The sequence below is a fragment of the Cottoperca gobio genome, chromosome 19 (assembly GCF_900634415.1).
Source record: "Cottoperca gobio chromosome 19, fCotGob3.1, whole genome shotgun sequence".
Lineage (NCBI taxonomy): Eukaryota > Metazoa > Chordata > Actinopteri > Perciformes > Bovichtidae > Cottoperca > Cottoperca gobio.
This window is the reverse complement of record NC_041373.1, coordinates 4,908,068-5,029,963: the sequence shown is the minus strand read 5'-3', so window position 1 is coordinate 5,029,963 and position 121,896 is coordinate 4,908,068. Positions and strand designations below refer to the sequence as shown.

Below are 121,896 nucleotides of genomic sequence, written 5' to 3'. Positions count from 1 at the left end.
GACTTTCCTTCCTGCTCCAGTGACTTACTTGTTGTGTCAACACTACTTCCAGTATGTGGTTGGAAGCTTCTTATTGTAATGCTTATGTGGGAATTGCTTTTATTCAAAATTTCACAAAAAAGAAAAATAAGCTTTAAAAAACTAAATGCAGAACAAAATCACAGAGAAAATGTGAAAAATTCAATGTTTAAAAGATTATTTATTTTGAAACAAAAGAAGGCAGACATAGGGTCAAATCCATGTCTCTGATTGGCTTAACATGCACATGATTAATCACATGACCACATCAAATGTTACTGAGTAGTAGGAGTTCTTGTTCTTCACTTCAGCAAAGCACTTATTCACACACTGTATACCACAGGCTCTGGTCCCTTGGTGGCAGTATCTGCCCTGATATTTGCTTTGTGATTGTGCTGATTCACTCAATATTTGCATTTTCACTGGATTTTCCCTTGAACTTTGGAGCAGCAGAAATGCACACATGATGTGAGAGAGGAAGCAGCGGGAGACACAAAAGGCTGCAGCCATGATTACCTCAGTTGTATCATGACACTTCAATCATGCTGTAACAGACACAACAGAGGAACCACAAGTCCGTCAGTGGGGTGAGATAAAAAGTCTGTAACCAATCAAACCTGTAAGCTTCACTTCATGGTCAAACACAATGCACGTGGGGGAATGAAACTCTACACCTCTCTGTTCCTCATTTGCAGTGTGGACTCCACCCTGTAGCTTCTTTCTCTTCCAGGGAAGGGGAGGGCAGTGACTGCGTGTGTGGGTGTATCACTGGTTGCATGTCAGTGCTGAAGGGGCGTAGAGCTTAGACTGAAACTATAGGCTTTGACTGTCGTTCACATCCTCTAGGTGTGGCTTTCCAGGCTCTTCAGACTGATCCAGGAACTACTGGCTGACATAAGTGGCTGAGCCAGTTCTTTCCAGAGAGTATAAGAGAGTGGAAGTGAAGCCAGGCTGACAGAGAGACACTGAAGACATGGCAGATACAGCAGTTAAAAAAGCAGCTCCCATCTCCAAACAGCAGAAGCTGTGCGCTGTCTGCTCAGGTGCGCTGAGCGGAGACAAGCCGGCAGCCTGCGCCCACTCTGTTTGTGGCTCCTGTCTCGGGGACAAAAGTAAAGGATGTCCTGAATGTCTGCAGAGCTCAGACAAACCCAAACTTGCTGATGGTCCCAAACAGAACGGAACAGATGCTGAAGCTCCTCAGATCAAGAGCAAAGAAGAGCTGGACCCTAAGGCAGCAGGGGAAATCAAAATCCAAGAAGATCTGAAGGAGTCTGAGGACCCTAAAAAGCCTGTGGAGGAGAAGAAAGAGGGGAAACCACAGACAGATGTAGAGGTGAAAAATGGAGCAAAAGAGGAGGTTAAAGAAGAGAAGGAGGTGAAGGAGGAACCTTTGGGCCCCGACGACGTGGTGTGCGACTCGTGTTTCGAGAGCCCCTGCAGGGCCCTCAAGTCCTGCCTCACCTGCCTGGTGTCATACTGCGAGGCCCACCTCCGGCCTCACCTGGAGAACCCAAAGTTTCACAACCATCGGCTGGTGGAGCCGCTCAGGGACATTGAGAGGCGGACCTGCGAGAGCCACAAGTGGCCCCTGGAGCTTTTCTGCATCGCTGACGCCTGCTGTGTGTGTCAGGACTGTGTGACGGAGGAGCACAAGGGCCACAACACCGTACCTGTGGTGGAGGCTCGCAGTCAAATAGAGGCAAGTGTCCTCAGATACTCTTCTCATATTCTCCTTTTATTTTTCTTTCATTACAACATCTCAGAACTGCATGTTCATACATCTACATATATTAAGTTAACTATACAACTATCCTTCTGATTAGTTGGTTGATAAATCAATTTTAAAAAATGCAGCAGTGTATTCATCACAGTTTATAGTTCAGTATGGACACACACTGTGAGCAGCTAAAGCAAAGAGTCATTTTCTGTCCACACCATGTCCAGAGTTTCACTAGACAAAAAGCTGAGAAGCTGATTTTGTTTTTCTTGTTCCTCAATTATGTGGCTGTCTGACCCTCAGGTTGGGAACCACTAGTCATCTATCAAGCAAAATGTCAAACATGCACTGGTTCCAACATCTGTTTAATTTCATCATTAATTGAATATATTTGGGTTTTTGGACTGTTGGCTGGGGAAAAGAAGCCATCACTCACACATTGTTTGCAACTAAATCTTGAATTCTATATGAATTATTATAATCCTCAGATTTGTTGCAGCAGTAAATCCATAACTAAATGACATAAATCCAGCACATTCTCAAATTACAGCATGTCTCCAGTGTGGTTTTGTTATCTGAGACCTCGCTGTACTTCATTTCTTATTGATTTTTCGCTGTGTGGCAAAGGTCTAGTCCATTACAGTTTGAGCAGACACATGAATCATAATTATTGAGCAATAAAATCAAGCAAATATATATATATATTATATTTATATGTTACTGGAGCTGCTGCATCCGCGACCCGACCCCGGATAAGCGGTAGACGATGGATGGATAACAAATAAAGTTGTTCAACATGAAAAGAACAAAATATAACGGCACCAGTGCCATTCATTTGGAATCATCCTTAAATCACACTGCTGCTTTCACATATTGAATAAGAGATGTTTGTCTGACTGAGAGGCTTTGATGGATGTAACCTTCAGCACCAGGGGAGAGGATGAACTGTATTTTCAAAATGTATCACAGTTGTTCTCACATGTCCTGCATGTGCTCTGATCTCTTTAAACCAGGACAGTAATTATGACTTATTATCCACTGTAAAGGTTATCAAATCATGAGCTCGCTCTGTGTGATTAACAAGATAATTTGACTTTGCAGCAGTCTGGAAACTCAATACTAAACTCTATTTAGCCCCTCTGATGCAGAGAAAAGCTCAAGCTTCAGCTAAAGTGTCATTTGTCTGTCTTTCTGACACTTCATGACCTTCAGATTAAACCACAGTCCAGATTCCTGCAGGGATCTGTAGATTTAAACTACACCTGTTATTTGTAGAATGTGTTGTTGCAAAACCTCAAAGGGCTTTATTAGAGCTGTAAAGCAAACAGTGTTGGGAGGCCCGTATTGCCACAAACGCTGCTCACACACTTTACGTTCATGACTGTTCATCTACATTTACAGGCCTGAATAAAGAAATCTCTAATTGTGTATGAATAGAAAGAAGGGAAATACTAAAGTTAATTTATAATTAGCTTCTGTTAAGAGGACATCAACTTGTATGTTTCCGCTGTCATTCACTTCCCTTTCAGAGATATCCATTTCCACAGAACAGAGATAAAACATGAAGACAATGGAGTTAGTGAAATGACTTCCTGTTCAGAGCTCATGTTCCAAATTGTCACACTAGAAATTATCCTTTTATAGAACTCATTACATAACTCACGCCTCTGTTTCTCCTGTCTGCTGCCACTGTGGTTTCAGACGCATGAACCTGGGCCCAGTTCATGCCTCTCATGTGTTAGTATGACATCGGAGAGGTGAGCATCTGTTGCTCTCTAATTACCTGGCAACGTTTGAAGAACTCAGAAGGTCATTTAACAGCTTCAGAATCCGTAAAAGGCTCTTCTGACTATCTGGTTAATACAAATATCCTTCCTCTGCACGTTAAATGAATGCTATTTGTCTGTTTCTCAAGTATTTCCTATCCAGGCTGCTGGGAATGACGTACGTTCTTGCTGTTTTTGGGTATTATTTTGTATGAAACTATAACATAATTTACAGTCACATTAATCTGGACAAATATAGGTTGTAATAGAGTTTTACATTTTGATTCCCAAATTGAGCGAGGACGTGTCATTTCCAGCTGCCATCTTTGGTTGGAACTTAAGTTGCAACTTGAGAAACTGGTTAGAAAATATTAATTCAGAGGGTTGGAAGAGTTATGAGGGATCCAGCACAACGACCTTCTGGCTTTTCTTTAAGCACTAAAATGTAATACTAATAAACAACACAAGCAAAACCTCACAAACATTATAGTGAAAATGATGGTACATTGGTTAAATACATCAAAAGATCATCTGCAAATAAACTGATGAGTTCGCTGTATTAACATGTTCCGGTCTTTCACAACTGAAACTGCATTTCTGTTGTCTTTTGTAGTCCATGTTGTCCATGTATGTGTGTGAGAGAATAAATAACATAACTAACTGACAAACTAACAAAAAATTGAAACTTTTGGATCTTTTAAATATTTCTGCAAGTAGTTCTGTTGTTGACACACAGAGAGGGGAGGGAGGGTATCCCTTTGTAGCTCTTTCAAAATGAAATTCCTCAGACTATACATTTTAGCTGTAGGATATGTTTACAATAATTTGACAAATGTGAGGTTAATAAAGGCATAGACTCGATGCCCAGTCACTAAGTCTGAAGTGAAGGATTTGTACTGTTCCCCTCAGGGTCTAACCTTTTGGGAAAGAATTCTTCTCGAATACCAGCTTCAGCTTCAGCTCAAGATTTGCCTGAACCTGCCTGAGGAATTCAGACTAAAATCTTGAAACAAGTCCTTGCTTTGAAAACTACAAATGTCAGAGTGTAGAATAGGATATGTGACACCACCGCCCCCCCCACTCCCCCTCCCCACACACCCCCCACCCCCCACAGACAGTAGAGGAAACTAGGAAACAACACAGTTTTCCTGCAGAAACAGCCTAAATGTTTACATCTGCTGAATACATTTGACTTTGCGTCTGCTCGAATCTGGCATATTTTCAGCATGATGGCATAGTTGTGGTTTCTGTGAGGACTCGACATGCTGAATTCTTTTCTCTTCTCATGTCCACAGAGGGAACTGAGTGAGAAGCAGACTGAGATGGTGAAGACGGTTACAGCAGCAGAAAACGCCATCAACAAACTCCAGCTCAACACAGTCTCTATTGAGGTACACAAACACACCGCATGACTAATCTGAAATGAGCTCACTGCGTGTGTCACATGAATGTCACAATACCTAATTATATTGCAGTTGTTGTTTTTTTCGCTTGAGAAGCCACCAGCTGTAAGCCCTGAGGTATTAGAGCCACCCAAAGTCACTCAGGTGTGGGAAGAAATACATGTTTTTAATGTTTTTCATGTGGTTGTGAGGCAACAAAGCATTCCTTCACCGAGCTTCAGATATGCATCACTTCCTCTCTCAGAATGTAAAGAATGCTCAGTCCACACATTGTGATCTGTAAATGATTTGTTGGTGTGACAACAGATGACAAACTGACCTGGAAATCTCATACAGCACATGTAAAAACAAAGATGTCCAGGAATATTTCTGCTTGGAACAATGCAAAGTATTTGTTAGATTACAATGCAATTAGAGTTCTGTACTGTAATAAGAATATTTTGGGTTGAGTGAAAGTTGTTTGTTCTTCGTTCAGAGGACGAGGACCTTAGAAGGAAATTACATTTTAAGCATCAGTATTCATGGATTACTTTAAAGCAGATGTGTATTTCAGTGGTCAAACTGTGGAATTCTCTACAGAATGATTTAAAGGTTTTATATAAATATGTTTTAGTTCAAGAAGATGTATAAAGAAGAATCATTAGATTATGAAGTGGCAGGTAATCTGTTCCCTTGGTGGATTGTGAATGATTGTGTACGTCTCTTGATTCTTCTTCTTCTTCTTCTTCTTCTTCTTCTTCTTCTTCTTCTTCTTCTTCTTCTTCTTCTTCTTCTTCTTCTTCTTCTTCTTCTTCTTCTTCTTCTTCTTCTTCTTCTTCTCATGTTACTGTAAGTTTCATCTTCTATTTCAAATGTTTATTTATGTTAAGTGGGATACTGTTTTCTTCTCCCTATTCCTTTTGCATTCATGGTGTAAATAGAGTTGTGTTGACTTGACTATTCCACAGAATTCGGTGACAGAGGTGCGAGCAGTGATTGAGAGCCAGTTCGAGGAGCTGCAGGCAGTGATGGAGAGGGCAAAGCGGGAGGTGACGGAGATCCTGGAGTGCGAGGAGAAGCAGGCGCTGAGGCAGGCCGACGGCATCCGGGTTCACCTGGAGCAGAGGTGCACGGAGCTGAAGAAGACACAGGCGCAGGTGGAGAAGCTCTCCAAGAACAAAAACGATGTGGATTTCTTACAGGTAACACCATCAGGATCAAGTCTGCAACCAGGACAAAGTCCTGCCTAAAGCCTGCAAAGATCTTCTTATTCATGAATGGCCCTTTGTTTGTTCCACAGGAGTATTCAGAGTGGAAGAAAGAAGCCACTGATATCTCTCTGCCCGGGGTCTCCATCGGCCTCATGGACCGTCTCAATTCCTTCAGCCGCGTGATCGTTGCTTCCACGCAGGAGCTGTGTGCCATGCTTGTGTCTTCCTACATAGAGAAAGTTAAAGAGACATGCAAGAATGGTAAGAAAAACTAGCACAATTAATGCGGTTGGGTGAACTCGAACACCAGCACTAAATAAGAGATGTACTGACAGTTGTGGGGCTGGCTGTACGTGTTCAAACATGTGAAGAATCTTTCAGCCTTTGTGTGACAGCTTGAGTGCACCTGTGTGCTTCATGACTCATGACCTCTTTTCATCTACAGAAGCAGAAAGACAGCACATGCTAGTTTCCCTGGGATGCATTTCTAATAATTGTATGCAAATGAATCTGAACTGTGATGTGTGATCAGAGACTGAAATGTTCTTTCTTCCATTGCAGACAAAATGGGAATAAAGACAACAGTTCATGAGATTGTTGCAGCAAAACAGAACATGACTATACCCGATCCAGTGTCACACGCTGACTTCCTCAAGTGTAAGTGTTTTCTATTTTCTTTAATAAGGGCCATCGGGCAGAGAAACTGCAGTCATGGTTGTAGTCGCGATTTTAGAAAAGCTGAGACAATCTGACATCACACAACCCTTACATCTCTTAAATATCAACGGATTACAACATTAAGAAAAGTAAGGAAAGGACATTTTTAAGAACTTTGGAAGAACTCTGATCCCTTAAGTAGATGTAGGGCACTGTAAAGAAAAGTCAAAGTTGTGCATTTAAAATAATAATAACGGAACATATTTTCAGCTAAATGTACTTAAAGTAGGTCCTTTAAAAGTTAAAGGACTTGTTCTGCAGAATGTCCCCTGTGTATTACCAAATATGGCATTATTAGATTGATGCATCAAATCATGTGAGCAGCATGATCAACATGGAGCTCCTTTTAACTTCCTTATATACAGTTTAGTCCAGTGGTTGTGGACTAAAGTCTGAAATATTGTATCATTTTACTTCTTTGGGGCTGGTTTGAACTTCTAACAACTCGTATACATCTGAAGCATGACTCTGAAAGTTGTGACTGTTTTAAAATGAAAACAAACAAAACAAACAATACAGAGGATATGACCTCAACGACCTCAGTGGTATTTACACTCCTGACTGTACTCTTATGTAACACTTACAACACAAGTAAACTAACATTTTCACAATCCTCTCCCAGATGCCTCCAACGTGAGTTTCGACGCTGACTCCACTCACAAGTTCCTGCGGCTGACCGAAGAAAACAAAAAGGTGACTAACACCACGCCCTGGCAGCATCCTTACCCGGATTTACCTGAGAGGTTTGAGAACTGGCGCCAAGTCCTGGCAACAGAGAGCTTCTATCTGGGGCGGCACTACTTTGAGGTAGACATCAGTGGCGAGGGCACGCACATCGGTCTGACCTACAAGAGCATCGACCGCAAGGGCAACGAGAGCAACAGCTGCATCACGGGAAACAACTTCTCCTGGTGTCTTCAGTGGAACGGCCGCACCTTCTCAGCCTGGCACAGCGACGTGGAAACCCCTCTTAATATGGAGAAGTTTACTCGTATCGGGGTTTATGTGGACTACTCGAGAGGCCTCCTGGCTTTCTACGGTGTGGATGACACCATGACGCTCATCCATAAGTACAAGGCAGAGTTCCTGGAGCCTATTTACCCGGCTTTCTGGTTGTCTAAGAAGGAAAATATCGTCGCCTTGGTGGCACCAGGGGAGCCATTACGGCTCAAAAGCCCCTCTCCTCCCACCTCACCTGAAAATGGATCTATTGTTTCAAAAATCGCAGCAAAGCAATGATAAGAAGTCCGTTTTTCCTAGATCCTTTGAGTGACAATTCAACAATATGTTGTGTCAAATGTTGGTCTCCCAACAATAGACTTATTATCTGAAACAATATGGACAGTCTTCTCTTCTTAAACCTGTTTTCAGCAGCATATTAGTTTGATAAATGTTGAATGTTTATTTCATGTATATTTGGGCTCAAGTCATATTTATACTATTGTAGGGGAATACTGTTACTTTTCATCCCACTGTGAATTCAGAGATGTTCTATATTTTCTTTATGCAAATAAAAATGTTTATCTTCATTTGCAAAATAAAAAGTGTTTTTATTCACAGTTTGAGCTTCACCACTGCATTGACTCAACAAGCTCAAATAAATCATTTATGAGATCATTTGGACTTCTGTTTTTATGGATCTCTAAGGAAATTGTATAATGGATGAATGGGAAATCTGCCACACGGACCACAAACATTTGGTGTATAAACTGGAAAGTACTGTTGGCTGTTGCATGCATCAGAGAGTCGTGAGGGCTGAAATAATCCAATAAAGTTGAGCAGAGTCTAAGTATAAGAGATGTTGTAGTCAAAGCTCACCAGGGCCCCGAACATGTCGTAATTACATATACGTATGTAGTTATTCCATAGGTTCAAGGTAGAATTTATTGTCATTGCCTGAAAAAAAGAAGCACACACAGGTACAGAAATGTCCAAAGACAGTAAAGAAACAGGAATATTAAATAGTAATATTCGAGTTTTGCCTGTTCAAGTGCAATGGCTGATAATAAAGTGCAGTCTTGCACATAATGATGTGCAGTGGGAACACATTATTGTGAGAACTTGAATTTATCCCTCTTGTGAAGTTTCTTCATACTTTAAAGTAATACTAAAATCAAGTCAAGATGTTTTTTCACAGTTTTATTTTGAGAAAATGTCCACTCTAAAACTGCCCATCCTGTGTTCTTATGGAATGGTTTTTAACTACGCTCAATTATACGCACAAGAAAATAGGCAGTGCAGCTTTTTTTAAACTGTGTTCCAAGATTATGGGATACCCGACCAAGAGCTAGAGATGCGAGCTCTGTTGACATTTTTAAACGACAGATGAAAAACTAGTTTTTTAATTTAGCATATAATTATTGTAATTTAAATTATAAATATATTTGTATTAATATCTCTCATATTCGTTATTCTTAATGGCATGATTTTTTTTAACTTTAACTTATATATTGTATCATCTACTATATCTGTCTTTATTGTCTAATGTTATTGTATATTTCCCTTTGTTTTAATGTATTAAATTGTTTTGTTCTTCAAAGCACTTTTGAGCTACATCTCTTGTCTGAAAAGTGCTCTATAGATAAAGTGTTATTATTATTATTATTATAATAATAATAATAATAATAATAATAATAATAATAATAATAATGATAATGGTTATTATTATTATTAAGAATGAATGTTGTACTAATAGAAGTACACATAAAGGTAGTACAATATAACCTGCATACTTATTAAATATAATTGAGATACAATAGAGCAATATAAATATATCAGTTATGAGAGGTATCATGTAATAAGCATACAATGCAAACACTCCAACTAAATGAATTATTACTAACCATTCACATGAAAATGTCATCACCATGACGTCGCATATACGTGCCACGCTTTGGTCACCTGACCACTGTGTACAGTGACGTAAGTTCCAACTGAGCATGTAACCAGGAAGAGACTGCTCAAAACTCAACATGCTAACTGAAGTAAGTGACACATTTGAAAGCTCATCGTTTATCTGCTGGTTCGTATATGTCAAACAGATAATAAAGCGCCATCTAATAAGGCCAAGAAAAGTAAATGAGTTCCTCAACACAAAATATTTACCGGCTGAGGGGAACATCTGTCGTGCTAAGTAATTAGCTAGTACGCTAGCTTTTGTAGCTATTTACATTTATACACAGCTAAAGCTAACTTGGCTTCACCCTTCCAAAACCACTTAACAGAGAAGTTTTCTTCTTATAAACTATTTGTGTCTTGTACACGTGCTTTCAAACGTTGTCGTTAATAGCAAATTAACTAAAGCAAGTAGCTTTAGTGTTGTAGTTTCAGCTAACGTTAGCTAAAGTTAGCTACCTTGTCCCGTCATTAAAATCACGAAACAAAAATATAAACTCTCGCATTAAACCAACGGCAACTCTCCTGCTGAGAAACCTGACGTTTCGTTGTTGTATGTATGTATATTAGTCGTGGTACATTTAAGCAAGAATATGTTCTGAAATGGATAAGCACTAAAAAGTTAGCTGCGTATATCTGACTAAAGATAGCAATAACATGATGTACGAACTCCGACAATAGTTTCATAAATATGTTATTTTAATGAATACAAAAAGAACGATTGCAAATGGTGTCTGAACAAAATATTGGTATTCTAAAACAGATATATTGTACATATTTGTATTTTTATTGTAATATTTCTATTCTACATTATGTTCTTGGCTTTGGCAGCCTGCATTTGTTATTTCCTCTTAATATGTTTATTGTATGTACCAAACAATAAGGCAAATTCCTTGGCAATAAACCTTATTCTGATGATAACGTGTAGTCATTTTGATTTGTACATGGATTCTTGATAGTTTTGTGTACGAGTCTCTGAAGGTATTGCCTCTTCCTTATTGATCCCTCAGGATACCAATGATGAAGACGTGTCTCTGTTTGACGCTGAGGAGGATGCAGGGAAAAGGTCAAAGAAGACGAATATTAAGTAAGCTAACAGGACTGATTGCTTGCTTGTTGGGCTCTTACATTTACAGATGTATTGTTTTTGTCTACTACTACTGCCCTGAAAATCACTTCATTCTTTAGTTTAACAGAAACATTCAAATTCAAAATGAACAAACTTGGAGATATGTGGTTTTCACTGGACATAGAGGGGATGGAACATTTGCACAATAACTAAAGATGTCAGACACATGTAGTGCAGTCAAAAGTACAATATTTGTCTCTGAGATGTAGTGGAGTACAATTATAAAGTTGCATAAGTATACCTAAAATCTATAATTAAGTAGTGTACAGTACTTGTACTTGTAGTAAATGTACTTAGTTACGTTGCACAACTGTGTGACAGTAAACTGAATACATTTGGGTTTGAAACCAGCAATGTGAATACATCACCTTGGATTGTGGAAAATTATTTGGCCAATTTTTAGTAGTTTCTGACATTTTCTTACCCCAGTAATCAAGAATTGGTATATTAATAGATGAAAAAAGTCCTTAGTTGCAGTACAGCATTACTTATTCTATCGTGTGGATAAAACCTGCTCAACGTTGCATTTAACGTGTTGAAAATGTGTCCCCAGGCATCCACTGGCCTCCTTCTTCCACCTCTTCTTCAGAGTCACTGCCATCATCGTGTACCTGCTCTGTGATATTTTCAGTAGCACATTCATCGCCTGCATGGTCACGATAATCCTTCTGCTCTCATGTGACTTCTGGACAGTCAAGGTGTGTCTTTTCACTTCGTTTGCAAGATACATTCTCTGTAGTCAACAACAGGAATATTTTTTACAATGCAGATGTAAATTTAAGGCCTCAAATATGATGTGTATTTACAGAACATCACTGGGAGATTGATGGTTGGTCTGAGGTGGTGGAACCAGGTGGACGATGATGGACGCAGCCACTGGGTGTTTGAGTCTAGGAAGGTAAGATGCTCCTCCACTTGTTCCACGCTGCTTTGGTATGGCAGTAGTTGTTCTTTCCCACACATGGGTCTCTAAGCTCTTGTACTATATGGAGTTGATAGATGCACGTGTTTACTTGTCAACAGGCTTCATGGTATTTGCAGATGTCCTAACTGTGAGAATATCCTGTTTTCTTTAGGGGACTGTGAAGCAGCAAGCGTCAGATTCCGAGTCACGAATCTTCTGGATCGGACTGATCGTTTGTCCCATCATGTGGGTCATCTTCGCTTTCAGCACCCTCTTTTCCTTCAAGATTAAATGGGTGGTAAGTTCTCAACTGTAAAAAATAAATTGTTCTTTTTATTTTGTAATTTTTCCACTGTCAACAAATATCATAGAAAGACCAAAGCGCGAACACAATTCCACCACACCGAATTCCATTCTCAAATTTAACACTTTAAAGTTTCTTAAAATATTAAAATATAAGTTACTCTTCCAAATATTTCAGTTTTTTTATATATATATATTTTTTTTTATGGGAGTCCGGCAAAATACTTACTCTACATAACCCGCGCCGGGATTAAAATGACATCACTTCCAGCTATTTCAAGGAGAAGAATTAGGGCAAAACCGCATCAACGTTATTTTAACTGAATATTCTATGTTGTAGCTCAGCTAAAAACACTGAATCCATCGTCGCGTTAGCGTGTTGGTCACGACCGAGCCCGTTTGTAACCGGTAGGCTAACCACAACGTTTTCTTCAATTAATTTGTTTAACTGACTTTAGCAGTTTAGATAACAGCAACTCAACTGCTGTTATTACAGACATATGAACTAACCACAGACACATGCCTCATTCATAGAAACAAAATATGTTTTTGGCCTGGTGGGGGTTCCCTAGAGCCTGGTGGTCCTGTACAAATATCAGGAAACACTGCATTTGCTAGGGACTATTTTCAGCCGCAGATAAATCCACATCTGTTGCTCTAGTGCAGGGGGAGGGGGGAACCTTTCTCCTATCAAGGGCCATTTTTTTTTTTACAACATCCTTCGAGGGCCATATTAATTATTGAACTCATAACCTCTGCAAAGTTTTTTTTAAGACATAGCCCATTCAGTTCATCTTTCTTTCAATGCTGTGCAAAAAAGCAATTTTTTTTATCCATGTATCTTTCTGTTTTATCAGAAATCAGAATCCTTTATTAGTCCCACAACGGGGAAATGTATGTTGTCACAGCAAAATAACATATGAAGTAAAAAGGCAGTACCCAATAATTAAATAGAATAAAAAGTAATATAAGCACCAAGTGGTTGATAGAAAATAAAGTGAGTATTGTAAATGGCAGTGATAACTGCACAGCAGTGGTGGAATAGTCTGTTCTTGGTGTGATGGTCTACCTCTCTATCTTTCGTTACGCTCTGGAGTAGAGCGACCGTCTCGTTTAAAATTGAAGTTTTTTGACATGACGTGACCACGTGATGACACGTTCCGCTCGTGTTGTGTTCAGGGACCCTGACCGTGGCCAGGAAAAACAGTCAGTCGGCTAAAAATTAGACGGCTAATTTTTTTGCTAGTGGATTTTTTTTGCGTGCGTTTTACGAATTACCTCGAGGGCCGGATCAAATGGTCTCGCGGGCCGTATACGGCCCGGAGGCCAAAGGTTCCCCACCCCTGCTCTAGTGAGTATTTGTGGCAGCTGGACGGTGTGTGTGGGAGTCTAAATAAACTACAGAGTGTGTTCATGGTAATGAAGGAACATGTCAGCCAGTGTAACAGTTTGGCTCATTGATGTGTTTTAATAGTTTTTGGACACCAATGGAGCTCTATGTCACAGAGGAAGAAGACATCAGGCTTTGATACACACACAAGAGTAGTTATTGTTATTGTTATTGATACATTCATTGTTGGTTTTGGTCTTTTTGTGGGATTTATTGAAAAGAGAAATATATATGTTGGAAAAATATTCCTAATAACACCATGATGTCAGGATCCAAATAAAAGGGTTTAATCTATATTCTTGCAAGAAGGAGCTGAGTTTATACATACAAAGGATGATCAAACTCACACACATACAGGTTTTAAGGCTGCCATGTGTTGCTCACCGGAGCAACTCTCCCAGCCTCAGTATTTATACCTATTCAAAGGACAGGAAGTCATGAAGAGCTTCCAGGTCAGTCTTCCTGATGACAATAACAAGATGGGGGTTTACAGTGAACACAGATGTACTAATCAACTCAGGTACCAGACGTGCTAATTCAATCGACTGAGGACTGTTCTTTGATTGAGCAGTTCACCTCCTGTCCCCTGCAGTGTTTAACAATTTCCTGTATTTTCCTATCAATATCATATAATGAGCCTTATCATTTTGTTCCAGTGTTTTCAAATCATAAATATCAAACTGACTGTTATTTTCCACACAGCCTGTGGTGATCATGGGAGTGGTGTTGCAAGGGGCCAACCTCTATGGTTATGTGCGGTGTAAAGTGGGAGGCAAGACCAGCCTAAAGAATATGGCTACAAATTATTTTGGACGACAGTTCCTCAAACAGGTGAGTCTATTTTTGAGTATATAGCATGATAGCCACATTATTTTGTGTTTCGCAAATTCTCACGTGTCATGTTTTTCACCCACAGGCGCTGTCTAAAGAAGAGGAATCGTAGAGTGCAGCTCTGCGATTTTAACATGTTTGCATTATTCTTAATGCTATTATGTATATTCTCTTAGCAAGTGGGTATACATACATAGAAAGACATCTTTTTGCAATATGAACTGAAAATAACCATTTTGGATTTTTCTTTTCTTACTAATGTGCTGTTTGACTCAATCGGTCCCAATAGAGAGTTTTCCTTTTTTTCCACAGAGACGTTTGGTAGCTGCCTCCAATAACTGGAGCCCAGCACTAAACCTTCACATACTTTAACTGATACTTAAGCTTAAATGCATGAGGGAATAAAAGGGTGTAATGGCTTAAATTGTTAAACTGTAGTTTGATGTGTCATGTAGTCTCAAAGCTCCCTGAGGTATCTTATTTAGTTTGTCTTATTTAGTTTGTTTTCATTGCCTCTTAACTTAAAACTATAATTGTTGTTTCTGAAAGGTATCATACAAACATTTTGGTTTGTATAATAGACAAGGTTGTAAAGTAACAGTGTAAAGTATTCCAAGAGTTTGTAAATATGTATGTAAAGAAACTATGTGGAACATCTTCTTTTGTGCAAATACATTTGTAACATTTTCCGAACAGTGTGCTAGCTTTTATTTCTGCTAATAGTTGTTATTCAACTTGTACAACTTGTGAGAAAAGTATGAGTTAAAGCTGGTTAGTTTTCTTCGTTGTTGGTTTTTAGGACAAGTCAGGGATTTTTACTATGTAGACGCATGTGACTGTCACAATTAAATATATAAGACCTTTTTGAAGGATTAATGAATGATTACAAAAACATCATTTTAGATTTTTTTTTATTCCAGCAGTTTTTGTTTCAAATGTTCCTTTTTCTAAAGTGTATTTTTATGTAACAACAGCATTGTTTTAAATGACTGTTTTGTTTCACCATTCCCTTTTTAAAATCACAAACTCTTTGTCTGCAATCAAGACAAACAGGTCAGAGCCAGTTTTGTGATTGAGTGTCAAAATAAAAACAACTGCTGAAATTGAAAAAAATTACCCCTAATAAACAATTTTATTGTGAAAATAAGATTGAGCTGATAAAAAAACAAACAAAAAAAACCGTATTGGAATATTTCACAGTTTTATATTTTCCAGTATTCACCGTGGCATTTACTCGTCATTATTTACTTCATGTCTTATTTAATATTGAACACTTCAGTTAACTGCAGCGCCTCCCAGTGGTTTGATCAGGTCATTACATGTAACTTGCTGTTTCCTTGTTAACGGTTACAGTGTTTTCTCGGTATGAAAGACTTCGCAGTATTTCCGAAGTATTATGCAGAATAATCTAATAAATATTGGGTTTAAAACGAGATTATTTTATTAGCCACTACAAATATTGCGTCAATTTGGTTCCAAACCAAACCCTCCCAGAGTGACCCGACGGACACGGAAGAGAAGCCTCGCCTTAAATTGTTCAAAATTACAAATAGACCGGAACTTGAGAGATTCTATTTTCAAAAAATTTCAAAAAGTCATTTCACACAGGAAAATGTATTACATTAAGAGGTAAATGTGTCTAATATTACACCAAAGCACATACGTATTGTATTAAAAATCCTGAATCTTTAAATAGGTATTCAGTATGAGGTAACCATCTCTGTGTTTGAAAGACAGTAATCTAGATTTAAAATCAGTTTGAAACTGGACGTTTTAGTATCACGTATGTTGATGAAGAATTTTTGAAGCAAGAAACTAACTGATGGTAAATTAATTCCAATTTCCTGGTAGTTGGTTTCAGTTTGGATCAAAAATCGTTGCGGCACCAGATTCAACAATCGTGTTTTACTTTGAAACTAACCGGAAAATGTGTCTTGTAACCTGTAACCTGCCTAGCTTGACATCGTTGCTTTTGGCTACCCACAACAGTAGCGTTGGGTCGTCGTTGTTGTCATTTTAAAGATCTAAATCAACCTTTTCATCAGTTTGAATTAACTGGTGGCCGTCCTCTGATGGGAATTACCTCCAGGATGATTCCGACTGAGGATGCGTCCGCCAGGAAGCGGGAGATAGAGGAGAAACTGAAGCAGGTCAGTCATAGCTGGACAGGAAGGAAGCATCACAAACGAGCCTTTTAGTGCGATATTTTTAAAACTGTACTTATTTGCTGTTTAAATTGTTATTATTTTGACACATATAATGTCCCCTTCCACTGAAAGCGTGAGAGAAGTGAGTCATTGCTTTTCTGTGTGATGTTACAGGAGCAAGAGACGTTGTCATTCATCCGAGAAAACCTGGAGAAGAGTGATCAGCTGACCAATGGCATGGTATGATGAACACACACACACACACACACACACACACACACACACACACACACACACACACACACACACACACACACACACACACACACACACACACATTTTGAATCTCGCCTTAACCCCAAAATACAACGTCTTCATTAAGTCGTAGATTAAAAACAATCACTTAAAGTCCCATAAACACATAAACCATCTCTCCGGCCCAGCGTCCATCCCCACAACTACACTAATCTGTTCATCCTCATCATACATAATAAACAACGCTATCAATCAACAATGTGAAAAAGAAAGAAAGCCAATAACAACAATATCGCCATTTTCATGCTTTACATTCATCTTCCTCATTTCTGTACCTCACAAAGAATATTATAATATAATACAAACCGTCTCATATTTTTACTTTGTTTTGATTTCTGCACAGAAATAAATATATATTTATAATTCTCATGTGTAGGTGTGACAAGATTACCTAAAGTGTTATTCAAATTAGACCTGGTTTGATGTGTGGTTAGAAAAATATGTGACATTTCTTATTTGTTTATTACTGAAACTGGGTTTTAAACAATCTCTGGAGTCTCTATCTAGGTTTGTCTAAACACAGCATATTGTTTTTAATCTAGCTAGTGTTTGCTGTTTAAAAGCCCCCCATGTTGCCAAATCTCACCAAAGAACATCCCAAAACAAGCTTTTTTTTTTTGGTCTTTTTTCTTTTTTGAAGTCCTTCCCACATGAGTGTCGGCGGATTAATACTCATGTCTATTTTTTAACCTGAACCGATGTCATTCTCGTCCCTGAAAGGTCTGCATCCTGTCGTCCTTCGAGAGTCGCCTGATGCAGCTGGAGAACTCCATCATCCCGGTCCACAAGCAGACAGAGAACCTGCAGCGCCTGCAGGAGAACGTGGACAAGACTCTGTCCTGCATGGATCACGTCATCAGCTACTACCACGTGGCCAAAGACACCGACAGGATCATCAGAGAGGGGTGAGACTTTGGCCTGTTGTTGGAGTTTCTGGGTTGTTCTGTCTGACCGGTACAATAACGACAACATCCACTTTTAGGAAGAGTGGATGGAATTTGAACAGATGTATACAACTGATGTATAATGATTCTTGTCTGTTTCAGGCCGACAGGCAGACTGGATGAGTATCTTGCTTGCATTGCAAAGATTCAGAAAGCTGTGGAATATTTTCAAGATAACAACCCTGACAGTCCCGAACTCAACACAGTGGTACAGTACTAACCTTTCTCTTTATATTGATGTACTCTCCTAAAGGAGTAGCTCAACATTTAGAGAAATACACACTCTCATTGCTGAGAGTCAGTTGATGAAACGTTCACTTGTATACAGATGAACAAATAACCAGAGATAACGTGTTGATTAGCTTTAGAGGTGTTTGTATAAGTATTTATTTCAAAAAAACAAAAAGTGGGAATGAGAAGAAATCACTCAGTTTGTTGTCTAAACATCAAACTGAACTTTGAGACATTTGGTGGATGATACATGTGGCAGTGCAAAGTGGTAAACGTTTTCATGTGGAAGAGAACAAAATGACAAATTCCCAGGAAATTGACATGTTGTTGCTTCTGTGCAGAAAGCGCGCTTTGAGAAGGGCAAAGAGCTGCTGGAGGCCGAGTTCCGCAGCCTCCTGACCCGCTACAGTAAACCCGTTCCACCCATCCTCATCCTGGACGCCATCAGTGTGGACGATGAGCTGGAGGTCCAGGAGGATGTGGTGCTGGAACACCTGCCTGAAGCTGTGCTCCAAGACATCATCTGCATCGCCGGCTGGTTGGTGGAGTACGGACGCAACCAGGGTAACATCTCACACCTATTTACTGCTCCTCCTCCACCTCCTTCATTTGATCTTTTTAGTTTACAGAGAGAGATTTGTGTTCAGGTGTTCAAATCAGAAAATATCCGATCTATAATTACACTGTGGATCAGCCTAGAAGGGAAACTTGTTTTTGTGTCTAAGTGACTGATGGGGACAAATGTTTTTGATCAAGGACCCTACAGATAAATGTATCTTATACATACCGAAGTGACCCTTTAACTGCAGCCTAACACTCACCATTCTCCTCTCTCTCTCTCTCTCTCTCTCTCTCTCGCTCTCTCTCTCTCTCTCCTGCAGATTTCATGAACGTCTACTTCCAGATCAGGTCCAACCAGCTGGATCGCTCCATCAAAGGCCTGAAGGATCACTTCCGCAAGAACAGCGCCTCCTCCGGGATCCTCTACTCGCCCGCCGTCCAAACCAAACGCAAGGACACGCCCACCAAGAAGGCTCCCAAGAGACCAGGTCAGCGTCAGACAAACATCCTTTAGCGCTCCACTTCAGTCTGTAATCACACTGATGTACACGCTCTCTTTGAAAGATTAGTTTCACAAACATGCATGATTCTGCATAATGTAGATTATTAAATTACCGCAGCACCTTTCAGCTCACACAAACCTTCAGCACATTGTTTGATCAGATTACCATCCGGCCACATTATTCTGTTTCAAGCATCCTCCACGTCTCTCTGTAATGAGCCTACTCACTACCACTCCACACTGTTTCCTGTGATTTTATTTTTATTTTTACAGTCATCTCCAACTAATCCTTCATCCTTTCCTCTTTTATAATCCCTATGTTGTGATGACAGTCTACATCCCAGGTAATCAGAAAGCTTTAGTGTGTGCCTCGTGCTTGCTTCTGTCCGTCGGATGCCACATTTCACGGCCAATTAGAGCGACAGCATGAGTTTGTTTAGCAGCGAGAAGCAGGACGGCAGAAGTGTATTTGTTCTCTGGAGAGATGTCGGAGGTTAGTTTCAGTGTAGATGTCGGCCTCTAGTTTCACTGTGGTTAATGCACTGCTGGAAAGCAGAGTAACAGAGAGTAATGAGTTCACATCTGAGATCCAGCAGATTTCAGACAAACACATCCGGTTTACATTTGTTCCACCGTGCTAAAAATAATATTCAGTTTAAGAAGAAGAAACCAGAAAATACATGTGATCTCTGGGCCACTGTGAAACTAAAGGCAGTAGAGTGTGTGTGTGTGTGTGTGTGTGTGTGTGTGTGTGTGTGTGTGTGTGCGTGCGCGCGCGCGTGCTGTGACAGAACTGTGTGTAGTGTTGATCAAAGCAGTGTGTCTTCATTAAACAGCTGATAGTCCGGTTCCTCAGGCACAGTTTGCACCGCTTAATGAAACCGGCTTTGACAGTTTGGATTTGAATGCACTCCATCAACATGCTCTCACAGCTTGGACCTGCTGTTGTTTTTATTTATTAATTAAATAGTTATCAAAGGTTTTCTGGCAGTGTAGACAGATGAATAGCTGTTATAGATGAGAGATTGTTCTGGACTAATCTAATCTGGGTTAAAGCTCCACTAATCAATATCATGTCGTATACTGTCATTTAAAAGAGATGACAAGAATTACTCTTCAAGCTCCTTTTGATTCTAACATTTACTCCATGCTTCTGTCTCAGCAGCAGACAACTGTTTAATAAAACAAGCTCTGATAGAGCCACTGTTCTCGACCTGCTCAGAATCACACACACACACACACACACACACACACACACACACACACACACACACACACACACACACACACACACACACACACCGTGAGGAAAGTGAAGCATTTAGCTGCTACAGAGCCGCTCTCTCTCTCTCTCTCTCTCTCTCTCTCTCAGGAGTTTGAGATCTAACCTCATCGTTGACCTCAGCCGTGATTCAGTCACATAGTTGTTAAATGTTGAACTTGGTATCCAGCAGCAGGTTGTATGTTTAAGAGTGTGTTGGTGATCTTCCAGGTGTTCACTGTCTGCAGTGGGAACATAAAACGACAGTAGATTTAAGCATGAGTTTAGCCGCGGGACAACATGTTATCATGAAGGTTTGCATTGGAAACAAACGGCCGAATCTCAGACTGGAGTCACACATGTGTTAGAGACCAACCAGAGCTAAAGGAGAGGGAGTAATGGACTTTTTCTTGGACTTCAAAACTCCAATGGGATGATAATGTTGTGTTTGCTGCATGCGTCAATAGGTTTGCTGAAACACTCGCCGTGACAGCAGCGATAAAAAGTGTTTTCCAGCTTTCTGCAAGTTCTTCTGTCTCCACGATGCAAAAGTTTTATTTATTTTTTATATCAATGAATGTCGCTTTAAGTGTGCTACATGCTTCCTAACTCACTAACCAAACTAAGATTTTGTGTTTTTAATCCTGAGAATAGTAATGTACCGTAGACGTTGCCTGTCTGACATGTAACAGAATGTCATATTAATGCTGGATATGAATGTTAATTGTATTAATTGTGATGGCTGTCTTTGTGTTTTACATCTGCCCTAACCTGTTTATTCTGCTCTTACATGACCCTGGGTACTGTGTGTCTGAGCACACCGCTGTGTTTTCATGATGTAGCTGCAGTTGTCTCCCCTGGTCTTCCTGTTGTGTAGCTGTGGTGTCAGGCTGTGCCCCCCCCCACATACAAACTCTGCTGCCTGTCTCGGTGGTGGTGTCTGTGTTTCATCACTCACTTCCTAGCTCTCCCTTCTTCTTCTCTTTCCTTCTTCTGTTTCTTGGCTGTCTGGACCTCGCTGCCCCCCCTCCCCCTCTCCTCTGGACTTTGTCTCTGTGTTTATGGGACCAGGGACCATTCGCAAGGCTCAGAACCTTCTGAAACAGTACTCACAGCATGGGCTGGATGGGAAAAAGGGGGGCTCTAACCTCACTCCTATGGAAGGTAACGCACCTCGGTCTTCTCTTCGGTGTCTTCTCCCCCCCCTCGCTGACAGTGTACTGGTTATGTCGTGCTTCCATGTTGTTTCTCATTCAGAGCAACAGGCACACATACAACTCAACCGTCACAACAGTTTTAAGATCACGCAGATGTTGCATAAAAGCACAAATGATATCTGATCAATCCTGTACAAAGGCAGCTCAATATGGTTGTAATTATCTTCTATCTCAAACACATTCATCCTAAAACACTTATCACTGTTAACATTTCTTTTAGCAATGTCGCATTATCATTGTATCATTTCTGCATTTCTGTTTGGTTTTGTATTTTACTCTTTTCCACGGATAACTGGTCAAATGTAGACATCACAGCAACATGTTTACATATTTAGCAGGATTTTTATAGCATCTTTAGAGTAAGTAAAAAAATAAATGATCAAAAGCCAAGCTGTTGTTTTTAGAGCCAACGTGGTTAAATAAATCCATCACTTCAAGGCTTTGAGGGGAAATTCTCCTTCCAGCAGACATTAAAAATACAACAGAAGACATGGAGTTTATTAATAACTTAAATACAGTTTAGAAATAGGCATAACCCCCCAAATAAATCACAGACGAGGCAGATCGTTCAGTGTTTTATTTAGGAATGAAAAAGTAATATTGTCAAAACTGTTGGTTCATTTTCTACTGATTAAGTAATCAATCAACTAACGGACTTTTAAATAATTTTATTAGTAATAATTTTTTACTCAACAGACACAATAATAAACATAACGACAATATAACCTCACAAGTTATTAATGACTTAATCATTTATTTTAATCAAAGACAAAGTGTAACCTTTACCAATTGAACCGCTGAAGACAGTCTTTGGCCACTAGTGGCGCTGTGGAGCACTCTTCATGAGCATTTTGTTTTATCTTATCCTCTGCTACACCCAATGGTTGGTGAAAGGCATTCTGGGAAATGCACAAAGGTAGAAGTTGACAACACAGGTTGCATGAAAGTCAATACACCAAAATACAAAACATCTCTTTTTGTTTGTGATGTTTAACAGTGTAAAAGTGTGGACGGAAAAAACCCTTTTAAGAGCTGCCATGGATCTAAAGCTGATGTGACACTTCTCTTGAAGCTGAAACACACACTGACTAACTTAGATGAGTCACACACACACAAGCCAACACTTGACTTCAGTGGGTGTCCCCTGCCTCCTCCCCTCCCCCCCCTGCTGGGTGCTTGGTGGTGGTCGGTACAGATGTTCCAGGTTCAGGTTTGCCCCCCCCCCCTCCCTCTGGGCCTAGTCATGACCTCGTGGTTTGACTAGGCCTCTGTCCCTGCTGCCCCACCTCACCCACCAGGTTACGATCATGACTTGCGGGTCAAAATCCTCTCTGACGCCCTGACCGAGAAGCACGGGGCCGCCGCAGGTGAGTGACGGGAACACGTGGGAAAGAGAAGCAACATTACCAACGAAACAGGCTGATAAGTATGGAAGCCCATTTCTGCCAATGTGATGGGAAAAAAGAAGAGATCCTGTAAGTCATTATATTGAGAAAAGCTTACTTAATATCTGAAAATAATGACTTTGTGTCTAATTACATATCTCAAAATATGAGAAACTTTCTTAAGTCCATTTTATTTTAACGCTCCTCATTATTTGTAGATACTTAGTAATTATTTTGAGAGTTTCTCATTATAAAATACAGGATCTTTTTTTTCATCACAAGGCTAAGATTTCATCTTTCTTTGTCTTTTACTGGCAGGAACGGGCTTCCATAAACATAAAAGTCTCACCTACTGCAGCTTTAAAACATAACAAAAGAAAGACCAAACAAGCACAGTCACAGCCTGCAGGATAAACACCGTCATTTGAATATAACCACATATTCAGTAACTGTTTCTTCGCTACCAGCCACAGCACCAAACACCATGTCTTGTATGAAAATGTTTTTGTTTACTGGAACTTTCCTCGTGTACCTCTCAGGAAAAGATGATGTTCTGGACATCGAGATTGACTCGTACATCCACTGCATCAGTGCCTTCGTCAAGCTGGCCCAGAGCGAGTACGCCCTCCTGGCAGAAATCATCCCCGAGCACCACCAGAAGAAAACCTTCGACTCCCTCATTCAGGTCAGAGAGTCAACTGTGTGAGGCTTGAGCTCAGGGTTCCAACTGATCAATGGTATTCATGATTATTACACCAAAGTGTTACTTAGGGAAATTAGTATTTAAACGATTTTCAATCAGTTATCAGCTTCAGGGATTTTGTAAGTAATAATTTTGTATATTCCTGGATGCCTATCGGATCATTATTATGATATTTTATCCCATAGAATCAACAATTGAACCAAGATAGCCTAATATTGCTTCTCGGCATAACTTCAGACTACACCAAATACATTAAAAAGATCTGTCCTAAGACATTTATTAGTTTCTGAATTCCCTAAAACTCCTGTATGTCTGAACTCTATGTTTGTTCACTGAGCCTCCCCCCTTTGAAAACCTCTGGTGCAACTCGCAGCATAAAAAAAAAGACGGCAAACCTTTTACTAAAAAAGACTTTTATTTAGGTTTTACACAAATCTAAACTGAACATAAGCTCGGGGGTCAACACAGAGAATGTGAAAAGTAATAAAAAGTGGGCAGAACTCCTGTGTTTTGTAGGAATGAGTTAATTGCAGAAGACATACTGTAAAAGAGAAAGAATCATCGACTGTAATTATTATATTTGATAGACTGCTTTAGTACATGCTCAGGAAGATAATCTTTAAATCATGAGGTGATCATAATTAGCATACAGTTTTTCTAGTGATGTTGAGTGAATATTCTGGGTTCAGCCACATGAAATCTGCCCAACCATGTTGATTTAAAGCAGAAGTATCGACATCAGTTTGATTATGTTTAATCTTCTGTCCACAGGAGGCGCTGGACAACCTGATGCTGGAGGGAGACAACATCGTGTCCGCAGCTCGCAGAGCCATAATGCGCCACGACTACTCAGCCGTGCTCACCATCTTCCCCATCCTCAGACACCTGAAAATGAACAAGTCTGAGTTTGACTCCACACTGCAGGTCCACCATCACTTTAGTCTCATGATTTGCACAGCAACATCTTTTATGGGTAGAGAATAAAAATAATGATTTATTTCAAATGAATGTAACTTTGTGTGCAGGGAACAGCAGCAAGCACCAAGAACAAGCTGCCCACACTCATCACCTCTATGGAAACTATCGGAGCCAAAGCTCTGGAGGAGTTTGCAGACAGCATCAAGGCAAGACGCTCACATTTGAATGTGTCACGGATCCTTGTGTAGATATGTGCTGACTGTCTCCTGCTTGAACCACAGAACGATCCTGATAAAGAGTACAACATGCCCAAGGATGGAACAGTGCACGAGCTGACCAGCAATGTAAGCTAACGCTCACTTACTTCAGATTTATTTGCTCTCTCTGCACTTCAAACTCAACACCTTTCCGCAAGAACTCCTCTGTTTGTACTGGAGGGATCCAGGTGGTCTCCTTGGGAACGGCTAACAGCGCTGGGTTTAATGAATAAGCTGAGGCGATGCTTAACTTGGCCTCTCTCCCGCAGGCCATCCTGTTCTTGCAGCAGCTGCTGGACTTCCACGAGACAGCTGGAGCCATGCTGGCCTCACAAGGTACAGCCACACCAACACGAGCGCTCGTTAACTCGCCTGCCGCTGCTGAGATGCTGCCTCCTTTAGTGCTAACATCTGCAGTGGATGTCTGTGAGCTAAACTAAGTGTATGTGTTTCAAAGCTGAACGGAACATCAGCGTAGGTTTCTGTTAACCTGCACACAACACTTTTTATTGTGTTAAAGTATTTGGTGATTTGGCTCTGTACTTTAACACTTTGGGCTGGAAATTAAATTCAAGTTCTGACTTTCAGCTTTCATTTTCGGGTGTTCTCAAACACAGTGTTCATAAGCCCTGTTTATACACAGCAGCCTGACTTTTAGTGCTCATATTTCCCTATAATGTCCTCGAACTAAGGCTGCAACTAATAATTATTTCTTCTTATGTTTTAGTCTGTGAAATGTCAAAACTAATGTAAAACATTCATTCCAGTATGTCAGAGTCCACATCACGTCTTCAAATATCCCCAAAATAATCGTCCAAAACAGAAAAGCAGGAATTCTTCACAAGTTATTTGACAGGCTGAAAAGAAAAATTACTTTTTTTATTTGCATTTGTCACAAACGATCACTAAACCAGATCCTTTTTACTTTGTTGGCCTGAAATCTGATTTCTAAATCTGAATGTAAATACATCTTTCCTCTATAATTTGGAATAACTAGCTTGGTACTCTATAATAAGCCCTTGTCATAGAATAACTGAACTGTGTTTAATAGCAACAATTATGTTGTATCATAATGTTATAGACTCATAAAAAAACACAAATAGCTACTGATCAGCCACCAGGACTATTATAAGTCTCTCATGTTCCTTCACCCTAAATGTTATTATATATATATATATACACAGTATATCTTTCATTTATTTAATATTAATAAAGTGGTTTATTTGATCAAATGTAGGTGAAAGGTCCTCACAGGAAGACAAAATAATGGAGGGTCAATAAGGTTATCGATAATACTTTAAAGTTCATGTAATTATTGATTATAGTGAAGCAGTCATTGCAGAAGACTTTCTCAAAGAAACATCTAATTAGAATCTAAGACATAAAGGGCAGCAGCTAAAATACAGGAATAAAATATCAAATATGATACAATAATAATAACATCTATAAACTGTAATGTAGACAGGTCTGCACATAAATATATATATACTGTGATGTGTTCGGGGCTGCAACTAATCAATATCCTACAGATAATTTTCTAGATTAATTGATTGTTTAGTAAAGAATAGTGGAAAATGTCCATCCTAATTCCTACATTTTTAAACTCCAAGTTGATGTATTTAAATGTCTTATTGTGTCCGTCTAAAACCCAAAGGTATTCACTTTCACATGATATAAAACAGAAAAGCAGGAAATAGTTGGTCATTATTTAATATGGACCCTCTAATAAACAAGGAGTAATAAATACTGAGATTTCTATCATTGTTGGCTTCACAGCTTGTTTTGCTTCAGCCAATGAAAAACAATTATTCTGCTTGAAGCCCATGTTGTCATTTGAAATGTCATTGAAAGTACAGAGTTAAAGCACGTCACCGTATCTGTGCATCATGAACATGACTGATCCTGATGTGTGAGGGGGGCGGACGGACCCTCGCTCAGTCTCGCACCAATCCGACACATCTGTATCTGTGACGGAGGTGTTTCCATCTTCACCCTCTCACTTTCCTTCTTCTCGTGCAGCTTCACGCAGCTTTTCTCTTCTTCCAGAGGGAGCCTGTGTTCAGACTCAGAGCATCAGTCCCAGTTAGAGTTCAGAAAAATAAATTGTCAAAGTTCATTTTGAATCCAATCGTGTGAGGAGTCTGACCCTCTGCGGCTCCCTCCTGTTCCCTTTGCTCCCCCTCGCTGCATGGCTGATGACTGGTTGCTTACTCTGCACTAACAAACCTTTTCTAACCTTTTTTTGCACTTGTGCCTCTTTCTCTTTCTCTTCTGCCTCGGCCCTGTTAGTACTGGGGGACACTTACAATATACCTTTAGACCCCCGAGGTAAGCAAAGAAGGCCCCTGGTGATGAGTTAAGATTCTGAATGTTTCCAATGCTGAGTCTTCAAACCACAATCGCAGATAATTCATTCATAATGACGGGAGGAGTCCCTCAGCTGTAATGTGCATGTGCTGAAGTGCAGGGCGAACAAAAGGACTTTTAGATGCTACCATGGGAACCTGAGTGCTTCCACTGTAATTAACACTTATCCTTTGTGTGGAGATGTAGATGTTCTTCCCAGTCTTGATCTATAGAGGAGAGAACGTGTTAGAAATTAAGTATACATAATTGTGGGCTATTGAGTAAATCTAAAGCAGATGTCGTTCGTGCTGACTGCGTCTGTGTTTGTTCCCAGAGACGAGTTCATCAGCGAGCAGCTACACCTCCGAGTTCAACAAAAGGCTCCTCAGCACTTACATATGTGAGTATAGAAGGAAGCGCCGCCTCTTTGGTGTAACATGTGCAGGTTTAGTGTCGGGAACTGACTTTCTCCTCTCAGGTAAGGTGTTGGGGAACCTGCAGCTGAACCTGCTCAGTAAATCCAAAGTGTACGAGGATTCAGCTCTGAGCGCCATCTTTCTGCACAACAACTACAACTACACCCTCAAGTCGCTGGAGAAGTACGTTTTATTCTTTTCCATCCACGGTCTTCATGCACAGACGTGAATTATCCGTGTGGATGAACCGTGATCACAATACTGATGGGAGGATTTACTGGGTCCATTATAAACAACAAGTAATGCTAATTATTTTTACAGTAACTTGAATTCTTCAGAACGATCTTTCGAGGACTGCACCAATATGTTTGCAGGTTTTTCGCTACTAAACAGAAAATTGTGTGAAATTTACATTTTCAGACTCGACAGTAGAGGGGAAACGATTATCAGGCAATATTTGATATTAGGTTGATAGTTTTAGCTTTAGGTTTATTCATTAAGCAGAAAACACCAGCTTTGTGACAAAAGCAACACTTATTATATAGTTTAAAGTGAATATGTTTGGGTTTTGGACTGTTGGTCAGACAAAACAAGCAATTAGAAGCTTTAACTATTTTAAGACTTTTTATAGACTGAACAATTCATTTGAAAAATTGCTGTTCTTTGCCTACAAGAGAATATTAAACTCTGGGAATCTTACTATTTAACTTATGAGCTTGTAGAATACTTCCGGGTGGTGAACATACAGTGTGTGATTATGATGGAAGTCTAAAAGGTCTAGAAGGCTAAAAGGAGTTATACACTTTTGACATATCGTAAAAAAAGAATTCTTAATTTAGAAAGATGGCAGCATGGTGTCCATTCATCTGTGTGTGTCATGGAAATCTATCAGCAGACTTCTGTAACGGGCTGCACTTGTGTCATCTATCAGTGAAATTGTAATCTGCCTTAATGTTGATCAGTTATACAATAGTTATGTAAATGCAGACCTGATGAATTGCACAATTCGAACAAGCTTCAAAAGTTTCAGAATTGATTTTAATACTAAGAAATAAATGGAGTCCAAAGGAAGGTCAAAGAAGATACAATAAACATTTCTAAATAGCAGCATCATGGTTTGCACACCTGCTTAGCGATGCAGTAAGTAAGTGATATGTTCTATGTGCTCTAAAGCTTCCTGTACAAAGCTCCTCGTGAGAGAATCTGTCCAGTGTCTAAACTCTGACCGTCCTCAGGTCTGAGCTGATCCAGCTGGTCACAGTGACTCAGAAGAAAGCTGAGAGTTCATACAGAGAGCTGATCGAGCAGCAGATCCAGATGTACCAGCGCAGGTAATGTTAAATACTTCAGGGCTGTACTGAATGTCAGATTTTTTTTACATTCAAAGCTTCGTCTAAAGTTTCGGAGTGAAGCTTCGAATGTCTGTCGTCGTATTTTTAAAAATCATCACGCAAAAAAACAAAATGAACAAAATCTTTCATTTGAATAACGGATTAAATGAGTTAATAAATGAACTTTCTTTAAAGCATATAACTCTTTTGACCGCAGTGAAAATATTGTTTTTGAGAGGCTTAACGCCAACACTTGAGGTTTGAAGCAGATTATTCTGTTAGATAAAAACATGTTGTGGATTTTGAAAATGATTGAATCGGTCTGATTTCACAGGAGTAGGAAACTATCCTACACAGCAAACACTGGAATCTAACTCTACAAATAGTATGATACTAATAATATGAGAGGAGCATAATCTTTATCTGCAACTGTGCAGAAATACTGGTTTCAAACACAATGAATAGATATGGGGGGGAAAAACCCGTCATGAATGAAGCTTAAACTATTCGGCAGTCCTAATAAACCTTTTAATGTCTTTCACATCTGTGCTGTGCACCGCCCATTGTGACCTGATGTCTTTGATTCTGTGGCAGCTGGTTGAAGGTCACTGAGCACCTGACAGACAGGAACATGCCCGTCTTCCAACCTGGCACCAAGGTCAGAATTCTATTATCTTTCATTCTTGGAAAAAAACTCAAACTTTGGTACAGAAGTGTCAACTGTAACATGCCTGTATGATTTTTGGCACTGAGGATAAGTGGACACTGTGGCAGCTCAGCAGAGGCCCACTGAGGGCCTTGTGCGTCCCACAGGTTGATCCCAAAACAGCATTCATTACTCATAAAACATTCTATGTGCTCAATGTATATGCACATGTCTGAGTATACGCTATATTTTCACCGCTTTATCTCTGCTTCAGAGCCGTTATCTATGTGCTCGGTAAAGTCACCAGACTCCATTGGGAAAAACAGTCATTTTACCTCGCAGAGCCCGAGAGTTGCTGGAGTGCTGCTGCGTCGATCGGTTCATTTGTTTGTTTTATTGTTTGACTTTGGTTAGTTAATGAACTAACTATGGATCATCAAATTCTAATTATATATAAGTCCAAACATAATATACCTAATCAACCTAATATAAGTAAGTAAAGTAACATGAATAAACAATCCAAACTACCCCTTCTTTAAGGTCTTAAATACTGTTTAAAATCCATAGAAGGTGTTGACTATAAACCTGTTTGCCTGCTGTAGCGAGTGTGTCTTGGCATACGTTTTGTAACTGAAGTCTTTGCTTCCTCCAGCTGAAAGATAAAGAGCGACAGGTGATTAAAGACAAATTCAAGGTGAGGTCAGAAAATTGGCACCACATTGTTAAGAAGTCTACATCCTACAAAGATCCACACTGTCCGTGGGAGCATGAATGTGAAAGAACAAACACATCTGACCTCTTTTCCTCCCGCTGCCTCGCAGGGCTTTAATGACGGCTTGGAGGAGTTGTGTAAGATCCAAAAGGGTTGGGCCATCCCAGACAAAGAGCAGCGAGACTTCATCCGCCAGGCTCAGAAGAGAGTGGTGTCTGATGCGTACAGGGCCTTCCTGCACAGGTGAGAGACCCTGATGTTAACTCATAGCCACATGTCAGGGGTTAAGTTCCAGCTAATTCAACCAGTCAGACATATGTAGAATAATAATATGTGTTCAGGCTGCACACCGCTTCAAGCTGACCGACCTGTATGTTGTAGATCTGTGGTTTGATTGATTGATTTCAAAAGAAAACAACTTTAGAATAGATATGTATAAACTATGTATATATTTATACAGATCAATGGTAATTATTGTGAGAGAGAGAGAGAGAGAGAGAGAGAGAGAGAGAGAGAGAGAGAGAGAGAGAGAGAGAGAGAGAGAGAGAGAGAGAGAGAGAGAGAGAGAGAGAGAGAGAGAGAGAGAGAGAGAGAGAGAGAGAGAACACAGTATTCTCTTCGTCGTGAGGAAAAGGACGATGCTATTTTTACAAGTCATCACAAGCATTTAAAGTCTCATCTGTCATGGAGGTAGAAAATGAAGGGAAAGTAAAACTGCTGTAATATCAACTCAACATGTTTAGTTTGCATTCTGAACCATTAGAAGTCTGTTGTCCTTAAAGAGTGTCACATGGTGATCCAGCAGTAATCACTGGAATAGCTCTGTACAAACTACCTCATTAATATTGAATGACAATTTAAACTAAATCAGTTTTGATAGATGTTTAAATGCTGTTATGTGGCACTCCAGCTGCCTCCTGGTCCGATTCCCTTCACACTGAACCCTTTCTCTTTCCTAGATGTGCCAACATCTCTTTCACCAAGAACCCTGAGAAGTATCACAAGTATCGGCCGGAGGAAGTGGAGGAGATGATCGAAAAGCTGTTCGACACGTCGGCCTGAGCTGCACTTTAAATAACCCCAACTCATGTTCCCCACGCTCCCCAAAACTACTAACAACTACAGAGACACACGCTCCCCCCCCCTCCCCCCCCCCCCCCCCCTCACACTACTCTCCCCCTCGCTGTGGCTGATGAATGTTTTGTACAAAGATATGAACATGATGTATGTATGTAATTTAGCCGTTCCAGCTGAGCATTTCAAAACAAATAAAGGGAACTCTGTTAATCGTCCCAGGTCCTAATTTGTTTTGTTGATGACAGTTGCACAACCACACAGATAATTAGACGGGATAACTGACATGAAAAATAACAGACGGAGCTTGTTATCCGACTTGAATCTTTGAAAGTTTGATCACCACATGGATGTGCGGAAAAGTTCCTTGTTTCATCATTTCCATCATTAGAGCCTCATGATGCAGCAGTACAAGTCGTTACTGAATGTGATGGGCCACATCGTTTGGCTTGCGATGTTAAAGTGGCAGATATTGGTGGTGTGCTACCATGGAAAAGACTACAACAGGTTCAGTCGGTGTTAAAACTTTATCGGTCTGACGAGTGTGATGGAGGGGCAAAGGTGGCAACCAGACCCTTTCTTAACATCTTTAGGGGTAAAGTTTCCACGGTGATAAAAAAGTGTCCAACATCAATCCTTTTCCTCTCGATAAACATATTTTATTGACTGTTTTATTCCTTCATTGACATAGTATAATGTCATAAAAAATTCATAATATAGTATGTAAATGTAATGTAAATGTACATAAACAACTTAAGAAAAGTCATAGTAAGTATAGTATCAAACTATAAAGCAGCGAATCTGTGTATGTATGCGTGTATGTCATTCTCATATCTTGAGAACCCTTCATCAGATGTACTTCACACTTGGCGGGTGTATTCCTGGAGACCTAAGGACATGCAGTGTGGAAGTTGCTGCAACTTGGACGTGTAATAATATTTTTTACGTTAAAAAGGTATTTCACCTCTAAACTGGATCCATACAATCTCTAATGTTGTTATTTTAGTTGTAGTAGTTTGGTATATTTATTGTATTCTAATGTATTCTTTGAATACTGCTGCTGAAAGTGAGAGCTGGTCAGAAAACTCTGCTGTTGCTGCTGCTGCTGCTGGCCTAGTGGTCTGGTGGTACAGCTTCCAAACAGAACACCAGGTGGTTGTGAGTTCAATACCAGGGCTGCCACCATTGTGCCTCTGAGCAAGGTACTTAACCCCGAGCTGATCAGACTGTCCCTGTAGTTAGTTCACTGTAAATCGCTCTGAATAAGAGCGTCTGCTAAATTACCTGTAATGTGCATGTGGAGCTGATCATCTGTGTTTACTGAGCACTGATGTTAACCGAGGCTGTAGTCTGTGTAACATTATGTTAGTTTGTTTATTGGACTAAATCCAAAGTGGTAGAAACTAGAAAATAAAGGGTTGGGGAAAAAGCTGAAGAACTCGGAGCTTAAATGTCGAATCAAAACAGCAATCCTCTAGTTCAATCGATATATTTATTTAACGTGATAAGTCAAACATAGAAAATATTCTCAGCTGAGGACACATTTTGCGTCGCCGTTTCCATAGACCGCATGGCTCAAAAAGCCCCATCGTTGCGGTCTCACGGCTCCGCTCCAGGTGTGTCCCGAGAAGGAGTAGGCGTTGACCTTCTCCTCATTGGTCCCAGTTTGGCGCCTACACGCTCCTCCGTCAGCAGTCAGGAAGTAATGATTTGTTGACCTGTTCTCTTAAAGGGGAAGTGTCCCTATTATGTTTGTAATACTCTCAGTGCAGAAAATACATAATTGCGCAGAAACATATTCGTAGTGTAGATATATATATATTGATTGAGGTAAACAAATACATATGATAGTCTTTCCAATGTGGATTAATTTACCTGACAAAAACAACCTCATATTCATCTCACCTTCCCGGTGGCGGCGTAGCCAGAAGAGCAGCCCACCGGGAGAGGAGCCGCCTTTGACAGAACAAGCCCCAGCCCTGCAGTCACAGCGGGCTGCTGGACCTGTGTAACAGCAGCATCTGTGACTGAACTGCAGCTAACTGCTAACTGCTAACTGAAGCTACGCCGTTTCCCCGGGGCTGCAGACATATATACACTCTGCAAAACAGCCTCCTGGCAGCTGTGGGGACAAAGCGAGGCAGACTGCAGCTGCAGTGACTCACTATTACCTCTAGAGGAACACGTGGTATTACAGACTGGACGGAGCGCAGCTAGCTGTTAGCATGCTAACTTCGGTAGATGTTTCTGCAACACAACACCGATGTCTTTGACACAATGTCAACACTGTTACCTCTTCACATTCTGTTTAAGATGTTAGTTCATTGTTTTAATGGTTCAAATTTCAACATAACTCCGCTAATTAAATCCATGCTCTACTTCTGACCACGAGTAGCCGCTACTAGGCAGATTTAGTGATTTGACACCTTGATCTGACTGGTAATATTGGTATTGGCAGTGGTATAATTTTTTTGTGTGTTTTTCTGAAGTAAAACTATTTATAAAAGTCTTATATCAAATTTTAAGTGAAGAGTGAAAGAGAGGCATTAACATCTTTTCACCAGTGTTTCTGACTGCTAGTATCTGTGCCTTGACACAACCATGTCATGGCAGGTGTGTTGCTCAGGACCCAATATTCATTCTATTTTTATGGTCTCCACCAGCTCCTGAGGGAAATGTTTCTCTCTAGCTGCTAAATACTCCACTATGTTCACCAACTAGTCTCTAACTGTGTTTGTCTGCTGTTTGTATACTGTCACTTCAGCTTCCACGTCAATCTGAAATACAGTAAATTCATGATATGTGGGGTAAAAATAAGTTAGTGCCAAACTGTCCAGTGGAACCAGCTTCCAGTTTGTGTTCGGGAGGCAGACACCCTCTCCACATTTAAGAGTAGGCTAAAGACTTTCCTTTTTGATAAAGCTTATAGTTAGGGCTGGTTCAGGCTTGCCTTGGATCAGCCCCTAGTTATGCTGCTATAGGTTTAGACTGCCGGGGGACATCCGGGGCATTATCCCCAGAGTTTCTGTGTCTCATGTGAAAGCTTGCCACTGATAAAGTTTACGTCAGGATCAGGAATCGTGGCTGTACCTGCTGCCCTGGTCCTGCTGGACACCGGGAAGCCTTTTTGACATTTTCCTGGATTCATCCATACTTTCTCTTTTTTTGATCACATCATTTCTGTCAAATGGATGTTGTATTTGTACTATGTTGTTTATCCTGTACACACGACATCTATTGCACGTCTGTCCGTCCTGGGAGAGGGATCCCTCCTCAGTTGCTCTCAAGGAAAGTAGAGCAGAAGCTGCGGGACAACAACATGGGGACGGCATGAAAACCATCACAGGCTGCAAGAAGAAGGGCAGCAACACAACAGAAGGGGATGCTGCGAGAGCAAACCAGCTCAACCTGTTCTATAGACGGAATCGGAGTTTCTGGCTTCCGGTGGAATCGCAATGCATGCTGGGGTGGCAAGACTAGAAAAGTGAGCACCAACTCTACAAGGGCCGCCATATTGGATTTATTCTCTATGTGTGTCTCAAGCGTGTTTACATTGTATTTGGCTAGTTTTTAGTGTGTAATCATCGCTCTTCTAGTTATGGGATTTGAACACCGACATTGTGTGGTGAAAGGATGTTCAAACAGTGGGAGAAAGCTAAATAAATGGGCAGAATCTCATTGTGAGCTTCACGATTGCAAAAATTGCGACTGCAAGCCTCGTTCGAACTATTTCCATTTCCAACCGCACTAAAGAACAAAAACAGAAGGCTAGCATGGACCAAAGCTGTAAAGAGACAGGATTACAATGGGAAGTCTTGGAAGCCAAGAAATCTTTGCGGATTTGCAGTGAGCATTTCATGCAAGGAAAACCAACAAATGAATTCCCTGATCCTGATAATACATATATAATACTACATATATATATATATATATACACATATAGATATATATATATATAACTATATATACATATATAATACATTATATATTATACATTACATATATGTATATATATATATATATATATATATACAATACATATATACATATATACATAATACATATATATATATATATATATATATATATATATATATATATATATATACATACATATATATATACACATATATATATATATACATACATACATATACATATATATATATACATATACACATACATACATGTATATTCACTTTGAAGTCTTTGTTGGAAACACATCAATGGTTGAAACATTGTGTCCTTCAAAATCTTATTGTACATTACTTGTTAGAATTAAAAACAAAGCCACTGTTGGCATCAATTTACTGACAATTCAATAAAGTATTCCCTAACATTTAAAGACACTCCCAACATATAATATTCGTTGTGTTGTTGGTTGTGCATATTGTGTAATTATGAACTTTTCTATCTAGGAATATATAAAGTTTATAAAATGTAGTGGACGCACCTGTCCATGGAAACAGCTGTCAGGGTGAAGATGCTGGCATACATGGTGAGAAAAATGATGAAGTGCACAACCTTACACACCACAGGACCGAACACCCACTCATCCAGAGTGTAGATGGTGGCCTGGAAAGGCACGCAGAAAACAATAAAACACAAATCTGCTATTCCGAGGTTGAGGATGAACAGATTGGTGGTTTTGGTGTCCATCTGTCCGTTACGAAACAGAACCGCGAGGACCAGAGAGTTTCCCACGGTGCCGACCAGGAAAATGACCGAAAACCCCAAAGAGATGACCACCGACTCCACTTTCCAAGAGGAGGAGTTCACCGAGGATAGATTCATCTTTAGGTTATATTCATTCATAATTCGCGCGGTCCGATATCTATCCAACAACAATACGGCATGGGTCTTGGAGACGCGCGCCTCGTTTGCGCGCCACATTTCCATATCCAGACGCAGCGCAACAGGAGACGGACCCGGATCATTCACGTCATCTTACTGTTAAACAAGCATCTATAGTGGATACACTCTCCCAACCTCAGTCTCTACACTAAACACAGAACATTTTCTTCAAGGTAACTAATAAATGGCTCTAACAGAGGATCAGTAAGGGCCAATTCAGTACAACACAAAAATGTTCCAAGAAAGATCTTTGCTATTCAGATAGGCAGTTTGACAAATGCGGCAGTAAAAAAGTAAAACAAAATAAAGGCGCAATTTAACTACTATATAGACTTAGACTGTTGCAAAACGATCTAAATGATAATTATTTTCAGTCACCTGTTGACTCTGTCTGTGAGAATGAGAGCAGTCTGCCCCCTTGTGGTCACACTGAACCACTGCACTGCTGGCGGAGATCATTTACTGCATCCATGCTGTGAAATGCGTGTCTCAATTTATTTCCAACATAAATTAAATTGAAACTCACTGGGAACCGTTTGTGTTTATTTTATTCCCAATATTGTGAACAAAGCAGGAACTAACAATTATTTTCGTTATCGATTAATTTGCCTATTACGTTCTGGATTAGTCACTATTTTCTGATATTTTATTGACAAAATTACGGTTTTGTCCAAAAATGGTAAAAAACAAAAAAACATTTCATCATAAATTTGGCATTTCTTTACGGAAAAAATGACAGATTCGATTATCTAAATAATTTCTGTTGATCGACTAATTTATGATTGACTTTTTCTTTTGGCTGCAACTTAAAGATTCAATGTGTAAAATATGCCAGATTTTAAACTTAAAACATTAAAACAATGAACGAACAGAATATGAAGAGGTAACGGTGTTCACGTTGTGTCAAAGGTGTCTCTGTGTTGCGTTGCAGAGACTGAGTCTGACTGACAGTTCCGCTCCGTCCAGTCTGTAATACCACTTGTTCCTCTAGAGGTGGTAGTGAGTCACTGTAGCTCTAGTCTGCTCTCAGTACAGAGGGAGAAGAAGTACAGCTGACTGACTCGGGTAGACTCAGGGTCAACATTACATCCATGATCCCTGCACGTCAGTCACCAATTTAGCCGACTCTTCAACGGAGAGTTGTGTTTTTGTTTCGTCCTACGAGCCGACGGGGAGCGGCGAATACTTTGTTTTCTCGTTTCTGACACTTTGGATTGAATTAAAACAAACTTTCAAAACTTGCAGGGATCATGGATTATTGACACGCCCTGAGTCTGCTCACTGAGTGACTCACTATCACCTCTAGAGGAACACGTGGTATTACAGACTGGACGGAACGCAGCTAGCTGTTAGCATGCTAACTTCAGTATATATCTTTGTAACACAACACAGAGACGTCTTTGACAGAACGTCAACACTGTTACCTTTTCACACTCTGTTGATAAAGTTAGTTAATTGTTTTAATGTTTTAAGTTTAAATTCTGGCATGTCTTACACATTTAACCTTTAAACTGCAAATATTGTCCTTGAGAGAGAATAGTGGTTGACCGACCGACCGTCCTCAGAGCTACGCTGCTCCTGTAACAACGTGCAGAGTTAAGAAGAACTGGTGAAATGAGAAAAAGGCCTTTGTGTAAAAGAGCTGTAAGATTTGGTTAAATACAGTGAGAAGAATTAAATATTAGACTTTCAGTGTTTGAGTACCATTAACAGGATTCCATTTGAGTTGATTAAAGTGTTGAACAGAAAGCTGCAGTAATTAGTCTGCTGCAGTATTTCCCCTGTCCTCACTCACTGCTGTGACCCACTTCCCCCCTCAGTCCCTTGATCCTCGTATTCTGACTAACACCATACACACCAACATACATACCATTAGAACAGCACGTGCACACGCACATACACACATTGGGACACATTTCCCTCCTCCAGCAGTTGTACAAATACAAACACCCTCAATCTACTAAATTTAACAGGTTGCTTTTTTTATCCAGGAGGAAGCGGCTGCTTCGGTCCTTTTGTTTCCTCCTCCGGGAGTCTGAATTACTCCACGATCAAACATCCTGGAAGTCCGAGGAAGTTCAACAAGTCTAAAGAGTGCACATGATCTTACTATTGTCTATGTTGGGAAACTTAGACTCGTAAAAAGAATTCCCACATTACAACATTTTCCACTGCAATATGATGAATTGTTATTTAATGTGATGTAATAATTTGGGGGCATTTCTCTCGTTTCAACTTTGGTTACCTTTCCACTTTTCTGAGTTTCTCTGTATTAATATCAATTCATTTTTTATTACGTTTTTGCTTGTTTGACAGTTTAATATCTTTTGCCTGATATATTGTTTAATATTATTCGATGTACTTGTATCATACCAATGGTTTTGCTTGTTTTACCCAATTTAGCTACAAACCATGTAGACTTTGTTTTGTAAGACAGCGTTTAACAGAATTATATGCAATGTTTCTACCATTCCAGACATCCATTGGCCTTCAATTATTTTCCTAAAATATGAAAATGTATCAACAGAGAAAAAAACCTATATTTACACTTCCTTTACATCCATGGAGTCTAATCGCAAAAGTCAAAGCGACTAACCTCAATAAATATCATTATACATATCATACACTTTCAATTGATCTCTCATTATTTAAATAAATTGTCAGTGCAAAGGCATTTCTCCATTGTGTTTATAATGTTACCTTATGATGGATTAAAAATAAATTAAACAAAAGTTGACTAATTTAAATAAATTACCCACACCCCAATGAAGGCAAGACAACCAAACATGTGTGGTGAATAAACTGTACAAGAGATGTGCAACATGTTTTCATTTTGATATTATTAATTAAGTGCTAAATCTAAATATTTGGGATTTTTTCAAGTCTGTTAACCTCTTACCGTGTGCGAAATTAAATTGTATTTAAGTAAGAAGTGAATAGTTCTCCTGTTTACCAGCAGATGGCAGCAGAAGCGCAATGAATGGTAACTAGACAGTACTCACTGAGTTCATGCTGTGGCTCATTACACACACACAGAGTTCATCAGTCCTCAGAAGAGCTACAGATGGTGGTTCATGTTTACTCCTGTCTCACCATCCACCAATCACATACTCAGAAACCAGGGCCCTTTAAGCCTCTGTGATGCATTAAGTCTTTGTTTCCATGTGTCAGTTCTGTCGGGTCGAGATAGCAGTTACTTCTGACAAATGACGACTTCATCTTCGCACAGCGCGTTTAATTAAAGCTGATGAAGCCTAATAAGTGACACAGATTAAAGTCGGGGGGGGGGGGGGGGGGGGGGGGGGGTGCTGTCGATTAGTTTAGTGCATCAACCATAATTCATCAGAATGGATTTTTATGCTCTGGGAAACACTAGAAGTCAATTTGAGGGATGACTTTCCTGACCAGTCCACAATCGTTTCAGGAGGTAACGCTCAGCTATCAGATCAAGACTAACCTGAGTCATGTTTGAGATACCGTCTGCTGCACCGAAAAACTTCCTGTTAACCATGAAGGAAAGAGCAGGAGCCCCTCAAGCAGGATATGACATCATAGGTGTGTGCTCAAGGGCCGGGCAGGAATGTTGAAAGTAGCCTGCTGGGGGAGAGTGGTAACCAGACACCGCAGACTGGCGGTGACCACACATGGGAATATTTGAACTTCAGAAGAAATCATTAGAGTCTGAGTGGAGCAGGCAGGTGGAGGCAGTGGGCTCTGACCAGGGATGAGCAACGTGGATGCACCTGAAATAAAAATGCTGCAGTGGATGAATAATTATAGAAACTCTTTGTTTGCCTTTAAATATCACACAGTTGCAGAAATGTCACTGCACAAACCTCAAAACAAGAGGTTGGATTGATCAGAACTGCAGGGTACTGTTATAGCTAATCTTCGGAGCTTGAGGATGTGAACGGCTGGGGTGCTCATTCTGTGTTTCCTATGGGCCACAACCCACACATCATGATTCCCTCATTAAGTATGAATCCTACCCACAAGTGTCAACACTTGCAGGGAGGCGGATCGAGAAGCGGTGACCTCAAAACATCTGCTCTTTACAATAACACAGCGCTCTGCTCATCCGCTCAAATGGCCAAAACCCCTCATGACAAAACTCCACAGTGTAGCCGAGGCACATAAACCTCCGGGTAGCGGTCATTTTGGATTTGGATCTCTCTCTCTCTCTCTCTCTCTCTCTCTCTCTCTCTCTCTCTCTCTCTCTCTCTCTCTCTCTCTCGCGCTCTCTCTCTCTCTCTCTCTCTCTCTCTCTCGCTCTCTCTCTCTCACACACACACAATGCTCTTCTCAACTCCCCGCCGCCCTGCCTCGCTGATAGTCCCACACTTTATAAATAGCGTGCGCTTTTAATATGCGCGTGTGTCCAGTGGATAACGTCAGCGCTTTGGGAGAAAGGCTCAAGGAGTGTTTCATTATAAACCTGTACCATTAAAACTTGCTGGCTGGGTCTGGATTTTGGCTCTCACGTCCCCTCTCAAACTTTTATGAGGCCAGTTATGATCCTAAATCGATGCAGGAAACTGAGATGGAGGAGTTGGGTAAGGTAAGCAGTGCCATGACCTCACAAATAAAGGTAGTGCTGGTGATTGTATGGCTATTTGCACCATCGCATATTGTATCGTTCAACTTTAAGGCCTACAGTACTGCATGTACCTATATTTACAGTGCAGTTGTTAAGTATAAGGACAGCGACATATGTTTTGTTGTGTTGGCTCCAGCACATTGGATTCAAAGTTCTGGAGGAGGTTATTCAGACCCTCTACTTAAGTAAAAGTAGTGATATCATACTGTGAGAGTAGTCCTCCATAGAAAGTAAAAGCGAAATGTACTTAAAATAAAGTAAAAGTTAAAACACCGCACAAGTAAAAAAACTACCCAAAAGAAACCCCACAATTAAAGGGGGAAAAATGGAAAAAACCTCAGGGAGAGCAACTGAGGAGGGATCCCTCCCCCAGGACGGACAGACGTGCAATAGATGTTGTGTGTTGAGAATAAACAACATAGTAAAAATACAACATAGACAATCGATGAGACAGAAATGATGATGTGATCGTATGTGAAAAAGATAGATCCAGAACTAGGTGCTTGGCTCAAGGCAAGCCTGAACCAGCCCTAACTATAAGCTTTATGAAAGAGGAAAGTCTTTAGCCTACTCTTAAATGTAGAGAGGGTGTCTGCCTCCCGAACACAAACTGGGAGCTGGTTCCACAGGAGAGGAGCTTGATAGCTGAAGGCTCTGGCTCCCATTGTACTTTTAGAGACTCTTGGAACCACAAGTAACTCTGCAGTCTGGGAGCGCAATGTTGGGTTATAAGGTACTATGAGATCTTTAAGATAAACTGGCATTAATGGCTTTGTAGGTCAGGAGAAGAAATTTAAGTTCTATTTAGTTTTTTACCTGGAGCCAGTACTTGTCAATACACATGGCGTAGTATTTTGGATCTTATGGGATTTTTTGGGACAACCTAATAATAAGGAGTTGCAGTAATCCAGCCTTGAAGTAACAAATGCATGGACTAGTTTTTCTGCATCGTTTTGAGACAAGATGTGTCTTATTTTTGCAATGTTACGTAGATGAAAGAAGACAGTCCTTGACATTTGTTTTATGTGGGAATTATAAGACAGATCCTGATCAAAGATAACAGATTTTGTATGGTAGTGCTGGAGGCCAAATGAATGCCATCCAGAGTTACTATGTCATTAGAAAATGCGTTTCGGTGGAAGTTGCAAGACATCCAAGTTTTTATGTCCTTAAGGCATGCTTGAAGTTTAGCTAATTGATTGGTTTCATCTGGCTTGATTAAGAGATATAATTGGGTATCCTTTGTCCTTTGTCTGATGACAATAGAAGGTCATTAGTAACTTTCACCAGTGCCGTCTCTGTGCTATGATGAACTCTAGATTGAAATCCAGATTGAAAACTATTGTTATGTAAAAAATCACACAACTGTTATGTGACGGCTTTCTCAAGGATCTTAGCGAGAAAGGGAAGGTTAGATATCAGTCTATAGTTGGCTAAAACCTCTGGATCAAGAAGAGGTTTTATTACAGCTACTTTAAAGGATTGTGGTACATAGCCAGATAATAGAGACAGGTTGATCATATTTAATAACGAGATGTTAATTAAGGGTAAAACTTCTTTAAACAGCTTTGTTGGAATCGGGTCTAAGAGACAGGTTGATGGCTTAGAGCAGGGGTGTCAAACTCATTTTAGTTCCGGGGCCACATACAGCACAATTTAAGTGGGCCGGACCAGTAAAATCACAGCATAATAACCTATAAATAACGACAACTCCAACTGTTTCCCTTTGTTTTAGTGCAAAAAAGTAAAAGTACATACTGAAAAAATATGTAATGAACTATCTTTTTACAACGTGAAATTTCTTAAGAAAAAAAGTCGCAATTTCAACAATATTATGCCTCAGTTTATCATTTACACATGTGTGTTACAACTTAGAGATCACAGTGTATCTACAAAGGCACAAACATTTTGTCACAGGTATCTGAAATTAAAAAAAGTATCTTACTTTATGATCAAAACAAATACATTTTACACTTTGCAAAGTCATCCCGCGAGCCGGATTGAACCCTCTGGCAGGCCGGTTTTGGCCCCCAGGCCGCATGTTTGACACCCCTGGCTTAGAGGAAGAAATTGTTGAAGTTAGTTGGTTAAGTTTGTGATGATGATATATTTCAGGTGTTGCAGCTATTCTAAGATTCCGGTGGTTGAAGATAAGTGGTACCAGAATAATTTAGTCTCTAACAATAATCATTACTGGAGAGCCTTCTTATATGTTTTAAGATTATCTAGCTAGACAAAACGAGATTCTTCCTGCTTGGTGGAACACCATTTCCTTTCAAGTTTCCTCGACTTTTGTTTTAGTTTGCGAGTTTGGGAGCTAAGCCACCGAGCTTGCGTTCTCTGTTTTATTATCTTCTTTGTTAGAGGAGCGGTGGTGTCTAGTGAACTATTGTAACTGATGCATTAATTAGTTAGTAGCATTTCACTGTTGTAGTTGGTGGAGAAAGCATTATCTACATGATATACAGTTGAGTTAAATGTACGTAAAACCTTCGTTTGCACAGTAAATAGTAGTTGTAATGAATGAAGTAAAAAAAAGTACAATATTTATGTCTGAATTGTAACCAGGTTACCACCACACTTCTATTGTGTGACTGATTACCTGATTCTGTCCAGCTGTCTGATCTCCAGCTGAGACACTCCCATCTCTCCACCAGCAGCCGGTGCTGTAACCACACCCCACTGCCACATTTGCATTTTAGTTTTGTTTCCATTGCTAGGTGGTAGCTTGCTGTTTTGTTAGTTTAGCAACAAGCCTATCTTATAGTTACCTCCAGCATGGAGCTTGGGTTTGTCTGAATTGTCAGCAGGATTACGGGGAAACTACTGGTCCAATTTTCATGAAACTTGGTGGAAAGGTGTAGCATGGGCCTAGGAAGAACCCATTACATTTTGGGAGTAGATACACGCATGGTTACTTTTGTTAACATTGTAAAAGAGGCATTTGGACTTAGCAAAGTACAATGGCTGATGCGATTTTGTTTACTAATCATTTAGTTCATTTAATCATTAGATCTGTAAAACTGAGTTTCTCCACAAAGAATCATACAAGAACACCACTTGTAATGTTCTGTTTAGCAGAGATGTGCTCATAAGTTTTTGTAAATAAGTCATTTAGAGGCAGCCCTCTTAATCATCTTTTTTGCAATTATTACTTTCACTATAGAGTCTTGTTCGAAAGTTAAAAGAACCTATCAACTGTAGGTGTAATTGGCCCTTCAGCTAGCTTTAGCAATAGGCTTGTGGACATTTATTGATTTGGGAAATGGGCTCCATACAAAGACAATTCAAAAGAGAAAAGGTTCAGAGTGCTTGGAAGGTAAAACAAGTGTAATAAAGGTGTTCTTTGGTAGGGACAAAGAAGTAAAAAAAAAACTAAACAAAAGAAAGGCCCATGGCACTCTTCTGGCAAAAAGCTAAAAAGCATTTAATCAGATGGCTATTTCATGTAACATGTTTTTGTATTGTACCATGTTACCATACAATTGTCTATGTTTTTAGAATTTCACTATGAAATAGGCATCTGATTAAATGCTTTTTAACTTTTTGCCAGAAGACCTTTGGCCCTTTCTTCATTATTGAACAAATACAATCCACTTGACTATATACTGTAAAAGGATATATGAGCCCTACACTGTTCACTGAAAGACATCTAATATGTTGGAGTAGAGCCACAAAATATATCACTGTTTAAATACCAGAGCACACTGTACCGGCGAGAACTGAACTGTCTCTCTGGCCAAGTTCAAAGGTCACAACGGTCAAGAGGCGAGGCATGCAGGTGCTTCAGAAAGCTGCAACAGGAAGTAAAGAGAGAAAAGCAGAGAAGTCTGTGAGAGAACCACAATCACGCTAGCTGCGTGTGGTTTCCAGCTTCTTGCCAAGACCTCTCACTCTCTGCGTCCCAGACTTTCTCCCTGAGTTATCCAATCCCCCTGTCATCTACACTGGCTGCCCTCCCCACTCCCACTCTCGACCGCACACAAATGGTTTGAGTAAGAGGTCTGCATGACTGGGCTGTGGCTGCAGATGAAATCCTGAAGAGTGATAGTTTACTTAGCCTAAATACCCTCGATTAGACAAATTGAAACATTGTTGTTATGCGGTGGAAACTCAAGGACCTATTGGCCGAGTCTGTTCACCCCATTCCGGAAAAGGCTGTGCTTTCGGACTTTCGTCATGCGATAACCACAAGATCTGGCACAAGTGGAAAAACCAAAACAAAATAAATAAATAAAATGCAACAAAATCAACTAAAATCCTCCACCAAAACAACAATTGTTAAACAGAAAATGAATACTGTCACATAGAGATGATTCACAAAGGAGGCAGGCACACGCGACTCAGGCTTCTGTAACTACTGAAAAACATGTCCAACCACAAACGTTCTGTCTTAACTTATGGTATGCCTCATGATGTCACATTTTCCTCTCATTTTGATCGTCTCCAGGTTCACAAACAGGGGCTGCAGCGATGTGCTGCTCTGAATTGATCCCAACCTACTCCTTTAGAAAACAACAAAATCAATCATAGTGTCACACTTAATGAAGAACCAATTTACATACGACTTAAATGTCTTAACTTCCGATTCCTACAGTGTTTAACATCAGCCAACTGTCAAACCTCCTTCATCCCATTAAAAGTTGTAATTTGTAAGGCCATGGAGACCTTTTTCTTTTAGCTACTTAAATGTTACAGCACACACATGTACTGCACATGCACACACTTAGCAATAATACACCAGAATGATTCTACCAGACTGGAGCTAAACAGCAGTGGAGACTCATAAAAAGGAGCGGTAGCTGCTTTATTCTGCCAGCGGACTCCGTCTGGCCGGGCAGTCTGGTGTCAGTGCTCAGCGGCTGGACTCCGCACCAGGAAAATAGACCCGCTCTGCAACTACAAGAATCTGTGTTACCAACACAGTTCTTGCATCTGTCTAGTGCTGAAATGGTTTGTCAATTAATAAATAAATTGTCTATATTGGCCCTGTCGTGCGAGTGAGTCTTTCCAGGTGTTGATGACATTACATTACAGGTCATTTAGCCATGTAACCGAAATGAGATGACATTGTGTGTGGCTTCATCAGGTGGTGGTGGGTTTAAGTTCAGACACAGCTGCCATGTCACCTTGGGAAAGTGAGCACAGTGAGCAGAGTTTACATAGGTCACATACAATCGAACCCTTGTTTTGTTAACAGCAATTCAAGGGCTATATTTTAATGCCTTAATTACATATGTATATCATTGAATCATTGAAACAGCTGATTTACCTAAGATGGTTTTAGCTTCATCAATGCTTGATTATTGTTTGTTCCGCCAAAGACGTAATGTTTTTTTTCAGCAGGATTACGGAAAAACGACCGGACCGCTCTTTATGAAACTTGGTGGTAGCATGGGCCATGGAAGAACTCATTACATTTTGTAGCGGATTCGAATTTGACATATACACAAATTATATTTCACTTTCGCTAACATTGCTAGATTTGTGCTGCATTCATGTGGTGTCAGGATAATCTGAAAAAATGAGTTCCCGACATGGAAAATTCACGTGCACGCCCCCTCAAGTCCGAACAACGACTAGGAAACAGATATTAACGTGTTGTTTAAATGTTCTGAGATACCATCCATGTTCTTTCCAAGTTATGACTAAAAGCTCATAAACATAGCTTGCTGAAACCCAAAATTATAATGATGTCACAATGAATAAAAGCATCGAATCCTCATATTTCAGAGGCCAGCACCAAATAATGTAAACGACTTGGACAGAAAATTAATTTGCAATAAATCAATTACCAACATAGTTGTTTATCAACTAATACCTGCACCATGACCAAACAGTTTAATGTCACAACATATTTAAATTTAGAATATGATCCTGGTTATTGTCTCTGACTTTAGTCTATTATTTATGTTTTATTCTTGTCTATATACGATTCATCCATCCAGTGGTGCTCCACCTTGGGGTTTTTCTTCCATCCGCTCAGCAGAGTAGTTTGTTACATTTCTGAGTATCGGTTATTGAAACAAAGCTCTTCCCATGGGTGTGTGATCAAGTTTGAGAAAGTTCAGCGCAACTACACAGAGGACAGCCAGAACTGAAGGAGCAGGAGCAGAGTGTCTCAGAGAGGATTTCGTGTGGACTCTGCACCGTCCCTTTCAAGTACCGAAACCACAGGACCTGTCTCGAACCAGCTCTGTTTCCTCTTGACGTCAGAGCAGCATGCACTGAACCTCATATCACCGGGGCGGATCGATCATTCTCTCCTCATCTTATTATTACCGTCTCATATCCAAGCGTTTATGATACACTTGAGCTTGATGATGTGCTATCAAGTGTTTGCTTGTATGCATTTATTATTGTGTCCAAATGGCTCCAGATTTGTGTTTCGGGGAATAGACTGACCCGAGTCAAACATTTCCGCTGCTCGGACCGTGAAAACATTTCAAGTCTACGAATACCTTTTGGTTTCAAAGTGACAGAGACCATTATGCTTTCAACAGAGCTCACACACACTGAAATTATTTGGACCTTCTCCCTTGGAGTGTGCATGTCTGATTTTATTAGACATGTTATGTTTTAAACTGATAGAAGAACAACAAAGGAATTTATTAGGTTTTTTGCCAGTACAGGATTTATTTCATTGTTCATACAAAATATCCTGACTGTGTTGCTCGCTGCACATGAGTCCAGGATGTTTTCTTTAACAGATAGGGCTTTGTGTGTAGTACTTTAAATGTAAATCAAATCAAATTCAAATCAAATCAAATTTATTTGTATAGCTCAATATCACAAATTCTACATTTGTCTCAGTGTGCTTTACAGACTGTACAGGTTACAACACCCTCTGACCCTTAGACCCTCGCATCGCACAAGGAAAAACTTCCTAAAAGAAACCCCAAAATTAAAGGGGGAAAAATGCAAGAAACCTCAGGGAGAGCAACTGAGGAGTGATCCCTCTCCCAGGACGGACAGACATGCAATAGATGTCGTGTGTACAGGATAAACAACATAGTACAAATACAACATTTGACAGAAATTATGTTGTGTTGGAAAAAAAAAATAGAAAGTATGGATGAATCCAGGAAAATGTCAATAAGGCTTCCCGGTGTCCAGCAGGACCAGGTCAGCAGGCGCTGTCACGATTCATGATCCTGACGTAAACTTTATCAGTGGCAACCTGCCACATGAGAGACAGACACTCCGGGGATGATACCCCGGATGGTGAGTTAGTAACATACATTTACATAAATGCATACAGATAGAGAGGGAGAAGAAGAGAGGAGGGGAGAGAGAAGGAAGAGAGCAGGGAGGTGTCCCCCGGCAGTCTAAGCCTATAGCAGCATAACTAGGGGCTGATCCAGGGCAAACCTGAGCCAGCCCTAACTATAAGCTTTATCAAAAAGGAAAGTCTTTAGCCTACTCTTAAGTGCAGAGCAGCTAATACAGGAGTAATATGATCCTGTTTCCTTGTTCTTGTCAATACACGTGCCGCTGCATTTTGGATCTGAAGAGTCTTAAGTGACTTTTTGGGACAACCTGATAACAATGAGTTGCAGTAATCCAGCCTTGAAGTAACAAATGCATGGACTAGTTTTTCTGCATCATTTTGAGACAGGATGTGTCTTATTTTTGCAATGTTACTTAGATGAAAGAAGGCAGTCCTTGAGATTTGTTTTATGTGGGAGTTAAACGACAGATCTTGATCAAAGATGACGCCAAGATTCCTTACAGTGGTGCTGGAGGCCAAATTAATGCCATCCAGAGCTTCTATGTCATTAGAAAATGCGTTTCGGAGGCGTTTAGGGCCAAGTATAATAACTTCAGTTTTGTCTGTGTTTAACATCAAAATGTTGCTAGACATCCAAGTTTTTATGTCCTTAAGGCATGCTTGAAGTTTAGCCAATTGATTGGTTTCATCTGGTTTAATTGATAGATATAATTGGGTATCATCCGCATAACAATGAAAGTTTATAGAGTGGTTCCTTATAATATTGCCCAAAGGAAGCATATATAAGGTGAATAGAATCGGTCCAAGTACAGAACCCTGCGGAACTCCAAGACTGACTTTGGCTGTCATGGAGGATTTATCGTTAACAAGTACAAATTGAGATCGCTCAGATAAATAGGACTTGAACCAGCTTAGTGCGGTTCCTTTTATGCCAACACAATGTTCCAGTCTCTGTAGTAGAATGTCATGATCAACAGTGTCGAAAGCAGCACTGAGGTCTAACAAGACAAGACAAGAACAGAGACAAGTCCTTTGTCTGATGCCAATAAAAGGTCATTGGTAACTTTCACCAGTAAATGTAATTATAATTTGTACATGAAAATATAGAGCCACATGCTGAATCTGCATTTTGTGCACATTTCACACAATATGGATTCAAATGGGGGGAAACATGGCAGACATGTAAAGAAACAAAACCTCCTCCTTTTCTCTTTGTCACTTGAAGGTAAACATATATATTTTGGGGCATTTGCTAAAACAACTGATGTTGTTCTTCTTGGGTAGACGGTCTCTGCAGAGCATACTCCGGCATTAAGGAGGACAGTGACTGCACGGCTCTGTAAGTTCACATGAACTCAGGGAACTCAGAAGTCAAAGCCTGAACATGCAATGCCATTATATGATCAAGGAAGGTTTGCAACCCCCACACATAGCAGGTGAATTAACTTAGCTATATTTTCTTTTTTACTCGACTACCTCTAATGCTGCCTATAAGGGATCTATTATTCCCTCCCCATGCCACACCAGCACTGCCACCCAGTATGTCCCCTTTCAGAGGCCGAGAGAAATAAAGGGGCTCTCTCTACCACGCAAGGCAGGCAGATTTTCCACTGGTTTAATGAGAATCACAGACAGAAGAGAGGAAATGTGCAGGGTATTTATAGAAAAACGAGAGGAATGCAAGCCCCCTAATTGTGCTTAGTCTATCTCTCTCCTGCAGGACCTGCTCACCACTGCTCCCCCTGCTTTTCTACATGGACTCAAAGCATATGGAGGGAAGAAAAAAGGAAACATGGGAAAGTAAAGGAAAGAGAGAGAAAGTGTTCTTTCAAAAACTGGTATCCACACCAGCCGTGCACATTTATTACACTTTATTACGCTGTGATTTTTAATTGTATTAGTCATACATTTTTTTTTTTTTAATGGAGTTGTGGGAGAGGTTCTGGTTTTTGCATAAAATCTGCTCCACAATTTTACGCTCGGGGGGGGGGGGTTATGTTGGTAGGATCCACTTTGGTCCAGACTAAAATATCTAAAAACCTTACTTGCGTATCACTGCTGCTTAGCATGTTATCATGCTGACATTAGCATTTAGCTCAAAGCACCATTGTGCTTAAAGCCCAGCTAGAGTAAAAATAATCCAACCAAAAAACCCAGCCCAATGTTGCTAACTCTTTTCCAATGAAAGTAGCTAGCAGCACTAGCTCCAATATATATATATATATATATATATATATATATATATATATATATATATATATATATATAGTATAGTATACATATATATTTAATAGATGAATCATTGGGCTTAATGCAGGAAGCGATACACGGACAAATTTAATTTTGTTTGTATCCACAATTTGTTTGTATTTTTTAGTCCCCATTGGTTTTTGGGATTCACTAATGTTTTCTCATAGGTAGGAAAATGTTTAGTTTTAGTTCAGCTTCTAAATGGCTTTACATACTGGTCCTCGATGAAATTCCTTTTCTTACAGACTTTATTTGGTGGCATCTCTCCAATGAACACCTGCCTTTATATATGATCACCTTTCATCATTCAGCACACATGAATAAAAGCAGATATTTGGTGCATCTGGAGTTGACTTCTCGTATATATTTTCTCTTTTTCAGAAAATTAAGAGAAAATACAAGAAAAATTGAAGAGAATGTTGCTGCATGGTGTTCTACTTACTATAAGGACTTAGTGTTGTTCTTTCACTGGTCATACATCAGTTGGAAATCACTACCTCCCTTACTCACTCATTTGTTATCCCTTATGAAAAATAAGGTCAATAGTTAACACTACAGTGAGCAGTAAACAGAGAGTTCAGACACTTATAAATCATCTTTACGTCTCATCACTGACAAGTGAAGTCAAATGTCACAACTTTGACAACGACTTGTTGTAGTTATGTTTGGAGTACAACAGAAAGACTGATGCACTTTCTGTCACTTCACTATCAACCCCTGAAGCACATGTGTGCAGCTGACCTCAATTAATCAGATTATCTTCTCTGAAAGTAGCTAGTTGGTTAGTGATGACATTTTCTTACTAATGTAAGGTAATCTAACTCTTGCATGGGGATTTATTTTGCTGAATTCATATAAAATGTCAACTCATAAAGCCTAGCTACAGCAGCTAAATTGAATTAGAAACAAGCTTTGGACTAAAGACAACAAAGTTCCAGTTGCATCCACAGTGAATGGCAACTCAATCAAAAATGTCCTTTAAGTTAAATCCAAACATGTTAATTGAGTGGATGACTTCATAAGAACATATACTTTTATTTCCATTGCAAGAGCTTTCCATGTTTCCTTCCTTTCCTCTCAGGAGGTAATCATTTTGACGTGGAGGTCAAGTTAAAACAGCTCATTTTTTCAATTCCAAACTATCCCTCTGGGCAGGAAAAATCTTCAGGCTGCTATTTTACACATACATTGGGTGTTACAGGTCTACACAAAGTGCATCATCTGGAGGCTGTGAGAGTTAACCTCCAAGCAAACTCACAATGGAGATTAATTCAACATCCTTATCCGAATCTGCACACGAGCCCTTTCTTTCTCTGATTTTAGGAAAATCTAAGAAGAGCGATGAGCGAATAGCCTTAATGAAACGCACACTCTTTCCTTGGTGCAGTAAATCGCTTGCAGCGTGACTGTGTGTTTATATCATGTTTGTCCTTTGTTGTCACTAAAACACTGTCCCCTCCACCGCCGCTGTTTTGCAAGGTGCACTCAGGAAAGAGGCTTTCCACTTCAAAGTAGATTCCTAGCAAAAGCTACCGAGAGACGCAAAGTGGAATCAGACTTATCTTAAGTCTGTGATTAAATACATTAAACAAGGCTTCATAATCAGTTGAATTAGGTGGATAATACATCACAGGGATGAGCAGCATGGAAAATAAGTGTAATCTACTTCAGTGAAAAACACTCCCAAACACACGAGCGTAATGCAAGAGCATGTGCTGTCAACGTTATGTCATTTTGCATGCAACCAGGCGCTCGAAGCATACACATCTGTGAGTCCAAGATTGGTGGTGTAAAAACACCCAAACATCGGGTATTTCACTGTTTGGATTTCTCCATAATGAGGTATGATGATAGATTGAGGTAGTGAGGACTACAGGATATTTCATATCGACCAATGGAAGTTCTAATTTTGTATTGTTATTACAGTAGTCCTGCTCCCAGGGCAAAAGTGCTTTGTCATTTATTTATTTATTCTGCAGGGCCACATGGTGGTATTTACCCTCAAACAGACAGCGGAACGGGAAGGCTGAGAGATTGGATCTCACTATTTACTAAACAGGGCAGTAATACACCTGTTTTTGCCCTTAATCTTAGCCTGACCCCTCGCTGTCCTTTTGTCTTCGTGTTGTGTTGAATGCCATTCCTAATTTGATTTTCTTTTTCAAAGTAAGGTGGTCAGTTCCCCCTCTTTAAAGATGTAATCGTTGCAGTAAAAAGATATATAAGTGAGCAGAGAGATATTGGACAGCACATTAGAGTAGAGCTAACACAGCTCCAGCTGTAAGCTGAATGATGACGAATGATGCTTCTAACTGTTTCAGGGCATCGTGTTTCTATTGCCTGACCAAAAAGCATTATGTTGGCTCAGTATAAAAAGCCAAAACAAAGGACAAAAGACAAACTGACATAAGTAGCACACACCTTTAGTTTCTCTAAAAAGATTATTTGATCATAGCTCTTCTTTGATGGTTTTCATGTTATTTGAATTGGGATAATCAAACAGAATATTATTCTCTAGCAATGTCATTTTTGTATTTCTTGATCTCCTCGAGCTACGCAGAAGACTAACTTTGGATAAACTGGAAGCCAAGCGGTGAAGCAACAACACAGGTTAAAATAACAAACATATCTGAGCAATTAGGTCAGTCTGTGTCCACGCCCTGAAGCTGTGCTCGATCCCAGACCAACACGTTGTGGTGAAATGTTTTTCATCACTAAAGGTTACTGCAGGTGATAGATATACATGTATTTCAAACTTGATGCATTCCAAAATATATATATATATATACATACATATATATACATATATATATACATATAGATATACACATATAGATATACACACACACACACACATATATATATATATATATATATATATATATATATATATATATATATATATATATATATATATATATATACACATACATATGTACATATATATATTCATACATATATATTTATACATATATATTTAAATGTATATATTTATACACATATATATATATACACACACATTGACATATATAAATATATTTATACATATATATTTACAGATGTATATATATATATATATATATTTATATGATCTTACTGTAAATGTCCTAATAGTATTTGGTTAGAGCTGTATCTATAGGTTACTTATACAACAGGTGCAGCCTCCATAGGTAGGTCATTAAGTACCTCATACCCCATTTTATGTTATTTTGCTACTGTGGTATACCACCTTGTCTCATGTAACTGTAGACTCAAAGCAGTTTTGACAGTTTTGTTTCCTGTTTTAAAACCGCTCATAACCTGCGCCATGAAGCCAAAAGTCCCCCAAGCAGCCTGATGTACAGTAGATCTGTATGACGATATAATGCAGATAAAAGAGGGCAAATATTTACCTAATAATTATTTTTTTCTGTGCAACGAGATCAACAGGTGCCTGAACTGACAAATCTGGCAACAGGTGGTTTGCTGTATGTGACCCATATACTGAACCTTTCAGGGTCAGTATAATGAGAAAATGCTGTTTGCATGAGTTTCTTACTTAGGGTGTTGTCTTAATCAAGTTAATACTGGAAATATTGCATTCCATGTAAATGTTATGTCTGTGTACAGCTGCCAAGAAAAAGTCCTGATTTTTGGCCAGGTTTTTGTCATGTACAAGATAGCCTATAGGGAGTCGTAAAATAAGCACAAAATATGATCTATTACATGTAGAAAAGCTTTGAAAGACACTGACACAATAAAAAAATATAATACTTAGAAGTAAAATGTTTTGGATCAGGGAAAGAAAGTCTGGCCTGCCATGTTACGTTATTCAACACATTTCCTCCTGATATCACAGCTGTAAAGGTCATTAGCAAACTGTTGCACGGGAACCACAGGCCCTGCCAAAACCTTTGCTGCAAGTCCTGCTGTACATCCTGGGGTCACGGCAGGCCTCTGGGCCCGGATCCATCGGAGGTCTGAGACTTAAACGAGACACTCTCAAACATAAGAGCTTCTGGTAATGACAGATCTACGAGGCTGGACAGGATCATGGCTGCTTATTCCTGACCTGAGACCTGCACAGTTAAAGGTCAATAGCACACAGTGGCACTCTCATAACAAGCTTGGCCAAGTGCAGCCTGGAGAGCTGAGGGGTGTGAGGGAGAGCTGAAGTCTTGAGACTTGTCTGACATGACAATGGTGCTAGATCAAAAGACAGAGATTACCCTGGGATCATGCATTTCTGTACTAAATTTCATTGAAATCCATCCAATATTTATCAAGTTACCAATGTGGTCAACCGATCCAAACTGCCATCCCAAAACTTAAGCCAGGCCTTGCAATTTAACAGCATTGACAGAAGTGTGTTCAAATGCTCAGTCATGTATTGGTCAGATTTAGGAGACTGTGTAGATATGTATGTTGTCTTCCAATTTGCTTACAAAAACTTGTGACTTGAACTCAATTTGAAAGACTTTACGCTTGACTCACGACTTGAATTGTACTTGCCCTAAAAGACTTAAAAAAAAACAGATCTGGTGTGATTGGTTTTACACATAGACTGTATAAAATATGGACGCAGTCTCTACGTAATCCATAGGTTTCTGAAGAGCCGTTGCGAAGCTCAAAGGGGGCCATCCTGGCCATCTCCCAGCTAATCCAAAAAGAGCCATCTTCTGTGAAATTGAGGCAGGCCCGGCTGACACCACAGAGCAGACAGCTAGCTGTTAGTGACCTGAGACGGCAGCCACCTGTCACTCAAAGCGGCCACGCCCCTAATAGTGCGTAACTTCAAGCCTAAATATTATTAAACTGGTGAGTTATATAAAATGTATCCCCCGTACAGTTGATGAATAGGGAAATTAACTTAATTATTATATAATTAATTATAGGAGGTCAAAACCATTTTTTGTACTAGGCTCTAAACATGTTTATTTCTGCTCTAAAGTTGGGCATTTTAACATGGGGGTCTATGGATATTGACTCCCTTTTGGAGCCAGCCTCAAGTGGCCATTCGATGAACTGCAGTTTTTGCCACTTCCACATATGCTTTACTGCTCAGCCCTGGAAGCTTCCGCTGGGTTTTACACTGTACTACTAGCCCTAAAGGGAATAGATGTGCCATGCTAGAGTTGATGTCTTCATGGTTCTAGAGTCCAAACATCCACAGCACTAAACATCCTATTCTTTTGTGATCAGTTTGTAATCAGCTTCCTGCTGGCACCTCAGTCTGTCCCATTTAAATTCCTCCTAACCCAAGCTCAAGAAGTTCTTTTTTCACTAAAAGAAAATGCTTTACTGAGCACTCAGTTATTGGTTAAGGTTATCTCTATGTGGCACATGCGGAGTAGATTTGGCCTTTCCGAATAAAATCCCTCAACATTTAACAAAACGTGAGAGGAGCAGACAATACTGCTGCTAGTTAATCCCCAATCAATCAAATAAATGCAGGTATTGACAGCAGCGTTCTCAATTTAGCTCCTGCAGAAATGATTCCACTGTGCTGTTAACATGTATTACACTACACACACTCTGAATCATCATATGAGGGTTACCAAAATACATTTGCAATGGAAGGTGACCAATGCTGCACGTTGATCGGTGTGTTGCCATAACACATGAGGTGCCTGTCACGTCATTGTGACTGTGTGTTTACCAGCAAAGGCCAACATGCCATTTCTATTGTCACCATACTGTCCATGATGACAGACATTCTTTTGAACATATAAAGCTACAACAGCAAGGCTTACAATAGAAACACCACCTCTCGCTGATGTTGTGTCAACTACAGACATCAACTATTTGAATGGGATTATAACAAAAGGACCGCGCTTCCAAAGCATGTCAGCCATGCCTGGGAGTGACTTTTGTAGTCCCTTGAAAACCATCCTCATCCATCATAGTTCAACATACATCAGGCCATATATCCGATGACACTGGCCATTTAGAAATGAAAACATTATGTCATTGCTTCCTTAGCCACTTCTGAACTGGTTTCCAACTGTATTGCAAATCTATGTTTTTTTTGCTCTTCCTCTCAATATTATTATCCTTGACTGTATTTGCACCATTGCCAAAATACACAGAGTCTGCATGTGCAGTTCTGTGCTGCCTGCATTTGAAGCATTCTTTCCAGCAAATTCTGAACTCCATTCTCAACCCCAAAAAGCTGCCCCCCCCGAGGGTGATAGTTATTCAGCGTTTGCTGTTTGTCCCTGTGTTTGCTCGATGTGCACAGTCGGCTTTGGTGACTCTTCAGAGACCACACGGAGCCCCAGATCGTGTTGATACAGTTGCCTACCCTGAGGCTTGACAACAGCCCCTGAAGAGAGGGGCCAAATAAATGGATTAGGCCCCTGGCAATGACCTTCTTCCATGTTCACCTCCCCCCAGACTGACGAGGTCGAGGCCCTCACAGCTGAGCTCCGAGTCCATTCCCAGTCCTACTGGCCTTTTTTCTCCAAATGGACATTGATTATTTACCTGCTGCACGGGCGAACTGTTTGATCTGATGTTGCCTGTGAAGGTTTTCCTGGAACCATCCCGGTCATGAGGAATTTCACCTGAGATCTGAAGAACAATGACATTTTGCTTTGCTCCTGCTGAGCAGACTTTACATTATAATAATTATGTTTCAACAGAGGAATAAATCCAACTATATCTGGGCAGATGCCATGGAACCTTCTCACCAATCAAATGGACTTGCACAACACACAAGACCACCCTTCTGCAGAGGAAGTAATGTAGATCTCTCACACATGAAGGAAAATCTGAGTCATTGCTCACTTCCAATAAATCAGTTTAAATCAGATCAGAGTCCAAGCACATGCCTGCTGTTGCACTGAAGAATTTAACACAATTACATAAGTGAGGATACTTTCTGAAAGTTCCCTGCTTTGCTGTCGGATTTGAAACACGACTCCCAATTTTTTCCGCCACTTTTTTCCATTACATTTTATTGTATAATAAAGTTGTTACAGGACAGGTGAAGAAGAAGTACAGGGACACATACAAATTTAAAAGAGTACACGAAGTACACAAATTACAAAAAAAAACAAGGGGACAAAAGCAATCTGAAGAATACAGTTCAGACTGATGGGTAGGTAGTATGGGTTAGCAGAAACAGCCTATTTCTGAGCCAGGGAAGTAAATCCTGCATTTATTGCCTCCCCCACATTCCCTGGTTCCACTTGTGCTTTTCAATGTATTTCACAAATTCGATTAATTTAAAGAAACCTGAGCAAGTTAGCGGCTAATTTTTCTTTCATGAGAAACTCTCCGTACTAAAATAAGCCTGCTCACAATAAAAGGGAAAACAATCCTCTTGCCAATCAAAATGGAGCTCCAGCTGCTGAAATAGGACGCTAACATCCTGCCATCAGCGGCAAGGTCGGCTTTTAGAATTTTAAAACTGCTCTTATAATCGGATGGATGTTGAACAAGAAACAAGCCGCTGAGAGAGAGTTTGGCTCCACTAGAGTGCGGTCTCTATACTTCAGAGCGTTCAACTGTGTGTGTGTGTGTGTGTGTGTGTGTGTGTGTGTGTGTGTGTGTGTGTGTGTGTGGATCTGATCAGAGTTTGAAACTCGATCAACAGCTGCTTTGACATAAAGTCACAAATAAAAACACTCAAACTTAAATGTCTTGATGAGATAAGAACATTCAAAACGGGGGCAGAACTTCAAAAGTACTCCAGCTGATGCTTAGTCACATGTCAAAACTAGAAGGGCACTCGGAGAGCGCAGGCCTTCGCCAAAGCCTTTTCCGTAAGTGAAAAATAATGCCTGTATCCGCCCTGTGATTTAGATCCGCTCCAAAATTGAATGGGTTCTTCCTTGGCCCATGCTACACAAGTTTCATGAACATTTGGCCAGTAATTTTTCCTTAATCGTGCTGACAAACAGAGAAAAAAAAACAACCAACAATCTAAACTGAAAACATAACCTCCGTGGTGGAAATAACAACAAGTCAAAGCTACTGAGAGTTAAAGTGATCAAGTCTCCTTATAGTCTGTTCCCAGGGTTAAAATGTGGACTCTGCTAATGTGGACTGTGGATGCCGGACATCCCTATAGTTTTAATTAACAAAAGTAGAACTTCAAAGGAAAGAAGTTGACATTCAATAGTAATTTAATTGTACTAAAAAATCTGGCAGTACTGATTTGTTTTTTGGCAGGTATTACAACTGTACAAAGAAAGCAGATGTATTATACTTACCCTACAAGGCAGGTCAGTGCACTCGCTGGTCAATTAGATGAGAGCATGCACTATGCTGTACATGAGTGGTGTGCCCACCACTGTCTTTGTGCAGTAGAGGAGTGGCGCAGTAAACCAATAACAATGTGGTAACTCATAGAACAGTAGTTACATCCGGGAGGTTTTTAGCTACTTTTGCAGCATAGCTCAATCAATGCCAACGTCGGACTGTTGGTCACTGAACCATCTTTGTCCAGACTGAAATTTCTCAACTATTGGATGGATTGCCATGAAATTTGGTGCATATATTCATGCACAGAGAATGGATCCTTCCGACTTTGATGAACAGCTAACTTTCCTTTAGCGCCACCAACAGGTTGACATTTTTTGGTTGCGAATAAAAAGTCTCAACGAACATTTGACATGAAATTTGGTACAGAATGTGTTCCCTTGACAGGATTCATTGCAATAACTTTGGTGATCAAATGATCACGTCAAATGTTCTAATTGTACAGTACTTTGGTTTATGACTAAATACCTTAAAAACTGATCCCATCAGCCTCAGCTGTACTTTGTGGTACGTACTTAGCAAATGTTAGCATGTGCTTAACTAAGATGGGGACCATGGTTAACGTTATTCCTTTTAAACATTAGCATGTTACTGTGAACATGCTGCCTTTGTCCAAATCATTCCGCTTCAGAAGCCCTTTATCTCAGAACTTTTAACTATTGCTCTCAAGGCAGAAGTTCAGATTGTTGAAAGCATGCCAAGGACTGAAATTGTGCCAACATTTGCAGACAAAGATTTCACACCATCTTATCTTTACAAGCATGACATACTATTACGTACTTCGGTACATGATGGAATTACGGACTCAAGTCATGGTATTAGACAGATTTCCACTTCAAATCCCCTTACAGTATAAACACTTTGCTTTTCTTTGCGCTAATAATCTACATGACTCAATATTAGTATGACAAATGAAGATAAAGACACACAGAACAGCTTGTGTGGGTTTCTTTGTGTCCTAGTTGGCTCTCAATCAATCAATCATCATCAATCCAAAGCGTTGCCAGAATTATTAGAAATTCAATAGAGACGCCACTGTTTGTAATGTTTTTCTAACATCACATGTTACTGTTACTACAGTTGTTGCTTTGTTTATTTGTGTTGTTCCTCTCCTCCCCATCTTTATTTTCTTTCCCTCCACTGTTAAAGTTGATTTCCTATTTCTATCTGGAAAACAAGGGCAGCATTTTCCGCTTGGCCACTGCTGTGTGTCGTTAACTGCGCGTATGGACAACATGAATCATGTTTTTGATACCAGGGAGCTGCTTCAGTGAAGTCAATCCCTTTCCTTCTCAACTTATTGAAAACAGCACCTTGGGTATGGCGAGGGGGACTGCTGCATTTATCAGTGTCGCATACTGGAGCTCACAAGACTTCATGTGAAACTGAGCAGAAATCCCTGCCGATTGAAACAGCTAATTGATCATCATTTACTACTGTTTTCTAGAAAGAAAGCAAAAAACGTACATTTTGTAGGTTTTGCATTTGTTTTATTTTAAAGGATGCCTAAATATTGGAAATGCTTTTGATATGTTCTTTTCATCAGTTCTATCCACTGCAAACATGTTGTTAATTGTGTTAATATTGACATTTCTCACTAACTTTATAAAAATTGGCATTTCATTATTTGAAAATGGCTTAACACACCAACTACTTTTTTAAAATCAGCCCTGAACCTAGCGAGGCCAATGCTGATAGTCAACCAATTGGGATTGACAGTGAGATGGTAACGACCTGAACTCAAGTTATATTCACAGAGTCTTCCCTCTCTGCTAAACAGCCTCGTCATTACAAAAGTACGCCGTTAAAATAACCAAAGAGTTTACAGAACAAAGGCCAAGCGTCAGGGAGAAGAAAACACTGAATTTGAAAAAATAAGCATATTAATTATGTATATTACAGACTACATGAGTTAACTGTACAATCTATTAGTTGTTCTGCACTGTTATTGTTATGCATTGAATATAATGTGAAATATCCATAAAATATACCGACTACGCACGTCGGTTTAATCAATAATAGAAAAGGGCTCCCTAATGGAAAAAGGTTTGGAACACATAGTTCTAACTAACATTAACAGTCAGAGACTGCCCCCATCCTTTCTGAAATGCATTCAATTCAGACATCAGCCATGTTCGAAGCATTAGTCCCATCTCAGATTATTGAGAAGTGACTTCTTTAAACATGAAGCCAGAATGTAAATGAGCATGACTGAAAGGTGCTTGTGTTGCCAACACGTGCCCTCAGCAGCACATGCTGCTTATCCTCCTGGGACGTCACAGGGCTCCTGAACAGGTTTAACCCCGGGGAGATGGCACAGCAGGTCAATGACCCAGTCCCTGGGGCCATAGGTGATAATGTTCTGCACTGAACACACACTGAACCACTCAGCCCAGCTTTGGTGAAGCTGCATGTAAGTCTGCTGGACTCGTCATTGGCTGCAAACTCTAATTGACAACCGACCACGTTGGCACAATCGTTGTGCTTTCAAAGTTGGGAGCAGAATCATCTGTATGTCATCCTGCTACAGTCCTCATCTGTCAGTGTTTGTAATGTTTACAGGCAATGAATAATGTGTTAAATTCTGTAATTTGTGATCACTTTTATACATCAAGCTCAGTAAATTGTGTTTTCAACCGCCCCGGTGTTCTGCTCGGAACCCCTCCACAGAGAGGGAATGAGGTCATGTTGTTCAGGAACCAACTCATCTATCAGGACAATGGACCACTTGTCACTTCCCAGGGTGCAGTGCAGAGTTGCAAATATCAGATGCCTGGGAATCAATGCCCATAGTTTCTTTTTATTTCTGATACCATGAAACTGCTTCCTTCCTTGGCAAGTGCTAAAGGGAAACCAACAAAAAAAAGTTAACACCCAAAAGTGACTAGTTCCTCCCAACCTTAAAAATAAAGTGTGCAGCTACTTAGGCTACATTTAACACCTATGATGAAAAACTCACCTCATATAAAGGAAGAAATTGCCTAAGTTTCTGACTGGTTACTATTTTTAGTTTTTGAAAACTATATAGCACATGAAAGCCTTGTTGTAAACTGGGTGTAGGTGACTTATCCCACCCATTCAGAACATGTTCAGAGTTTAGACCCAATGATGTGGTCCATGCATTTATTTTTATCCAGGCCAAATTCACATCATTGGTCTCAGAAAAACATAATAGTTTCATCTTCCAGATTGAATTTGGTTAATGAAAAATACACTCTATGGAAAAAGAAAAGTCTTGTGTCGATCTGGACAGTCATCAAAGGAACATTTTCTTCCTCCAAATCTCTGTTGGTGTGACTGAGAAGATTGATAACGCCTGAGGTGGATTTAGGATGGATAACATATTACTCAGAGCTTCACAGAGCTACTTAAAATAGATGTGTTGAGCGTCACTGGCCTGACACACTTTGCTCTTTATACGCAGTTAAATTCACGGCTGTCATTCACGGAAAAAAATAAATAATAATCTGACACTGTGTGTATCTGTGTGTGATACAGATCTGGGTCCAGATTAAAGAAATAATTAAACAAAGAACACATACTACAACTTCACAACTGCACAATTATTTTGTGTTTCTTAAGGCCCTGTCACACATATCCGTATTTGGTGGAAACGAATGCCGACGTATACGAAATATACGGCAATACGCTGGTGTACGTTGATATACATTAAGGGTAAGTTGTGATCGTTCAAAGGATACAGACGATACGCCGAACACGCCAGACGTACGGCCCTGTTACACAGTTCCGTATGGCAGAAACATGCTGGTGTATATGAAAATGAGCTCAAACTTTGTCAGAGTCCAAATACGTCCAACTTTTCCACAGCGGTGTTGTAGCTGACGTAAACATAACAAATTAGTATACGTATGTCAAACCTATTGATAGCGTATCACTTACTTATACAAAATGTCTGGCCAACGGAGCTGGAAAAGTACCATTTGGTTGACGTCATGCTGATGCTGGAGAACGACTAGAATGTACTCTTGTCTCAGCCTCTCAGCATCCTCCATGCTCTCTGATGCTGGGTTGATGTATTCATCAAGACGTGCTGTGAAGAAGTGAGGATGAGCTACTCACAGGGACCCTATATACTATATTCAAACCCCAATAAGCTCTCAAAACGCTAACTGAACGCTAGCTGTACTGAAACACGTTTAATAAGTTACTCCGTCGTCAGTCATAATCTTAACATAGGGTAGGAATAGGTTATCCACTCGTTATCAATAAATTGGCTGTAGGATACACTACACAATCTAACGTACCTCTAACGTAGTCACGTAGGTATTCACATAGGTATGGATAGATAGACAAACACATGGGTAGATACTTTATTTATCCCGAGGGAAATTCAGGCATCCAGTAGCTTAAAACATGACATACAACAATTACCCATCTACCCCCCCGCCCTACCGCCATTACAAATGTACATTTCAAATAAGACTTAAATTAAAATAAAAAGTAAAATTAAGTGATAAGTGATTCACATAGGTAGGTATTCACGTACTGTATACACGTACTGTATTCACATACGTATTCAGTATTCACGTATGTCTAACGTAACGTAATTTATGTGTAACGTCTGCATAACTTATGAAGCACACGTTGGGTATGTCTGAAAATTTTGAACATGCTCAAAACATTTTCACAGCCTCAGCGTTCAACAATGTACCCCAACGTAACACAGCGTGCTCTCAATGAATACTACTTATGCCTTACCTTATATCAACGTACACCAGCGTATTGCCGATATTTTGTATACGCCATATTTTTGTATACGTTATGCATTCGTCTGATTTTGTATAAGTAAGTGATGCGCTATCAATAGGTTAGACATGCGTATCTGTATATGTTCACTTTTCCGATCAGATGAAAAGTTGGACGTATTTGGACTCTGACAAATTGTGAACTATTTTCCGTATACGTTTCCGCCATACGGATATGTGTGACAGGGCCTTAATAGAAAATTGAAGAAAGTTTTAATATGCATCAAAATACATGCAGTGATAGATGGACCAATGGACTCATTGGTCATCATTCAAGTTAATGCAGAAGTTCATGAGAAGTTAAGACAAATCAGAATTATCCTCCATCCTCCACCTCCACTGCTAATGAAGTGGAGTGTGATATATTTGAAAGCTCCCGAAAAAGCAAGTACAATGACCTTAATAATAAAAATAATAATAATAATAATAATAATAATAAATTGTATTTATAGGCGCACTTTTCATTTTAGTAAACAAAACTCAAAGTGCTACAGAGTAAAAAAGGTGAAGCATTAAAAAAAACAAAAACATTTGGTAGACAGACAAGACAACAGATGGATGTTTAAAGTCTAGCAAAATGCTTTGTTAAAAAGATGGGTTTTTAGGCCTGTTTTAAAAGCATCCACAGTCTGTGGTGTCCTCAGATGTTCAGGGAGAGCATTCCACAGTCTGGGAGCAGCGGAGCAGAAGGCGCGATCTCCCATGGTTTTTAGCTTGGTCCTGGGGGGGATGGAGGAGGTTAGCCTTTACAGAGCGGAGGTTTTTTGTGGAGGTTTGTGGGGTTAGTAGTTGTCTGAGGTTTGATGGAGCATTTCCGTGAATGCACTGATGGGTGTAAAGGGAGATTTTATAGTCAATCCTGATTGAGACCGGGAGCCAGTGCAGTGATAAACTATGTGCCCCCAAGAACATTATGATCATCCACTACTGGTTTATTAAATGTTCCCAGAAACATCCAAAAGAAAATTGGGGATGCAGCCTTTTGCAATTATGCACCAAAGCTATGAAACACTTTACCTGCAGACATTAGGGAGGCAAGCTCGCTCAATATCTTCAAAAGTAAACTGAAGACATATCTCTTTACTTTAGCCTTTAAATAGTGATATTTTATATCTCTTTACTTTAGCCTTTAAATAGTGATATTTTATATCTCTTTACTTTAGCCTTTTAATAGTGATATTTTATATATTTTTATCTTAGCCTTTTAATGGTGAATTATTACTGGTTTGACATTGAATGTGTAAAGGTAACTAGGATACATTTTCAGAGTGTGTGTTTTTGAAAAACTTGAATAGACTGTTTTACCACGGGAAAAAGAGGAAGTTTCTCTGATAAATGTGTTTACATGTTCTTTACACAATTAGTGGAAAAGTGAAAGATTAAAGAATATATTGGAGAAAAACTGGCTTTAACCGATTAAGGTTAAACGTTTAAGGTTTCATAAAACTTAACAAACAGGGGTTTGTTTATGAAGCAGGCTTTAACCAAGATTTTGCCAAAAGAATCTGGACTCACGGAGACGTCTGTGTTTTATACGTTAAAACGTCAATAAAGAGGTTGACACTGTAAACGTAAATCAAAGACTATCAGGAATGGGTAGCAAAGGAGTAAACCAGTTGAAGGGCCACAGGGGCCCATTGTTGATCTCATGCTTTCAAAATATGGCTCTGTAACATTTACAAGAATAGTGTAATGAATGTGATTTTCCGACAGGAGGGTCGTTAAGTACTGTACAGATAGGGAAACTAGGCACAATACTCCAATGTTATTTTATACTATTTTAATTCTGGCTATTTTAATTCTGCTATTTTTATCTGCTATTTTATACTATTTAAATTCTGCTATTTTTATAATGGTACTTCAGACTCATTTACATCAACACTGTGATTATTGTACTGTAAATGCTCTTATTCTGTCTAATCTTGTACTAATTATTATGTTTTTGATGTGAAGCACTTTGGGCTGCAATTCTTGTATGAAAGGTGCTATACAAATAAAGCTCATTTCTGGTACGATGACATCCCTAAAAAATATGGTGAATATTGGACTCTCAGGTCATTCATCAGGGGAACAAAAACATGACTCCAAATACTTTTTGTGTTGCTCTGTATCTGCTGGATGTGTGAGAAAGCATAAAAACTTTATGAGCTAATCGTTTCTCAGGGCTGTGACTCTATTTGTTCTTGTAGTGGCCAAAAACTGATTAATTAGTTTGAGCTAAGATGCAACAAACCGGACCACAAATGTAATGTATTGGTGATACTGCAGATCAGAGCAACAGGCCTGGGTTGCACATAAGATTCAGACACTCTCGTTTCCACCCCCACCTCCCTGACCACACTGCATTTACAGCAGCAGCCGACTGTGGACTACACCACTGACATTCCAGCTGGGTCTAATTTGGCTGCTTTTTTCCCCCTCTTCTGTAAATTGTATTATTATTTTTAATCATAACTGTTTCCTCTTGCGGTTATGTTAATATCTGGAAATACAATCCCGCAGCCTCAGATCACTCAGAAGTGTTTGCGTGGTGTGTGATTAAGGGCGCCTGGCGAGTCTGAAGTCCGGCCTTCGCGTGGGTAGTCAGAGACAGCAGCAGTGGCAAGACTTTCCAGGAATATCTCAAATAAATCAGGTGTGATAGCTAAGTGGAAAAATAGGCCCATTTTCCATGTCCACTTACCAAACATTCCCTCTACCACGAAATCCAAGGTTTAACACCTTTTTGTCATAGAACACTTCTGCTGGTATTTCGAACAAAAAGACAAGAAAAAAAAGATTTTGTAAACAACATCTTTTTCCGCGGGTTTGTTTGTTGTACTTTCCCAGGCAACAAAAGAATCATTCGTTTACGCACCTCCGTCATGCTATCAGCCATTCCCCCTCCTCCTGCTCTCATCCTCCCCAAGCTTTTCCAATATATTCTCAACAACACTCTTTGAGTAATTGTAGCGGTTAACGCAGCAGGCCAGATATCCAAACAGGAAACAGGAAAAAGTGCTGAAATTATTCCGATCAAGTGAGATTGGATGATGGAAAACAAGGCGAGAGGAGACATGAAAGTGCACTCTTGAAGTCGGCTTCACACCGCTGCTTGTTTTGATTGCAGTGATTAAAAATGGACAGCTGAAGACATGCCCAAAGTCACAGACTCATCTTGATGTTATAAGAGCCCAGATTTAATCCTCTGGAATTATTTTTAGCTCGGTGCACCGGTGTTATCAGAGGTCTCACGGTAACTGGATTCAGCTGTGTGGGATTATGTTGAGGTGAGAAACGGAGGTCTTTGCATGCAGACGGGCCCAGAGTGCGGTCATACAGAGGTCTCCTCATCCACACTGGGGCTGCTGCCATTAGAGGCTGGTCCTATCATTGGCTTGTCACACAGTGTTGATGTTTGGATGGAGAAAATGCAAATGGAGTATCATTTTTGGATAACAAATCTCAACTCTTTCTTTCTTTTTTGTCATCTTCTGCCAGTGGTATCGATTCTGCAAATTAGTAAATATTGTCTTGTGAGGGTCGTGGATTAGATTATTTTCTTTTCAGAACACTCCATGTCATTTTGACCGGTCATTGCTTTGGTGAGAGGCAAATGAGTTGTATAATTGAAGTTTGGTTTTCTGGTTGCCATAGGAAACAATATTAAGAGAATGATGGAGGTGAAACAGAGTACGTAAACCACAGGCCCGTCAGCTGGTTCTAGTTTGGCAGCACACAGTTTGAAGCAAAGGATATTTTGTACAAGCCATTGCCATTTTGCCCTAACCCATCAGTAGTGAATGACATGGCTTTCCCACTGATGTCATTTTCAGTCGACACTGAAGCTGCAGTAGCTGTTGCAAAGAGCAGTAGACTTATAGTTTTTCTCATTAATCACAGAAATATGCTGATTTAGCATTCTGTTGGTCAACCACAACAACAGCTTCGACCTGTTCTATACTTTTTTCTGTCTTTTATCAATAATGTAGGTTAGATAGCTATTAGGCACTAAGCTTGTAGCATTTATTCACCGACACATAATGTCAGCCCCTCTTTCTCCCCCTTTCCTGTCTTTCTTCCGCTATACTGAATAATAAATGGAAAAGCCCAAAAACATTAACTTAAAAAATAAATAATATATATATATACACTGGTATACCATAATAAAGTCATACCGCCCAAACATACTAGCTATGCAGGAATGACACCTGGACCTTGAATCAGGAAAAATGAAAGATGTGGGGGGCAATGCAGAGGTCTGAAGACATCATTTACGAAGGATTTAATTAATTGTAACTAGGAGGAGAGAGAAATTTGAAAAGTAGAAGAAAAAAACATTCTAAAAGGTTTTTGATTTTTCAACCTTTTCTGTCAGCACGTCTTGCGGAGAGGTAGGAAAAGCCAAAAAGAAGAGGCTGGTCTCCAAAACGTAGAAATAATATGCTTTTTGAATGTTTGTATTTCTTGTTTACTACATAACCTCAAAGAAAAATAAAGTTATGTTTCACTTCTGTACCTCAGCTGCTTCTCACTTGAATGCATTGCATTATTCGACTCCCTTGGCACACATCAGACGTGGCATGAATGCAGAATAAATAATCAAGGTACAGTAGCTGTGATGTGCCAATCCAAGAAACAAATGTAACAAAACTGTTGCTTTTCTGCAGCGTCAACACTGGGCAATATGACGGTGCATATGTTGACACAACAACGCACGTCAACCCGTGATGGTGTTTGGGTTCATATACAAAAACAATAACCACAAGTGTTTTGAGGCATGTCTTAAACTGGCAACATAACTTGTGTTTAAATGTCAAAAAAGTTAAAAATCCCAATCCTAATGTTTATTTTAGTGACAGTATTTGTTTGCAGTCTGAATGAATTCCACAAAACAGGTTCACATTCTCAAGACTTGTGGTTGACCAGTCAGCTATGTTCAGAAGTGTAAATTCCTCTCAGATGTTTCCTGGTAGGAAAGAAACTCTGGAACACTGTTGGGGCCAAGGAACCAAACTCGAATGTATTTCCATGCACCTGAATTGCAGGTAAAAGTTCCCCTGGTGGGAAAAGCCCTAATTGTGAAAGGTTATTTTGCCGATTCACTGACTGAAACATTTACCACTGAATGCAAAAGGAAATCATTTTGGTCAGAATGCCGAACGCTCCTGACTCACGCAGTGTTGTCGACTAAATCAGACAAATCTAACTGAAGCCAGAATCCTACGAGTAAGGCTTAAATTCCAGAGCTATTCCTGCATATAGTCCACCGTAGACACCACACGCCCACTCGCACAAAAACATCTACGAGCGTAGGTGATGGCAGCTTCCAGCCGAATAAAACAATCTTGATTCCATCAGTTAAGGTGGAAGCAGAGGCTGTAAATGTCACATCGTGGAATTCCTTATCTCTTCCCAGAGTCACATCAAAGAGGGCATTTCCAAATTCTTTTCACGATGTGCTTGAGAGCTTTTACAGTTCAATGTGTGGTTGTGATTCACTGTCATGGACCGTTATGCCACCCAGCAATAACAGTCCATGAAAATGCTTGGTCAAGACATCAAAGACTTTTCAAGATCATTCCAGTCAGGAGCATGAAATAACACTGTGACAAATACAACTCGCATGGCAGGATACAATGTCCCTCATCCGTTCGCTTTCTGTTCTCAATCAGATTGCTTATAAATGTCCAAAATTAAACCAGGCCGTTCCCTGGAATGTGGCTTCATGGTTGCACTGGAGCTTAACACAAACAGGTCAACACTTAGCACCACGAGCAGGCTTTCCAGCAACACTCTTGATTCATGAAGCGACTGTCCAGGTGTGCGGAGGTGTGAAAGTCGGCAGGATTGGTCTACAACAAAGTGTATCCCTTATACCCCTTTGTACCTCTCTCCAGACGCCATGAATCAGATTTTCGCCTTCAATTGTGGGCATTCAGATATGAACACTTCTGTCTTTGGACGTGTTCGGACATGTTCGGATGACCAAAAACAAAACCTACCGAAACCTATCCTTTAAGATGATCTTCTGGCTTGACTGTAATGCAATCACTGAAAATGAATGGCATTACAGTAACATGTTACACTGCGATGGGTTTTACCTCCAACATTGAAACTCATCAATGTTAAATGAAATTGCTTTGTTGTTTCCACTCCTGCGTGTGCAAGTGGTGGCTTGTAATCTACTTTCCTTCATCCCTGGAGTTCCGCTCTCTGCTGTGTATCCTGGGAAACTTTGGCAGGAAGCTCAGACTGTGTGTGTGTGTGTGTGTGTGTGTGTGTGTGTGTGTGTGTGTGTGTGTGTGTGTGTGTGTGTGTGTGCGTGTGCGTGTGGGGGTTGCAAGTGCACGCAGCCCCGGACAGCTGTGAAAACACGTCTCCGCACTGACCGCTGCAGAGCGACACCTGAGATGCTGCACATGTGCTCCAACCTGGCGGTGATGAGCACAGGTGAGACATCTGGGACTGAGCTGCAGAGAGATCTGTCCATCACTGGTGTCATTTGTTGTGTAATCACTGATACATAACTGTGACAGAATAAACAGCCTATTTCTGAGCCAGGGAAGTAAATCCGGCATTTATTGCCTCCCCCACATTCCCTGGTTCCACTTGTGCGTTTCAATGTATTTCACAAATTCGATTAATTTAAAGAAACCTGAGCAAGTTAGCGGCTAATTTTTCTTTCATGAGAAACTCTCCGTACTAAAATAAGCCTGCTCACAATAAAAGGGAAAACAATCCTCTTGCCAATCAAAATGGAGCTCCAGCTGCTGAAATAGGACGCTAACATCCTGCCATCAGCGGCAAGGTCGGCTTTTAGAATTTTAAAACTGCTCTTATAATCGGATGGACGTTGAACAAGAAACAAGCCGCTGAGAGAGAGTTTGGCTCCACTAGAGTGCGGTCTCTATACTTCAGAGCGTTCAACTGTGTGTGTGTGTGTGTGTGTGTGTGTGTGTGTGTGTGTGTGTGTGTGTGTGTGTGTGTGTGTGTTTTTACAAGAGTTCTAAGGGCTTTAACATGCTGTCTGCCATGTAATTAGTGTCTATAGCTAACTAGCTCCCAGCAGGCAGTTTTAAACACTTTCCATGGCTGCACACCTCACAGGCCAAGAAGCACTTGCAGGAAAAAAAAAAACAATCACTGGTTAAGCAATCCTTTGGTGAGTCAAAAAAGAAAAGTGCACCAATATCAACGTATAGAATCTGAGCCACAGCAGTCTTCTCATGATTTGATTTGAAATGCACATCACAGGTGGACAAAATAAAGTGGTGCTCGAAACATTTCATGCTACTCAACTGAATAAGACTGATCAAATATTTGATAACGTGGCTTTCAAAAGGAATACAGGATCTCAGCTGACCCTGGAAATTATGCAGCCTGATAGAAAAGCAAACCTGGAGTTTGTCTGCACTAAAGACAAAGGAGGGGAAATGGAAATACATAACACTGCACATTATTACAGATGTGTGTGAACATGTATGTGTATGTGTATGTGTATGAGAGAGAGAGAGAGAGAGAGAGAGAGAGAGAGAGAGAGAGAGAGAGAGAGAGAGAGAGAGAGAGAGAGAGAGATGCAAAGGCATCTGGATTTGATCAGCATTTCTCACTGAACTGCCTGGTTGTGTGGTCATACAGTGTGTGGTAGTGCACAGCAGAGGAGCATAATGTGCTGTTGTATGGTTCATGGAAGTGCTGTGACATAAGGACATCTGTCAGTTGTCCATCTGTATGGCTCTCTGGGGAGTTTCGGTTATATAAGGATCCCTAAAGGGAGCACATAGAACGAAGCTAAGCTCATATAAAGACATGCCTTTTTGGAAAAAACACATGGTGAGGAGATGACAAATACCAACACAACATGTTCAGAAGCGATGACTCCGGTGTTTGTTCAAGACGGCAAATTGGAAGACGTGAGACAAGTGAAAACAAATTTAAATTGAAAACTGTCCTACCAAACAAGACAGTCCAGAGAGACAGAAAAATATTTGTGGGTAAAGTAGCCGTATTTTCCCATGTGTTGAACTGGAGAATAAAATTCAATTATTGAGTTCACTGCAGTCGGTAGGAGGACATGTAAACAGACGCAGGAATGCCAGCCTGGGCCAGGTTAGCTGGGTTAAACATTTCTGTGACTCAGTCGCAGTTGCGTGGCCTCCCAGCCGCTGATATCGTCACTCATTAATGTGTGGCATGGAGGGAGAACACATGGCAGCAACGCGCTTGGCTCGCTCACACAAGTTTATGAAAGTAGAAGAAACCAGACACGCAAACGGATGCCGGCTGGCTCGCTGGCCTCTCTGCGATGGACATCTGCATGCCTGGACGTGCGTGTGTGTGTGTGTTTCTGTAAGTGGCTGCTGTATTTAATTTTTCAACATTTATCTGCCCGGGCTGTGGCCTCTGAGGTCCGGCTCTTGTCCACTTGAGCTACAGATGTATGCTAACTAGTAGGAGAGCTCTCTTTCTCTCCCCTCAAAAAAAAAAAAAGGGTTTGGCCGAGGCCGCCCACCAAACACAACCGCCCATACCAGACGAGTGCATCACCCCTGTTCGGAAAGAATGAACACATTGCTTCCTAATGTGTTCCCAATGGGTGCAGGTATTTGTGAGGGAGTCAGTGATCTGCAGTATAATTGGTTCTTAAACGAGGCCATGATGCTCCGCAGACAAATCCTCCCTCTGCTGTGACATCTGCACGTTATACAGCAGAGTCATAACAGCAGTTTGTAAACAGTTGGCCCCGTGATCACAATTCCAAACTAATGAAAAGAATTCTGAATGAAAACAAAGAAAATTACTTTCCCATCATATTGAAACAGTATCTGACAGTTTTCCTGCTCAAAACATCTTGGAGTTTAATGCCTTTCCCCTCCAAAGGGTCCGATACAAACTAGTGGCCTCTACCGCAACAGGGTCAGCACCCTTTGTTCCTTTAACAGTTAGTGACCTGACTCGGTGGTCCCTCTGAACCCAGCAGAGATCAGACAGCAGGCTCCGGCGAGAAGACATCAGGACCACTCCAGAGCCCCTTAAAAACATGCCCTTTAATTATTTGTGTAAGTGAACAAGTGAGTGGAAACTATGCAGAGTCCAGCCTCCTGGAGTCCAGCAGGGCTGTTAGCTTGTGGCAAGCCGATGGGGTACGATGCATTTACACATCAGAGGTTTAGGTCAACATGTTAATTGGCCGTTTCTGGCCCAGACTGTCCAGGTGCACTCAGCTTGCCGATCCTCCTATCTAGGTCACCTATACATGTATTCACAGTTCATGGTCTGTTATAAGGTCTCTTGAAGGCACAATTATGACCTTTATCAATCTTTATTGGCTGAACTCCAAACACCGCATGAATCTCGCATCTTCTAATACAAACAGGAAAGTTTCACCATGCAATAAAATAATAATGGTTTTTCGTTTGTTTATATTTTCTGAGAGTGGGGCGGGAGGGCCAGAGGAGATTCCGTGCGTCTTGAAATGTCAGCGGGAAGAGAGATTTTGTTCCAAAACAGAACATGAGCCAAAAGGTTCTGGAAGGTAGAATTCTCAGCAGCTGACAAAGTAACTGTCGTGTGCGTCTAGGGCTGCAACTAACATCTATTGTATTATTAAGTATTCAGTTTATTATTGTTCTGGTTATTATTTACTGCAAGTGTTAGGACTGTGTGTCATAAAACAGTGAGAAATGCTCTTCACAATTTCCAAGAGCCCAAGTGAAGTCTTCAAATGTCTTATTTTGGCCGACCAACAAAACCCAAAGATATCCAGTTTACTTATAGAACCAAGAAAAGTGGCAGGACCTGACATTTAAGAGTAACAACAATTACTTAAATACCTAATTATGCTTCAAATAGACTCATTTGTACAAGTGTTCATACTTTAACCTGTTCTCAAAGCCCACACTCAAAAGGTGGGTTGAGAGTCTTGCTGTCATAAGTCAAGTTTCCATCCAAATGTTGTGAAGATTTTAAACCAAATTTCCAGAAAAATGGCTGAAATAAATTAAATCTAATGTTTGTTCTAGGAGTTGGACGTATCAAGACGATTCTGTCAGTTGCCATTAAACCATTGCAGAAGAATAGAACACGACGAAATGATGTAATTGAAAGCGCGCCAGTCGTAGCTTAAAACAATGGAAAATCTTGTGGAAAAACATGATGGAACTATGTTTGTTTTGTTCATTGGAGGAAGGACACAGTCTCCTCATCGCTGCACATAGATCTGATGTTTCTGTCTCTTTAGTGGCCCATCGCAATTAATAGCAATTTGTATTTTTTAATGCACTAATTGAAAATGAATGGCGCAAATGTTGGACCGTCTCTCCTTGGAGGCAATCATGCTGTTGCACTTGGTTGTGTTTCAGTGCTTGGTGAGTTTTCAGTATTGTTCCACAATCCTAATCCTGTGGGCAGATTATTATTCTGCCAGAGAATAAAAATTACACCTTCTGCTTCAGTTTTCTTTCCACATATTTGCTCCTTACATCATGGTGAGTGTGTGGCCCGTCTCTCACCCTGTGACCTTTTTCTTTCTGCCACTCCCTTTTCCACGCTCCCTGTATCCTTTCCTGCTTCCCTCCCTCTTCCCATCCTTACCTCAGCATCTTCACCGCACACTTTGTCCGAGTCAGCCTCTCATTATTTTTACCCACCAGAATGTGGACCAGCTCCACTTCATGCGAGGAGAAAACCACACGTTTTGTTCATCCTGGACAGCACCCAGGCTCAAGAGCTGTTTCTGTCTGCTTACTGGCATCTCTTATTTTTGAACAAACTGACAAATTAAGCGAAGAGTAGCGAGAGGAAGCAACATATCAATCATTTAAATCTATCATTCACAATGTCTCTAACCCAACTAACATTAACTGAGTGAGACGGAAGGACACCGAGAGGTTGGGTGAGTAAAAATCAAAACATTCACTTACTGCTCTATTTTTCTCCATGTCAGCTCTCTCAGGATTGCTGGCAATTTTCCATCACATTATGAGCTTCACTGCAACACTTGCCAAGAACACCAAACACAGTAGTAACCAAAGCTGTGCATTAACCAGCTGAGCCTGAGTATGTACCGTCACTAGGTCAGATCATGAAGGTTTGGCAATGTTCAGGTTAAGAGTATTCATCAAATAACTGAAATCCCCACCTTGTCTTACAGACACCAGCTCGATGTGTTCTAAAAGACTGGCAGCATACTGCATTAGGTCGGGTTTGACAGGAAACTAGCTGGGTTTTGGGCAATAGGCTACTACAGTACCAGTGTTCCTTTAGTCAACTGTGAGTACACTTCTGCAACATTTATGCCTGACGACGAAGTAACTTATTAAACGTGTTTCTACAGTACAGCTAGCGTTCAGCATTCTAGCCGTTCTCCAGCATCAGCATGACGTGAACCAGATGGCACTTTTCCAGCTCCGTTGGCCAGACGCTCCGATACGTTTTAAATAAGTAAGTGATACGCTATCAATGTTTGACATACGTATAATAATTTGTTATGTATTTGTTATGTATGTATTGTATTGTATGTATGTAATTGTGAATGTGAATATTCTAACAGCTTCAATATACAGTACATTAGTCATATACGTGGCACTAATGCTGCATGTCATAATTACCAGTATCCAACCTGTAATTAGACGTCAAGTCAAAATGAATGTTGTTATAATTAACAACTGGGCGCCTAATAATACAAAAGTGCCTGACAAAGAAATAGATGCCTCACATCATCAGTCGAGGTAACTGAAACAGCATGAATGTAGTGCTATATTGTCAATGCATAGTATTTTCAACTATCGCACAAGCACATCTGCAGTAATACAACTTTGTCCAATGACATGACACTCGCAAGTTATAAACAGTCCTACCATCCATCCCATATCACATGAACGCAGAATAATACAGAACATGGATTCATCTCCTTGCCAAATCTATTATTCAAGGATACTATATTCTAATTTATTGCTAATTTGGTCAATGTTATACCATTTCTAACCCCATACAACCAACGTTTCTGATCATACAACTCCAAGTCAGCAGTAGATAATTCTGTGTAAATGACCTTTATCTAGTAAAATTGGCTAATTGTCCTGATACATGTCTAAGAGAAGTACTTGTACCGTCTGAATGAATGCAAAGAATGAAATGTATGAAATGAAACTGAATGGAAACTAACCATCAGCAGAAATAATTTCATTATTCTGTTTGGTGTGCTTTTATTTTCCCGGTGACTATATCAACAAGGTATTTGCTATTCAGCTCTACTCATGCCAAGAAATACATAACAATGAATAAAGAGAGGAGGGGGGGGGGTAGCCTAAATTACTTTTAAAAGCATCAAAAGGTTGTATCAATTTCCCAAAGAATACATCAAGTCAAATGGGCAGGCGGAGCTCACACTTAAAGCAGTTTCAGGTTCGTATAAAAAGGGATATGTTTTTCCATGTCATGTCTCATTTGCTTGTCCAACGATCAAAATCAACCCAACTGGGCCAGATAATTGAGTCCAGCCTTGAGTGTGTGAGTGAGAGCAGCTGAATTAATGTATATACTTAAACATCTATATTATTGAATAGTTGCTATTAAGCTACAACAGAAGGCAAAGACTCAATTAAAACACAAGTAATAGCATTACTCCACACAATATTCTGAATGTGGCCTAACGAGAAACACAAGCTAATAAGCTCTTTATAATGAGATGAACACTTACTTCTTGCCTGCAGCGTTCCTCTGCTTTGTTCTAGTGGGAAAGATTTACTATTTGGTTGCGAGTTCAAAGTCATAGCAGTAAATTTTTCATGTAGACGGGACAGAAAAAGTGAACTGTACCCTTATTATGACTTGATTTTCCTTTGCTAATGCCTTTAAAGCTGCACATTAATGAGAACTGGAACACCCTCAAAGAGAGGTGCTGACTGTTCTGCACCTCTCATCCCATAAAGTTAAAAAAAGACATTTATGATGATAAATTTGTTTTTTTAGTGGTAAGGCTCTGAGGGCATGTTGGACACTGGCATCTAATGATAAGCCATTGAATTGAAGCACATGGGAACATGGGGTTCGAAATCATTAGTTAAATGGATAAATGTAATCCTTTTATGGATTAACAACCCTACCTGCTAGAGATGAAACGCTATGAAAATTTCACATCAAAATTAGTGGTTAGCAATCAATCGATGCAAAGTGAAAACATCGGTACATGTCATGATCTTTAAGATTCACTTTTCATTTGAAGTTCCCATGATACGTTTATTTAACCATTTCCATCCAAGTGTGCCTCCTTCCTAAAAATTCACGGCGCAAGCAAGCGGTGCTAGCTGCGAGAGAGAGAGCATGTGTGACAGTGAGTAGCAGTAATGTCATAGCTGTTAAACCTAGCAGTGCAGTGTGTGTACAGTTTATTTGTTGGTGAATAAATGCTACAAAGTCTCGAAAATGTTAAAAAAAAGTCTGAATTGGTTTATCGTGAAACCAGTGATCGTTACATCCTCACTAGCTGCTCATCAGGTGAAGCATTAGGTACTAAGCTAATAGTGCCAAAGTTCTGAAACGTATTCTGTGACCTCACATCTAATGTATGTCTCAGACATTCAACACACACTGTAGGATATCTAATATTTATGATTCAATTCAAATTAAATTATTTTTTCTGTCTATTCCTGAAGACATTGTCCCACCAAATCTGAAGCTTTCAGATCTTCAGTTTTTAAAGAATACATAGATTTATTTATATTAATGTATGCTTTTAATGCAAAAACTAATATATTTCTAGAGGGTCACTATGTGAACTGGCATGTTAATGTAAAGCTGCATTCATTCCCCAGCTCCCCTTAAAATAACATTCATATCGTGTGATTCAGCAGTACATTAATCAGGGGGCGTTCAGGACTAAAAACCTGTAGATGCTAATGAGGACTTTGTCACACAGTGTTAGAGTTGTAACATCCACACATGATTTAACGACCAGGTCTGACAGAAAGGCAAAGTGTGTATAAATGGATTACTGAACTGCGTTTGCCAAAGAGCTCAGTGAGCGGCTAACATTCCTCATTAAAGTCTTCACAGTCAGCTTTGAGGTGTTGCTTATACGCACACATTCATAACATGTCTGTTTTCATAAAGGTTAATAAGCACATTAAATTGGGGCACTCATTTGGAATATTATGTAACATGAATAGATATTGTGCAAGCAAAGACTGGATAATGTGTGGATAATGTGTTGGGAGTGATTGAGCGAATGTGGGAAAATATCATGGAAAATATTAGCAAATCGGAAAATGTTACAGGTAGTTGGAATACGAGAGATATTGTAACAATATAATGCATTCTGAGCTTGTGATGACAAATCTTCCAGAACAACATGAAATCTCAACCTTTACTCACACACACACACACACACACACACACACACACACACACACCAGTGCGTGGTGAGGATTGTTTCACTAATGAGTTGGTTTGGCTACAGTTGAGTTATGGGCATGAGCGCATGGTGGGACCTCACCCCAGTGCAGCCTGGGAGAGTGTACTGAGTGCACCTAACGCCACGGGCTGCCAAGGTCCTGTTCTGACTGATTTATCAGCCTGCAACTGTTTGACTGATGTGACATGGGTTTGTAGACGGGTGCCGTGACCTGTCCACAAGCAGTTTGCAGGAAATATTCACATCCTTTACTTCAAGCCGAACAGCACTTCGAATTCTGTTCTATTTTTGTGGGAAAAAAATGATACTTCCGCTATTGTGCATATTTTTTTTCTTTTCACGTTAACACATTTTTGGAGTGTCTAAGCCTCCAGTCTCTGGGGTCATAACTCCGAGGCATTGTTGAAAGAAAGACACGCAGTCAACTTTCATGATGCACTACTAACTGGAAAACGTCATACTGTACGTATATCCTACAAATGTATCTACGCATAACATTAGCTATCAACCATTAACAATTTAAGTTGTCTGTCCGTTTAGCATTCAACGGTGGGATGACCTCCAGTGTCCACAGCAAAGTTTGTGTTTGTTAGTGAGCCTAGTTTGCCAACATTAGCTTTGCCTCAAATTGAACACGCCTGTTTTGAATTTACCGGAAATTACGATTACAGCTAGCTAACGTTCGCGGTACCAAATCATTACAGACTGCTACATTAACCCAATAAACTTATGATGATCAAAAGTAGCCTAAATTGATATTTAGTGGTCAAACACAGAGAAGTGTCCAGCATTCCACAATCAACTTTTTGAGAATTATGAGTACACCATCCCAGTACTCATAGTTCACTGCATTTTGCCATACTTGTCTCAAAATAGCACGTGTAAGTACGGAAGAATTCTTACCCAACAACAGTTTAGTCAATCGCTTAATGCATGTCAAATACTGCTTAACTAGAGTACTCCACGAAGGTACGTTACTCTGACCACAAGTCAAAGGTTGCTTACTGTTCTGAAGAGTGTTTCTGTTCAAATTCAACGCTGGTGTTGAATTTCTGCTCTTCCCTTTAGTGTCTCAATATCTCCATGTCAGTAGATACATGTTGGTCACTTTCTCATCATCCGAATGACTCAAAGGCCACTGAGTCAGAGAGACACGAAGAGACACAGAGAGTGAACAAGTAGAGGTAGAGTAAGACGGGTGAGTGAGTAATTACCTGCAGCTGTGGTGCTTAGTTGGGGGGGGGGGGTTAAATCTGTAACAACATCAGAAATTATCCATAAAATTTACAGCTTAGGAAAACTATGTGTGTGGCTCTTTAACACTCCTTAACCTACAGAGCCGTCTTTTACACTGCCCCCGGAAAAGAGTAGGTGGGCAATCAGAACACGTTACTCAAACTACAGTACACAGTGACATATGTCATATAAATTCTTCAACGGAAAAGAAAAGATCATGTTACCAACCACTAGTGTAAGCCCGAATGCGCTCCAAAACAGGTAAATAAAGTGGTGGAAAAAGCAAAGCCCTGAGCAGCCAATCAATCACTTTAATGAGTATGTGTGACTTAGAGGAGTTATGAGGACTGGGCAGAATATGGCCCCACAAAAAACACAAATATAAATATATATATATATATATATATATATATATATATATATATATATATATATATGTACGAATAAGCCAGAAGCTGTAAAAGAGAGAGAGCAAAAACTTTCTTTCTCACCAGGACTGGAACCATTCACACATCTGAGATCAATTAATCTGTCTGACCATTCATTTACTTCTCAATGAACTAAACGTTCTACTGAACTTTACATGAGAGGCTGTCTGTGTGTGTATTTATGGAGAACCATAGATTGTATAAAGAAGTGAAGCCACCGAAGGTCACAGATTAGTTTGTGGACTACTGTTTTGAAGCCTTGAGTTTGGCATTTTGGCCGTCGCCGTCTTGGCTTTTTGGAACCAGAAGTGACACAAGAGGGTAAAGCTAACTACAATTGAACAATTGAACTAACAACGCTGAGCAAGAGATTTTTACGAGACCAAAATTTTACAATTAACTTTCATTTTCTCATAGACTTCGATACAATGGGCTTCACTTCTCAAACCCGGAGAGCGCCGTTTGGGACGACCTGATGTATGGTGAAAACTCACACTGCATCGCAGGTTATGATGATTATGGGTTAATCCTAACCCTGTATCAGTTATCAGATATATAAAAATAAGAAAGTTACAATCAAACACAAACTACGGACAAACATACCATCACATATAATGTGGTAACTACAGCAGCAGTTGCCTGTTTTCATATGTAAATATCAGATTGGAATCAGTGTCGTCAGGACTCTCAATATTGGGGTATTGGGGGGAAGAAAGGTGGTATCAAACTATCCTGCGGCTGTTACCATCAAATGCTTTATGACTTCATTCAGCAGTATTACCTTGACTTGGGTTACAGGTCTAAGACTCCGCACAAAAGGATGTTTGATAAAGTGACTAAGCCAAATTAGATAAAATGAGCAAATCATATGTATGAATCAATGAAAAAGCTCAAGCCATGGTCTAATAAATAGCAAACATTGCTTAAATTCCATATAACCTTAAATGTATGCCACTCTGTTTACTGGGTCGGCTTTAGGGGGGTTGGTGTAAATGCATGTAGTACATTTGTGGTTGGATCTGTCCCCAAAATGATCCCAGTGAAAGCAATAAATGGCGTCAGTGGACGGGAGGAGGTAATAAAGCTGTTTATTGTCACAGGTGGGGCAGAGTGTGTGATGCTGTTGAGGATGTAGGGCCAGCTGGAGGAACCAGCAGTGTTCAGAATGAAGCCCCATCCGGGCCATGCCTGAGGCTCCTTTCCATGATCAAGTGGACATGTTTACATGGGACTACTGATACAAACTGATACAAAAAAAATATATCAACTGAACTTTATCAAAGATGACCAAAGAGTTGAAGCACTAAGTCCGAAACGCTTGGTTGTAGGGCTGAAGCCTCCTTCAACCCGGGCCTTTCAGATCCCATCTAGAGCTGGTTGCAAAGCACGGCCACGGAGGAAATCCGGACCCTGAATATACGTAGCAAATTTCACTACAAACGATCAATAGTTGTCCGAACATTTCACTCTAAACTAAATGTCAACCTCACGGTGGCGGTTGAGAAAAAGTCAAGGGATCACCAATGTCAGTAGGAATCATCCTTTGGGGACTATGAATGTCTGTCCAAAATTTAGTGGGAATCCATCGCATAGAGTTATTCCAGTCTGGACCAAAGTGGTGGACTGACCGACATTGCAATCCCTAGAGCCATGCCACTATGGCTAAAAATCAAATCAACAGATTCACTGATACTGAAAATAATAATTAGTTGCAGCCTTAATGACAGAAAACTGTAAATTTCCGAGAAAGCTAGACTCACTGGTTACTATGGTTTACCACAGGGGTGCCCCACCGGTCGATCGCGAGTGTGTCGCAGCATTTTTAATACAGGTAGATGACTTGGATCTGGTCATTTTTAAAGTAGCTCGAAAGCCCAAAAAGTGTGGGCACCCTGGTTTACCATATAGATGTAGGTCAAAGGGCTAAAAAATAAGTCATGTTACAAACTTTCCAGGTTAAAATGGAGCCTCACCAAATAACACTTATATACCTCTTGCAGGTGCAGCAGAGTGCAGCTTTAATACAGAGAAGGAAAGGAGATCATGAAAAAAGAGACATGGCAAGAACCAGAGTTCAAGAGTGACATAAGGAGGAAGTGACTATAAAACAGCTTTCCTTACTGTGGTCTACTGTACTGTGCTGGCCTGTGGTCTGCCCCGGGTCAAGCCCAGGCGACTCCTGCCAGACCACCACACACTGGCAAGGGACTCAGTGACAGCGCTGCAGTGGTTTTATCCATCTCCTCTTTCCTACAGCTGAGCATCTCGGTGCAGATCAGTTGTCAATGGCTCATAAATCTAGAGGCCTTTCAGCAAAGTCTTTAATAATATTCCCGTGAGGGACGTGTATTCACACAGGCACAGTTTCTCAACATTTTCCTCATGCTCTTTTCAGTCAAATGACTCAACACCCACTTCAGCTGTTCCAGAATGGGAAGATATATTCCCTTTGATTCTGTTTGGAACTTGACTGGTGCTGTCTGGGTTCACAGAGTTTCTCTTGCTTGTTATGCCGCTGCCTAATGCTTCTAGTCCCACAATAACTCATTTTACTGTGCTTCTTGTCAGATCCTCTCCAATTGTTAATCCTGCTCTTGATGCTGCTCATTATCCAGAACAAATAACCATTTTCTGTTTTTATCTCAGTTCCTTCTATTTGTCATCACTGTGGCCATCTTAGAGAGGCAACAATTAGTTATAGTGGACATTATTTGCAATTTTACAATCCGATAATGAAAGGCCTGCATGAGCACAGAAGGATCTGTAGTTGACAACCAAAAAAGGTATATGTACTAATGGTGCTGACTAGACTAAAAAGTGAGTGGAAACCGTGGAAAAACCCAAATGGCTGGAAACACTTACAAGCCATTCTCAACTGTTTCAATCTACAAATAAACTCCAGAGAATTTTCCAAAGCTGTGTGTAGAAGTAAAAAGAGAAAGAGAAGGAGATTGAGGAAAAAGGAAAACTGACCTGGTAATTTGTCTTTCTCATGCTATGTGCATTTACATTCACATGATGTAGAACCTCCCCTGTGACTTCACCAGACTGGTGTGGTCAGTGCAGAGGTGCATGACAAATTCTGTGGCAGCAAAGCTTCATAATGTCTTCTCCGTTAGGAAATCTAGTGCTGGGTTTTCTTCTTCTGCAAGAATTTATCTTAGAAGGAGCCATATCACATCTGACAAGTGACGCAAAAGCTAATATTAATGGTAGCTTTATTTGGAGTCATCAGATGTGACTTAACAGCAGTTTATCATTATTACCATAACTGGACGATGCCATACCATAACTATGCAGCATCAATGTAATATATTTAAACAACAAGCAACTGTATTGTTACCTCCACCATGGAGCTTATGTTAGGTTTGTTTGTTTGTTTGTCAGCAGGAATAAGAAAAACAACTTTTTATGAAACTTGGTGAAAGGGTGTAGCATGGGCCAAGGAATAATCCATTACATTTTAGAGCGGATTCGAATCACGGGTCAGATGCACGCAGTATTTTTCACTTATGGCAGTGGTCTTGGCGGAGGTCTGAGTGTCCTTCTAGTTTCATGTACAAAGAAATAATTGTGATAATGCTGGATGCAGTCACATCTTGTTTAAAACACTACAAATACAGGTAGTTATTGCAGTTCACATTGCAATGCAATATTGGTCAGAAAAGAGACATGTTTAGACATGTTTCTCAAATCATTCAGCACTAGCAGCTGGTACAAAGTTGAGCCGACTGATTCATTTCAGAGCTGCCATGAGTGACGTTTTATGAGCACTTTGTGCTTCACGAAGAAGTTTTAAAAAACAAATGATTACAAAAATGTGTTCATTCAGCGTTCTGTGGTTGGATGGGACTTTGTCCCCCATGCCATCAGGTCAGTTATTTCTGAAGTGATGTTTAATGTACAATGAGAGTGTCCAGGCTCATAGTGTATCTTTTTAGAAGAAATACAACACTGAACACAGCCATGAAGGACTCCAAGCAAAGAGTAGTTTTTTTTGGTAGGATTTAAATTTTGGCATTAGTATTTAGTTGTTAAATTTTAAGACATACCATAAAAAAAAACATCAGAACTGTTCGCCTCAGAACCTTTTTTTCTTTTTCTTTTTTATAGTTTTTGGAGTTGAAGACTTTGCAAAAGTAAGTGATTGTGTCACACATTATTGAGCATCTATGTGTCACAAAAGGTTTGAAGAATACATTTGTGGTCGACTGTGTCTCCTCTCTGAGCATTAGTTTGTGAATGAGCTTCAGTTCTCATTAAGCTAATCAAAGCTGTTTTCCTCACAGTAAACTCTTTGGCTGTGTTGAAGACTATTTTTATCTCAGCACACAAATGAAGCCAAGACTTTCTTGATGGAGATTATGGATGAATTTAGGGCTAAATAAGCAAGCTCAACCTCATGCTAAGAACTGAACACTTGCCATGCAGAATGCTGTCAATCTGATTGGAAATTTTGTAGTTGATGTTCAAACCAAACTTGTGTCGACCGCATAACAACGCTTGAAGTCGATGATATTTTTAGTGCAGCTGGAATGAGATAGTTTAAACAAATATATTTCCAAGAGATTCTAAGAGGTTGAATCATTTTGTTCAGCACAGTCAAAGACATGCAGTTTGACAGCTCAAAGACTGGATGTTAGATAACTACTAGAAAAGACATAATTGTGCAAGAGAGGGTGCCGATATGTTACAAAAGAAACACCAAATCAGAACAGAGTCAGCAGTGAAGACATAATACGATGTAGTGGTAGTTCCTGCTTCCAAATGTAGCCCTCTTTGACGATATAGTATGAGTCGAGTAATCACAGGCCTGGTTTTATTGAGGTACCTAAGAAGCTGTTTACGCTGCCTGTATAATAGCCAGTAAACAGCACAAATAAGACGAAGGAAATTGTTAGTGTGTCGGTAAGTTTCAGACACCTTGATTTTATAGATCCAAACTCTAAGCATGGCACCATAAACAGGGTTTATAAACCATTTCATCTGTGATTAAAACCAAATAGGTTAATGATGTTTTTAATCTTTAATGAGTCTGTCTGATCAAATTAATGTCTTAAAGCAATAATAGCTGTAACATGAGACTGCATATATACAATGACTACAGTGTTTGAACCGGGGAACAACTGGGTCAGGAAAGGTTTGCAGTGATGGGACTTATTATGTTCTCCGAGGGCCATTGTTGCCTCTGCCTGCAACGCTGTGATTATCTTGTTGCTTTATTTCTTCTTTTGTGTAAAGAAGCAATATTAAAAGTAAGACAAATTACAGATGCATGAAGGAGCTGAGAAGCAGTAAGAGAGGGACAACGAGTGAAGATGGAAACCTGAAAAGTTTGCCAAATGGCTTGGTGCGGTTGAGAGCCAGTATAAAGTAGATGTTTCCCTTGGTGGTGCTCGGCTAGATTAGCGTCACATCACAGCATCATGAGCCGTGACATAAGAATGCGTATAAACTCGCGCACACACGACGCATAGCAGTTACTTCTGAATGAAACAAGAGACACAGGGAAATTACTGGAACCTCACAGATCCCCGGCCAGTGCAGTGAGCACGAAATTCCCTACTGACCGATTTATCGCTTTTTTTGGTCTGTACTTGTGTGTGTGTGTGTGTGTGTGTGTGTTCTCTTACACAAGACCGTTGAGATTTAAGCAATAGCATTTTGAAATTTCAGCTGTTTCCCATACAATCGAGTAACAAGGGCTAACCTACATCTTCTGTAATCCAAAGAAGGCCCGAACACACATGAGAATAAGTGGTGAAGGGAATAAAGAGAACAAAGACAAGCAGGGTGACACTTATAGATCTGGCTCCATGTAGGGCTGAAATGATTCCTCGATAAAACCTTGATTACTAAAAATCCTTTTTTACTTTTACTAAATGGGTTTAGTTTTGAAAGATACTATTATTGTGTGCAATTTAAGCAATAAAAAGGTTTATTCTTCTAAAAGGGAAACCAATTAGTTGTTCAGTCTTATTTTCTGTTTTGTACATTTACTATTGCTCCTTAAAAAATAAAAAATAGCCTTTTTCTTAACCAATTACTCGATTAATCTATGGAATAATTGGTATAATACTCGAAATAATCGATAGCTGCAGCCTTAGCTCAAAGCATAACCAACTCCAGAGAGAGTATAGGATGCCACCCCAGATGTGGAAGATGTGCTCAAAACCAAATAAAAGGAAAGACATTGTGTTCCATATCTTATTTAGGTAAATGTGTGTCTGTCTCTGCTGTCTATTATCCAATAAAGGCAAAATATGTCTACTTTCATATCCTACAATTAGTGCAGTTCCTTGTCATCTTAGTGTACAGAGAAGGGAAGAAGGGTATCCTGTGTAATGAACATGAAAGGTAGGCCGGTGTAAACCAGGTGAAACTAGAGGCAGGGTGTTCAGTACAGTGTTCCCTGCGCTGTTCAGAGTCATTATCAGGCAGCTGAACTGCAGTGAACCGAACCCCAGCAGCTGTTAAACAGCCGATAAGCTTCCTACTGCAAAGCTGTTTGTTTGCTTGTTCTGCCTTTTAGGAGAAGATACACTCTGAATCATTTCATGTTGAACACACAAACCTACTAATGCAGGAATATACACTACATGCATGCAATCTCTCGCACACATACACACACACGCTGCACAGATGGCCAAGAAGTAGAAACACGTAAACACAAACATGCTCACGCACACACAGGAAACAAATATGTGAGAGGGACACGTCCGGAATTACCACCAGGGCTTCCTGAGTGGACAGCCAGGGGTCCAGCATGGCAGTGGGCCCTGGCAAAATGCTCTAAGAATATATTGAGCAAGTGTTGCTAGTGACGGGTGTGGGTACAGATGGCAATTCAGCGGCACAGAACACCCCCACTATGTACATTTTAGTTCCTTAAAACACATTTAAAAAGAAGAGATATGATTGATTCATTAATATGGCTGCTACACAAAGAGTAAGTGTTTAATAGGCACACCTATTCAGTAAAAATGAGTATTGGGTGAAGGTAAATTACAACGTTATTATCATGTGTTCAAATGTAATCTTGTAAAATGTAGTTTTTGGAAAAAGCTTGAATAAATACAGTTGTTTGAAGGAGATATTTTCACAGCAACATAAAATAGATATTAGAGGGGGATATATGACTTGTTTAACTTCCTAACAAAAAAAGGTATGCAAACAGTAATAAAGGAGCGTGTGCTGAGACATGAGATTTTTTGTTTTGTTTTAGTTTTTTACTGTGGTATCAAATTGGGTATCGAGAATCGCGGAATTTCACTGGTGTTGGTATAGACTACTAGATTTCTGGTATGGTGACATCCCTATTTAATTTATCCATTCATTGATTAAAGATCCAATAACATCAATGCAAGTTTTTTATACATATCATATTTTACATCTTTATTATCTCTATACGGAATTCAGATTATATCTACGATTGAGGGATTGCCTCCACACAGCTCTCAACATGTAGACAGCTGAGCTGGCTGCTAGCAGCTAACAGCTAACTGAGCTAGCAGCACTAAAGCTCTGCAAACAATGGCAACAGTGCTGACGGAGCTAACCGTGTTAACCTGAGGGGGAACCGGAGGGTGGGCGTTAAGCTTTCCCCCGACAACGCGGCGGGTCGGGACGGTGTTATCAGCAGTAACTGCCATATAAGAGCGGCGGCCATTAGCTCGTCACACATGCACACACGGCCGGACCGGCTCAGTAAACAAAGACACACGGAGGGAGAGGGACCTCATTCTCCGCTCAGGTAGACATTACTCCACTATACCTTTACAAAGTAAACAGTTGTTTGCTGTAATAATGATTTGAATGCCATATATAGAACCTTTAATTATTTATTAAAAATAATAGATTTAAAAGTCGGAAAGATCCCAGTAATAAAATTGTTAAATCATATTTGAGTTGCTATTTATTTATTCATGCTAAATTTAAATCACATGTTAGATGTATTTTTCTATCAAGACAGCAGTGCCTCACTTGATTTATTTAAATTACATTTAAACTGAAAATGGTCGCTACCCCAGTTCACCTTTTCTGTGATGCAACTGATCCTGACTGATCTTTTTAGAAAGCGGCCAGTGTCTGCGTTTCACACCCTGCAATCTTTCTGGCCTCTTTAATTTTGTGCTTTGGCTTTGAGCTGAAACGTTTGATCAGAGCTCTGACTGTGCTCAACACTGTTCTCGTGTATTTTTGTGGATCATTTTTATTGGGAACAAATTATTTATTTTTCCTGGAAATGAGGTGATTTGTTATAGGTCCACTTTTTGCTGAGACCCCCGTTAACCCACCAACTGTGCGCACTCTGAACACTTGCATGCGCACAGACACAAACGGACACATGGACACACACATACACACACACACATTTGTTCACTTTTAAAAAATGCAGTGAGGTTCATAAACATAAAAACTGGCTTTCTTTCAGACATACTCTTAGACACCCAGAGGAATTTACTGTGAGGACCCCACACTGCGCTCCAACTAGAAAAATAAAACCATTGAGTCATTTCATATGCCTTGCCCTCTTAGTCTGCAGATTTTACAAAGGTGTCAAATCGCTTGCATTACTTCGTTTTCCTGCTGCAGGAGCCAGGGAGCATAAGTTTCATGACTGACTGAATGACCCACAAAATATCATCAAACTCTCAAACACGCCCGGTGGTTAAAGCTGGTTGAATATGTGGCTGATTTTCCGCTACACTCGCACCATGACTTTAATATTCTGGTTGATGCTCAGTCCAACATTTTGTTCCAGTGAGATTTCTACAACTATCTAACTAACCATTAATGGTCCCCAGAGGTTAAACATTAATGACTTATTTAACTCGACAAGCTTCCATTTTGGATTATAGCAGAAAATAAGCTCCGAGGCAAACTAAAGTTTATGATACTTAAACGTTTTGTTTAGCACGATAAGCTTACTTCATGAATACCACTTTAAGGATTTTTGAGGTAAGTCACATCACCAGCACTAAGCTAAATGTTTGGCGTGATGATGTTTAGTAATCTCATTTAGCCACTAGTTAGCAACCGGTTTGTTTAAGACACGTAAAAGCTTCAAAATTCATGAGCGGGATATTTACCGACCTATTTTATGTTGAGGAACAGAACGTTCAAATCTTGTGTTAACAACAGAATAAAACCAAAAACCTATTTAAAAAAAAACCTCTTGACTTCAAGACGAGGGAACTGGAAATTGCTGACTCATTCCCGGGTTTTAGGACTCGTTCCTGCAGAACTCTATTGGCTTGTTTTCTTATTCCTAAGAGTTGTTACAGGGTTTTATCATAAAGAAGCATCTTACTGCAACACCCACACTGAAATCTTCCTCCAATTACACCAAGTTATATTTTCTATTTCAGACTGCAACCTCTAACAAATCCGCACAATACTTATTGACAGGCAGCCTATAGTTAAAGGCACAGAACACCTTTACACAACCCTGCTCAGGAGCTCTGTCATCTACACACTATTCACACAATAAACATCAACACCACCAGGATGGAAAAGTCATGTTGACAGCAGACTCCCATTTCCATCATCCCAGATCTGTTTGTGGGTACATAAAAAAGACAGCCCATGTTATCACAATATGTAAGACCTGCAAGCCTTTTCTCCACGCCGAGCACAGGCTGACAGTCAATAGATTTCCATATTTGAAACCTGAGTTAGGGTTCTTTTGCTCGGGACAATGAATAGAGTTTGGTTGCAAAACAGTTATTAAGTGAGAGATGTGTTTGAGTTAAGCTCTCTAAGGAGTTTCAAGCTGGGAATAAGGGATTTTTGGTCAAGTCTTTGAAAAAGAGGCACAAAGGAGGGAGAGTGTTCACCAATTTGTCATTTTGTGTTGTGAACAAAGGTGTATGAGCTGAAAGAGAAGATCAAATTCATAAAGATCAACACATATATTAACAATGTAGTAATGTTGACACTGATGAAGTCTATTAGAACCAGTAACACTTATCTGAACTTTCTCTAACTATTAGCTTGTTCACTTTTTCTCTTTTGGATTCAGAAACTGATACCTAAAGTTGACTAAATTATTCATTGTTTTGTTTATAAAAATGTGCAGTAAAAAAAGAAAAAATGCCAAAAACATTTATTTTGAAGCTGGTGTCTTCAAATGGTTTTGTTTTGTTCTACAACCATCTAAAACCCAAAGACAGTTAATTTAGAAAAAGAAAAGCAGCACATTCTCACAATTTAAAACATGTTTAATGTAATTTTTCAATGCTTTTAACACCAAAAATAAATTTGATTTACCTCTTGTTCTGTGATGGAGGCGGAGGTGGATTCCTCAAAAACTGGACAAATAAAACAAGCACTATCTGCATGGTTTAATACTGCTAATGGGTGATACAGAAAAAAGTGTTGTTTCATTATTTGGGAGTACCAACCCATTAAGCTTGGCGATAGTGTATTTCTAAATAGACATGAGGTTTTCAGTATCTGGGCAGATCCACGCATATTTTAAAAGTAAAGTAAAGTTTTGTCCTCCTAAGGCTGATAGTGTTGCAGCGCTGCTCTCCTTTACGGCAGCCTACAGTGAGAGCATTTATCTTACGTATGCAGTGAAACTTAGAATATGAATGTGAAAAATTATATATTATTTGGGCATACAGGTGTGATGGCAACATTGTAAATGGAGTCCTTCCTAGTAAAACGATCTAGCTGATTGTGTCACATTATTTTCCGTCTTCGCATTATCCCATTTAAACTGTCATTTATATCTTATCAATAATTCGAGCTCGTCAACTTAATAGTTTTGAACCAGGATCTCCAGTATTTGGGTCAAGAATCTTGTTGGGTGCCAAATTTAGTAGGTTAAATCTCATTTATTATTATTGCAATATCTAGGTATATGTACGTATTGGATCGGAGTTAGTATGACATTTTGAATAGTTTACTGCCGTTTTAAATGTTGTATTGCTTAAACAAAAGTTTCCTATCACAAAGTACAGAGTGCAAGCATGCACAAAGGCCTAATAAGCACCTGCATGTATGTGTACTCACCCACAACACACACTCATGCATATTCACGTTAACCTGCAGAGAAACACATTCAGAAAAACAAACACTCACCTGTCTGTATGATACCATGTGATGCTGAGGGGAGGTGTCACTCTTAAGTTTTTGCAGTGACAAGTGGGCTGGCTCATTCCAGCAGGTGACTGTTGTGCTACTGTACGGCCCCTCGGAGAGCTTTTCGACAGACAAATCCTGCGACTGCTTCAGCATTTATTTTTTACAAAAAAAAAAAAAGGTAGGATTACTGAGAAATCTTTTGTTTGTGTTACACTTTTGCAGTATTTGGATACTAAAAAGCTGCTTATTTTACTTTTACTCAGAATAAATGCTCTGGGAAAAAGATTGCATGTTCTTATATAATAATATAATATAATAAACCACCATGGCCACTTCACCAAATGCATACTGTATATTACAATTACACGTTGCTGGTTGTTTGAAGGTGAGCTGAAACGAATCTGAGGCAAGCAATAAGTAAAGGCTGTGGACAGCAGAACAATCGGTAACCTGAGCCTCAGTTTAGAGAGAAGTAATCCAATGCCAGAATGCTTAAAAAACTAAACAAGATTTGGTCAAGGTGATAAGTAATGTTTGTGATCAGGTTTCACGATGAAATCTGATCACATTCAGAGTCATGCGAGAGAAAAAGGTTTATATTGCCTATATGGAAAACAACCATTGGATGATGTTTTTGCCGAGAGAACAATAAATCTGAAGTTTGATATAATTAGATAAAAATAGAAGAGGTGTGTTGTACAAAGAGGGTGAGGCGGCATCCCTGCTGTCACAACAGGACTAACTCTGTTTCATACATATCAGACTGTTGGTCTTTAAGAAAAAAAGTGACTTGTGCAAGAATGGGAATCCAAAAGGTCATGTTGGTCTTCAAGAAAAATCATACAGTCGTAGTCACAAAGTAAAATCAGAAACTGACTGCTGACATGACAGTTATAGCACAACAAATGGCTCATTGAAATTCAGTGACGCAGGTCTAAAATCAAACATAAACCCTATACAAACAGAAAAGGAAGAATGGACACTCACAGGAATAATCAACGTCTAAAGTTAAATCATGTGTCTAGTTTCAGGTTCTTCCTCTTTAAAAAGCAACGTTAAGCTATTTCTGATGAAACAAACTAAAACCAAACATGCGCTCTCGTCCACTTGGCCCTTTGAAGCTTGGATAAACTATTAACCTTCAGACACAAATCCTGACTCGCTCATGTAGAAACGTCTCATGGCACTCTCACTGGTAAACTGCATTTCAAACAAACTCTTGGACATTAGGAGAACTTCCAGTGCAGATCAATGTCAGATTTGACACTTTGACAATTTGACATATTTGAAATATTCCCAAAATAAATGGAGTTGTGTCAACATCGCTGCCAAACGGTTCATTCGACAAGTGAGTGAGCGGTTAAGTGACTTTTTAGGATGGAAATATTTCGCAGCGTTGAGGTTTTGAAGGTCATTCAAGGTGGCAGAAAGCCCCGGGGCAGAGCTAAGACTAGCCACCCGTGTACACTGTTCTGTTCTAGTGAACCACAGATGGGTGGCACAATGTCATTTGCAGTAAGTGAGCATGTAATGGAGTCGTAAGTACGCCGAGCAGGAGTGGAAACATGCCAATTGCCTAAGTTGTTTCCGGAGTTCATCCCTCGATTGTCAGCAGTGGATGACGAACCTTTAGTCTAAGTTTAGAATACAAAAGGACGCTCTTGTTATTGTAAAAAAACAATGATCCAAACCTCAAAAATATCAAGTATCACAGCTTTGTTCGTATAAAGTGCAGTGGAAACTTTATGCCAAAGGTCAGGATGTGTTTTGGTTGTAAGAGGTTGTTCTGTGTAATGTCTTGTTTTGTACACAGAGTTGCATGTTTCAGGTCATAAGCTCCACAAATGGGCAGAGTGAATGTGAAGAAAACAGCTCAACCTAGTGGGTCAATACAACACAGAACCATCAGGGCTGCTGTACTGCTCAGTGGGTGAAACCACAATACAGTGAAAATGCAAAGGACTTAATTAGCAACATTTTTTTTGCGCTCAGCTTGACGATTTAGCATCACTTCTTTGAAAATGAAAAGATTCCCATGTATTACAGTAGTATTAAGTCGACTGCAAGTGGTGGAAATTCCTCCTCAGTATCTTGAACCACTTAAAAAACATTCAGTGTTGATTAAAAAGTCCTTTCATGGCCCGATACTCCAGATGCTTCGACAACAGTTACATCACGTTAAAAAATGTAGAATTAATAGTGGATTAATTGAGTCTTTGACTTTACTTTCTGACTACATGCTGCACGATGGGAGGAACCGAAATTTCACTTTTACGTCCGTTAAGATACTCGAAGAGCTCAGACTTTATTTATTTATTCATCGTTTTCACCATCTTTGTTTGAGTCTACATGGACTGTTTAAGCATTAATCTTCATTACGTGCTGTTATCCCGACTCTACAGAGCAGGAAGACACAATTACAGCACAACTACTGTATGAACAGTAGCTCCCACAATTAATTATGAAATACGTAATTTTGCAATTTATTTTATTAAGTAAAATATATCAAGTAACAATTTAATGATCTACTAAAACAAAGTTTTCGATATTTCTGTCTTTATATTTGATGTATTAGCAATTAGAAAACAGGAGGGCTCTAACCAACTTCATTATCAATTAATCTGTTTATTTTCCTCAAACCAATTCATCGTTTGGTTTATGATACGTCATAGAATTTAGAAAAATGCCCCAAATTCCAAAAGATATTAAAGTTCACAATAACATAAAGACGCTAGAACTAGGTAATGCATAAGGCAAAGCATATTTTGAGATAAATGCTAAAACCAGAATGTTAAAATACTAAAAATGGCAACACTGATGTATAATGTTGACCATGTTGGACTAGTGAGCTAAGATTTGCTAATTAGCACTACACCCAAAGTACAGCTGAAATTCTGACATTATTATTGTGCTAAAAGTTTACAATTCAGGCCAGGGGAGAAGATACATGTGTACCACATTTCATGATAGTACATCCAATAGTTATATAGATAATGATGATTGTTATATAATAGATACTTCAATCCAAACCACAAAAGTCAACCTCATGGTGGCGCAAAAGGAAAAGTAAGAGGATCCCGAAAGTCATTAGAATTCATCCTCTGACAACCATGAATGTGTGTGCAAAATTGTATGGCAATTCATCCAGTTGCTATTATATTAAATATATATACGTATATTTCAGTGTAGACAAAAGTGTTTCACCGACCGACTGCGTTGCCATCCATAGAGACAAAAATGACTCAAACAATTGGTCGAAATTTGAAAATAGTTGCTAAATCATTGCAGCTTTGTACTTAAATGAGACTGACATGTACACAACTATTCAAAGTTGTGGAAGCAGGATGAAGCAGCAACTTTCTGACAGACTTGTGTAGTACTACTGAAGAAGTAAGGATAACTGCTTGTCTTTGCACTTTAAACAGGCCTCTGCAGGTCATATAAAGGTCTGATTACAGACTGATAACCTATAAATGCTACAGTCACTGAGCGCCTCGTGGTTTTCAAGTAGGATGCAGCATTTTTCTCTTTCCGTCCATATCAGGGTAGTTAGGAAGGGATTATGGAAAGCTAATAGGACGTTATTTCTATGACCTCATGGAGTGAGCTGCAGAGTCTGGCAGTGGGGATGTTCGCTGTAGCCAGCAGAAAGTGGAGTGTGTGTCTGGAGCCCAGTTCACTCAGTCAGATAGGGGTGATTCAAACCCCATTTGTTTTGGGCGTAGAGGATGCTCTCAGTGGTTTGGCTGTGATTGATCCTTCCTTTGCCTGTGATCGCACCATGACACTATTCCAGTTTCCACATTCATTTTTGCCCTGTTAACTTAGACCAGTTCAGTCCTGTAGTGCGTCCTTTATTGGCCCTCTGACAGTTCTTTGACCTCCACCCAAAAAAAAAAAAGAGGTCTTGGGCCATTGCTTTGGACAACAGCAAACCTTTGCATGGAAACATTGTTGCATGTTTACAGAGACTCTAACGTTACTGGGGCAAAAGACATCCTACTGTGGCACAGCAACAGACCACTCAAAACTAAACAGATTTTTTATAAGTAGAGCTGAAGTGTAAAATATACTCTGTACCTGCACCATTTGATGCATTTACAGAATTGTTGTTGTTTTAATCAACTAATGCTTCACTGATAAAACAGAAGAACATTGACTTTTAATGTGCTTATTCCATTATGGCCTTTATGGCCCAAACTGAATTTTGTAAAACTCCAGTAGCACAGTTGCATAAAATGTGGGAAAAGAAATATGAAAGAAAACAAATGTATAAGTAAAACCCAAAACTGTGAAAAACAAAAACTATAAAATGGGCAACAGAACAGATTTTGTTTTCTCTAGTCAATGATTTTTTTTTCCCCGTCTTTCTGTTCTTGTTGTCAACAACGTTATGCTTATTATGTACTTATATTACATGCCAAAGGAAGGAGAGCAAGAGGTTGGAGATTTCCAGTGATAAGCCAATGGTTTTGATACATGGAAGACTCCGCTGTTAATTGTTTCCTCCAACATTAGCAGCTGGAGAAAAAATGTCGGAAAATGGGCAGGACGGGTTTCGGCTTCATGTTGCTTTAAAAAGGGGTATAAAATGAATGAAAAAAATAAAACGTATAACATGGGGTTTTCGACAATGCTCCTCTGAATTTGTGCAGAAGCTTATTAATAGCAATGACTACATCTGGATTTCTGTGTCAGATTTGTGTCACAAATGTGGACCCCGACATCCTCATTTAGGTCAGAGATCAGGCAGCTTTCAGTAACCGTTTGGTCTAGTTTGCAGTCATCAGTCTGCTGCTGTCGCCATGACCTGCATTCTCTCAATGTTTTAGGTCAGTTGACCTACAAAACAACAAAATTACAAAGCTCTTAGTCCAACTTGACAAATGTTTGAAAGTTGCCGGTGTGGGATTCTGATCATGGATTGATTTACACCTTGGTTACCAGGCAAATGCTATTAATTGATTAAAAGTATTAAGTATTAATACTTAAAAGGAGAGACACCAAGCTAGAAATACAGAGATTGGGAATCATATTTGGCCTTCCAAATCTAAATCTTTGAAAAACATTGCAATGTGAGAGTTGACTGAGTATGTTCTGGTCTTCATATGTTATCTTATTATCAAACTATAAAAGAGGTTATTTCTTTATGGATACTTAAAACCATCATGTGTAGAAATTAGAGATTTTAAACCATGGCACCATATTGGTAGTAGACAGCAATGAATACATACAATCCTACACAATCCTACACAGTTGATTCAAGTCAATGTGTTGATAACGCCCTATACTTACCAATACGATTGCTCACTGTTCTTTGCCATCTTCCCTACAGACTCTGGAAGATGCATAAACAATATACATCGGTGAGCCCCATTGCTGACGTCACTGTGAAGACTGAAAACAAACTTCAACCAAAGAAATACCGCTACGTACGTAAAGAAGGCAGCTGTAATGTTGTGTTTCGCCATGTTCCCGAGGAGTGGCTGCTGTTTGTTACCGACATCTTCACCACCTTGGTGGAGATCAGATGGAGGGTGATGTTCCTGATCTTTGCCCTGTCTTACATCCTGTCGTGGCTTTTCTTCGGCATCCTCTACTGGGTCATCGCTCTCGCTAACGGTGACACAAGAACAAACACAAGTGAACCCTGCATGTACGGGGTGCGCAGCTTCACAGCCGCTTTCCTCTTCTCACTTGAAACTCAAACGACCATTGGCTACGGTTCCAGAGGAATGTCCGAGTTCTGTATGATTGCCATTATCATTGTTACTATACAAGATGTCATCAGCTGCTTCATCGACACGTTTGTCATCGGAATTGTCGTCGCCAAGATGGCCTCGGCCAGGAAGAGGGCGCAGACGGTGGGATTCAGCAACTGGGCCGTCATCAATCTTCGTGATGGTTACTTGTGTCTCTCCTGGAGAGTCGGGGACTTCCGCAGGCACCACCTGGTGGAGGGGACGGCTCGCGCACAGATTGTCCGGTCCACGGTGCATGCCACAGGAAAAATGGACGTGACATACGAAGATTTGGTCATCCAGCAGAGGGAAATCATTCTGGTCACACCTACCACTGTCTTCCACAGGATCAAACCTGGCAGCCCTTTGTTCAATATGAGCTTGATAGATCTGCGGAAAGCAGACTTTGAGCTGGTGGTGTCTTTTACGTACACGGACGACTCCTCAGGTATGCTGCATCAGACCCGAACCTCGTACACTCCAGCTGAAATCCTCTGGGGTCAACTGTTCCAGGAGATGATCAGGGTCAGCAGGAGGAACTACAGGGTGGATTACACCTTGTTTAATCACACCGCAAAGGTGCTGGTGCCTGAGGTCAGCGCTGAGGATTACGAACACAAGAAGCAGATGAGGCCCTCTCCCCGACATTCCCCACGACCTTCCCCGCGCCCCTCTCCAAGGTTAAAGCAGCGGAATCATCAAGAAAAACCTCTAAAACCCCCAACGGTAACTGTGGAACTTGTGAATGATATAGGCCCTCAACCAACTGTTTCAACATCTCAAGCAGACAATCAACATCACGATACGTTGACTCTGCCAAATTCCCTCACAAATACAGAAATATAAACGCAGAACCATCATGTTGAAGGCGGCCATTCATTAAGACATTGTCCTGATGTCACTGCTGAAGAGGAATATCGAGGATGCTACTGGATCTCATTTACTGTAAGAATGTAAAGAGTTATTTTTGGCTTCTGTGTTTTTTTAGCATATGATATTTTTTGTTTTGTTTTTAAAGTGAGTCCAGCAAAAAAATCTGTCTTTTGCGTATTAAATACCTAACCCCCTTGTAGGCTCGAAAGATGACGCCAATTCCTTCCAATGAGAGCGGCTCATCCAGCAAATAGGCTATATGTAGGCTATTGAAGATATGTAGGCTATTGAAGATATGTAGGCTATTGAAGATATGTAGGCTATTGAAGGGATTCTTAGCCGTGGTTTTCAAAACAGTACAGGCTTTACACTGCGTGTACTAATGACTTAGGCTGCCTCCATCACATGACAATCACCTTGCAAATGGTAGGCTACATTAGAAAAGCCCCACCTTCTCATTAGGGACTGTAACGATCCATCGATCTGGATCAATATATCAATTCAATGATCAAAGATCCAATATCATCGATGCAAAGGGAATACAGCAACGTGTCTTTAACAGTGGAGTTTAAATCATGCTTTTTGAGCTGCAGTTCTGCAGTTGGCCACTGGGACAAATCGGCAGCAAAGCTGACTCACCATGCTATAACCAGCTCTAGTAATACATCCATGATTGGGCATATAAGAGTTCCCACCTGTTACTCTTCAATTGGTCAAAATAACTTTGCTTATAGAGGGAATAACCAGTGAGTGACGTGCTTAACACCCAAACTGTAAACTGCAATAGGAATTCAGACGAATGAACAGACGCGATACTTACAAGTTCAAGAAGGTTGTGAGTAAGGATATGAGATAGAACAAGTGCTAAGTGAGTGTTACGAATATATTAAGCATACGAAAGGACATGGAGACTAATTATGCTGCAGGAGTGGCTTCAGAAGTTTAAATGGATGTTTTGACACTTATCCTTGTTAAAACTGGTCACTATTGGAGTTCACTGTGATACTTTACATGGATTTAAGCCACAGCAGATGCGCTATTTGAGCGATGAAACTACTTACAGCCACCTTTTAAGCCTACAGGTAGTCAATACTTCATACACAAAATATAAATACTAGGAATAGTGTCACCACGACACCATCCGAATACAAAACCTATAATGTACAGAAGCTCACTGTTTGAAATATAGATCAGATTTAATACATTTCTTTGTAGGGTTATTGTAGTATTCATATTAAGGTTATTGTAGACTTGAGGGCAAACAATGAAAGTGGGTTTAAGTGGGTGGAAAATAGTTTTTATACTTGATATGGATCTTGTGGTGAGATTGTTTCATTAACTGATGTTTCTAAGTTCAATAATTAACTTTAAATCTCAACCTTTAAGCCAACATGGATGAAAATTCCTTAAAATGACAACTGGGCAATCTGCTGAGGAAGATCATGTAATACAATCAGAAAGCTTACTAAATGGACCTTGAGGTGAGATTGTTTTGTCAACTGTTTATATTATTTGTAAAGTGTAAAAAGAAATTGTGTGGTAAGAAAGACCAAAACTTTAGGGTGTTAGTTATTTCAAAAGAAGGTCTTTACATTGTATCCTTCATGTTACACGACTTTGACTGACTATCACTAAAGTGTAAAGTCTGGTCACTGTGGATTGTAAATAAACACAAGTCATAGCGGCGACTGCAGTAATATCCCTTATTATGAGTAAAGTCATCAGAGTTTATATGAAAAACATGTAAAATGTTAAGTTTTCTTTATGATTGTGGTGGTGGAATCCCATTTGTTTAGTAATTACCAGGAAGTCAGGCAAATTAAAACCGGTTCTCACACAAAAATCTAAGAATTTATGGCTGGGCAATATATCGATATTATATCCATATATTGATATGAGCCTGATTATTTTCTTAGATGTTTGTAATTAATAAATAATAATTTATATCCTCAAAAATCTTATGGACATAATAAATTGAGGATCTGTTGTAACAGAATATACACAGAAATGTATACTTAATTTTGTTGGTATAGCATCATCATGTAGATTTTATAAAATATTAAAACAATATTGCTTATAAGACAATACCAGTGTCGACAATTTCAATAAAGTTACGTTCAAATGTGGTTTGCGTCTTCACTTTCTCTAATAATCATTTATCTGTCTGAGATGGTTCCTGTTTGTTGTCGAAGAACAGAAGCTCTGATCGGGAAGCTCACTTTGATGTTATCTAACCAGACAGACAAAAGTAACCAGATGCTGCTTTAAAAACGTGCTGCTTTCATTTCAATCACGGTGTAATCTAGTTACAAAATATATATTATTTTTTATCATCCATCCAAAATAGATCAATCCAAAGCTCCTGGTGTTATTCAGGCAGCAGTCAGGCCGGAGATCATGACAGTGTTGATTTACTGCGATGCTCTTATTTCTATCTGTCCATTCACGGCCGCGTGCGGCTCCTGACCTTGTTACAGAGACTGGAGCAGGTCACCCAGCGCACACACCTCATCCTGTTTGTTTTTTTTGCCAAATGAAAAAAGACTAAAAATGCAAGTGTAGGGAGGTGAGGAAAGTCTATAACCATAGCTGTATATATAAAATGATTTAAGACAATGGTTATATATAGATAATACATCGATATCTTGACACCCCCAGTGCCAAATGTCTATATCACCAGTTTTTATGAAATAAGATGGTATTTACATGTTACCACAGCACCACAGATATGGGCTAAGAGGTAAGAAAACTAATTAAGAACAATAAATGCAATATATAAAAATAAGCAACAGTATTTACATTACATACTTCACAATACCTTCAACTGGGTAAATTCATTTTGTAAATATTTGTGCAATAAAATGCAGTAGTGCAACACCAGCAGCCATAATGTGGGTACTACAGGTATAAAAGGTAAGGTACAGTACAGGTGGTGATGGCCTAGTGGTCTAGTGGTACGCCTTCCAAACAAAACACTAGTCGGGAGTTCAATAACAGGCTGCCACCATTACCCTGAGCAAGGTACTTAACCCTGAGCTGCTCCAGGGAGACTGTCCCTGTACTTAGTTCAATGTAAGTCGCTCTGGATAAGAGCGTCTGTTAAATGACCTGTAATGTATTGAACAGTAGCACCACTAAAACGTTCCACTTACTCATATAAAAAGTATACGTTTACAATTTTAAGCTACATTAATCCATTGTTTACTAACGCTAATACAAAGACACATTTACCACATGCTTAAAATGTATAATAAAGTACAATCAGACCAACTCCACTGTAGTACTGTCACTTTAATTCTTTCCACTACGCTGTCAATACCAGCCTTTTGCACACGTTTGTCAATTCTCAAGTTTGACAAACTTCTGCAAAGCTCTTATGGCAAACAACTTCTTGTTTAGATCGGAGAACTTCTCCAAAATAGATAATGATATGCTGAGAAGTGAGTGAGTGAAATGTCTGCATCTTAAAGTGATATCTTTACTGTACAGTTCAAACATTTCACCTAAATTCTTTAGATGCTGTTGCTGCAGTGACATAAGATGCATTAAAAATGCAGTTGCAGCGTCCGCCCTCCTCCTCTGCATTGTGCTGCTGTCTGCTTCTTACTCACATTACAGAGCTGTGTGTGCATGTATGTGTGTGTGTGTGTGTGTGTGTGTGTGTGTGTGTGTGTGTGTGTGTGTGTGTGTGTGTGTGTGTGTGTGTCAATGGTTAATTCCAGCCTCCAGCTCTCCACCTTGTGGTCCACACGCAGCACTGGCTACTGCATGCATCGCTCTCTTTATTGCTGGAAATTGGGCATGGAAAGCAAACACACACAACGCACACAGCTCACTGACACAGGTGGTTTGGGCTAAATATATGTGCTGCTATAAATAACCACAACTAAAAATAAGACTCAAGACTCACAGAACGAGCAGTTCAAAAGCCTTTTTGAAAAACATGCAGTTGCGGGTTAAAGTTTATCATGAATTAGTAAGCAGCAAGAATGATTTAGTCAATGGCTTTAGGACAACACGGCTACAGCCTGACCTAAAATTATAGGGCAACAGATGCATAGTCTAAACATCCGAAGCAACGTGATAGCTTCGTGGAGAAAGACAGTCATATCATAATACAGGCATGTAGGCCTTTATTGGGTGAGTCATTCTTTCCAACAGAACACATTTTCCATACCCACATTAAAAAATAAGATCTATAAAAACAAAGGAAATCACAAAAATGAGGGTCGTGGTCAGTTGGGTCAGCAGCAGGTGGTAAGAAGGACACATTCATCCAAGGGTGCCTCTGCAACGAAAAGATTAAAAACGTTCTATCTTTTAAATGTTGTCTCTCATGTTTAAAGTTAAAGCATATTGAATGTATTTGTTTTATTAAGTAGTAGTAACATTAACCAGATTTAGTTCATCAATAATAATAAAAAAGCAATAAATTGATGCTTTTCTTATATTTATTTGTTGTTTATATGTCATTTATGTAGCTCCTTGGCCTCCCTCCTCTCGTATGTACATAACCCCTAATTGAGAAAGTGGCATCGCCCAATTTGATTCAAATTGCTCTCCATTACTTCCATGTTGTGTTCTCAGTCAAACACATAAAATGACACAAAAACACAGTATAATTGCCCCCGTTTCACAGTGCGCGCTCCCCACCTCTCCATTGGCTCTGGCTCGGAGCGGGGGCGGGACATGCCGGTGCGTGCTGTTTAAAACGCTTTGGGGGAACTCATCGCGAAGCACATTACCGAGACCGGTCCTCCAGAGATGTGAGGCAAGTTTTACACTTGATCTTGTTTGCCCAAAACAAATAACAAGCGCGCAGAAACGACGCCGAGGATAGCTGAGGCCCAAAACGTCTGGATTATATTTCACCGAGCTGAATCCAACCGGTCCACAAATGACCAACAGGTAGAGGAAACACGAGACATTTATTTTATAGAACGAGTCCTCTCTTCTGCCTTAATATGAGATATGATGTGCTTAACAAGAGCTTTACGCATGTCAGAACTGTTATCCTTTGGCAAACAGCCGCTCATGATAGGTTGTGATGGTTTACTTTATTCTGCATGACGCGCCGACTTCCTGGCTTTTACGCACGACTTCTGCTGCAACAACCGTCAGATGACCCGCCAAAAAGTTTCACTTTATCCGGTCTTACATCTTTTCGCTTCATATTTTTTTTGCATTTCAAAATAAGTCCTTATTTCTGATGGCAGGAAAATGAAATGTACATGTGTCTCCCTGCCTGAGGGGTGTGTGTGTGGATGATTGCATCAGAAGTCAGTTCCTTTCTCTTCCCCGCACCTGTTAACATTTGTCGCTGGCATTTGGTACATTCTGAGAGCAGCTCTGCCTGTCCACTAACAGTCAGACACTGTTTATGAATACTATTAAAAGACTATACACGCATAATAATAATATAATGACCATTTAAAGTATTATTGCGTTATTTATTGAGGGAATTATGTACACCTCATCTCATTTTGAAATGAAAGTATATATTTTGCAGCATAAACTTGATTTGAAGAAAACCAGCAGCACATATCAATCATGACCTTAAAAAAAAGATTCCACATTGCTTAGCAACACAGCATCCTTAGTAATTAGGATCATATGTGCATGTACAGATGCTTCTTGGATGTACTTGTATTGTTGTTTTGGAATACAATTGTGCAGCTGTGTGATGTGTGTAAAAGTCTTGCAGACAAATTGCATCAGCCAGTTTCACTTTTTGCAGTTGTGAATCGACATTATGACTCAGTGACCTGAAACCATATGCATATATGTGACACTAAAGAACTTTATAGTTTTCACCACAAAACATCTCATATCTAACCCTCATGCCTTGGAGAGCAATACATCTTGACAAAAAAATAAAAGAAGATAGCTGACGATGACTGCAGCAGACGTTGTTGCTAGGACAGCCAGAACTAATGAGTGATGTTTTAGTGGTGCCAGGCGAATCCTCACAGGACAGCCATTATTGCAGCAGAGAGAATAAGTCCCTGAGGACTCTCTGAGAGTCAACAAGCTGTGCATCACTTCTGCACAGACGAACACAAAGCTCACAGATTCTTTAAACAACACACCAAGTACACTACCTATGAGGCAGATCTGATGTCATTTATAAACTGTGCCTGTTTTGCAAAGTGTTTTTGTTTGGTGCAGATCACTGATAAAACTGCTTCATACTCTTATAACGATACTTTGGAAATTAAATTATTATGAAAGTTTGAGGGTGGATGCGGATGACAACAGGATTAAATGAAAGAAAAAATAATAATAAATCTTGATTTTGAGAAAGCTTTAAATGCGAAAACCAGTCAAAAGTTTGCAAGTGATGTGATGAATGATCCATCTTGAAATCCAGACTAGATTTTGCTTTGGTTTAACTTGTATAACTGCGGTGCATTTTAAGTTTCTTGCCGTAATTTAATAAAGAGATGTCGACGAGAAAAATTATCTGCAGATCTAACATTTCTCAGTTTAAGTTTTTAACTCGATCCATCAGTTATGCAAAACCATCGGTTCATGGGATCCTGTAGGAACACTGTAACCCACAATCCAGCAAGAAATGATGGAGTCAGCGCAGGGCAGCCAAGTAAAACAAGTGGACTTCGTAAATGACCAATACCGGGACCTGAGTGCAATTACAGGGTGGCCTCTCTCAGTGAAAGTTGAAATGTTAGATGAGGGTTAAATATCAATGTTTTGTTTGTCATAACTGGATGAAATATTGTTGGCACAGAGAGAAACTAACAAGTATAAATCTTTTCATGGTTTTTCTCAGGCTGCACGCACCTCTTATCTAATAGTGACGTTCTGACATGTCGTGTTCAACAATTGCGCAAAAGAGCCGTTAAATGTTGTCAATAAATGCCCTGAACAGGATTTTATAAAAGGTTTATCTGATCTATCTGGAAGTGGTTTGACTAACAGACGTCTTCTGTCTCTGTTTTCTTCTAGCAGATGAACTTGATGAGGTTCCAGTCAGCTGATGAAAGAGGAGTGACCACTTCATCCTCCTCTTGTTGCATTCCATTATCTGACCTCTAGAGGCCAGTGAGGCTGAAGAGGTGTCCCTTCAGCCCGCCTCATTTTGTCACCATTTCCTCTCCGAGTTGGTCCCCCAAAAGTGTTTCAAAAGTGTTTCTCCAACGCTTTTTCCAGAAACTCAGACTGTTTTCCAAAGCAGAAGCAGCACAGCCCTCCCAGACTGAGGTGATGGGAAGCGTGCGAGCCAGCCGCTACAGCATTGTGTCATCAGAGGAGGACGGCATGAAGCTTGCCACTATGGCAGTACCAAACGGCTACGGGAATGGCAAGAGCAAGGTGCAAACGAGGCACCAGCCGCAAAGCAGATTTGTAAAGAAAGACGGTCATTGCAACGTGCAGTTCATCAACGTGAGTGAGAAAGGTCAGCGGTACTTGGCTGACATCTTCACTACGTGCGTGGACATCCGCTGGAGGTGGATGTTCATCATCTTCTGCCTCGCCTTTCTCCTGTCGTGGCTGTTCTTTGGCTGCATCTTCTGGCTGGTGGCCATCTTCCACGGGGACTTAGAAAATAGCTCCACGAAGTGCGTCTCCAACGTGAGCAGCTTCACCGCCGCCTTCCTGTTCTCCATTGAGACTCAAACTACTATTGGCTACGGCTACAGATACGTGACAGACGAGTGCCCTGTCGCTGTCTTCATGGTGGTTTTCCAAAGCATCGTGGGCTGCATTATTGATGCCTTCATCATTGGCGCTGTCATGGCAAAGATGGCAAAACCCAAGAAGAGGAATGAAACTTTGGTTTTTAGCCATAATGCCACAGTGGCCATGAGGGACAACAAGCTCTGCCTGATGTGGCGTGTGGGGAATTTAAGGAAGAGCCATCTGGTTGAGGCACATGTGCGGGCGCAGCTTCTGAAATCCCGGACAACAGCAGAGGGGGAGTACATCCCCCTCGACCAGATGGACATAGATGTGGGCTTCGACAGCGGAGTCGACCGCATCTTCCTGGTCTCCCCCATCACCATCGTCCACGAGATCGACGAGGACAGCCCCTTCTACGACATGAGCAAACAGGACCTGGAGAACTCAGAGTTTGAAATTGTGGTCATCCTGGAGGGCATGGTCGAGGCAACCGCAATGACCACGCAGTGCCGCAGCTCCTACGTCGCCGGCGAGATCCTCTGGGGCCATCGGTTTGAGCCTGTGCTATTCGAGGAGAAGAACTACTATAAGGTGGACTACTCCCGCTTCCATAAGACATACGAGGTGCCGAGCACCCCTCTGTGCAGCGCCAGAGACTTTGCAGAGAAAAAATACATTATTTCAAACTCCAACTCCTTCTGCTATGAAAATGAGATGGCGCTGGAGAACAAAGAGGACACGGACGAGGGGAACGGGGGCAGCGTTGGGCCAGACGGCACCCAGACAGACAACATCTCCGAGACTGAACACAGCCAAGCCACGGTGCCGCTGGAGCCCCGGCCTCTGAGACGAGAATCAGAAATATGACTGTTCGGACCTCATGTGAGGGATTCTCTAAAATCACCTCTCTGCTCTGAAAGGCAGCCGAGCTGGGCCTTGGGTGGAGGACAAGCCACACGGTACTGCTGTGGGAAGCAGCAAAGTTTAGGACTTTGTGTGTAAGAGTCTGCTTGAACTTTGACTACATACAGTATGACAAAACACAGCATTATGAACCATGTGCATATTGCAGGAAGAATTCTCCATGAAGTCCCCATGAATGTGTGCTCAGTGTCTGATGACTGCAAGATGACAGAGAGGAGGTTGATTTAATGACTTGAAAATCGCAGGCATGTCTCAGTTTCTCTGTCCGGCATGAACAAGACGCTTTTAGAAAGGTGGTTTTTATAGTTAGAATATGTTCTCAAGTGCTGCTAGAAAATAGTGGAAGTTCAACTTTGTGCCTTCTCTTGGAACCAAAGAGTACACGAAAGGTAGATGTCTGGAGGTGAAGGTACATGTAGAGTCATTGCTCACGAGCTGGTCTCATAGCAGACATCATAGAAGTCTAAATAAACTGCACCAAAAACTTTCTGTATGCAACAAAGTAGAAGACTTTAGTGATTTCCTCTGACTTGACCGCACTGATTTTCTGCTTTATCCTTTGCCGTTATTGATCTGAGAGACTGTTCATTGCTGGTCAGACTGATAGAAACATGCCTGCTCATGTCAAGAGATGGAGCAGGGTAGTATTAACTGCATCAAACTAACAGAAAAATCATTAATTTAAACAGAGACCGGGGTGATATGAGAATCTGAATGTTCTTAAAAGTGCTGCTATGATGTTGCTTATTTTTTCTTTTCTTTTTTACATTTGATAAAAAATACCAAAGAGTATTATTATCATAGTTATGTGTTTCTTAAAAACAACACCTGCTTAGATTTGGTACAGTAGTAGAACGTTTAGGAAGTTTTACTAGGGTTTGTTTTTCAAGAATGTGTGTACATTTCCTTTTTCTTTTTTACGTCGATCATTTTTATCTTGAGCCACTACATTAAGCCTTAATCTGGAAAGTCTAAAAGGGGAAGTGAAGATTTAAAAATCAACCAAAAGTGGCAGAGGACAGTAAACAGGAATCACAAGTTCTATAGTGTTTGATAAACTACAACAATAACTCACTGATGTTTGAAGGATTTTATTAGTCAAATTGAACCAAAACATTTATTTTAAAGCCAAACTTGCTTTAAAAGGGTAGAAAATATGAAGTGAAATGAGATTAAATAACTTCTTTGTGAACTCTGTCTCCTTTCTAATGTCTGAATTTGATACAGTGTTATGATTGGATATTGTAAATATCAAATCTCCAAGTAAAACATTTTTTAATGCCACATTCCCTTTTTGCTGTACGCAGACTACAGATCAGCCTACATTATTACAAAACACAGCTTGAGTTTTCATTCTCTGTTGTATTGCTTTTGTTTTATTTGAGAATGTAAGATTAGGAAAACGCGTAGTTCAAAGCAAAATGTACTGTAACCCCAGCATATGAAGGTGTACTGCACAAGAGTTTGCATCAATACAAAAATTTATATCGTATCTTTTTTTTCTTTTCTTTTTTTAACCTTGACTGAAGCCACTGGGCTCAATACATCTTACATGTGTAAATACCTCCCTTCCTGTTGCAGTTATTTTGTATCAGTCTTCCAAATGTACTGCAAAACCACGGAATGTACAGATTTTTGTATTAATATTATTATTATTATTATTATTATTATTATTATTATTATTGTACATGATATATTGTTCTTTTTTCAATAAAATGTCAGTGGACAATCAGAATCATGCTGTGTGGCTTGTGATCAGAGGCAGATACGACATTTGTATTCTATAAAACTCAACAAAAACAACTTAAGAAAACAAAGGAGAGACTCAATGGAGATGAGGGTCAGATGAGACTTATTTGACCTTTAGGATTAATACAGCTTTATGAGCATCTTGCATTTGAATAACAAGATCCAGATAATATAATACTGTAATATGAAATTAATGCACAGTACATGGGTATATATACTCAATGGGACTGTGCTTGGGTACAATTTTGAAGTACTTTACTCTGATGTCCAGCATGCAACTTTATGCTTCATGCAACACTAACATGAGCCATTCTTACAAATGTATACTTTTACCTTTCATACTTTAAACACATTTTTCTGCTAATACTTTTGTACTTCTGCTTTCTGCTTTAGTTAAATTATGAATGTAGGACTTTTACTTGCAGTATTTTTATGGTGTGGTATATATATTTTTACTTAGCAATAAAATATCTCAATATTGTCTTCCACCACTATTAGTTTATAAAGCATTATACCCAGGCGTTAATTAATAAGAGCAAAGCAACACTGTAAAAAATACTGTTCCAAGTTTCTCATCTTAAGTTAAGGAAAGATAAAGTCTGTAAATCTTTTAAATCAAATTTTAGTACATCCTAAAATTTGTTTTGATGATATAACACCTTTTAGAAATGTACTTTCTTCAAATACAAGATTTCCACCAGACACATTGGAGCCCTGACATCTCCAGCAGCAGCAGCAGCGTGCTGCGACACTAAACAGCTGCCTAGTCATGCGTCAGAGGGATTAACACCCTCTCTTTTCTCTCTAGCTCTCAACATACATTGTTCTCATCCTTTCTTCCATCCTCTCTCTCTCTCTCTTTATGTCCCTCTGGTCTTTATAATGTCCACTGAATTGTCATATTCCAGCTATGAATCCATTCACAGCAGTGAAATAGAGTCATAAGTGGGACTCAAATTAGCTTGGGCAAATCAACAAAAACAAAGAAATTCAATTACTACTAGCTTTAAAACATCCTTTGATGGGAGCTGATAAATTGGTTCACTTTCAGCACTGTGGTGTTTGTTGGTGGAATGATCTGTCATTTAGTAGTGTAAATGTTGTTTTAATGACAGATGTGCTCTGGGAAGAACACAGTTTATATTAAAACATTGATTACTCACACTTTTATGGCACTGAAATGGTCAAAAGCTATCATTGTTTTCTATAGTAACAGAGTATTATTACCAACTCTACAGAGCTTGTTAGCCTCTTTTAGCTCTTTTCTTTTCTCCACAGCTCTATGGATGGCAATGTCTGTTAGTTTGAGGTGAAATATCTCAACAACCATTGATAGGGTTGCCATGTAACTTGGTACAGATTTGTGTGGTGCCCAGAGGATGTACAGTATATCTCAAAAGTGAGTACACCCTTTAGATTTTTGCAAATATTCTGTTATATCCTTTCAGGGGATAACATTATCCTACTGAAACTTTGATATAACTTAAAGTAGTCAGTGTGCTGCTTGAATAACAGTATAGATTTATTGTCCTTTGAAAATTACTCAGTACACAGCTGTTAATGTCTAAACAGCTGGCAACAAAAGTGAGTACACCCCATAGTGAACATGTCCTAATTGTGCCCAATGATGTTGTTTTCCCGCCCTGGTGTCATGTGACTCGTTAGTGTTACAAGGATTCAGGTGTAAATGATAAGCAGGGCTGTTAAATTTGGTGTTTTGGGCACAATTCTCTCTGAATGCTGGACAACATGGCACCTCATGGCAAGGAACTCTCTGAGCGGCTGAAAAAAAGGATTATTGCGCTTCACAAAGATGGCCTTGGCTATAAGAAGATTGCCAACACCATGAAAATGAGTTGCAGCACAGTGGCTAAGATCATACAGCGGTTTTCCAGGACAGGTTCCACTCGGAACAGGCCTCGCTAGGGTCGACCAAAGAAGTTGAGTCCACGTGCTCAGCGTCATATCCAGAGGTTGGTTTCCAAAAATAGACGTGCGAGTGCTTCCAGCATTGCTGCAGAGGTTGCAGAAGTGGGATGTCAGCCTGTCAGTGCCCAGACCATACGCCGCACACTGCATCAAATCGGTTTGTATGGCCGTCGCCCCAGACAGAAGCCCCTTCTGAAACCGATGCATAAGAAAGCCCGCAAACAGTTTGCTGAAGACAATGAATCCAAGAACATGAGTTACTGGAACCATGTCCTGTGGTCTGATGAGACCAAAATAAACCTGTTTGGGTCAGATGGTGTCCGGCGTGTGTGGCGGCACCCTGGTGAGGAGTACCAAGACAAATGTGTTTTGCCTACAGTCAAGCATGGTGGTGGCAGCATCATGGTCTGGGGCTGCATGAGTGCTGCCGGCACTGGGGAGCTGCATTTCATTGAGGGACACATGAATTCCAATATATACTGTGACATCCTGCAGCAGAGCATGATCCCCTCTCTTCGGAAACTGGGCCGTAGGGCAGTTTTCCAACATGATAATGACCCTAAACACACCTCCAAGATGACAACGGCCTTGCTGAAGAAGCTGAAGGTTAAGGTGATGGACTGGCCAAGTATGTCTCCAGACCTAAACCCAATTGAGCACATGTGGGGCATCCTCAAGAGGAAGGTGGAGGAGTGCAAGGTGTCCAACATCCGTGCGCTCCGTGATGTCGTCGTGGAGGAGTGGAAGAAGATTCCAGAAGCAACCTGTGCAGCTCTGGTGAATTCCATGCCCAGGAGGGTTAAAGCAGTGCTAGATAACAATGGTGGTCACACAAAATATTGACACTTTGGGCACAATTTAGACATGTTCACTATGGGGTGTACTCACTTTTGTTGCCAGCTGTTTAGACATTAACAGCTGTGTACTGAGTAATTTTCAAAGGACAATAAATCTATACTGTTATTCAAGCAGCACACTGACTACTTTAAGTTATATCAAAGTTTCAGTAGGATAATGTTATCCCCTGAAAGGATATAACAGAATATTTGCAAAAATCTAAAGGGTGTACTCACTTTTGAGATATACTGTATCCCCATGACTTTGGTGATTTCCTGACATGTTCCATCCACAGCAGTTTTACTTTGTGTTTAACGCTAATTAGCTAAATGTTAACACGCCAATATAAGACGGTAAACATGGTAAACATTATACCTACTAAACATCAGCGTATTACATTTTTATTGTGACCATGATAGCATTTTTGTGACGTTAGCATTTAGCTAACGTTTTCCTGACATTAGCATTTAGCTCAAAGCAGCCTCACAGAGCTGCTAGCATGGCTGCAGTCTTGTTGTTTTACTGCATATTGATGTTTTTTATTCAGTCTCAGTTCCCCCTTCAACCTTGTTTGTTATTTTATGCAGAAATAGGGATGCACTCATGCAAATATAGGCCTACTTGGGCAGCCATTAATATACCAGGGGGGCCTATAAGACACTTCTTACGTTTCTATTCTCTATTATAGTTATATTTGTTTAAATTAAATCTACATTTCGCAAAACTAATATTTTTGTTGGTCTACAGTATGTAAGTAAGCTACTGAAACATTCTTCTTTTTGAGTAGGTAGGCTAATAGCTAAAAAGGCTTTTTAAGCAGTTATTTTTCAAAGAAAGTAATATTTTTATTTCAAAGGATATAGTAAGGTTGTTGACTAGCCTTAGTTTTGACCAATGTGTTGCTGCATTTTATAAGAACACTTGAATTTGAAGATGTTTTACCAAGTTGCTTGTGTCGGTTTTATTGTTTTAGCAACAATTCAGTAAATTTATTAGTCATTAGTTTATTTTTCATTAGTCCTTTTTATTTAGTCATGTACTCATGTCTAAAATGAGAGAAAATAAACAATCTGATTAATATAATCACTCTTTGACTCCGCTACTCATACTGTATAGACACCAAGTAACATGTACAACATTAAATGCACTGTAAGGCGACCTTGGGTGTCCTGAAAATGTATTATTATTATATTATTAACATGTGATGAGGGGTCACAAGTTAAGTTTCATTTTAAAAGTCACATTCTAAGAAGGTTTGGAACCATTTATCCACTAAAATCCCCTTTATTATTTATTATCCATTGATATAAAAAACTAATACACTTCCACACAGATGCATTTAGTGATCAATGTATTCCAAATGAAAGATGAGCATAAGGATTTTTTATCTAATTTGCTCCCAATTATGAGTTCTTAGAAAGCAGAGAGTTACAAATTCTCATGCTGGTAACATTTTGCCTTCTAAAGCTCAACCTCTTCTCTTCAACTGCACAGACAGAAAAAAAATACTGGACGTCAACCCAACTCAATGGAAAATTCCAAGGTTTACCATTAAGGAAGACTGACACTAATGTCAACTTCTGGAGTCAGAACTTCAGCTTTGAACGTGTCTGTGTGTGTGTGTGTGTGTGTGTGTGTGTGTGTGTGTGTGTGTGTGTGTGTGTGTGTGTGTGTGTGTGTGTGTGTGTGTGTGTTCTATTCATCTGACATAAAGCAGTTACAGTATCTGATTCATCTTGATCATTTTCAAACGGGGAGAGAGAGAGAAAATGAGTCAGGGTTGTTTCAGTTGCTTATTATAATCAGGATCTGTGTTTCATATTTCCTCTATGAGACATAATGTTAAAATCACATTTCAAGCTTTGAACCACAACAGACAATTCTGTACAGGATGAAAAAGAAAAATCATCTAGAAAAAATACAAACACAATACGGTGACGTAGAAGATATTCACCTCACTTGTTTATTTTCTTGTAAACAAAAGCGTTTTGGTTTTTTTCCAGAACACAAAAGGTGGCACCAGTTTGTCCCTGAAGGACGACACTGGTGGGAAAGTAAAGAGTTACTTTCCGGTCACACCATTTGATATTACATTTATTTATTGAATTATTAATTTAAAAAGAGTTGTGACCAGGAAAGGCACATTGAAGTTACTTCCTGTCGGAAAGGAAAAAAAAGTGGCACATTGTTAAGTGCTGTGCAGTGTCGCAGTGCTGCAGCTCTGTAGGTGAACGTGTGTGCTTCTATTGTGCAGCTCTGCTCACTCCCTGTTTATGAAAACAATAACACTGTATATCAGCGGAGTAAACAGCCAAAGGTAAATGTTAGGCCAACTTCCATTATTCGCGTGTAAACCCCGAGATATCAAATATCCAAACTGTTTTTATCACTATTTATTTGTGTTTTATACATTGTTCTCTACAGCTGATTGAGCCTTGTTCAGACTTTCAGAGCTACAATCTGGAAACAACAATGACGGAGTAAAGAGCTTGGACCTGCAACACAAACACAATATGTGCTCCTGAACTATAACCGGAACCCCTGGCGTTTATCGAAGCTTCTGGGAACCTGACGTTCAAACGGGCTCAGCTCTCGTCCAGACCTGTGATCCTCAGTGTGTTTTGTCCTTAGCTGAAGCCACGTCTTCCTGCTTCACACAGACCCCTGCTTAGCCAGACAAAACCCTTGTCACAGAAGATAGGCAGCTCGAAGCTACGCAGAGGTTTCAGTGTTTCCCCAAGTTTGACTGCTTTATTGGGGGGGGGGGGGGGGGGGGGGCTAGCTTGTACTAGCTTAATCCTATAGTAATTTAAAATGTAATTAGCCGGGCTGCTAGCAGACTTCGGTTTACTCATAGCTCTTCTACTCTTACTTGGCTTAAGTCACTGTATCTCCTGACAGAACACCACAGTTGAATTCCAGCTTGCATGCACATTTTAAAAAATACATTTATAAAAAAAATATTTCTTTCAAAGTAACGCTACTCGCATAGACGGACCTGCTAAATGTCAGGCGCACCAGCCGCATCGTTTCAACCAATGAAAATGTTTAGTCGCATGTGCTGCTATGTAAGTTACATGCATTAGATCAGTTGGAAAAGCTGCTGGAGAAGGATTTAAAGTGCCTATAATCAATTTTTTCCGATCACAATGTGAAAGGGGTCGTTCGTAGCGATGACCCTTACAGAGAGTTATCAGCTGAGTCTGAAGCTCCCCTAAAGCTTTACGGAACTTTATAGTGGTTCAGCTCATTGTTTATCTGTCCGGCCAACTATTTTAATTCAATCACACTGCTCTCCTAGTGTACACAACCTGCTCAGCAGCAAACAGCAGACACAGTTAGAGACTAACTAATCTTTCCAATAACTAATATTACAAATACCACAAATATCGTATGTAGGATTGACAGTCATTTCCTGAGAACAGTTGTCCTTTCAATAATAATAATAATAAAGCAGGTTACTGTGTGTATCTCAGCCACACAGGCCTGCAGAGAGACGGTGGAATTTTCCAAGGGGATGACCATCCAGTGGACCTCGAACGCCTCGCTGCACTTTGAAGCTCTGCCAATTGCTGTTGAACAGACTTTGATGTGACGCCAAACACCGTCACCAATAGAGACAAAACCCGTCTTCATACGGCAAATAATAGTTTTCTCCACAACAATAACTTCTTGCATTCATTGACATTTTCTTCTCATTATTGAAATTCTTATTAGCAAAGCAGCCAGTCTTGTTTTTAGATCCTCCTGCATTGTCTTGAGCCACTGGCATACTGTAGAGGTCTGCTTGCATTGGCAAAATCCAGAGCAGTGGGCTCGACAGATGGGAGCTTTGTTACATCTCTGGTTTGTGTTGTCAACAAAGAGGTCACAGCCAAAGTCATAGTAAGCTTGTAGAGTGTTCGAGGGAAGACATTGGAGTCCTCGCACTAAAAATATTTTGCACATCATGTTTCAAATATTTCTGAGTATCCTTTCACTGCTATCAAACAGTACAGAAGCTTTGGACATCCTGCCTTCTCCCCTGACAGCAAAATGAAAGCCGTACTGATTGATAAGGACTTAAACAGCAGCTTGTAACAGGATGAAAAGAAGGTTGGTAAACAATATGTTGCCTTTAAAGTTACATCCGTAATAATTCATCAGCCATCCTGACGCTGTTCTTCCTCGTGTGTTATCAGAATGAGATCTCAAGAGCTTCAGATCAGACGAATCATATTCTCAAAATAGGTGCTTCTATTTCCTGCATCTGCTAACAGGCAGCGGCCCCACATATACCCACATAGCAGAGTATTTCATACTTTAAATTTAGAGAAAACCAAAACCAGTAACGATGGTGTGAGAAAAATGACAAGCTCCTGTTCTTCTACACTGACGGTATGTTTCCTTAAGAGCTGAGCAAAGATAAAAGAGTGTAGTAAATATATGTGAATACGAAGCAGAAGTCCCAAATGTTATATGGTAAATGGCTTTCACACCTGAAAATAATAAATAATAATAAACCTCAGTTTGTGGGGGGGGGGGGGGAGAACAGCAGCTGAACTGCGTTATGGCAATATTTACATTATTTGGACGATGTCACTGCTTTGCTAGAACGGAGAGAACACAACGTGCAGAACTTGTACCCAAAATGGGGTTACTTAAAAAAAATAAAACATACTGCAAAGTTTGTCACACAGTGTTCCTACACTACAGGTATATTTGAAGGTATATTTGAAGTGCAGACTGTCAGTTGTCATTAATCAGCACAACGTGCATTTTCTCTTCACCTTAAACAGATTACGGACTATGGTACAGAAATGCGTAATGTTTTGTTAGTGCCTGCTTGTGTAGGAACAGTATCTCTGTTGCACGACGGTTAATGGATTAATAAAATAATCTATTGAGAAGAATTTCACTATGACTATGAATGATGTTAATTTTGCACTGAAGTTCTTAATCAAAACAGAAAATACTCAGTATTTCTATTTGACAAGTTTTTAATTCACACAGGAGTATACGAAATAGGCTTTGTTCCCATCATAAAATCCTTGTTGTTTGAATAACGGATGGTTGAAAGACTGGGATTGGGTTTGAAAAGACTGTCCCATGTTAAAAGAAGAAAAATCCAGAATGAACAACAAAAATAAATGTCTTGCCCCATGACATAACTTTCCAATAAATTGTATTGCAAGCTTAACTAATAAACATGAATAAATTATTTTCAGGATTATAAAAAACTGTGATAATCTTTGAAAGAAACCTCTCCGGGATCAGCTAATGAACCAAATACTTCTAAATATAAAAAAAGAACTCATTCCAAGCATATTTCAGTGATAGTTCTGGAAAGAGGCTCTGCCCTGGAGGTTGAGTCAGTTTTGCATACTGTATGCCCGGCACATGCATTCTAACCTTGACCTTGGTGGTTGCTGAGGACAATAACCGGGTGGACACACACACACACACACACACACACACATCACACACATCACACACATTAGGTGCAGCCTCTCGCAGCAACCTGAGCCCGGCAGGGGGGGCTTTACTGTTTGACAGACAGGGTGGTCCTCATATTTAGCTCGGAGAGTAGTGCGGCAGGGATTAGCCTCTTCATGCATGCCGACAGATGAGGAGAATTTAAGATACATGTTGGGATGCAAAGCCTTCGATCAACTGTGATTTGTTATGAGTCCCATGAGATAATAAGCAGGGAGATGTGACGCATATGTCCAAAGCTGCATATGTCCCCGAATGATATTTATATGAAAGCCACATGTCAAAATACATCAAAGTTAAAATCGGGCTGAATTTATATTCAAATATTGCCATTATATCAACACTGAAACAACTATCATTATGTAACTAAATGTAGCATCTCTTTTGATCTGCAAATCTCTAAATTAGGAAGAAGTTTGTGGGGTTGTTGTTCATATGCTTACCTGCAAACCTACAATACACTTTGTAGGTGTAGTGCAGAGTCAATCGTGTTATGTGAATATATTTAGGAGAGCCAGTGAAGGGTGTCCGACACAGCTCATATTTCTAATCGTGTGTAGAGGATTGTTTTTTCAAAAACGTACAGTACCAGTCAAAGGTTTGGACACACCTTCTCATTTACATTGAATGAGAAGGTGTGTCCAACATTTTGACTGGTACTGTATGTAATTTGTCTTCCTTTTTCTTTAATGATTTCAGAATAAAAGTGTTAAAAATCATTATCCGTTTGCTTCACCTGGGTGAAGAATGCCGCATTAGGGACTCTGTGGACCCACAATAATGGTTTCAGAGTCAAAGCACCACAGTGTGTTCAACAAATTCCAGTTCTGATCCTCCTATTATTCGCCCATCAAACGCCCACGAGAATGTCAGGTTGGCAAAAAAGCCAAAGAATGTGAGGGATGCGAGCAGCGGTGTGTTATAGCTGCGTAACGGAAGGGTCATTCGGTCTTTTGTGGTGGACCACAACAGGGTGCCAATGCTGCAGAGTGACAAGCATGCATTACGGGTTAATACTCCTCGTTATACGAACAGAGATATCTGCGGCCTCATCTCGCTGATAACCGTGCACACACACTGTGTAACGGCCAATTAGGAAGCGTTCCCATCACCATCACCATCATCATTACATGGCCAAATCATTTTTGTTAATTCAATCCGGCTTCACTTGGTCTTTTTATAGAGCATGACACGTTGGACAAATCAAATCAGAGGGCAAACTTTCCCTCACGTGTCTGCTGTGAGGGAGGAGAGCAGACCACAACAACCATGTGTAGGTAACAACATACGTGCATACAGTACACAGTGACATCATGCAGGGTCACACTGTACATCTTTTGTATTTAGTCAAATTTAAAAGCCTGAAAACTGGCCCACAGTGTGTGAGCAGCAGACTAATAATATATAACTAATAATAAAAAGACCTGGCTATAAAAATAACGTGTGTTTTTTTATTACCATTTATGTTTAGCCATTTTCAGCTTGCCTGCCGCTCTATATAGTTGCTTTCATCGTTAGTGAAAAGGTCTGCCAGTCCTAAAAGGCAACTATGTTGTCATTTGTGTATAATCACCTGAAACTAAATGGTTGTGTTTTCACTACCTTAGAATGAGCCCTTCATATCTACATATCTTTTACACAGAGTCCGCCATGTTGCACCGCCATGTTTCTACAGTTGCCCAGAACGGACAAACTAAACTCTGGCTCTAGACGGGGCCTTTCACATTTTTACGTTACCTGAAGGCCACCATAATTTTTTGACAGGCTTGTAAGACTGCGGTAATGCCAGCCCCCACCTACATTTCATTGTTTTTAAAGTAGTGTTGTGGTAAGGATGGATTCTGAGCGAGGTGAAGGTCCCGAAAGATATCACAACGTTATTGAAGACTTGTTGAGGGAAGGGTGAGCAGACAGGTATTTAGTAAGTTGCAATCTGCAATCGCAACGCTAGACGCCGTCAATTCCTCCACACCATCCCTTGAAGTCTTTATTTAAGCACAACTTCCAAATATATCAAAATATGGTCCGGTCTTCGCTGGGAGCAAACACTAACACCTGGAGGCCCAGGCTGTATTCATCTTTGCCAAAGCAAAAGGCAATTCATTTTTTGCACTTTGGTATCGTTAAATCCCTAGTATTGACTGAGAACGGCATCAAGAGGATGGATACATCAGTCACTGATTGGTTAGGTCACAATAACCTCCCGACTCCCAAACAGAAATTGGCCAACATGAACACGATGTCAGACTGAATGATGAAGTGAAACTAAAGCAAAACAGTCCAATTACCTGGCCACATCACAGCCCACCAGGAGGTCGGGAAAAACATCACAACAACATTTACAGTACAAGGATTTATCAATGAATGTCTCTTGAACATACAACATGAACTATATTTAAGGTGGCTTTGATGGCTGAAGTGGGGAGTTAGAAGAGGCCCTGCACAGACGCAGCTCGTCATAACTGCAAACGCTAGTGGCACCCACTGGGACTAAACCATTGGTCATATTTTGACAGATGACGTCAAACAGTAGCTGCACAGACAGGCTCTTCCATGAATCTTCCATTCATGGTGTTCTGCTGTCAGGGGAGATCCGAATGAGGCAACATTGTTAAAAACAGGTCCAATGGGGACAAAGCATGTGTGGTCAGAAAATAAGACATGTAGACAGTTTAGTCAAACTTATTTTGAAAAGAAGAGGAGGGCGGAACAGTAAAATGATTTCCCATACTATCCGTGTCGCAGCCTCTCAGCATCCTCCATGCTCTCTGATGCTGGGTTGATGTATTCATCAAGACGTACTGTGAAGAAGTGAGGATGAACTACTCACAGGGACCCTTTATACTACACTGTGTGCACAATTATTATATAATTATTATTATTAAGTTGTAATTTTGAGGATTCATTTTATTATTGAACTACAGTGTTCTTGGTCAATCCAAAATGTTAATAAACCTCAAACCTGAATATTTAAGAAAGCAAAAGTGAGGTTTTGGCTTTCTTAGGAGAATATCTATGTGTGCACCATTATTGGGCAACTAAATGAAAAAACGAAAGTTTTCCCATCTCACTTGTTTATTTTCATCTGTTAAAGTATAATAAACAAACAACTCAAAATATACAAATAAACTTTTCTGACATTTAAAAAAAATAAAATTAGTGACCAATATAGCCACGCTTCATTTCAATAAGTCACAAGCCTTCCATTCATGGAGTCTGTTAGTTTCTTGATCCGTTGACTTTTTGTGCAGCAGCAGTCACAGCCTCCCACACACTGTTCAGAGAGGTGGACTGTTTTCCTTCACTGTAATTCTTCCGTTTAAGAAAGGCCCACAAGTTCTCAGTAGGGTTTAGGTCAGGTGAGGGAGGGGGCCATGTCATTATTCTTTCATCTTTAAGGCCTTTACTGGCTGGCCATGCAGTGGAGGACTTCGATGCATGCAATGGAGCATCGTCCTGCATAAAAATCATGGTCTTATTGAAAGATACAGACCTCGTCATGTACCACTGCTTTAGGAAAGTGTCTTCTAAAAACTGGCAGTGATTTTGGGAGTTGATTTTGAGTCCATTTTCAACCCGAAAAGGTCCAACTCGCACATCTTTAATAATACCAGCCCATACCAGTACCCCACCTCCATCTTGCTGACGTCTGAGTCGAAATGGAGCTCTGTGCCCATTACTGATCCAGCCACGGGCCCATCCATCTGGTACGTCAAGAGTCACTCTCATCTCATCAGTCCATAAAACCTTGGAAACATCTGTCTTCAGATATTTCTTGGCCCAGTCTTGACCTTTCAACTTATGAGTCTTGTTCAGTGGTGGTCAAGTTTAACCTTCCTTACCTTGGCCAGGTCTCTGAGCACTGAACACCTTGTTCTCCTGGGCGCTCCAGGTAGGTTACAGCTCTGGAATATGACAGCACTGGAGGATAATGGGTTCCTGGTAGCTTCACGTTTGATTCTTCTCAAATCTTTGGCAGTTCATTTGCGTATTTTTTTCTCAACACGTTTCTTGTGACGCTGTTGACTATTTGCAACAAAACATTTGACAGTTCTGTGATCATGTAACGGACTAGAGTAGCCCGCTAACATCAAATTTATCTAAAAGGTTCGGATTCCTGGCCACACTAACACAGCGAGAATGACACCACAAAATGTATAAAGTGATTTGCTTTTATTGCAACATTACTTTAAAACACCTCATTAATAAATAGTTAAAATAATGTTCAATGTGTCAAGCAATAGTTCAGGCAAATGGTTTTAAAATACCAAAAGTCCAGTCCAGTAATATGGAACGTTTTCCCTTGCGCCAGGGAAAGGACGTGCTCCAGCGGGACTGTCGATAGAGTGTGGCGAGGGGGATCCGATCCAGTCCGATCTGCGGGGAGGCAAGGCAGCAACTGTCCTGGGAAACATCCTCCCATCAGTGCGCGGCGAGGAGCAAAAGGGATCCGGTCCGATCTGCGGGGAGGCAAGGCAGCAACTGTCCTGGGCAACATCCTCTAAGGTCTGGTTCACCAGACGAGGAGGAGCTGAGGAGGATCAGTGCGCGGCGAGGGAAACATCCTGTAAGGGCTGGTTCACCAGACGAGGAGGAGCTGAGGAGGATCAGTGCGCGGCGAGGAGCAAAAGGGATCCGATCCGGTCTGCGGGGAGGCAAGGCAGCAACTGTCCTGGGAAACATCATTCAAGGTCTGGTTCACCAGACAAGGAGGAGCTGAGGAGGATCAGTGCGCAGCGAGGGAAACATCCTGTAAGGTCTACATCCTGTAAGAGTCTACATCCTTCCCGTCAGTGCACGGCGAGGAGCAAAAGTGATCCGATCCGGTCCGATCTGCGGGGAGGCAAGGCAGCAACTGTCCTGGGAAACATCATTCAAGGTCTGGTTCACCAGACGAGGAGGAGCTGAGGAGGAGCTGAGGAGGATCAGTGCGCGGCGAGGGAAACATCCTGTAAGGGTCTACATCCTTCCAGGTCTGGTTCAGCAGGTAATCTGGCGTATTTATAGGGGAGTGGAGTCGGCAACTGGCGAATGAGATCGCTGATTTTAGCTGGGTTCAGGTGTGTCAATTAGCAATGCTGAGTTCAGGTGTGTCAATTAGCAACGCTGGGTTCAGGTGTGTCAATTAGCAACGCGTCTGTGTGTATTTGTTATGACAGTTCGTCGAAAAGGTTAAAGGAAGCATGCAAATATTTATAGACAACAAGAGTTCATCGCCATGATAGCGCACAACAACATTAAAATCACAACAATATATATAACATGCAACAGTCATAAAAAGGGTTAACCATACATGACACTGTCTTAAAAGATGGCTTTATGACACTCATGCCCCAATATCTTAGCAATTTCAAGAGTGCTGCATCGCCCTGACAGAATTTTTACAATTTGTGACTTTTCATCGTCAGTAAAATCTATTTATTGGCCCATTTTGCCTGAGGAAAAGAAACTGCCTAATAATTATGCGCACATTGATATAGGGTGTTGACTTTTCCGATCTGATGAAAAGTTGGACGTATTTGGACTCTGACAAATTTTCATATACGCCAGCATACGTTTCTGCCATACGGATATGTGTGACAGGGCCTTAAGATCTTAAGAGTGAAACTTGAGTGTGAATCATTGCGCTAAAGCACAGCTGCACCTTCCCAAGTAGATCTTAGACGGATGAAAGTTAAGCCAAGTCTGACAATGAAGAGCTTAGTTTGAGGTGTTTTAAAAACGTTAACAGCGTGGCTCTGGAAGTGTCTATCAGTTAGACGGTCCATCGCTTTTGTTTTACATACAAATATCTCAACGACTTTTGGATGGATTGGCATGAAATGTTGTACAGGAACTCATGTTCCTCTCTTCTGACCAACATATTCGACAAGGAGGGAGAAGCTTCGGCCTGTCAGTGTTTGGCTCACGAGTTGGCATAGGACGATGGGAAAATGTCATGTCATGATTTTCCTGGCCAAAATAATTGATAAAATATTATCCCAATAATCATCAAAATATGCTTAAAAATGCTTTTTACTGAACGTCATTTTTTTGTGAAAAACCAACAATCTTAAATACGGTCATCATAAATTTTAAGGTCCCTCTGCATAAATTAAGGATAAAAAATAGCATTCTGTGAGTCCAGTTTTCCTAACATTATATGTTTTAAATAAGGCTGTATTGTTTACTTCTCTACCATTTTAAAGTCAGTCATGAGAGAATATTCACGATTATCCCAATAATGGAAATTCACCACAATCAAATTACAGGTCATTCAGCAGACACTCTTGTCCAGAGCGACTTACAGTGAACTAACTACAGGGACAGTCTCCCTGGAGCAACTCAGGGTTAAGTACCTTGCTTAGGGGTACAATGGTGGCAGCCCTGGTATTGAACTCACAACCATCTTGTATTG

The 121,896-nt window shown here is 40.1% G+C and overlaps 6 protein-coding genes across 20 annotated transcripts; 5 read left to right on the top strand and 1 right to left on the bottom strand.

Annotated features, from left to right (window-relative positions):
• The first annotated feature begins 219 nt into the window (after positions 1-219).
• On the top strand, positions 220-8,373 carry trim16 (tripartite motif containing 16). Of its 2 annotated transcripts, XM_029457121.1 has the most exons (7): positions 220-605; positions 865-1,720; positions 4,800-4,895; positions 5,855-6,088; positions 6,187-6,358; positions 6,659-6,754; positions 7,437-8,373. In XM_029457121.1, the coding sequence occupies exons 2-7, from the start codon at positions 992-994 to the stop codon at positions 8,051-8,053; spliced, it is 1,944 nt and encodes a 647-aa protein (XP_029312981.1). In that variant the 5' UTR covers positions 220-605; positions 865-991; the 3' UTR covers positions 8,054-8,373. The 2 variants fall into 2 exon arrangements, with proteins under 2 accessions (XP_029312981.1, XP_029312982.1); XM_029457122.1 differs by having other exon boundaries at positions 220-1,720.
• A 1,306-nt stretch (positions 8,374-9,679) lies between these two features.
• Positions 9,680-14,955, top strand: tvp23b (trans-golgi network vesicle protein 23 homolog B (S. cerevisiae)). 2 transcript variants are annotated; one of them, XR_003834178.1, is made up of 8 exons: positions 9,680-9,798; positions 10,720-10,796; positions 11,392-11,536; positions 11,647-11,736; positions 11,915-12,040; positions 14,138-14,266; positions 14,352-14,445; positions 14,579-14,955. XR_003834178.1 is itself a non-coding variant. In XM_029457124.1 (7 exons), exons 1-7 carry the CDS (start codon positions 9,787-9,789, stop codon positions 14,376-14,378), a joined length of 606 nt encoding a protein of 201 aa, XP_029312984.1. In that variant the 5' UTR covers positions 9,680-9,786; the 3' UTR covers positions 14,379-14,955. The 2 variants fall into 2 exon arrangements, 1 of the variants encoding a protein (XP_029312984.1); XM_029457124.1 differs by having other exon boundaries at positions 14,352-14,955.
• A 1,247-nt stretch (positions 14,956-16,202) lies between these two features.
• Positions 16,203-31,450, top strand: exoc7 (exocyst complex component 7). 12 transcript variants are annotated; one of them, XM_029456057.1, is made up of 21 exons: positions 16,203-16,416; positions 16,588-16,653; positions 17,449-17,633; positions 17,775-17,880; positions 18,245-18,467; positions 18,785-18,952; positions 19,299-19,310; positions 22,743-22,811; positions 23,369-23,514; positions 24,304-24,456; positions 24,558-24,656; positions 24,732-24,794; positions 24,977-25,043; positions 26,997-27,035; positions 27,388-27,453; positions 27,532-27,652; positions 28,705-28,800; positions 29,395-29,458; positions 30,099-30,140; positions 30,268-30,401; positions 31,118-31,450. In XM_029456057.1, exons 1-21 carry the CDS (start codon positions 16,339-16,341, stop codon positions 31,218-31,220), a joined length of 2,100 nt encoding a protein of 699 aa, XP_029311917.1. In that variant the 5' UTR covers positions 16,203-16,338; the 3' UTR covers positions 31,221-31,450. The 12 variants fall into 12 exon arrangements, with proteins under 12 accessions (XP_029311917.1, XP_029311915.1, XP_029311918.1 ...); XM_029456055.1 differs by lacking the exon at positions 22,743-22,811 and adding an exon at positions 21,299-21,391; XM_029456058.1 differs by lacking the exon at positions 19,299-19,310.
• Positions 31,451-34,505: 3,055 nt separating this feature from the next.
• Positions 34,506-36,073, bottom strand: LOC115024828 (galanin receptor type 2). Its single transcript, XM_029456685.1, has 2 exons — positions 35,686-36,073; positions 34,506-34,536 (listed from the first exon to the last, which is right to left on the bottom strand). Exons 1-2 carry the CDS (start codon positions 36,045-36,047, stop codon positions 34,506-34,508), a joined length of 393 nt encoding a protein of 130 aa, XP_029312545.1. The 5' UTR covers positions 36,048-36,073.
• A 4,552-nt stretch (positions 36,074-40,625) lies between these two features.
• kcnj16a (potassium inwardly rectifying channel subfamily J member 16a) lies at positions 40,626-96,917 on the top strand. The gene is made up of 2 exons (XM_029456749.1): positions 40,626-40,644; positions 95,666-96,917. The coding sequence occupies exon 2, from the start codon at positions 95,676-95,678 to the stop codon at positions 96,915-96,917; it is 1,242 nt and encodes a 413-aa protein (XP_029312609.1). The 5' UTR covers positions 40,626-40,644; positions 95,666-95,675.
• A 4,779-nt stretch (positions 96,918-101,696) lies between these two features.
• On the top strand, positions 101,697-107,244 carry kcnj2a (potassium inwardly rectifying channel subfamily J member 2a). Of its 2 annotated transcripts, none has more exons than XM_029456613.1 (2): positions 101,697-101,852; positions 103,914-107,244. In XM_029456613.1, exon 2 carries the CDS (start codon positions 104,169-104,171, stop codon positions 105,450-105,452), a length of 1,284 nt encoding a protein of 427 aa, XP_029312473.1. In that variant the 5' UTR covers positions 101,697-101,852; positions 103,914-104,168; the 3' UTR covers positions 105,453-107,244. The 2 variants fall into 2 exon arrangements, with proteins under 2 accessions (XP_029312473.1, XP_029312472.1); XM_029456612.1 differs by having other exon boundaries at positions 103,911-107,244.
• The last annotated feature ends 14,652 nt before the right edge of the window (positions 107,245-121,896 follow it).

Bases quoted from the DNA above. Each gene is read 5' to 3' on its own strand.
- trim16 (XM_029457121.1), top strand. From the start codon at position 992: ATGGCAGATACAGCAGTTAAAAAAGCAGCTCCCATCTCCAAACAGCAG. The intron at 4,896-5,854 runs GTACACAAACAC...ACTATTCCACAG, and splicing joins TCAACACAGTCTCTATTGAG to AATTCGGTGACAGAGGTGCG. The intron at 6,089-6,186 runs GTAACACCATCA...TTTGTTCCACAG, and splicing joins ACGATGTGGATTTCTTACAG to GAGTATTCAGAGTGGAAGAA.
- tvp23b (XM_029457124.1), top strand. The intron at 10,797-11,391 runs GTAAGCTAACAG...ATGTGTCCCCAG, and splicing joins TCAAAGAAGACGAATATTAA to GCATCCACTGGCCTCCTTCT. The intron at 12,041-14,137 runs GTAAGTTCTCAA...TTTTCCACACAG, and splicing joins CCTTCAAGATTAAATGGGTG to CCTGTGGTGATCATGGGAGT.
- exoc7 (XM_029456067.1), top strand. From the start codon at position 16,339: ATGGGAATTACCTCCAGGATGATTCCGACTGAGGATGCGTCCGCCAGG. The intron at 17,634-17,774 runs GTGAGACTTTGG...TGTCTGTTTCAG, and splicing joins GACAGGATCATCAGAGAGGG to GCCGACAGGCAGACTGGATG. The intron at 17,881-18,244 runs GTACAGTACTAA...GCTTCTGTGCAG, and splicing joins GTCCCGAACTCAACACAGTG to AAAGCGCGCTTTGAGAAGGG.
- LOC115024828 (XM_029456685.1), bottom strand. From the start codon at position 36,047: ATGAATGAATATAACCTAAAGATGAATCTATCCTCGGTGAACTCCTCC. The intron at 34,537-35,685 runs GTGCGTCCACTA...GTTGTCCCGCAG, and splicing joins ACAGCTGTTTCCATGGACAG to CTTCTGCTCTACTTTCCTTG.
- kcnj16a (XM_029456749.1), top strand. From the start codon at position 95,676: ATGCATAAACAATATACATCGGTGAGCCCCATTGCTGACGTCACTGTG.
- kcnj2a (XM_029456613.1), top strand. From the start codon at position 104,169: ATGGGAAGCGTGCGAGCCAGCCGCTACAGCATTGTGTCATCAGAGGAG.